The sequence below is a fragment of the Elaeis guineensis genome, chromosome 1 (genome assembly GCF_000442705.2).
Source record: "Elaeis guineensis isolate ETL-2024a chromosome 1, EG11, whole genome shotgun sequence".
NCBI classification, from domain to species: Eukaryota; Viridiplantae; Streptophyta; class Magnoliopsida; order Arecales; family Arecaceae; genus Elaeis; species Elaeis guineensis.
This window is the reverse complement of record NC_025993.2, coordinates 155,932,219-156,076,397: the sequence shown is the minus strand read 5'-3', so window position 1 is coordinate 156,076,397 and position 144,179 is coordinate 155,932,219. Positions and strand designations below refer to the sequence as shown.

Below are 144,179 nucleotides of genomic sequence, written 5' to 3'. Positions count from 1 at the left end.
TAATTTTATCCAAAAATATTATTATAAATTATTAAAGATGTGGTGATTTAGATAGCCACCTCTCTTCAAGATAATCTGGATTGCCTCATGAGTGGTAATCTGGATTGCCACCAAAAAAATACATCAAATGCAGTAATTTAGATTACCACTTTAAATTATCGGCAATCTAGATAGATTGCTAGCTACCAAATGCAACATATATGCTAAGTTGCAAGTATATGAGTTTCGTATACCCTGGCATGTAGCTAATGTATGGAACAAAGCAACGGCAAATAGCAAAAATATAGAGCATCAAAAATGGCAGTAGAACCCCTTGTAGATCAGTGAGTGGGGAGGTCATTTAGATCTCAATTGCTATTGCCTGTGGTTCTATTTTGCTCCCTAGTTTGCTTTGAGTATTTGTAGAAAAATGTCAAAATCATTTAGTATTGTTACTATTTATTATTTCTAATCAGTACTTGATGTAATTTTAAAGTTCTTGCATCGTTTCTAAAAAGTTATTTGATGGTGAAAGATCTAAGTTCATATGGAAGTCCAATGGGCTTTCTTGAAGTAGTTGATTGTGCCATGGAGACTTCGTTTCATTGTCTAAGTCCTAGTATTAGTATTAAGCATAGTAGGACATCAAGATGCACATGCTAATGGGACCTTAATAGGGTGGTGGATCAGGATTAGCTGGCAAAATTTGAGCAAGAGATGTACATGTTTGTTGGTGCCTAAATGATCTGCACCTATATTAGAGTGAAGAAGAGGCAATATTAGATCTGCCTTTCACATGGTTTTATACAAATATTGATGTTAGCCATCTAGATGTCTTAACTAAGTCCTAATCATAAAACCCTAAAACCCATATCACTAGAGTGAAGAGAGGGAGAAATCATTGGCATAAGATGTACCAGTAGGTGATAAAAGCAGGCAACAGGCAGCTTTTGAGCAAGAACTCGAGGTCCTCTCGAGGATGAATGGTGGAGAGGTGGTGATGAGGTCAACCGACAGTGGAGGTGGAGACAACTTTAAAAGAATCAAAACCCTAGGCCTCAAATGTCAAAAGGATGAGGAATTGAGATTTATCGGTAATGAGAAAAGATCGAAAGAAGGGGGAGTCTGTAGAAACCGTACCTATTAAGGAAGCTGATGAATGACGAACGACGAACAATGACCAACATCAATAGAAGCCATACCAATTGGGGCGCTGATGAATGGCAAATAGTGATTGATAAAGCTTAGAGTTGCCAACTGACGGTGGAGGTGGCAGTAGAGAGAAACTCCCAAAACTTGAGAGGATGGGCGTCGCCGATGGGGGAAGATCGAAAGTCGAAAGATGGGAAGAGGGGTTTTTAACCATCCTTTTATCTAGATGAACAAATAGATAGGATTCGGATGAGAGATTTTATCAGGCCCTTAGTTAACTGGCTAATTAACTCGGCCCAACTCATAAATGACTAAATCTGTTTGGGGTCGGATTTGATCAGATTATTGTTTGAATTTTTTGGACTATGATCGGAGTGAAATTTAGGCTCAGATTTGGACCGACCTCAAGCCGGACCAAAGATATATCTGAATCCGATCCGAAAGATAAACAGACCCTATAATTGACCCAAGTATGGCCTAAACTATTCCGGGCCTAGCCTGAAGCCTAACTTGAAATCAGACTGGCTTGAGCCTAGTTCCAGCCTAAGCAACATCGAACCAATGCTTTACATATACACTTACGTATTAAAATGGATATCCAAATCCAAATCCGAGTAAATCAAAGATATCTATATTTGAGTCCGTATAGTATCCAAAGTTTTTCCTAGTTAAGTATACAAATTCGTATCCAGATCTAGTTGGACTCTCTAATTTACATCCGAATCTGACCCAAAAGATGCAGGTATGAAAATGGTCGAATTACCCAACCCATTTTCAGCCAAATTCATGAGGAAAGTTTACCCCTCCCTCCCCCCAATTGACTCTGTGGGAGTAGAAGCCCTAAACTAGGGGACAAGAAAAAAAAAAGCCCCGCAGAGGAGACAATAAGAACATCACTACCGACCAACCTGGAATAGGGGCCGAATAATAAGACACGGGTCCCTACTCGAAATTTGAAATCAAATGGGTCCAAACCTGACCCTACCAATCCAAACATGGCTTGGCCAACCCAGCTCATCTAACCCACAAGCATTGTAGGCTGGACTCAAGTCATCACTCATCTTGCACCTTCCACCATGTAGGGAGGCACTCGATGGTTTGCACAAAAAGGTTCTTCCTGCATTGTGGTAGAGGATTGCCTAGATTGGTATGAGATAAGGATGGATGGAATCATCGAGAAGCTCACATACCATATGAGCAAGATGGATGCATGTCATTGCAAGATTTAGTTATATCTAATTAAGCAACAAATTAGATTGGTCACACACTATGTGAGCCAGATGGATGACGATCGACAAGCCCATTCCCTGATTTAGTGGAGGCAAAAGGCTCCCAATTGTCCTTAGTTGGTTGTTGCTGTTCGATGCCATACAATACAACAAAAATCCTAAAAAATAGAACTCTCCAAATCCCTTCAAAAAAAATGCTAAACTAATTGATCAACAAGAAAAAAAACAAGATTGCAATGAAGATTAAGATGAAAAAGCTATGTACTGACCATGGAACTGGTTCTCAGGGAGCACATTTCCTTCATGGTGAAATTTGGGTTGAGCTTAACCTAAATCCTGCTAACCTAATCTATTCGTAGGGTCAGGTTGGAGAAAATAACAGAATATATTATAGAAACAGCTCCATAACTTTAGTCCAATTTCGTTTATATGTCTTCAACTTTGACATGGTCAAACTAGTCTTTCAAATTTTCAAGATATTTCGAAGCCATCCTACCATTTATCTCCATTAACAGAATTAACGGAATGATATCATGTGACCATCATATGACCATCATTTTATAAAATAACCAAACTACTCTTATCCATATCTCCTTTCTCATCCTTCCTCCAGGATTGCTCTCATTCCCTACCTTTGTCGCTAATGTCCCTCCTCCATCATCCTCTTCCTCCTCACCCACTTCTTCTCCTCATCATCCTCCTCTTTCAAGCCTGTCCGTAAGCCTTCTTCCTCTACGGTAGCTCCTCTGCCTCTACTCATTCCTCGCTGACGACTCCTCCTTTCCCCCTCCTCCCCTATTTCTCTTCCTCCTTCCCCTCCAAGTCTGCTTTTGAGCCCTCCTCCTCCATAATAGCCCCTCCCCCTCTGTCCATCTCATCGGCGACCACCCCTCCTTCCTCCTTTTTTTCTTCCTCCTCTCCCACTTCTCCTTCTCTTCCTCCAAGCCTGCCCATGAGTTGTCCCTCTCCACGATGGTTCCCTCCACCTCTATCCCTTCCTCATGAGCGACCTCATCATCTCCTCCTCCCCTTTCTATTTACCCACTTCTCCTCCTCTTCCTCAAAGCTCATCCATGACCACCCCTCCTCCATGGTGGCTCCCTCCACCCCTACCCTTCCTTGCCGACGGCCCTTTTTTCTCCCTCCTCCCCTTCCTCCTCACCCACTTCTCCTACTTGTTTCATCCTCGTCTAATCCTGCCCATAAACCCTCTCCCCCCACCTTTGCTTCTCCCTGGCCAATGACTTCTTCTCCTCTCCTTCCTCCTAACTTCTTCTCTCCCTCTTCCTCTTCCAATCTCATCTATGAGGTATTTGATGCTGCCCTCCTCTTCCACATCGATCTTTGTGATCCTATCCTCTCCCTCCATGACGGCTCTCTCCATCTCCATTCCTTCATCGCTAATGATTCCTCCTATATGAGCAAGGACATTTTCATCCATTGAAATGAAAAGATAACACCGATTGTTGGTAAGCAAATGGCATCAGCATTTTGAAATATCTCGAAAGTTTGAAAGATTAGTTTGGCATTTTTTAAAGTCAAAGAACATGAGTAAAATTGGACTATAGTTGGAGGGTATTTTTATAATTTATTCAAAAAGTAATAAAAAAATAGACTTTAGACATAGCTTAAGATTTATAAATAAATTTAATATATATATATATATATATGAAAGCAGAAAGTGAGAGAAACTATGTTACCAATCTAGCCTATCCACATAAGCAAAAAAATTTTCACATGCCGTTTGGCATAATATCAATCCCCATTATGCCACATTAATATAAAGTGACATAAATATATATTATGTTATTAATTACAGTATTGAAAGCATTTAAAAGTTATTTAAAATATTAAAAGCAATGGGTTGGTGTAGTTTCTTAGAATTTTATTAGGTTAGAACTCTCAATCAACTATATTAAATGAGCTTGACCATTTCATTTTCCTAGAAGGCCCTCAACTCCCATACTTCTCTCTTTTTATTTTCATTTGGAATTTTATTAAGCTCTCAAGAGCTCTCAATCTTCCATATATTAAATATACATTATTATCATTATAATTTTTTATTTTTTTTCAAATAATAATTTATGTGATTTTATAACCTGCATGCAACATGTGAGATAAAAAACTAATAAATAAATAAAATAAAGGCCGATGCCAAGTTGGGGTGGTTGGAGAATTAGTCACGTCTAAATTAAGCAAAATAGTGCAGAGTGCCAGCGTTTCTGCGCATGAATAGCCCTCCGGGTCCAGTGATACAGGTGTCGCAACTACATCATTCGACCAACCCCGATATATCACGCCAATTTCATGGGTTACATAAATCCTCTCTTGCGAGCGGGACATGCGTAGCATCACTCCTAAATTTATAAGATGCATATTAGAATTTTCGCTTGATCATTAGATGTAATTGGATGTCACCTATGGACAACAATGAAATCACATTCTCCCCTTGCTCTACTTTCTCCTGCAATCAGATGAACATAGATTTCAAAGTTGTTACTTACAAGGTTAGATGGGATGACCGAGGACTTGTCAGGTTCCTTCTACCGCATCTCGATGTCTTCTCGGTTTTGAATACTCACCTAGTGAGGGCAATTCAGAAAGAATTTCAAAGCAAGCAAGGAGAACAAAGATCCGAGTTTAAACATTTGCGGCAATTAACTGTCTGATTCACAACCACAACATACCCTTGAATGGGTGAGATTTTTTAAATTTTTTTCCATTTCACAGAACACTCAAACAAATTTCATCTCAAAATACAGGCACCCGATTCCATTTGATATTAGTGCCAAGAGGCTAGCACCTGTTGCAATCTTACCGTAGTATTAACTTGATCTGACCGTAGCATAAGTTTAAATTTTCCATCAACAGCAAATCATGAGACTATCTTCCCTTCTGGAACGCCAGGAGTATGAATTCTTGAGCTGAATGGTCGTGAAGTTTGTGCATCAGTGCAAGTTATATGGTTACAGTGGGAGCTGATCCGATGTGTCGAGGTACTCTTTCTGATTCATTGACAAAATACACAAGCTGTGTGGGAGGAAAAAATAGATGCCAAGAAATATGAGAACGCCAAGATCTGCCTCTTCCCCCACTGCTGACTGAGGAGGATTTCTCCAATATATCTGACTAGCACACCACAAACAGTACAGTGTTGCTATTGCCAGGACAAGTCTAAATGACTGATTCGATCTAGCGAGAACTGATTTTCCCTGCTTCACTCTGCAGAAAGAACAAAATAGTTAATTAGGGCGCCACTTCGCCGGGTTGGTCATTATTATACACTCCTGGAGAACAAGCAGAGCAGTGTATGCTAACAAAGGCTATTAATGACTAGGAACCACTTTAAAAAGAACACTAAATCCACATGAAAGGCCCTGGATTTTAGATGACCATCTTCTAAGCATCACTAATATATCCCTGCTTTATAGATCAATCATCTCAATGCTGATAGTATGCCCAAGGGCCATGGGGTTGAATGTGGAAAGACATATAGTCTTCAAAAGTTGAAGGTTTGATTGCGTTTAAATTGCCACTAAACCGATCAAAATAATCATGTATAGAATATAAAATTACCTAAAGTATTTTATTGTGATGAACATCCCATCAAAAGAAATATGCAGGTTCTTTCCTGCTTCAAAATTTATGTTCCACTCACAACAACTGTGTGCCAAGAATAACCAGGTCAATGCAACCTACCTTCAACCTAAACTAACAAATCATACAAAATTCACATAACAATGAATTCAAGGATATGTAATCACCGGTTCTTCTTGTTCTAAAGTTTAGTTTACAAATACAGATACAACAGAACCAAGATGAAGTCATCACAGATGCTTGAACAATTCAACTTCCTCAAGACACCAAAAATTTCATGATCATGCAGTTTATCACACATTTCTTTGTTATGTATATTGTTAGATAATATCAAATTCTACATATATTTGGATTTTTGTTAGATCTGTTTCCATAAACAAGCCTTAAATAGCCGTTCTTTCATCTCGGTTCGCAGAATATTTCAGTTATTTCAAAACAAATGTGATTTACAGGTAACAAACTGCACTATAAATCATCAGCCATCATAGACCTGATAGGGGAGCTAAATTATTGACTTATTTTTTTGAGGACTTGTGTAGACAAGTGTTGACTCCCACATCGGCTGTACACTAGGTAGATCTTAGGTATTTATATAGGACCAAGAAACTCAAATTATACCTTCCAGCTAGTTTTTCTAGATGAGGTCCTAGGTTGTGACAAACAGGATGACCTGACCAATAGCCCACGTGGACTAGAGAATACTACAATACAGAACCATTTGTGTTGACCATAGGTCAATTATGGTGTTTATGATTGGATTTATATTATGAATGGATTTGTATAAATTTGAATCCTTAATCTGGAGAAGACACCAAGGCTTAAACAAAGAGAATATGTGAGGACCCATATGAGCGCATGTGTAGCCCTACATCGACCATATACTGAGTAGATCTAGGTACTTACATAGGGCCAACAAACTTAAATATTATTTTTCGATTAGTCTTTTTGGGTGAGGTCCAGGGTTGTGACAACAATGGGCTTTCCTATTTACTATAAATGGTATGTCTAGTGGTAGTTTAGATTTTTCACTTTATTTCTTGTAATTTTATGATTCTTATACAAAATTGGATTCCTACTATAAGTAGCATTCTTAATAAATTTGTATTAAAAACTAGGATTGTAATTCTTTTTTTGAACTTCGCTTCTCAATAAGTAGGACTGTCAAAAGGCAGGAGCGGCAACATCTTTCTCATCTTCTTCTGACTTCTTTATTTAGTCTCTCACCGCTCAATGGAACCTTCTTCCCCGTCTTACTCCATATGACTTTCCTTCCTGCCCTCATGCACACCCAACCTTCTCAATTTCATTTCAGATCCTAAACTTTAATTTTTGTATATGCTAATTGTCTTCAAACTGAACCCTTCAATTACAAGACCAATAAATTCAGGGTCAACTTCAGAAACAAATTGCTTTCCCCCCCTGTTGAATTAATCGGATTAGAGTTTGACACCCCTCTAGCAGAAAGGGGGCCTAAAGGATGGTATAAGCTCCTGCATATGCTTTAAGACATGTCAGAAAGTCTTAAAAGCCTAGAACATACCTAATATAATGATGGAAATCTCTTTTTTTTTTTTTTAAAAAAAATCGCAAAAGGTCATGATCTAGATGGTTTAGATTTTATTTTCCTTCACACAGAAAACAATAATAACATTGCACCTTGTATATACATTCATCTGCAATGCACACTAAGACTTGAATAGTCATTGCTCTCTATCTCTCTTTGATTAATTAGTTGCAGAAGACACAGAAGCAGAATCAGTCAGTTCCTCTGCCCTTCCTTTTCTATCTTTCTTGGTTCCCCAATGTTCAGACCATTCATCTTCCTTGTTTTGCCCTTTTGCTGGATCTTTAAAATTTCTTTCTAGTTTACATATTTCAGTACAATGATCTACTAAACCTGATATATTTATTTTAATCATGTTTCCCTTACCCTCCATAAAGCGCAGAATTTAACATTTTTGAGAGATCCATACCTCTTGTTGCACAGAAATTTACCCATCAAGAGCATGGTGCCAAATTCCTGATCTTCACTTCACAAGCACAATTTATCACCTATCAAAGCATGCTTACAAGATACCAAGAAGCGACTTCTTAGATATGGCAAAAAAATTTCATAGACATTCTGAAGTTGTAGGGCATGAAATTCATTCTTAATTCCCATTTCAGCTGAATGACAGAAGACTTCTATGCTGGCATGTCTGCACCTTTTCTGTAAATGAGAATAGCAAATGGGATGCTTGTCAAGATTCACAAGTCTCCTCAGGTCTTAGTGTTGTATGAATATAATGATATGTCAATTTTTTAGTCTTCCCTTGCTTAAAGACAAGGTAGATAACTTTAGACTTAGGACATATTACTTACGTCTTATGCTCAATTAGCCTAATCTGACCAAGTTCCCAAAGTCAGGCCTACTCCAGCATTTCATAAATAATTATACTTCATGATAGAAAAAAATGACCATTTTTTTCATGACCAACTTTGTTACAACCAATATCCAATGTCACGCAGTTTCTTGTAATATAGAGCGATTCAATATCGTCCAAACATGGAATTTTACAAAATTTCTTGTCCATTGAAGATTAAACTGAAACTAAACTTAGAAACATTCTGGGTAGGCTTCTTATAGAACAAGATGTGTGCTTGAGTGATTGAATGTATGCATATTTGTATGTGTACACAAATACCTTTTCATGTTTTATTTTCAATTCTGCAGCCATGATTATAAACTACTTACTTTAGTTGATGCTCATAGAATATTGTGCCTAAAAACTATCATGCATTTGAAGGCCTCCATTTTTATGTATTTTAAAAGCATGAGGTAATGCAATGTTGACCAGAAACAAACATCAAAATATATGCTCAGCACACAAGGGCAGGTGAAGTTTAAGATCCCACTAGACAAAGCAAATACAAGAATTATTGAAAAATAAAAGTTTAAATTACCTTTTTATTGCAGTTTATGTGATGCATATAAGATTTGTCTTTCTTCAAATTTATTTGACATGTACTCATTTCAACAAGCATTACTTTCTTATATTAGTGCTGGGTGCCAAAACTATATTTGCTAAGTCATCCTACATGTACAATAACCATAACCATCAAGTCTTGTCCCACTATATAGGGTTGGTTTATGGATCCTCATTCACCAATAATTCCTATTAAGGGCTATGCCTGGTGCTATTGTAAAATTTCCAAACAAGATGAGAGATCCTGATTTTACTGGGTAAAAAAAATTATACCAAAGTTTGATTTATCTTAGCAGAGAGAAAAATGAATTAAGGGTGATCATCTGGCTATTATACAGTCAGGTAGCTGGCATGCAATGCAGTCATTCATTCATTCCACAATCCCTAAAGTGTACATAAGATAACTCTTCAACTTCACCTGTTGATATAAATAAAGCCCCCAATTAGACAAGTGCATAAAATTCCAATGACAACAACTGCTTCTGGGTTGATAGGTGCTCTGCCTTTCCACCATCCTGTGCTCAGTACCCAAGAATACATTGAAGAATGGCCATTCTCCTGTGAAGTTAATTAGCGAAATGGTCACATAGGCATAGCATAGAAGATTTTGCAGTCTATATGGTAATAAACAATAGCAAAGGGGAAAAGCTAACCACTTGCACAAGAGGACTAGTCTAGTTCAGATCCAAGAGCGGCTCACAGAGGTAGCCTTTAATTTTTTTCGAATACTATGTATATATATTATCACATTATCTTTTTAAAACATTGTTTTGTCGAGCATTACATTCTCATGTTTATTTTTAAAAAAAATGTTTTAAGAACTCTATCTTAAATGGCCCTCCACATCCATGGTTCTCAGATCCATCAAACTATCTGTAATCCTACACATGGAAGTATAGATACCTAATTCTAAATAAAAAGTGGCACCATATATATGAACATATCTATATATAACATTATTTTTAGTAAAAATCATTTATTTAGTACATTTTTCGGGATTTCAATTAAATATCTAATTAAATCTTACTAAGCAAGAATAAATAAGGTGCCATAATTGACATCTCATCATAAGAAACAAAATAAGAATTCAATCCTTTGAATTATTCCAGCATTCTCAAGCAACAGAAACAGCCATGGAACATAATATATTCGAGAAAAGGAGAACCCTCACCTCAAACAAGTGATCTAAGAAAAAATGCGACAATGAGCCTGCCGACAACAACAAGAAGCATTGCCGTCTGTTCAGAGGAACCTAAATTCATGCAAAAGATATGAACTGATGAGGGAAGAAAACCCAAACAAGTCTAGCTCTTAATAAAAAATAAACAAGGGAAAATGAAACTCTCGCAATCCAAGTCTTGAGGCCAGATGAAACGAGTCATGTTGGCTTCTTAGCCACCACACATCTACTCGGTCTTATCTAAAAAACGAAATTTTAGAAACCTCATGTACCCGATCATCTATGATAAACTTGTTCCAACCTAGGCTCATCATCCTAGTGGAGAATCCAACCAAAAACGAGCTGCATCCCTCACCAAACAAGTGAACCCACTCACCCCTGAGACAGTATCGAGGAGGCCCCGGCGGAGGAGGACCCCAGAGAGCCAGGCATAGAAGAAGGAGAGGGGGAGGCCGAGGACGAGGACGTAATAGAAGGGATGATGGACGACGTCCATGGCGAAGGAGCCGAAGGGGCGTCCAAAGCCGAGGACGGAAGAGGTGAGCCACTCGGCGAAGGAACCGAGGTCGGGGCCGAGGAAGGCGTTGGCGGCGTAGAAGAGGCAGTGGTGCGGCCCGAATCGGCCGCGGGAGAGGCGCATCAGCCCCACCCCAGCTCCCAGCGCGTACATCGTGTGCGGCCCCGGGCCCGGCATCGGTTTTGCAAGGCGGCGGCGCCGTACACCGGGATTAGCGCCACGGGTTTCCCTTCCCGGTCGGTCAAGCGAGGTCGGCGGGATCGGGAAACGTGTCAACTACCGTGCCCGTGCGGAGAATTTATTTTTTTGGTAAGTGTGTGGAGAATTTATTGGTTAGAATCATCCAACCACAAATACCTTAATCTATCTAACGAGAAGCCATCACGTCATTTATTGTTAGAAAAATATACGCTACCATCCAATCTTGGTTGAAAATTTTGAATAAAAAAATTACTATTGACTTTGATTAGCCAGTTAATAACTTCTGCTGTTTGGAATGAAAAAAATGTTAATCCTTTTGGATATTGTGATAATTTTTTATATAATGATTCAAGATATACATGATGGAATAATTTTAGTCAATAATTTTTAATTCATGTGAGCAAAGAGTAAAAAATTATGAGTGAAAACGGTATATTTTGTACCATTCAATAACAAACCAGCACATCATCTATTGATGAAAAAAATATATTATCATTCAAATTTTATTAAAAATATTAAATAAAAAAAATTTAATATAAATTATGATTGATCAGTTAATAATTTTTACTATTTTAAATTAAAAAAATTATTTTTTTATGATATATTGATTTGTTATTAGATGGTACAAGATATACATGATAGAATCATTCTAACTAATAATTTCTGGTGGATGATTTAATCACTTCATTCCTATGCACATCTTAATCGTTCTTGCTCGGAAATTATTGATGCTGAAATAGACTCTTACATATTATTAGTTACTAAATCTACTTCAATTTAAATTATTAAATTTTTAACATGTATAAATTAGGCTTTCAACTCAATTCAAAATAAATCAATTAAACAGTAATTCCATATTAGTTGGAAACCGCATAACTCTGCTTGTCGATTCCAAATCCAACAAATAAGAATACTGGCAAAAGGTTAACGATCAACATAGAAGTTTATCCGAGTAACCATTATTCTATGTTTAGTAATCAGAAGTTCTGATTTTTATGGTTGCATCCTTGAACGTTACAACTTGGACAATATTGGTAGATCCCCTCCTTTATTATTAAAAATAGAATAGTTACATCTGTACATCATGATCTCGCGATGGATGTTCACTAACGGATATTAAACTACCAAAGGTTCAAGACATCGAAAGCTCTTTTTCTTGAATCACGTTTGCCTTCTTAAATATCTAAAGTTCATATATACCTAGCCACTTTACGACTCGGTAAACTGTAGTCACAGCAAGGCAAGTGGAAGGTCTTGCATCTCCGGTTCACAAATATGATTGTGGAACTAATATGCAACTTTAACTAATTACCAGAAATACAGAAATCGAGAAATTTTCATGAACTAATATGTTAAAGAAATAGGTTGGTGCTTGGTTCATTTCTTTATGTAGTTCGTGGCAAGGGAAAGGAAAAAGCTATATGACAACTCGCGTAGATATCTGGACATGGACCGGCAATTTTTTTAAAGAATGGAAAGAACTAACGTTTACAATAATTGCATGACGATGTCCTGAGACCAAAAGCACCCCTTTCGGAGGCTGTCCAAGCTCTGCGGGAACCTTGGTTGGACATCAATGGTTCAATCTAAAGTTAAGGATTAGAGTGCTCATCCAAACAAAACAAAAGGGAAAAAATGGAAAATCTCGGACTCTTTTATTGCCTTCTAGCAACGAAGACTTCAAATCAAGGTGACCCTTGCAGTAAAATGAAACATGAAGATAGAAACTTAGGGACGCCTTTAACACAAATCAAGTACCTCATGAGTTCAGGGTGAGTTCTTTTGGAACTACGTAAAAAATGATAAGAACAAGATGGCATAAATGCAGGGTGAATTCATCTCAAAGGCGTTTGATAAATTAAATATAAGCTACCTTCTCATTTTTCTTGGACATTGTGGTTTTCCTCCTAATTGGTGTGCTTGGATTCATAATATTCTTAGTTCCTCTAAGGATGCAATGATTATCAATGGTGTCACGCCCCCGATCCGAGATTGTGAATTAAAGGTCATAGCAACCACCGCATACTCATAGAAAACTCTTCTCATAAGCATGCAAGGCATCTTATCATATTATCTTAAAACAACAGCGGAATAATTAGTCAATAATTCAAATCCAAAATATAACGATCTAAATTTCTTCTTTAATATTACAATAAATTCAACAATGATTCATAAACCTTACATCAAATTCAATAAAACTTTCAATTTAAAATAAAAGTATGGAGATTCTGCTTCTGATCACTTTTCCATTCATATCTTGTATCATCTTAATTCCTCAACATCTGTAAAAATAGTAAAATAGGAGGTAATGAGCTAGACAGCTCAGTAAGCAATGATCACTTTTCAACAGATTTCATCAGGCATTTAAGTAAATAATCATTGATAAAAAATAAGTATATAGAGTTCATTAATTCGAAATCAATTTTCAATTATGCAATATAATTCATGCCAAATTCATTTCTTATAAAAATCAAGTTTCTTTCGAGATTTTAATTTCTTTTATTCTTCAATTCTTTTCGTCAACCATGAGCTATGACCGTATTTTTCCTGTGGCAGGGTCATAACACCGCGTATCTTCTTGCGGTGAGCTGCGAATCATCTGGCAGCAAAGTCCTTCAGAATCGCTGGTCTCTCTGACGGTTTGTCGCTGGTCTCTCTGATGACGTAAACCCTCAGGACAAATCAATTGCCAACGTATATGCCCCCATTGGCGGGGTCCTTTACATAGTCAGGTTGTCAATTCATAATGTTTCTTATATCATAATTCTTCATAAATCATATTTCATATTCTAATTTCGATAATAAAACATATAATCATGTAGTATCGAAATCTATCAATATAATACATCATGAAATCAATATGTTAAATCATGTTTCATCATAACATTTCAACTAAGATATTTTCATAACAAAATACCATTCATCCAATTCATGCATCGTTTCACAAATCATGTCAGAAAAATATATTATAATTTATCGATAAATCTAAAAAAAATAAAACATTACTTACCTCGAACGCATTCCAATAAATCCACATAATTCTATAAATTTTCTTTCAAAAATTCTGTTCGTAGATCATATCGCAATATCCCATGATCAAACATCCACAATCCTATACAGAATCAATTTCAATAATTAGAAAGAATACGAATATCATATTTCAACGGTTTAGATCGGGTCCGATCATCTAATTTTATCTAATCAAAATCTAATTAGGACCTAAACGATTCAAAGTTTGACTATCAGATCAAATCGGATTAGAAGTGATAGGATCGAGGTTTCTTCATCGATTTCATAAAATCAAGTGGAGAGAGAAAATCAGAGGAGAGAGAATTCATGAGGTATAATTCGAATTGATCAGGTGATACAATCCAACATTACGATTGGTCCAATATCTCGATTGGTAAAATCAACATGATCAAATCAAGTCATGGCTAGATCGAGATCATGGATGATCAAATCTAAAGATTCATGGTCTGATCAAGATGGGTGCCAGTACGCTGTCTGACAATCATGGATCAAGGTTCTTCATTACAATCAGATCAGGACTATTAAAAAAAAAATTTTCATTCACTAACCTTTTTAGAGAGAGAATCAATCAAGAGAGAAAATATTTTAGAGAGAAAAAATTCTAGAGAGAGAAAATTTTAGAGAGAGAAAATTTATCTTGGGTTCTTCAGACAATATGATTCAACAAATCTGATCGATCAGATCAAATCATGCTGAAATTATCATGTGGATAATTCAATAAAATTATGAAAAATAGAATCTTAAAAATACCTGATCTGATCAAGGTGGATGTCGGTGTACCGTCCGACAATCACAGATCAAAAATTCATCACGAGGATCATTTAAATTCATCATCATTCTTTTCAAAATTCTAAAAATCTTAGGAGAGAGAAATAATCTAGAGAGAGAATTTTAGAGAGAGAAAGTAGAGAGAGAAAGTTCAATTCTAAAGAGAGAAAATACTAGTTCAGACTGAAGGAAGAAAGAGAAGAGAAAGAAACTCTCTTTCTCATATTTTATTATTTATATCATTATTTATTAATTAATTTATTTTATTTTTCTTTCTTTTTTTTTTCTTCACGGAAGAGAGATGAGAGAAAATCCTATTTATTATTATTATATTATTATTATTTTATTTTTTTTCTTCTTTTTTTTCTTTTTCCTTTTTCTTTTCTTTTTCTTTTTTTTTCTTTTCCTTTTCTTTTCCTTCTTCTTCTTTTTCTTTTCTACTTCCTGAGCTTACTTTGACTGAAATAGGGGACCATGAGGTCCCCTCATTTGGTTGGCCGACCGACAGTGCAGTCGACACAGGGATGGTCGGCGGTCGAAGGAGCGCGACTCGCCGTCTGAATGAGTCCAAACCGATGGCCGGCGACGACCACCGGCACCCAAAAAATCAAAAGAAAAATCGAACCCTTTCTTCATGAAAATCCGTCGACTCTGGTCACCGGTGAACATGTATACTGACACAGAAAAGAAGGGGGAGAAGAGAGAAAGGAGAGAAGGCTTACTTCCGATGAAGATGAGGCTTTTCCGGCGAGCAAATTGGACGGGCACAGGTTGGTCTTCTGCGGTGGTTTTCCAACGATTGCCGCCGACTTGGCTTAGGATCTTCGGTGGAAGAGAGAGAGGAGGGATCTCCCTTAAATAGAGCAAGAGGAGGGATCTTTTCCGACTCCGATTGGGAGCCGGCGAGAAGAAGAAGAAGACTCCCTTCAGGAGTTCTTCTCCTCTATTTTTCTTCTTCTTTTTTTTTTCATGTGGGCTTTGGTGGGCTGGGATTGTTACATGGGCTGGGCATCACATTCTTCCCCTCTAAAAGAAATTTCGTCCTCGAAATTTTTCTTGCTTGAGTCTTCATAGTTTCTTACTTGAATCTCATCCATAAATATTTTAATATTCTAATTTTTGATATAAAATTTATTCTTAAATCATTTTATAAGAAAAAAATCAATACATCAAATATTGATCTGAAATAGAACCATTCATTTTCTTATTTATCAATATCAACATCTCAAAGATTTTCAATATTTCAAGATTTCGAAATTATGATCTCATTTTTTATAAAAATCATGTTTAATATCTCACGACTCAAATTAAAATTAAATCCATCTCTTGTAGGTAGAAGAAAATCAATGTCTCTATTTCTGCATAAGAACTTCATTCATCATCATCATTCATTTTTTTTTTTAAATACTATCCACTCTTAATTTCAACCCATCATAAGATAAGAAAAACATACTTATGTGAATCATATGATGACATCCCAAATCAATCAAAATTCAAAAATATTTTTTCTTATTCGTACTTTCAAAAATTGAAGATTTATTATTTCAATTTCATTCTCGAACTTTTGATATTTTAATTCTCGATACAACTTCATCATTAAGTCATTTCATAAGGATCAATATCACCATTATTGATTGAATCAATATCACTATTTCTAATCATCGAAATTTTTCTTACTCAAACCCTCAAACTCTTACATATTCTAATTTTTGAAGCAAATTTTATCATTACGTCATTCCATAATAAAAATCAATAACTCAAAAATTGATCTAAATCAAAATTATATTTTTCTTATAATCAAAATCAATGTCTCTATTCTAAGTAAGTATATCAATTTGCTTTATCAAAATATTAACTACTCTTAATTAATCGATTCATTATCAAATTAAATTATAAATAACTTCAGTTTATCTTTTGTAGAATAATCATCAATATCAATAGATAACCTCAATCTTTTCTGTTTAGTCAGAGAAATAATAATAATCAAAAGAGTTCAAATTTCAAATTTTATTATATCCTGGAGATAAATATTTGAGTATAATAATCTAAGATCGAAATCATTATTCGATAAATAATCTCAAATTTTTTCTAATAAATAGAGAATTATAAAATTTAATTTTAAGATAAAAAAAATTATCTCTAAATATTCTAAATCTAAAATCAAAAATCAAAGGTCCACTCATCCTAGAATTAGGATGCTAATTATTTTTGTAGCATAGTAGGTGGAAGCACCACTTTTAAAAATCACATTAGGATATCTAAAATAATTCAAAATTTTAAAATATTATTCTTTCTAATATCAATAATTTTTTTTTACATCAAACCATATCATCTATCATAATTCTTTAACTCAAAGGGTCAACATTCCTGACTTACTCAAAGTAATCCAGATTACCATGCTTCCGCTGCGTACTCTGATCTAACAATCAAAATTTTTTAGCTTCACCAAAAAAAATTTTGATCAAATTATTTCTTTACCTTATCAATAGAAAAGATCTAAAATTTTAAATTTCAATTGAAGTCAAAGATTAACTTTCGATTCTCATTCATACTTTTACTGGTGTACAATATTCTTGATTAACCCTTGAGTCTAATATCATATTTAAAACATCATATAGATTTACTATAATCAATATGAATCAAATTTTAATTCTCATATCAATTCAATTCGATAATTTTCAAATCAAAATCTTTATAAGTCAAATCAATAAAAAAAATCCTTCAATGCTCCACCAGATTTGGACATAATCAGAATATATAAAAATTTCAAATCATCATCATCATTATTATTATTTTTTTTCTAAAATTTCTATCATCAGGATCTTCAATATCTATCAAATATCCTTTCATAATAATCATACAAGTTTTAAAAAATCAAATCTCCATTTAATAGTAGATTCAATTAGGGACCTCATTAACAAAAGTAAAGGAACTCCATATCAATTCCTAAATCCAAAATTTCTAAATTGTAAATTCATATGGATCCCTTAATCTGAAATAAATATAAATCAGATCTTTTGTCTTAATCTAAAGATATCAATTTTTCATTAACAACCTCAACAATAATATCAAAAAAATCTCTTGATCAACTTAGATACAAAATTTTTAAATTGAAATTTTATACACATCATGTAGTCTCCAAGAGACATAATAAGATCAATTATCTAGATCTAAGGATGATGATTAAAGATTCCAGTACGATGAATATTCTACAACCTCATAATGGATTTCATCAATAAGAAATAGGTTTCTTTGTAATATCCTCAAATATGCATTTATCCTAATATGTCACTTTATATATGATCCACATACCAAGTTCAATTTTGATAAATATTCTAATCAAGCATCATAAAAGATTTTTCTTAGTCCATCCTAGAATAATATTTTATCGTCAAATCTTTATCTTGTCAATAATAGTCAACTTCTCAACTAGAAGTAATATCATAGTATTATTTTCACATCGAATTTGAACTTACGATTCACTTGAATAATCAATGATCAAATTAATAACCACAATGCACAATAAAATTTTATGTCAATCCTTTTGTAATTACTTTCAATCAAAATCTAACTAATCATATCATGATCTATAGATTATCCATCATATTTAAAACTCCATAAGTCATAATCTCTTGCGATCTTTTTATACATAATCTCAATGTTTAATCAAAATTTATAAATATTTCTCCCACTACAATCATCAAGGATCTACACTATAATGTCCTTAGTGTCTATCCACTAACACTCCTTCTATACTCATCTTAGTTCATCTACTAACGCTCTGATACCACTTTAATTGTCATATCCCCGATCCGAGATTGTGAATTCAGGTTCATGACAACCGCCGCATACTTATAGAAAACTCTTCCAATAAGCATGCAAGGTATCTTATCATGTTATCTTAAAACAACAGTAGAATAATTAGTCAATAATTCAAATTCAAAATATAACGACCTAAATTTTTTTTTTAATATCTCAATAAATTCAATAATGATTCATAGACCTTACATCAAATTCAATAAGACTTTTAATTTAAAATAAAAGTATGAAGATTCTGCTTCTGATCACTTTTTCATTCATATCTTGTATCATCTTAATTCCTCAACATCTGTAAAAATAGTAAAATAGGAGGTAATGAGCTAGACAGCCCAGTAAGCAATAATCACTTTTCGACAGATTTCATCAGGCATTTAAGTAAATAATCATTTATAGAAAATAAGCATATAGAGTTCATTAATTCGAAATCAATTTCCAATTATACAATATAATTCATGCCAAATTCATTTCTTATAAAAATCAAGTTTCTTTCAAGATTTCAATTTTTTTGTTCTTCAATTCTTTTCGTCAACCATGAGCTATGACCACATTTTTTCTATGGCAGGGTCATAACACCGCGTATCTTCTTACGGTGAGCTGCGAATCATCTGGCAGCAAAGTCTTTCGAAACCGCTGGTCTCTCTGGCAGTTTGTCGCTAGTCTCTCTGACGACGTAAACCCTCAAGACAAATCAATTGCCAACGTATATGCCCCCATTGACAGGGTCCTTTACATAGTCAGGTTGTCAATTCATAATATTTCTTATATCATAATTCTTCATAAATCATATTTCATATTCTAATTTCAATAATAAAATATATAATCATGTAGTATCGAAATCAATCAATATAATGCATCATGGAATCAATATGTTCAATCATGCTTCATCATAACATTTCAAATAAGATATTTTCATAACAAAATACCATTCATCCAATTCATGCATCATTTCACAAATCATGTCAGAAAAATACATTATAATTTATCGATAAATCTAAAAAAAGTAAAACATTACTTACCTCGAATGCATTCCAATAAATCCACATAATTCTATAAATTTTCTTTCAAAAATTCTATTCGTAGATCATATCGCAATATCCCATGATCAAATATCCACAATCCTATACAGAATCAATTTCAATAATTAAAAAAATATGAATACCATATTTCAACGGTTTAGATCGGGTTCGATCATCTAATTTTATCTAATCAAAATTTAATTAGGACCTAAATGATCCAAAGTTTGACTATCAGATCAAATCGGATTAGAAGTGATAGGATTGAGGTTTCTTCATCGATTTCATAAAATCAAGTGGAGAGAGAAAATCAGAGAAGAGAGAATTCATGAGGTACAATTCGAATTGATCAGGTGACACAATCCAACATTACGATTGATCCAATATCTCGATTGGTAAAATCAACATGATCAAATCAAGTCATGGCTAGATCGGGATCATAGATGATCCAATCTAAAGATTCATGGTCTGATCAAGATGGGTGCCAGTACGCTGTCTGACAATCATGGATCAGGATTCTTCATTAGAATCAGATCAAGACTATTAAAATTTTTTTTTTCATTCACTAATCTTTTTAGAGAGAGAATCAATTAAGAGAGAGAATATTTTAGAGAGAGTAAATTTTAGAGAGAGAACATTCTAGAGAGAAAATTTATCTTGGATTCTTCAGACAATATGATTCAACAAATTCGATCGATCAGATCAAATCATGCTAAAATTATCATGTGGATAATTCAATAAAATTTTGAAAAATAGAATCTTAAAAATATCTGATCTGATCAAGGTGGATGTCGGTATATCGTTCGACAATCACAGATCAAAAATTCATCATGAGGATCATTTAAATTCATCATCATTCTTCTCAAAATTTTAAAAATCTTAGGAGAGAGAAATAATCTAGAGAGAAGATTCTAGAGAGAGAAAGTAGAGAGAGAAAGTCTAATTTTAGAGAGAGAAAATACTAGTTCAAGCTGAAGGGAGAGAGGAAAGAGAAAGAAACTCTCTTTCTCATATTTTATTATTTATATCATTATTTATTAATTAATTTATTTTATTTTCTTTCTTCTTTTCTTTCTTTTTTTTCTTTTTCTTCACGAAAGAGAGTGGAGTGAAAATCCTATTTATTATTATTATATTATTATTTTTTTTTTTCTTTTTTTTTTCTTTTTTTTTTCTTTTCCTTCTTCTTCTTCTTTTTCTTTTCTTCTTCTCGGGCTTACTTTGACTGAAATAGAGGACTGTGAGGTCCCCTCGTTTGGTTGGCCGACCGACAGCGCAGTCGACACGGGGATGGTCGACGGTCGAAGGAGTGTGACTCGCCGCCCGAATGAGCCCAAACCGATGGCCGGCGACGACCACCGGCACCCAAAAAATCAAAAGAAAAATCAAACCCCTTTTTTATGAAAATCAGTCGACTCTAGTCGTCGGTGAACATGCATACTGATACGGGAAGAAAGGAGGAGAAGAGAGGAAGGGGAGGAGGCTTACCTCCGACACCGATGAGGCTTTTCTGGCGAGCAAATTGGACGGGCACAGGTTGATCTTCCGCGGTGGTTTTCCGACGATTGCCGCCAACTGGGCTTAGGATCTTTGGTGGAAGGGAGAGAGGAGGGATCTCCTCCTTAAATAGAGCGAGAGGAGGGATCTTTTCCGACTCTGATTGGGAGCCGACGAGAGGAAGAAGAAAACTCCTTTCGGGAGTTCTTCTCCTCTATTTTTCTTCTTTTTTTTTTCATTTGGGCTTTGGTGGGCTGGGATTGTTACATGGGCTGGGCATCACATTCCTCCCCTCTAAAAGAAATTTCGTCTTTAAAATTTTTTTTGCTTGAGTCTTCATAGTTTCTTATTTGAATCTCATCCATAAATATTTCAATATTCTAATTCTTGATATAAAATTTATTCTTAAATCATTTTATAAGAAAAATATCAATATATCAAATATTGATCTGAAATGGAACCATTCATTTTCTGATTTATCAAGATCAACATCTCAAAGATTTTCAATATTTCAAGATTTCGAAATTATGATCTCATTTCTTATAAAAATCATATTCAATATCTCACGACTCAAATTAAAATTAAATCCATCTCTTGTAGGTAGAAGAAAATCAATGTCTCTATTCTTGCATAAGAACTTCATTCATCCTCATCATTCATTTTTTTTTTAAATATTATCCACTCTTAATTTCAACCCATCATAAGATAGGAAAAACATACTTATGTGAATCATATGATGACATTCCAAATCAATCAAAATTCAAAAATATTTTCTCTTATTCGTACTTTCAAAGGTTGAAAATTTATCATTTCAATCTTATTCTCGAACTTTTGATATTTTAATTCTCGATACAACTTCATCATTAAGTCATTTCATAAGGATCAATATCACCATTGTTGATTGAATCAATATCACTATTTCTAATCATCGAAATTTTTCTTACTCAAATCCTCAAACTCTTACATATTCTAATTTTTGAAGCAAATTTTATCATTACATCATTCTATAATAAAAATTAATAACTCAAAAATTGATCTAAATCAAAACTATATTTTTCTTATAATCAAAATCAATGTCTCTATTCTAAGTAAGTATATCAATTTACTTTATCTAAATATTAACTACTCTTAATTAATCGATTTATTATCAAATTAAATTATAAATAACTTCAATTTATCTTTTGTAGAACAATCGTCAATATCAATAGATAACCTCAATCTTTTCCATTTAGTCAGAGAAATAATAATAATCAAAAGAGTTCAAACTTCAAATTTTATTATATCCTGGAGATAAATATTTGAGTATAATAATCTAAGATCGAAATCATTATTCGATAAACAATCTCAAATTCTTTCAAATAAATAGAGCATTGTAAAATTTAATTTTAGGATAGAAAAAATTTATCTCTAAATATTTTAAATCTAAAATCAAAAATCAAAGGTCCACTCATCCTAGAATTAGGATGCTAATTATTTTTGTAGCATAGTAGGTGGAAGCACTACTTTTAAAAATCACATTAGGATATCTAAAATAATTCAAAATTTTAAAATATTATTCTTTCTAATATCAATATTTTTTTTTGTATCAAACCATATCATCTATCATAATTCTTTAACTCAAATGGTCAACATTTCTGACTTACTCAAAGTAATCCAGATTACCATGCTTCCGCTGCGCACTCTGATCTAACAATCAAAACTTCTTAGCTTCACCAAAAAAATTTTTGATCAAATAATTTCTTTACCTTATCAATAAAAAAGATCTAAAATTTTAAATTTTAATTGAAGTCAAAGATTAACTTTCGATTCTCATTCATACTTTTACTGGTGTACAATAATCTTGATTAACCTTTGAATCCAATATCATATTTAAACCATCATATAGATTTACTATAATCAATATGAATCAAATCTTAATTCTCATATCAATTCAATTCGATAATTTTCAAATCAAAATCTTTATAAATCAAATCAATAAAAAAAATCCTTCGATGCTCCACCAGATTTGGATATAATCAGAATATATAAGAATTTCAAATCATTATTATTATTATTTTTATTATTATTATTATTTTTCTAAAATTTCTATCATTAGGATCTTCAATATCTATCAAATATCCTTTCATAACAATCATACAAGCTTTAAAAAATCAAATCTCCATTTAATAGTAGATTCAATTAGGGACCTCATTAACAAAAGTAAAGGAAATCCATATCAATTCCTAAATACAAAATTTCTAAATTGTAAATTCACATGGATCCCTTAATCTGAAATAAATATAAATCAGATCTTTTGTCTTAATCTAAAAATATTAATTTTTTATTAACAACCTCAACAATAATATCAGAAAATCTCTTGATCGACTTAGATACAAATTTTTAAATTAAAAATTTATACACATCATGTAGTCTCCAAGAGACATAATAAGATCCATTATCTAGATCTAAGGATGATGATTAAAGATTTCAGTACGATGAATATTCTATAACCTCATAATCGATTTCATCAATAAGAAATAAGTTTCTTTGTAATATCCTCAAATATACAATATGTCACTTTATATATGATCCACATACCAAGTTCAATTTTGATAAATATTCCAATCAAGCATCATAAAAGATTTTTCTTAGTCCATCCTGGAATAATATTTTATCGTCAAATCTTTATCTTGCCAATAATAGTCAACTTCTCAACTAGAAGTAATATCATAGTATTATTCTCACATCGAATTTGAACTTACGATTCACTTGAATAACCAATGATCAAATTAATAACCACAATGCATAATAAAATTTTATGTCAATCCTTTTGTAATTACTTTCAATCAAAACCTAACTAATCATATCATGATCTATAGATTATCCATCATATTTAAAACTCCATATGTCATAATCTCTTGCGATCTTTTTATACATAATCTCAATGTTTAATCAAAATTTATAAATATTTCTCTCACTACAATCATCAAGGATCTACACCATAATGTCCTTAGTGTCTATCCACTAACACTCCTTCTATACTCATCTTAGTTCATCTACTAACGCTCTGATACCACTTTAATTGTCACGCCTCCGATCCGAGATTGTGAATCGAGGGTCATAGCAACCGCCGCATACTCATAGAAAACTCTTCCCATAAGCATGCAAGGCATCTTATCATATTATCTTAAAACAACAGCAGAATAATTAGTCAATAATTCAAATCCAAAATATAACGATCTAAATTTCTTCTTTAATATCTCAATAAATTCAACAATGATTCATAAACCTTACATCAAATTCAATAAGACTTTCAATTTAAAATAAAAGTATGGAGATTCTGCTTCTGATCACTTTTCCATTCATATCTTGTATCATCTTAATTCTTCAACATCTGTAAAAATAGAAAAATAAGAGGTAATGAGCTAGACAGCCCAGTAAGCAATGATCACTTTTCAACAGATTTCATCAGGTATTTAAGTAAATAATCATTTATAGAAAATAAGCATATAGAGTTCATTAATTCGAAATCAATTTCCAATTATGCAATATAATTCATGCCAAATTCATTTCTTATAAAAATCAAGTTTCTTTTGAGATTTCAATTTTTTTTGTTCTTCAATTCTTTTCGTCAACCATGAGCTATGACCATATTTTCCCTGTGGCAGGGTCATTACACCGCGTATCTTCTTACGGTGAGCTGCGAATCATTTGGCAGCAAAGTCCTTCGGAACTGCTGGTCTCTCTGACGGTTTGTCGCTGGTCTCTCTGGCGACGTAAATTCTCAGGATAAATCAATTGCCAACGTATATGCCCCATTGGCGGGGTCCTTTACATAGTCAGGTTGTCAATTTATAATATTTCTTATATCATAATTCTTCATAAATCATATTTCATATTCTAATTTCGATAATAAAATATATAATCATGTAGTATCGAAATCAATCAATATAATGCATCATGGAATCAATATGTTCAATCATGCTTCATCATAACATTTCAAATAAGATATTTTCTATAATAAAATATCATTCATCTAATTCATGCATCATTTCACAAATCATGTCAGAAAAATATATTATAATTTATCGATAAATCTAAAAAAAGTGAAACATTACTTACCTCGAACGTATTCCAATAAATCCACATAATTCTATAAATTTTCTTTCAAAAATTTTATTCGTAGATCATATCGCGATATCCCATGATAAAACAATTACAATCCTATACAGAATCAATTTCAATAATTAGGAAGAATATGAATACAATATTTCAACAGTTTAGATCGGGTTCGATCATCTAATTTTATCTAATTAGGATCTAAACGATCCAAAGTTTGACTATCAGATCAAATCGGATTAGAAGTGATAGGACCGAGGTTTCTTCATCGATTTCATAAAATCAAGTGGAGAGAGAAAATCAGAGGAGAGAGAATTCATGAGGTACAATTCGAATTGATTAGGTAACACAATCCAACATTACGATTGGTCTAATATCTCGATTGATAAAATCAACATGATCAAATTAAGTCATAGCTAGATCGGGATCATGGATGATCAAATCTAAAGATTCATGATCTGATCAAGATGGGTGCCAGTACGCTGTCTGATAATCATGGATCAGGATTCTTCATTAGAATCAGATCAGGACTATTAAGAGAAATTTTTTCATTCACTAACCCTTTTAGAGAGAGAATCAATCAAGAGAGAGAATATTTTAGAGAGAGAAAATTATAGAGAGAGAAAATTTATCTTGGATTTTTTAGACAATATGATTCAACAAATCCGATCGATCAGATCAAATCATACTGAAATTATCATGTGGATAATTCAATAAAATTATGAAAAATAAAATCTTAAAAATACCTGATCTGATCAAGGTGGATGTCGGTGTACCGTCCGACAATCACAGATCAAAAATTCATCACGAGGATCATTTAAATTCATCATCATTCTTCTCAAAATTTTAAAAATCTTAGGAGAGAGAAATAATCTAGAGAGAGGATTTTAGAGAGAGAAAGTAGAGAGAGGAAGTTCAATTCTAGAGAGAGAAAATACTAGTTCAGGCTGAAGGGAGAGAGGGAAGAGAAAGAAACTCTCTTTCTCATATTTTATTATTTATATCATTATTTATTAATTAATTTATTTTATTTTTCTTTATTCTTTTCTTTCTTTTTTTTTTCTTTTTCTTCACGGAAGAGAGAGGAGAGAAAATCTTATTTATTATTATTATATTATTATTATTTTATTTTATTTTTTTTTTCCTTTTTCTTTTCTTTTTCTTTTTTTTTCTTTTCCTTTTATTTTCCTCCTTCTTCTTCTTCTTCTTTTCTTCTTCCCGGGCTTACTTTGACTGAAATAGGGGACCGTGAGGTCCCCTCGTTTGGTTGGCCGACCGACAGCGCAGTCGACACGAGGATGGTCGGCGATCGAAGGAGGGTGACTCGCCGCCCGAATGAGCCCAAACCGTTGGCCGGCGACGACCACCGGCACCCAAAAAATCAAAAGAAAAATCGAACCCCTTTTTCATGAAAATCCGTCGACTCTGGTCGCCGGTGAACATGCATACTGACATGGAAAGGAAGGGGAGAAGAGAGGAAGGGGAGGAAGCTTACCTTCGACACCGGCGAGGCTTTTCCGGTGAGTAAATTGGATAGGCACAGGTTGGTCTTCCGTGGTGATTTTCCGGCGATTGCCGCCGACTGGGCTTAGGATCTTCGGTGGAAGGGAGAGAGGAGGGTTCTCCTCCTTAAATAGAGCGAGAGGAGGGATCTTTTCCGACTCCGATTGGGAGCCGGCGAGAGAAAGAAGAAGACTCCTTTCGGGAGTTCTTCTCCTCTGTTTTTCTTCTTTTTTTTTTTTCATTTGGGCTTTGGTGGGCTGGAATTGTTACATGGGCTGGGCATCACAAATGGAGATGCCGAGGATTGGTTCGGATGTGGTAGCATTCTCAGGCAAAGAGATCCTCTCTCACCATATCCATTCAGTTTGGCTATTGATCCTCTTTCCAAACTCCCTGAGAATGCCAAAAAAACTGGTATCTTTCATGGGATTGATGAAACTCATATTCAACAATATGCAGATGATACTTTGGTTTTCTCCTTTGCTGTTCTGAAATTGATCCTCTACTCTTTTGAACATATTTCCGGCTTTGGTATCAATTTTTCCAAAAGGGTGGTTGCTATTGGATCGTATATCGAAAAGGTTGCTACGTATTTGAAGTGGCTGAATTGTAAGACTTCTCCTCTACCTATTAGGTACCTTGGCCTACCTCTAAAGTCGAGCAAATCATCTATTGCTGATTGACAGATTTTGATCTAAAATTTTGAGTCAAGACTTGCTTCTTAAAAAGAAAAATAATTTTCTTTTGGAGGTAGACTAACCTTGGTGAATTCTGCTCTTTCATCTATACCTACCTGCTTTCTTTCCCTTCATAAGCTACCTCCCAAGGTTTGCAAACAGACTGACAAAATCCACTATAATTTTTTATGGTCTGGATCTGATACTGCTTCTAATATTGCTTGTAAAGTCAGCCGGAGTAAGGTTTGTTTTTCTAAAGAAGTGGGAGGTCTTGGCATTAAAAATTTAATAACCTTTAATCGTGCCCTCTTGGCCAAATGGAGATGGAGATTCATTATCGCTGATAATAACTGCTAGAGAAAAACTATTTCATCTTTCTATTCCAAGAAGTTTAAGCTTTCTCTTTGTTGAAACATGGGAGATTATGCCCTAGACTTTGGAAGGATATTATCTCTGCTCTTCCCCCCATTTTGAAATAGATGTAAATTCCTAATAGGCAATGGGATCAATTTTTCTTTCCGGTATGATCTTTGGATTTGCAACATTCCTCTTCAAACTCTCCTCCTTGATCTCTACAGAGCTTGTAGGACTAAGCTAAGTATAATCGCTTCTTGCTTTGATCATGCTTCTTCTTTATGGAACTTAAGATTCTTTAATTGTATACCTGCGGCTAAATCTTGAAGGGTGTTCCTCCTTTCATTTCTCCAAAACTTTTCGTAGATAAAATTATTTGGCTTCCTGAGTGTAGAGATACTTTCACCTCCTCTTCCTCGTATAGATTCCTTAATCGAAGAGGCATAAATTGTCCTTTAGCCAAACTTATTTGGAGTTCTTATGTGCCTTTTAAGATAAAAGGATTCTTTTAGTTAGCCCTTCTGAACAAGCTGAACACTCGAGTCCTGTTACAAAAGTAACTATGAAAGTTTTGTGAAAATTGTAGATTATGCGACCAAGCACCTGAATCAGATAATTACTTATTCATTAATTATCCTGTTTCGGCTATTAATTGGGACAAAATTTGCTCTAAACTTGGATCCACTTCTCTTCCTCAAACTCCAGTTGATCTTTCACCTCTGGATGAAAAATAATTTTTTTCACAGTCTGCGATCAGCCGTTACTTGCTCGATGATTGCAATTAGTTGGATGATCTGGAATAAGCATAACTAGCTTTCTCCTCTGATGTACTGCGGCCAAGGCAATTAGACTCGCTATGATTGGTCCATCTTGGCTAAACAGAAAGATTTACTAGGGTTTTCTCTGATCATGAACAAATTTCTAACTCAGTCAGTTTGAGTTGGGTTCTTGATTTTGATGGAATCTGTTGGAAGGTCCTTAGAATCCTGAATATAATCTCACCTAGATGCCTTATCTTATATGATTTTGGAACTATGATTGCAAGTTCTGGGGACGACAATTATAGGAACTTGTCTTGAAGAAAAGCTCTGTTGATCTGCTTGCCGAGCTTTACCTGAATTGTATGTATGTCAAACTGTGCTTCTGTTTCTCCTGAGTTTTCTTGTTGAATGATGGATACTCCTTGACTATTTAGCTCTGATCTAAGCTAGTACCGTCGCTAAATTTCTATAACTGTGATGAAGACTGTCCTTTGGAGATTTGCTATATCTTATCTCTTTACAGATACAAGACTTGGGTCTTCATTAAAGGCAATGATGCTGCTTCATTTTGGATGCCTGGATATAATGATGAGGGAGCCTTCTATTTGCTAAATGCCATTGAATTATCCTCTGAATCTCTTATTTGGTCTGCTTTTGTTTTTTCTGGTTGAATAGTTTTTCATTTTGATTCTGAATTTTTATTCACAACCACATTTGTGCGGACTTTATTTCTCAATAAATCAAGTGAACATTGAGCTATGCTCACTACTCTCATTTCTTTGTCCAAAAACAATTTCTGTAAGATGTTTACAAATATTAATTCTAAAGCATAAGCTATAAGTCAATTCAAATCCACCATAAATGGGATCCTCAAGAAGGTTAGGCTTGGCAATTCTTAGAAACCTCCTGGGAGGTGCTCCTCCTTATGGCGAGATATTATTCGAAGCCTCCCTGCTTTTTGGAATCGCACTCAATTTTTTTATGGAAACGGCCTACGAATCCTCTTCTAGAAGGATAATTGGATTGCTGATGCCCCTCTTCAATCTATGTTCCCTGATCTTTTCAAGCTCAGCAAGAATAAGAATGGCACGATGGCAAGTTACTTCAAACTCAAATCATGTTCTTGGCCTCTCAGACTACCGTCGAATCCTTTCTTCCAGGTATGCACTCAATTTGATTTCATCATCCGTCTCTTAAACTCTGTCACTCTCTCCAACGATGAGGACCGAATTATTTGGAAGGCCTCCAGCAATGACGAGTTCTCCACTGCCTCACTCTATCAATTCGTCAACTCCTCCAGAACAACCTGTAGGTTCACCTCCACCTTGTGGAACCTCTCCATCCCACTAAAAATTTGATGTTTTCTCTGGCTGTATCGGAAGCATAAACTGAATACAAGGGATAGTATTGGACGGAAGCTGGGCAAATCCTTGGGTGGGTGTACCGAAAACAATAGACCACCTCTTTTCATACTGCTCCCTATTCTCCGAGATCTGAAGCTCCATGTGTGTGGCCTTGGGTATTCTCTGCCCTCAGTCCACTTTTAGGTATATTTACTTGGAATAGACACAAGTGAAGTTTTCAAAGTCTTCACAGCCGGTTATTTTGATGCTCTTCTCTATCGTTGCTTGGAGATGCTGGAGGGAGCATAATGCTCGACTTTTTCTCAACAAAACCTCCTCAGCATAGACTGTTGCATGGTATGCCCTGTCCCTTTTCAGAGATTGGTCAATTCTTTGCGACTCCAACCAACTGAAGATCTTTGACGCTATTTGGTCTAAGATTAAGTAAGTTTCTTCCTTCGTGCCATGCCTTTAATCTCATTTCTCTACTCCCAACTCTATTCTATTATCTTGTGGCAGGTTTGAAAATGCATCCTCAGACCTAGATCTTCAGTTCTCTATCAGCAACCAACTGGGAGGAGTACAACCTATCCTTCGACGCTCTTGCAAGTCCGGCAATCTCGAAGAGAGTCTCTATTCCTCTCATTTTCTTCAACATCTAGCGAATTGACGAAGGCAGCTATCTCGTTATTTTTGGTTCATGTAGCAAAATGAGGCCGAAGGATGGTAGTGCTGGGTGAAGCCTTCAGTCTGAAGTCTGTAGGCTGAAAGCTGCTTTTTGTAGTCTGAAATCTGCAGTCTAAAAATCATCTTTATTCAGTAGATTGAATACTATTTAGAAACTATCATAGTTTTGAAGCCTGTCTGAAATATGTCGCTCTCTGTAAAATACTCCAAGTCGGCCGCCTTCTGAAGACTATCGGGGTCTTTTTTGGATGTTGTGGCCTGAAATCCATTCTCCTATCATCATCATGCTGTCCAGAGGCCCGATTTTGAATGCCAAGCTGGTTAGTCTGTTGTAAAGCCTGTTCATAGTGATCAGACAAATGTCAAAGTCTGGTTTGATTTTATTTAGAGCCTATTTTTAGAGTCTGTTTTAGAGCCTGTGTTCGATGCTGGGCTTTGAAAAGTATAGATGAGGTTAGTGCTGTAGTTTCAAGTAGGACCTACTACTTATTTTGATATGTAACTCTTTTCCCTTTTACTCAGTATGTATTCTCTGTTATTAATAAAAGCTGGGTGGCTTTCAGCCTTCCATATTCATCAAATAATAATAATAATAATAAATAGGATCCTCATCCTAAATAGAAGTATTTGAGTAAAAATGTAATATCTAAACAGCAGTAATTTGAGAATCAACTGAGTTCAACAGCTCTACAATGCACTTAAAACAGTTTGTAGAAGCCAACTATTTATCAAAAGACATACTTCAACGGTCTAACAAGCTAAAGACCTTGTAAGAAAATCGACAGAGTTGTCAGTTTCCTGGTAGATAGAGTGCAATCAGAAATTGATAAAAATATAAAAGGAAGTAAATATTGCAGTGGTGCATAGACCTGTACATGGACCCGATAGCCCTCCCAGCCCGCTCAAGCCCAACCTTTTGGATGGGCTGAGGCTTAGGTTTCAAACTCGATCGATTTTGCTGGACCTTAAACATAAGTCTGTTTATAAATGGGTGGGGCCTAGGCTTGGCGATTTAAGCATGGCCTGAGCTTGACCTACCAAGAAATATTTTTAATTTCAGAATTTTATAATTACATTGTAGGTTTTTTGACTTATTAGAAATGATCTAGAATATTACAGGGATTATTAAGCATTAAAAGTGCTGTTAAAAATATTTAGTTATTCATATATATAGTATTTTTAAGCATTTTTTTAGCATTGGTTAGAATTTTTTAGAATTTGACCTCTGCACTTGGACCTGTAAAATAGGCCTAAAGCCCGGGCCGGACTGGACCGCAGTCCAAGCAAATTGTGTTAATTTTGGGTCAAAACTTGGCCCGAGCCTGGCCAGCCCGGCCTATGGATAGGCCTAGACTCGTAAGCCTGTAACAGCGATCCAGTAACATACCCATCAGGAGAATCTCTACAAAATGGTGGTGACCTTACTGTAGCTCCGTCCAAAAATAATTGCAACGTCTAGGGGACCTTCTCACAAATGGATTGTATTTGTAGCTTGTGCCAAAAATATTGACACCCGATACGGGATATGATAAAAATAAAACGTATACAATACGAAAATCTCAGAATAACAAGGCTTATGATCTTTACAAAAACAAATCATTCTTCAGCGAGACTACTTTTTCCAAGTTGCCCAAAATTTTACAGAAGGAGAGAGCATCAAAAAGGATGATCAAAGGCAGAAACAAAAAATAATAATAATAACAAAGTGAAGCCAATAGTCCAATAATCAAAATGCAAACACTTTATCAGCGTCCATAACTGAGGCTTCCACTCATCACCCCAGTCCTCCAGGATCAAGATAAGTCACCAATGTACCATATTAACCAGATCATCTCATCTGGGTCTCATTCATCAAACGTATAGATAGCTCATGAGAATGAGATGACCTGATTGCCGTGGTGTATAGGCCATGTTGATTTACATGGTGCGGGATTTAAGTTTTGTCCAGAATGATGTAAAACTATTATTCTCAAGCAAAATGATATGGCTCACCACACTAATGACGCTTCATGTCATGTAATAAGTTGGAGGAACATTTCTTCCTTTAGCCACGTGCAGATCAAAAATAAAAAATTTTGAATGTCATAATTATTTTATAAAATTTTCATCTGATTATATGCTAGTTACCTGGGTCCTTCATGTCTGGAGGAATCGATATTGTGCCACAGCTCATTCAAATAAATTTATTTGCTCAACTCCCTTTAAGAGTATTTGTTTGAGGATAATTAAAGTGAAATCAAAATAGATTATTCTCATTCTAAATTGAAAGAGTTCGATTCTCATTTCAGAAAAGATTTTGAATGATCCATTATTTCAGAAAAGATTTTGAATGGTCCATTCTTTTTGTAATCGGACCCGGACACACTCCAACGAAGTCAAAATGTCTTTCTAGTGGAATGAGATTAAAAAAAAAATCATCTCATCCCGAGCGCCGCCATGGCGCTTGCTTTGCATCTTCCCATTCGATCTGAAAATTTTGTCTCGCTTGAGGCGTCTGACGACGACGACAGCAGAGGGGAGTGCCGTCCGACGACGGAGGGGAGACGGCATCAAGGATGCCACGAAGCTTGAGGCAGAGGTCCGGGGTGGAGATGCTGAAGGGGTACATGGCGGAGGGGCGATCCGGGCCCACGAGGCGGTGGCGGCGGTGGCGGCCCAATGCCGGGGGCGCGGAGTTACCGGATGTGGCCGGAGGCTGTGGCTGGTGGCGTGGGTGCGGTGCTCCCGGGCGAAGATGGCTGCGCGGCGGTGGGGCTGACGGCGACGGTGGCAGATGGCGGCGACGGGAAGGGGCTGGCGGAAAGGCTCCGACTGGGAAGTCTGGTAGAGGACGGGCTGTCGTACAAGGAGAGCTTCATCATGAGGTGCTACGAGGTGGGGATCAACAAGACCGCCACCATCGAGACTATCGCCGATCTCCTCCAGGTTCTCATAAAAATCCCACCTTTACTCCGATTCCTCTTTCTTTTTGGATCTTTGGTTCCATTCGTTGTTCCTTTCTGGTGTTTTTTAAGGCAACCCCAGTGGTTTCTGATTAGATTTGATTGTGATTTTGTTTTCCTTATCTTTTTTTTCTCTCTTCATTCTTGAATTTTTGAAACTGAAGTTCTGATATGAAATTATCTTAATTAAAAAAAAAAAAAATCTTGCTTTCTTTAGATGTTATTATTATGTTTGATTCTTATTTAATATTAATTTTTTAAAAAAATAATTTTTAAAAATTTAAATTAAAAATAAAAATAAAAATTTTAGTTGACTTCAATTTTTATCATTATATAAATCAAACGACAACAATAAAAATCAACCATTCCAATCCCTATTCTCCGAGATCTGGAGCTCCATGTGTGTGGCCTTGGGTACTCTTTACCCCCAGTCTACTTTCAGGTATATTTGCTTAGAATGGACACAGGTGAAGTTTCCAAAGTCTTCACAGCCGGTTATTTTGATGCTCTTCTCTACCGTTGCTTGGAGATGCTGGAGGAAGCATAATGCTAGACTCTTTCTCAACAAAATCTCCTCAGCGTAGACTGTTGCATGAGACGCTTTGTCCTTTTTCACAGACTGGTCGATCCTTTGTGACTCCAACCAACTGAAGATCTTTGACGCTATTTGGTCTAAGATTAAGCAAGTTTCTTCCTTCATGCCATGCCCTTAATCTCATTTCTCTGCTCCCAACTCTGTTCTATTATCTTGTAGCAGGCTTGAGAATGCATCCTCAGGCCTAGGTCTTGAGTTCTCCATCAGCAACCAATTGGAAGGAGTACAACCTATCCTTTAACTCTCTTGCGAGTTCGGCAATCTTGAAGACAGTCTCTATCCCTCCCATTTTCTTTAGCATCTGGTGAATTGATGAGGGTAGCTATCTCATCATTTTTGGTTCATGTCGTGAAATGAGGCCGAAGGACAGTGGTGCTGGGTGAAGCCTTCAGTATGAAGTCTGTAGTCTGAAGTCTGTAGGCTAAAAGCCATTTTCTGTAGTCTGAAGTATGAAAATCATCTTTATTCAGTAGATTGAATACTATTTAGAAACTATGATAGTTTTGAAGCCTGTCTAAAATCTGTCGCTCCCTGTACAATACTCCAAGTCGGCCACCTTCTAAAAAGACTATTGGGGTCATTTTTGGATGCTATGGCCTGGAGTCCGTTCTCCTATCATCATCATGCTGTCCAGAGGCCCGATTTTGAATACCAAGCTGGTTAGTCTATTGTAAAGCCTGTTCATAGTGATCAGATGAATGTCAAAGTCTGGTTTGATTTTTTTTAGAGTCTGTTTTAGAGCCTGTGTTCGATGCTGGGCTCTGAAAAGTATAGACGGGGTCAGTGCAATAGTTTCAAGTGGGACCTGCTACTTATTTTGATCTGTAACTCTTTTCTCTTTTACTCTGTATATATTTTCTGTTATTAATAAAAGCTGGGTGGCTTCCAGCCTCCCATATTCATTAAATAATAATAATAATAATAAATGGGATCCTCATCCTAAATAGAAGTATTTGAGTAGAAATGTAACATCTAAACAGCAGCAATTTGAGAATCAACTGAGTTCAACAGCTCCATAATGCACTTAAAATAGTTTGTAGAAGCCAACTATTTATCAAAAGACATACTTCAACGGTCTAACAAGTTAAAGACCTCAAAAGAAAATCGATAGAGTTGTCAGTTTCCTAATAGATAGAGTGCAATCAGGAATTGATAAAAATATAAAAGGAAGTAAATGTTGCAGTGGTGCATAGACCTGTATATGGACCCGATGGCCCTCCCAGCGCGCTCAAGCCCAACCTTTTGGATGGGCTGAGGCCTAGGTTTCAAACCCGTCCGACCTTGCTGGACCTTAAACATAAACCTGTTTATAAATGTGTAGGGCCTCAGCTTGGCGATTTAAGCACGGCCTGAGCTTGACTTGCCAAGAAATATTTTTAATTCTAAAATTTTATAATTACATTGTAGGTTTTTTGACTTATTAGGGATGATCTAGAATATTACAGTGATTATTAAGCATTAAAAGTGCTGTTAAAAATATTTAGTTATTCATATATAGTATTTTTAAGCATTTTTTAGCATTGTTTAGAATTTTTTAGAATTTGACCTCTGCTTTTGGACCTGTAAAATAAGCCTAAAGCCCGAGCCAGACTGGACTCCAGTCCAAGCAAATTGTGTTAATTTTGGGGCAAAGCTGGGCCCAAGCCCGGTTGGCCCGGACTATATATGGACAGGCCTAGACTCGTAAGCCTGTAACAGCGATCCAGTAACATACCCATCAAGAAAGTCTCCGCAAAATGATGGTGACCTTACCGCAGCACTGTCCAAAAATAACTGCAATGTTTAGGGGACCTTCTCCCACATTTGAGCTTGTGCCAGAAATATTGACTCCTGATACGGGATATGATAAAAATAAGACGTATAAAATGCGAAAATCTCAGAATAATAAGGCTTACGATCTTTACAAAAATAATTCATTCTTCAGCAAGACTACTTTTTCCAAGTTGCCCCAAAATTTTACTGAAGGAGAGAGCATCAAAAAGGATGATCAAAGGTAGAAACAAAAAATAATAATAATAACAAAGTGAAGCCAATAGTCCAATAATCAAAATGCAAACATTTTATCGGCACCCATAACTCAGGCTTCCACTGATCACCCCAATCCTCCAGGATCAAGATAACTCACCAATGTACCACATTAATCAGATCATCTCATTTGGATCTCATTCATCAAACATACAGATGACTCATGAGAATGAGATGACCTGATTGCCATGGTGTATAGGCCATGTAAATCTACCTGATTGCCATAATGTATAGGTCATGTTGATTTACATGGTGTAGGATATAATTTTTGTCCATGAATGATGCAAAATTATTATTCTCAAGCAAAATGACATGGCTCACCGCACTCATGACACTTCATGTCATGTAATAAGTCGGAGGAATATTTCTTGCTTTAGCCACGTGCAGATCAAAAATAAAAAATTTTGAATGTCGTAATTATTTAACAAAATTCTCATCTGGTTATATGGTAGTTATCTGGGTCCTTCATATCTGGAGGAGTCGATATCGTGCCATCAGCTCATTCAGATAAATTCATCTGCTCAACTCCCTTAAATCTAACCAAGAAATGTAATTATACATCGCCCCCTTTGGAGCAAGTGACCGAGTCATACAACAAAACTGCTACACAATCTTTTTGATATATATAGTTTGATATTAGTAATTATCACCTCATTACATGCTAAACTACATATGTGGAAGGGCATGTTATGTTATCTAAAATGCCAAAAGGCACATGCTTCTCAAACAATTTTGATGATCTTAAACCATTAAAAGTAAGTCATCAACTCAGGCACCCGCAAGCGGCAAATCAATCATTTACTTACGTGTCTCATAGCATGAGGAAACTACATTTATACATAGTTGTCAGTGATTGATGTGGGATATGATAGCCATCGTACTGACACATGGATGGTCGGAAACTACGTACTTATCTCATTTACGTCTGAACCAAAGATTTTAATTTTGAAAAAAAAAAAATCAGATGCAAGACTAAATGATTGCTTTTGGGTAAATAATTTTAGCCTAGAAAAATGCATGGCAAATATTTTAGCCGAGGATGATACTGATCAACAAAGCTCGTAACCAAGCTTATGAAAATATGTCAAATCAATTAAAAATGTTGTTTCCAATCTGCCAGGGAATGTCCCATGAATGGCCAAGCTCTTGTTAGCTACACCTACTCAGTGAATTGCACCAGTATCCTTACATTAGTTGTCACACATCAGCTTAAAACCACTTAGGCAATGAGTTTTGGCCCTCTAGCCATAATCCTCTTAATCTAAGACATATAGGTGCTTAATAATTCAGTACGGTTGCTGCAGATTTTTTTTGATTTGGACCGGCTTGACGGGGATCCTCCGACTCTCGAATCTAGAACAAATGAAAAAAAATGAGTCTGAAGGATATAGCGTGCTTACTTTGAGGATCTTCTGTAGACCTCTATTTATAGACGAATGTTTGAGACACTGTAGAAAGACGTGAGTGCGGAGACACTATCTCTATCTTCTTGGGCACGACGTGCCCGATATCACCTGTCTAATTTGACGGAATTCGAAGAGTGGTTCACTGCCTCATCTGCTCACCGTCAGTCATTTTTGACAATCACGAGATTTGAAAATTTGCACGGGACTGAAGGTCAAACTTGTCTATTATACCGTCTAAGGTCGGCCTCCGGTAATACATTGGGTTGGCTGGGTTGATCAGTAGTTGGACCATCCGAAGTTACTGTCATTGGTCCGAGATGGAATTTTTCTATCCCCGTAACAAGAACCATGTTTAATTTAAACCAAATAATATTAACATCCAACCAATATGGTGATTTCCCCGCCAAAGTTTGACATGGTCAAGTAAAAACCTCATAAGCACATCTCAGGACATTACAAGATGCACGTCTCTTGATTAACTTTGGCTTGGGCCTCTTCCCAGTTGGCTTGGGCCGTCTCCTTCTTTGATTTCTTCTTGCCAAGTGGTAGAAGGCCCACTTTTAAAAAGTGATAACCAAGGCCTGCACGGAAGGGGGAAAAAGGGTTCACCGGTCACGGATGCATGAATCTCGGTTGGATATGGATTAATGGAATGAATTATTGTAGAAACTTTGACGCAACCATCAAATTTGTCATCTACGTTGCTTATGGAATCTATTGTATATGCTTGTGTATGCATAGATATAAGTTGAGGATATGCGAAGTGTCATGCTAAAACAAATGAGTGCATGGTAGACCCTCCATGGTAGCAAAATTGGACACCTGCATGAAAATTTTTGTGCCCGCTTCTCATAGATAGTTTATCTAGTGCATGATGATAGCCAGCACATAGCGACTATGATTTATGCTCGGATGTAGAAGAGTGTATTCTTCATGTCATAGTTCAATGCAGAATGGCAGCCCATGTGTGAAGGCAACCACTACTTCAGGATTCATCTACTTTCCCAACTCTCTCCCTGGATGAAGTTATCCAAACAATAAAAAATATCTTCTAATAAAGATAGAAAAGCTAAAGCAGTTTTGATTTGTTACAGTGCTAGCTAGAAATGAGCATATTTTTCAAAGTATGATATAGAGTGTTAGATTGATTATGTTAAAATTTCCACCCAGGCTCATGAGTTCTCCAGGTAACTGTTTTAAAGTGATTGTTGATAATAGCGATAACCTATGGCTCTCTAGTTTGTACATTTTCATAAATAATATATTTTTCTGAGGAGCCTCTATCCTACTTCGTCAATGTCAAATTTGATGCCAATATACGAGAGAGAAGTGCTTTTAGTGGAGCAAACTTTATTATCACGAGTGCTAGTAGTGCTCCATGAACCGTAAATAGTATCAAAATCTTTGATACTATGGTTTCAATAGCGAAACTGCATGGGACATTGGAGGGACTGATTTATGCTATTCAAATATTGAGAACTTCTCATATTCATTTAAAAGAAAATTCTTTGATGGTTATAAGATGGCTTTCATATTCATTGTCCGCTGTGCTAGACTCCATTCATTCCTACAAGATTGCTAGTGAATGATGCGCATATTATTCTCTATTAAAATATCACATATCTATGGAGAAGCTAATTGTGTAGTTTGATTGGATGGTTTCTTATATGACTAATGACATTAGATCTATATTATAGGATTCTTCGATAAATCTTCCTATTTAATTATCAATCTTTTGTTTATGATTCACATAGATGTATCTGTACTCGAATGGTTTAATTCATCTATTTTGCCAAAAATAATAAAAAAAAATGCAGGAACCTGAACTTTGCAAGTTTGGACACATGCAAGGTGCATTTGGAAATCCTCTATTGCGATACAACATGATCGGTTGAGAATGGAAAGCTTTTTTTTCCCTTTTTTTTTCTTTGGTGGGGGGTGGGGGGTGTGAAAGAAAGGAAAGCATTGGAGAAGGATGGGATAGCTCAAGGAGAGTTGGAGAGACGTTATGTTTTCTCACGAGGATCGAGCCCTAAAACCTTTGTCTGTAATCACCCTCTCCAACTCATCCATGTCTTCTCTTCCTTCTCCACCACTCCCCTTATTCTAATCAGTCTTACCAAAAAAAAAAAAAAGAAAATTTAGTCTTTCTGGATCCGCCAAGAATTTTCCAGACATGCCCACAATGAAAATTCCTGTTGTTATTTTGACACGATGCTCATCGTGGAATTTTCATTCAGACTTGAAATGACAGCCAACCTTATGAACATATTCTATCCTTATTCAGAAAAGGAGCATTGGATGACTGCTGTAGCGCTTATCTTCTTTAGCCTTCAACATTTTGAGCAAGTTCCTGGAAACCCAGACTTTCTAATGGATTAAAGAAGATCCATGACTTGGTAAAGCAATACAAATTTGATGTTTCAAAAACGAAAATAACTAAACCAACCATACAACCAAACATTCCCAAGCTTAGATAGGTACCTTTCTTCTACCAAAGTATCCTGATGAATTTAAAATGGTTATAATTAATCGACATATGTTTCTCGAAAAGAACTATTCGTTGATATGGTCTCAAAATATGTACGGCAGGTATAACTGCCAGTTGCTTGTATACTAACTCGCCCACGTTCAACTTAAGACGCAAACGCATTTGGAGCTTCCGTGCCCATGAAGCTTAGGATAAAGATTGGACATCCATGATTCGGAAAAATCCCTTCCCATCTATAGATTCAAAGCTTCAAACCACTCCTCTGACAACATTATCCTCGTCTTATCCATCCACCTCCCCTACCCACCTTATTAAATACGTCTGTTACCCAGTCAACGTGGCATTGATACCTGCAACTTTTTCCTACTACTCCATTTGCCTTTTTCCGGTTCACCTATATGATATATCTCTTATTCTTGTTTTTAGGTGGGCGACCAATCTCCCTTATCCTACTTTTAGGTTTTCAAACTGGCCAACAAGGTCGTGGGCTAATTCCAAATGACAACTACCAGCCAGTCCACGCTTTATCTATTATTTATTACTATTGTCATCTTTAATTAAGGGATCCAATGAAAGGGATTCTATTGTTTTCCTTATTGGACATATTCTAAACCTACAGGATCTTTTGGCCGACATAGAAAGAAAAGAATGAGGTTAGCGAAGTAGAATTGTATTCCTGCACTATTCCCAGAAGAAGCAAATGAGTAGGCAACAAGAATATTGTATGTGTTTGGTGGATTTCCCATGATACATGGCTTATGTTCTTCCTATGAGAAAAACTAGCAGACTATAAAAAAATAATGGATTGTGGACATTTCATTATCTGTTTCCACAATGTTAATAAATCTCACACTAAAGTTTAAGGTACATGATGGATCAGCATTCACCTTAGTTCATGTATGTGGCTTTACTTTTTACATAATCTATTAGTGTTAATTAGGTAATATATCATTTATCATATTTGTTGTAACATTATGGATTGCATGGTAACATCTAAACTACCCATATATGGTACATTTTAAGGGCGAGAATAGACCTCAAGAATATACGACATGTTTCGATCCTCCTTGTGCTTTAAATTTAGCCATAGAAAATCATGCGGGTCACTGGTGGCTTGGCTTGTCGGACAAGCGTTAGCACTCTGCATGCTTGTGAAGTGGGTCTCTTGAAGTTGCAAGCTATGTTAATAACTTTTAGTATAAGATTCCTCAAAACTTTTGTATATTATAAGTTAGCAATGGTTAGGTGATGTGATCTGTGAGTTGGTTGGTATGGCCTTGTGAAAGGCATGATTCATGCAAAATGTCCATATTTGTCATATATTTTTTTTATCTACTTTATTAATAATTTCAATATTGAAATGTTTGTCACAAAATAATAATAACAACCATGATAATAATATTTAATAATCATCAAACTCTTTCCTGATGATTCAACCTCTTTTTTTTTTTTGTTGCAACACTATATTTTTTTTAGACTAATTTGGTTTGCGAAAAGAATTTCTTCTTATTAAAATATTTCTTTTTAAGAAGCTAATATTTAAATATGTGATGTTTAAAAAATAATTTTATATATTTAGTTGATAGTAAAACAGTAGCATATTTATCTTATGTTTGATGAAACATTTATTTTTTAAAAAAATTATATAAAATAATTATTATATTTTTAATAAAATAAAAAAATATTATCTCATTCTATCTAAGGCTTAATGTTACTTTTAAAAAATATACATGTCTAAATCTTCATCTGATGAGAACTAAAATTTTTCATACATATAGATTTTTTTTTATCGTGAATATAAAAATTTTGTTTCTATAATTTTTTTAAAATATAAATTAAATATGAGTTTTTTTTTTTTTTGTTGACCTGTGCGCGCCCGCGCGTGTGGACACATATACAAAATTTTATAGTAATATTGCGGAGAAATTGGAGAAAAAGTGGGCCGCAAATGCGTTGATAAGCGGGGGTATCAAAACGTGGCAAGCCGGTTCTACCAAAAAAAAAAAAAAAAAAACGTGACAAGCCGGGGCCGCGCATCGCATTATTCCGTTCTTGCGGGAGTGGGCCCCACAGGTTCGGCTTGTGGATAGGAACGACCCACCAAGCGCTTTCCACGCACCGACCGAGAATAGCAAGAGACGCGGCGACTCGGACAAAAGTGGGTCCCACCTCGCACCCCACCCTATCGGCCACCCAATTCCCAGCCGTCGGTTGCCCCACCACGCGCATCTCGTCCTTCTAAATGCTGCCAACCGTCCTTTCTTCAGTTATTAGCATATATTTATCAAAATCCAAAAAATAATTAATAGTCATTATATATATTTTTTTTAATTTAGAGGATACGTGTAGTGCTATACACGATGGATGATGGTGCTAGACCTCTAGCCTTCATTCATCCCCGTCATCAAGAAAAAAGAAAAAAAAAAAACTTATCCCCGTCATCCATCCATGTTGGACAGCGTACCGGTGAAGATGCCCTTCGTGATCTCTTTAATTACGAAGATACCTTTATAAAAGAGTACTTGGAAGGACGTGGTCAAATATTCCTGGGCAACGTGAAGGATTATTTTCCAAGTGCCGATCGGAAGGAAAGCAGCGGAATATTTGGAAAAGCTTTCCATGCTGGCTATTCAGCGACAAGCGGCTACGACCGACCGACCCCTTTGCCTTTCTCCTAAAATGGGTGGCAAAAAAAATAATATATATATATATATATATATATATATATATATATATATATATATTTTATTTTTTATTTTTTTTTTTCTCTTTCTCATTTTTAATCATTTATGTACACGTTGGATTTCAACTTTTCACTGGTCTCTCTTTTTGTTTCCCCTCTCTTATTAATGTAGATAGAGACATGGATGCAGCACATTAGCACAAGCAGCTGACGGATAATCCGGGCTTAGGTTGGTAATGGCACATTCAAGCGCGGTTTAGCAAAAAAACCAAATCAAGGATAGATATTTTTAAAGCCTGATCTATAAACAAAATAATTTAACATCTTAAGTTTGCAAAACTAAACAAAAGCTTGGCACGGTTTAAATTATGAATAAACAAAAATTTATATAAATAATTAATAGTATAGATTTGAACATATATAAGCTTAGTTGAAGCTTGATTACTCGTTTCTTGTAATAAATCGAGCTTGAGCGAATAGTTGAGCTGAGTTACTCATTTTTTTTTATAGCAATCAAGCCTTCCCTCCTTAATTTGTTTGCATATCTAGACTTACATGTAGAACCATGTGATAAGGGATATATGTCACAAAAAAAAAAAAAAAAAAGGATCGTGCAACTATTGGAAATTAAATCACTGAAACACCATGTGTGAGAGCTTAAAATCCCTCCAAATTGAATAAGCATAGTGATTTATGAACATTTATTAGCACTACTAAATATGCCCACAAGTCACTAGCCAACATGATCTCAGGCTTGAGAGATGCAAATTTATAAGTATATAGAATATTCAACATACATGAAGGAACGACAATTAAATAAGGGTGGCCGTAGATTGATTTAGGTGGGGGGTAGCTATATCCATACCTAAGGGCTAAATTCTTTAGTGTTTGTGCTAAACCCACATCCAAGGATAACTCATAATCTAATAAACAACATTGAAATATCCGGGTAGGAATTCAAATATTGTTTTCATATATGAATTGAGCTGCTTTAGGCCCACTTGGAGTGGAGGATAATATATTTTATGGTTGATGATAATGATGATTTGACAATATTACCAACATTCAAAACCAAATCCAATGGAATTATGGTCCAATGCAGCTTTCGTTTGCTTGTATGCAACAATAAATCTAATCCAATCGCACGTGGAAGATACAATGTCAAGCTAAATAGAACTTTCGAAGGAATTTGTGGTGTTTGAATGCTTTAATATGTCGACCATCAAATCAAATTGTCAAACAACCAGGAGAAGTATGGTTAAGAAGAGGGAGTTCTGGATGGTAGAGATAAAAGAAGATCATACATGCAGGAAGCCACATGGACAGATGATAATTGAGTTATGGACTTCATGGATTTACTGGTGAATTCTATTCTTTTGGAATATTTTCCACTAAGTCGTTCCGTGATACGTGTCACAATTTTTGGACCATTTGAATGGAACGTATAGGACTGAAGTGGTTATTTTCTATAGAATTTTCTGTAGGCTATCAACTTGATGCCATCAATTTTTATTTTTTATTATTCTCTTTCTCATGCCCAACAAATGTTAGCTTTATCTTCTTTCTAACCATGATCATTTTATAATGTTCAACTTACAACCATTAAATCTTATTTATTGACACAGCCAATGCTATACTTTGATGGAAAAGAGAGAAGAAAAATACACAAAATAAGAAAACAGCAAAAGTAAGAAGAAACTTTCTTATGGAGTTTTGATTCAATAATTAAAAAAATTGACTCACTACGGCATTGGTCAAAAAAATTGTATTTATAGATGAAGAAAAATCTAACTTGACGCCTAAACAATTTGAAACAAAACAGCAATCTAAAACAAAATAAAAAAAGAATCAAGACTTCCAATTCGTCTAAGATCTTCCGGCTCCCGATTGATCTATCAAATGATAGAATCTGATCCTAAAACTGACTGTGACGGCGAAACATTCGACTCTAGAGCACGAAATTTTTTTTCTGAATTATTATATCTCTTTTAGCATGATGGGATCAAAACCCGATAAGATCTATCGCAATCAAATTGATTTCTTATCTTTTCGGATCCGATCCATTAATATATTTTTTAGTTAAGACATCTACGTCATTCATGAACAACATGGCACATCAAGATAATTTCTTGCTAGCCATTGTTATGGTTTTCCATAAAGGTGTGACATCTGTGAAGATTTTGCTCCAAGATCCGTTTAGTTGGGAATAATCTGACATAGGAAAATGAATTTTATGTCAGATTATCATATTGGGTATGAAAAATGAAAGAAAGAGATGACAAAATAATTGATGGACTTTATAGTTATTTTTAGAGAGAGAAAATAAAATAAATACTGTGAGAAGCTGATATTTGATAATTTTTCGAATGGTGGTAATTCATACTTGATAAAAATATCTTCGATAAAACTGTATGTATAATCATTAAATTTATTCTAATATTTTTTTAAATTTTATTTAATAAAAAATTTTATAATAAAATAAAAATAAAAATAATATTATATAAAAATTTATATAATTATAATCATTATATCAATCAAATATAATAATTTTTTTATAATAATTTTTTAGATTATTTTGATAAGTTCCAACCGATGGATGAGAGGTCTTAAATGACGGGCGGTGGGCGGACAATATGAATCTCCCGTGAGCCCCACATCAAATCCTGTGGGTGCCTAATCATGTTTGTGGTATTAGGCTGGATGCGAAAGGTAAAGCAGAATGGTCTCCCATCCCCCTTCCTTCCTTGACAAGTGGCAAATAAAGAGTCCTTATCTCACCATCTTTTTATGGATAAACCCTATGGGACCGTTTCCATTTCTCAAATACTGTTCGCCTGGCTCCACCTTTGGTCTCCTATCTTTATTTAATCCAAACAGCATTACACATTTCCAGCTATTGGTTCATAGTCCATGGGTTTGAAAAGAGTGCAGGAGAAAAGCATATCATGTTGATAAAATTAAATTAAATTAAAACGAGGGGGAGAAAGGAGAGGACGCCATGCCAGCCAGGCTCGCGGGGTCGGGCAGCGGCGTGCGGTCGAGCTCACGCTCGCCAAGTCGACGCGGTTAAAAAGGCAAAAGGGCAGCGTGTTCCAGCTGGCGTATACCCAAAAAAAAAAAAAATCCATCCACTTCCATTCTGCCAGCTGCCCCTGCTGCTCACCTTATTTACGGAAACGCCCTTGTAGTGGATACTTACTGGCGTTTGGAACTATCTGGTGGTATTTTGCAGACCATGTGCATACTCGACGGAACCCGGTTCCCCAATGACCTGTCTGCCAGCTAGGCGCTCGTGGACTGCTGCTCTTTCGTGGATTGGTAAAATGAGCTAATGATTGAGTAATCTAACAAATTTATATTTAATTATATGGCTGCCTTCAAGTTAGATAAGCGCTGGTGGATCATAAAGTTCAAGAAGAGTAAATACTAAGTGTTTGAAAATAAATACGAATCAGGAGTAAACATTAACTCCACATAAATAAATGAGGAGGTATCTACTTCAATACTATCCCCAAATGATAAATATATAGTCTATAGAAATAAATGTAAACATTGTAGAAATAAACAAAAAATGATCTAGTCTACGGCGAGGGGGAGAGAGAATTAAAGTGCGTGGCGCATCCCAGGGATCATGGCCACTGATGCTGGTGGCATGTCCCTTCTCATCCCATTACAGTATGACGATTGCATGGAGAGACGAGAAAAAGGAATGAATGCAATCCCATCCCATCAATACTATGTCTCTCACTTTTTTTCAAGTGATGGTGGAGGGTTGCTGTTAATGCTGGGTTTTAAGCTTCAAGATGCATGCTAATCCGACTCTCTCTCTCTCTATATATATATATATATATATATATAGGGTCAGGGTGTTTTATTGGTTAGCTCCAAATTACACATGATGTATTTTTATAGAGTGATATTTTTTTTAAATTGGATTAAAAAGATCCTATATCAATAATTCAAATCACTGAATATGATCTACCATCTCTAAATTATTTACATATAACAAATCATATGATTTGAAAATCTACTATATCATATTTGATGGCTCAATTAGCAATATACAATCTTCATTATCCAATTGAAAAAAAAATATAATTCTATAAAAGTTACCTAGATATCGATCCTTGCACTATCTGTGTGTGTGTGTGCATATGCATGTATATATATACACGTGCATGGATGACTTTATTAATTATTATTAGAAACTTATAGTTTGAACTTATGAAATATTTGATATATGAACCAATGTATACATCGATTATTAAATCGAGTTCTCCATGGCCTTTTTTTCTTTCTAGAAGCATCTAGTATCTGCAATTTTTATCCAATTTCTTCTTTTTATACTAAGTCAAAACCCTTAGATGTTGGATCATCTATCTCAAAATCATGCCTTTGTTTTGATCATTCTTACCAAACTTATCCCTCCTCTCTTCCTTTCAAGCATTCATTTTTGGCCTACTCTATGGTTATCTCCCTTCCCGGTCCTCTTTCTTGATAGTTCAATAAGCTCCTTCTTTTTTTCAAACCAAAGCCAATAGCATAGTAGTGACTATTGAAAAAAAAAAAAATCATAGTATGCACTCTACCTGAACATATTTGCACTTCTAATGAACTTTTTAGATCAAATAAAACTTTTGTTTTGATTAAAATGTATTAGTCCCTATCCCTTATAAAGACAGTCCTACACGGGCACTGAATATGCTATAACATATTATATAAAAATTCAAGATAAATTATGTTTGTAGTCCTTAAACTATATCAGATTTTTTTAAATGATCTTTAAACTACAAAAACCTAAGTTTTAATTTCCGAACTTTCTAAACCATTTTAATATTATCCTTCCGATGATTTTCAATGACTTTTTCTCACCGATTTACTTCTTTCATCTGAACCGATGCTTACGTGGGCAATCAAATGCCCCGTATGAATCGCAAAGCATTAAAAAAAAAAGAAGAATGAAGAAGACTAAGTGTTCTCCTTCCTCCTGACCGATCCATTTGCCCACACTACCACCACACCCCCACCCACCCTTGTGCCCACCCGCCGCATGCCCTGTTTTGGTTCCTACCAAAATAGGAGAGGGAGAAAGTAAGCATGCGTAAGAGAGGCAAAGAGAGAGAATGAGAGAGGGTGCCGGAGAAGAGGAGAAGGGGGTTTTTTGTTTCCACTGAACAGGGGAGGGAGAAGGGGTTTTGGTTGTTTTTTTTATTTTTCTTTTTTACTTTCTTCTGCGATGGGTTCGTGCGGTTGCCCTCGCATCCTTCCTCCCCTCCAATCTCCCTCTCTTCACCTCGCCACCGTCATCGCTACTCGCCTCCTTTGCCCTTCTTCCTTTCTCATCATCATCAGAGACCGCTTGTAGTGAAATTCTGAGCGACGATGATTGATCGTTCACCCTCAATGTCGGAGAGGAGAGCCAGGGTAGGTGGGGGTGCGGTCGAAGGGGGTGCAGCCGAAGGGGGTGTGGCGGGGGGGACATCGGGGCGTGACAGGGGGGTGTGTCGGGGCGGGCGGGGGTGTGGTTGGAGTGGTCGGTCGGGAGGAAGGAGAAGAAGAAGAATGAAAAAATAAAAAAAATAATAATAATATATTATTTTTCATGCATCGAATTTATAAAAAATAAAAATAATAATAAAATATTATTTTTTTATTCTAGATTAGCACGGTGACTACCACATAAGTATTGATGACCGCCATGTAGGATTTTCGATACGAGAAAAATGCTGGAAATAAGCGAAAGGCAACATTAAAGCGGTTCAGAAAGTTCGGAAACTAAAATTTAGGTTTTTGTAATTTAGAGATCACTTAAAAAAATTCGATATAGTTTAAGGACTATAAACATAATTTATCTAAAAATCAAAGGTAATGACTCTAGTACCAAATAAAAAAAGAAAAAATTAAGCATCGAAGATTGAGGCATAAATTAAGCATAGAATGTTATATATCAATCACAAACAACCATATATTTTTTAGCTCCAGTTATCGACATGTGTATCTCATAATTTAGGCAACATCCAGCATTTGGCTCTTCAAATCCCAAGGGACACATCTTCAACTAATACAAAGGCAATTAGATACAATTTATTAGGTGAGTAATATGATGCCTTCAACTTAATAGCACCAAAATCTCATCCATTTAGCTAATCTATTAATTTACTCGACCATCATGTTGTTTGTTGAGAAGTTTTGGCAAAACTATTTACATTAATAGCTTCACTATGTGGGTAGGAAATAAAAAGCTCGATATTTTTAGTAAAAAGAAATACTAAATTTGGAACAAACTCGAGCATTATTAACCTAATAAGTAGTTGAAATCTTATTATCCATTTCTAAACTTTAAGACACAAAAAAACAAAAAAAAATGTTATACAACTAAACATATTTATGTGTAAGTATAATGTCTCAGCAAGTAAAAAAGATATCAAGTAAGAATTATTAGAGATAAACTCGATGGTACAAAAAAAAAGTTTGAATCATAATTTCACACTCAAGATATAGGTGCCTTGTTTAGGTTATACCTGACATACATTATTACTATTGATTGATGCTTGTATTGTGATGTGAATAAAATATATATGGGGCTCTCGAGGTGTATCAGCAAAATCTCTTCCCATATCAAATCTTATGGAAAAGATCAAAAATTACATATTTGAGTTTCAACGAACCACACAGAAAACCTCAATACTTCATAACTACCCAAAAAGAAAATACTTCATAACTACTCAAAATATCTATTAGAGGGAAGGATTGGATGTTCTTGCTATGAAAAATAAAAAGAAAAAGAAATCAAATGTCTTTATAAAATCTATGCACATTTTTTCAAAATATAAGTAGAAAGGAAAAATCACTTACATGGGACAAGTGGATGTATGTGTGCTATCTTGTTCTTCTTATGCGAATCTACTTTCTTTAAAGAGCCTTTGAGATGGATTGGATCCCACGGAACTTGTTTAACCAACCAAAAAGCAACTGTTATCTTGTTCGCACATCTTTTCTTTTCAAACCAGCAAACAATATTATGAAGAAACTATTATCTTTTTATTTTATTCATAGTAATTTCAGCCCAATAGATGTAGGCGCATCATTTCAGAACGAGTCATCGGCAAAAAAATAAGTTTCTCGATTATTAGATCCAATTCAACTCCCAAATCAAAGTAAACTGAGTAACTACATTGGACAACCTGAGGTCTTATGTTCTTGCATGACATTTAAACCATTTGTTCCTGATCTACAATCCCATTTTATTTTCTTATATCAAGCACTTTCATAAATGACAATTTAGGAACAAATTATAAAGCTTCAGCTTTCCAAAAGATATTTCACGTTTAATTTGTGCTTTTATTGCAATCTTTCACGTGTGCACATCTCACAAAAAAAAAAAATAATCCGAAATAATCCGAAGAGTAGGAGTCCTACCGTCAGACTGATCCACAACGAGCGGCGCCATCCAATTCACTTTTTCCTGATAGATATGTATGGCATAGAATTTTTTTATTTTTACGTTTTGAATTTGTCACTCATTCTGTTATCTTTTATATCTATCCAAAAAAAAAATCCTTAAACGCGGCAAAGATAGTATTGAGATTTGAGAATGGCATTTACGTTAATAGAAAGAATACCAAGCCCTTTGTCGCAGCGGGCGAGCCTAAATTTTAACCCAAGTAAACCGAGACGATGGTTAAAATCCAACCCCAGCAAAGCGGAAACAGTTCACCTTCGTGTTTATCCTCCTCTCTCTTTCTTGCCAACTGACGTTTCTCATCTTAAATACAAGAAAGAAGGAACGAAGGAATTCGAACCCAAGCCCAAAAGACGATTTTCCAACAAGATAGAGAGCTCTGTATCTTCTCCGATTCCTCCAGAGAAGCTTCTCTTCTCCCTCCTCTGTTCTCAGCCTGCGGTGATCGCCGCGTTCTCAGGTACGTGCTCTTCGAACGAGGCTCTACCGCTTCTCTTCAACCCCTGTGATGGATTCCATGGCTTCTTTTTGCTGTTTTTGCCCTCCATTTCCTCATAGATTCATAAAGATGCCGTCTTTTCCCGATTGTATGTTGGGTGGTGTCCGATTTGCTTCCCTGTGTGCAGAGGCTTTTCTGGAAAGCCAATCGATTATGGAAATCTGTGGGGTGATATAGTAGATATCAAGTCACTGCGGTGATTTCGTTAGTTTTTCTATTTCTGGGATGATTTGAAGCTTTTTTCTTCATTTTTTCCCCTCATTTTCCTGGTATTATATCGGACGAATTCGTCGAACTTTTTTGGAAAAGACGATGATTTTCAGTTTCTATTTCTGGAAAATGTGGGCATTTTTATCTCTCTATATATAGGAGAAGGAGGGTTGATCCGAAGATGGAAAAAAGGGTTTCTACGGCGTTTTCAGTACAACTCCAATCGGAAAAGATAGATTACCTATGTTTCGTAAGATCGTTATTTTTATTGTTCTTTCTTGAAGTAAATTTCCTGTGATTCCTAATTTCAGCAAGGATTTTTTTTTTTCGTTCCTACATAACTGCCTGCAAAGATGATGTCAATGTAAGTCCTCTATATCAGATAAAAGAGAGAAAAATAAGCTTAAAACACGGCCTTTTGCATTTTCCTCCCCAGTTTCTACGTGGTGTCTGTGAGAAATCTTTGGCTTTTGGTCATGGATATTGGCTGTTTTTGGGGCCCATGACTTTTAGGATTGTACAGGTATGTGCTGTGTTGACCCTATAGGTGTTTGGTTTCGTAGCTGAACTTGAAGGTTCAAAGTTTGCTGTAGCAGTGAACGCGTGTGCTTTGCTGTCACTGATGGCTTCTATGTGTGTTCCTTGAGTTAGAGAGGAGGTAATATGACGGAAGATTATAGCTTAATTGATCTAGAAGGGGGCGCTAACAGTACATATGAGAGAAGGGTCTAGTATGTGGCTATGAGTTTGTCAAGAGTGGAGGGGCCTAGGGATTCTTGTGACTCGTGAAATCATACAAGAGGAAGAAGAAGGGGCGGATTGGGTTTGGGAAGAGGGTGGGTTGGTGGTAGGTTTGTAGTCGGTCTTGAGATCAGTAGTAGTTACTTTATCCAAACAGGTCATGTGTATGGTTGCAGGATCTCCTGCATCTGCCTTTTTCTTAGTCAGTCATTAATTACCCATGCCCATATATAATATAGATATTGCCTCTTAGAAGAAAGTGATGATCGATCACCTCATCTTCACATGTTGGCTGGTAGTTCTTCATTCAGAGCTTATGCCAATTAAAAGATGCCTTTTGTTCAATATATGATGGAGATGTAAGCTGTAGGTTCCTGTGCTTTTATGAAATGATTTGGATGCCGTATATATTTAAATGTTCTAAGATAACAATTAAAAAAAGAAAATCAAATATGGAATTTTGTCCTAGAATAATGCTTTGGGCTGCCCGTTTTGTGCATACATAGTTCACTTTGCCATGTGACATAAGGTGATTAGTGTAATGTGTGGAAATTCCTGCGTTACATGGGGTTGATTGAATGCTGAGTTGCCAAGCAGACATGTTTATAGGTCGGGTTGAGCCAGATTGTGAGTAGGTGACTCAATTTAGTTAGACCCGAGCTTGGCTTGGCCCTGCCCTCATGCCTATTTCCAGGCCCAAGCCCGGCCCTCACTTAGGCTTTGGGCTTTGAGCTTTGAGCTAAGCCTTAGGCTGAGTGAACCCTTTTTTTTTTTCCTTCATTTTTTTAGATAAAAAGATACTTAGGTATACTTAAAAAAAATGCTAAGAAAAGTGTTTTAAAATTCTAAATATAAATTTAGCATTTTCTGTGATATTGTTTTGTGAATTCATGTGTGGAGCAAGCGATCTCAAAGAATATTTAATAGTAAAGATGAGCCCTTATATCCAAAATCAACGGTTTGAGGGCTCAATATCGAATACAAAAAGGAACAGGTGATAAAAATGTCGTACCTGCATTGCATTTGATTATGTTCTACAAAATTGCACTTCATGGAATTTTGGTACAGTGCTAGCAAAGGTACTTTCGTGTTCATGTGTATTGATGTGCTGTATATGCATGCTTTAGGGCAGGGTCGGATAAGACGGATCAAGTTTAGAAGACTTCAGCATCTTCTTGTAATCTTTGAATGTCCCAATAAAGATCTGACCTCTTGTGATATATCCACAGTTTGCCTGCACTTCCTGATTTTAGATGTTCATCATGCCTTATTTAGAACCAGATAAATAACAATAGAACAGACGTAACTTTGTAATAGAAAATTGCATGTTGATATAAACCAAATTGCCATGGTAGTGGATGTACCACTAGCATCCCATGGAGTAGGACAAGACCCTGGATGAGTGCCTCAACAATGTCCAAGTCCAACAACACGATCACACACTTCCATATGCTTGATTCCAGTGAGGTGATCCACCTCGTATTACATAAACCCACTTGTTCCATCAACAGAAAACCAACATGAATTAATAGATATCAATCAGAACCTAATCATCCAACCAAATAAGATCACGTTACCAGGATAAAAGAACACAATAATACAACCAAATCAACCCTAATAGATCCACACATAATCTGGGAATACCTGAGGCATGAACTGAAGGGATAGGGGCAGCTCCTTGGTCGCTCAGAGAGGAGGATAAGACAAAGAAGAGGAGAGGGGGTCAGTTGACATTGATGGTGATGTAGAGCTGGCTGAAGACCGTCAAGTGACTTGTCTGGGCTGGGTGGTGGGAGCAGCAACTGCACTGCCATTGGCCTGGGAGGAGATGGGGGTCCACTCATATTGACGATGGTGTAGAGGAGATGGTGGGAATGGTTGCTGATATTGCCCGTCCACTGTAAATTGCATTTGTTAAAAAGCAAGAAGTTTCTGATTGCTGATATTTGTCCCCCAAATCAGGATGCCAACTATTTTTTCTCTTAGATTTTACGGGTCTAATGTTGACATTTAGTGCCAACATTTACCTAGTTGGCAGCATTTTACAAGGGCAGCAGCACCTGATTTTTATGTAACCTGTTTCCTATCCATGCATTCCTATATTTAGCATACATTACTTCATAAAAGCAATTAACTTGGCTGGAGAGCTCTTTGCAGCGATTCTTTTGATTAGATCATATCAGAGTAATGGGTGGCTGCAATGTGCCAATAATTTTTCACTGCTCTATTCAATTATCTGCTAACATTTTTGTTTCTCTGTATTTTACTACTATAGAGATCTTCAATGCCTGCTAATTCAATTGATTTTGATAATGGAGATTGGATGGTTTTAGAGTTGATCAACAATTAGTGTTGCATAGACAGGGCTGATATGGGACTGTGTTGCATCATGTTTAATAGCCTTTTAATTTTGAATCCCAATTTAGTTTATGCCATGTAGTTTTAACTTTTAATCCCAATTTAAATTTCCCATGCATCTAAACTACCATCTTGAACTAGAATTCAACTATAGGAATGAACTGGTGCAACTTGGCTATATTATCTTCAACTTGAATTTCAGCCTTACATATATCACTATATTAAAGTTTTTTTAAAAAAAAGAATTCAAGGTAAAATTTAGATAAACAGCCTATTCCCTCCCCCCCCCAAAATAAGTAAATGAATAAAAAGAAAAGAAAGAAAGCAAGTGAGACAGTCGTGGCTCTGAATACCTCAACTTTTTTCTGAGAAAGGTTAAACCAGGTTATTTACAACAGTGGGATGTGTTTTGGGTCCAGAATGCCTATTTTGCCCTCAGCATTCCACTCAGAACCCAGGAGCTCCATTATCATCCATTTCAGGTACATATTGGGGTGCATTCGGTATTTTCCATTTAAGGATATAACCAAACAGACACTGATAGCAATGTGTATTCTTTACAATTTATAGCACAGTCTTGGCCTATGCTTGTGGGGCTTTCTTCTCTTGAATACATCATGAAATCTTGGATGCAGAGTGGTGTGGCATAGTTAAATATTTGATGATGTATAGGTTTTTTGTACAATTTGTTCTCTACATATGAAAGCCCCAATCATTTTTTTTTGCAGTCTTCACATCCTGTGTGATTGAACCTTATTTAGCTATTGATATGATTGGTTCACAGCAATTACATAAATATCAGTAAATGCATGTACTGCATATGAACTGATTGCCATTTAAACATCCTTTGACATACATGCTATGACATTGATGTGGATGCTATAAGTTGACCCTATACTAGACTCTATCTTATGTCATGCTGGTGTAATTCTTGGATACTCTTTAAGCTTAGAGGTTAGCTTTTTCAAATTTTTAATTGCAAAAACAAAAACTTAATTATTAGTTTTCTTATATATCTGTTATTTCTGCTTTCAGAGGTGAAGAAATTCACGAATTGGGAGGCAACTGGTTTAAATTTTTTCTGCATATATGAGCTTCAGGACTTGACATCCAAGTCTGTTTTTTGAATAGGAATCTTACTTCTACAGCTTGTTATTGAGAACCTTAAACTATTGGGCAATGATGGTGTCAAAATCATGTGCAAACCTTTTTGATATGGGATCTAATGGTGCTTTTGACTTCAATCAGGCTGTTAGGTCACTTCCTAGAGTGATGACTTCTCCTGGTATTATTACGGATATAGATGGGGTTATGAGCAGTGATGAGGATTCTGATACTTCGACTTCTTTGTTCTGTGATCGGAAAATCATAGTAGCAAATTTCCTTCCACTTCATACTTCAAAGGATCAAACCAATGGAACATGGTGCTTCACATGGGATGAGGACTCACTTCTGCTGCAGCTAAAAGATGGCTTTTCTTCTGATACTGAAGTTCTCTACATAGGTAGTTTAAAGGTTGACGTAGATGTTAGTGAGCAAGAAGAGGTCGCTCAAAAGCTCCTTGAGGATTACAGGTGCATACCCACTTTCCTCTCTCCAGATCTCCAAAAGAAGTTCTATCATGGCTTCTGTAAACAGCAACTATGGCCTCTTTTCCATTACATGCTTCCCATCTGCCTTGACAAGGGTGACCTTTTCGACCGTTCTCTTTTTCAGGCTTATGTTTCTGCCAATAAAATATTTGCAGACAAGGTTGTAGAGGTTATCAACTCAGAAGAGGACTATGTATGGGTTCATGACTATCACCTTATGCTGCTCCCCACTTTCTTAAGGAGACGACTGAACCAAGTGAGGCTTGGTTTCTTTCTCCACAGCCCATTTCCCTCCTCAGAGATCTATAGGACACTGCCAGTTAGAGATGAAATCCTCCGGGCATTGCTTAATGCTGATCTTATTGGTTTTCAGACATTTGATTATGCTCGGCATTTCCTTTCTTGCTGTAGCAGGATGTTGGGCCTGAACTACGAATCTAAGCGTGGTTATATTGGATTGGAATACTTTGGCCGTACAGTTAACATCAAGATTCTCTCAGTGGGAGTTCACATAGGCCGGATTCAATCGGTGTTAAATTTTCCTGAAACAGTTACTAAGGTTCAAGAGATCGAGCAGAAATTCAAGGGGAAGAAATTGTTATTAGGTGTAGATGACATGGATATCTTTAAAGGCATCAGTCTGAAATTGCTTGGATTGGAGCTTTTACTGGAGAGGTATCCCAAACTAAGAGGAGAGGTAGTCCTTGTACAAATTGTCAATCCTGCAAGAAGCATGGGAAAAGATGTGAACGAAGCAAGAGAGGAAGCAATATCTATAGCTAAAAGGATCAACCTTTCCTATGGTGCTCTTGGTTACGATCCGGTGCTCCTTATTGACAACCCTATTCCTTTTTATGAAAAAATTGCCTTCTATGTGGCAGCAGAATGTTGCATTGTAAATGCTGTTAGAGATGGCATGAACTTAGTCCCATATGAGTACATTGTCTGCAGACAGGGAACTGAGGAGATGGATAAACGTAGGGGTGTTGGTTTGGAGTTAACTCGCACAAGCACACTTATTGTCTCCGAGTTCGTAGGTTGCTCTCCATCTCTTAGTGGGGCTTTCAGGGTCAACCCTTGGAGCATTGACGATGTGGCTGATGCTTTATATCAAGCAACTGACTTGTCAGTATCTGAGAAGCAACTGCGTCATGAAAAACATTACCGCTATGTCAGCTCCCATCATGTTGCTTATTGGGCCCGCAGCTTTGACCAAGATCTGGAGAGAGCATGTAAAGATCACTACAACCGAAGGTGCTGTGCCATTGGATTTGGCTTAGGTTTCAGAGTTGTTGCCCTTTCTCCTAGTTTTAGAAAGTTGTCCTTTAATCACATTATTTCCTCATACAAGAAAACCCATAGGAGGGCAATATTTTTGGATTATGATGGTACCCTTATTCCTGAAGCATCTATCAATAAAACTCCAAGTGCAGATATTGTATCCATCCTGAACAACTTGTGCAGTGATCCAAAAAATACTGTGTTTATTGTCAGTGGAAGAGGACGGACTTCTCTTGGTGAATGGTTTGCACCCTGTGATGCCCTTGGTATTGCTGCTGAACATGGCTATTTCATTAGGTATGTCAAGTAAACTTCTTATTTTGTCTGGCTGACCTTTTTATGATACCATCTGAGCTGCTATTGTTTATTTTTTTTCCTTCTATAGATGGACAAAAGCCACTGATTGGGAATCTAGTTCAAGTGTTGTCGACTCTGACTGGAAGAAGATTGCAGAACCTGTTATGAGATTATATACTGAGACAACAGATGGCTCCTATATAGAACCAAAGGAGAGCGCATTGGTATGGCATCATCAGTATGCAGATCCTGACTTTGGTTCTTGCCAAGCCAAGGAACTGTTGGACCATCTTGAGAGTGTTCTAGCAAATGAGCCAGTGGTTGTTAGGAGAGGTCAGCACATCGTGGAAGTTAAACCTCCGGTATATATTTTCTGCTTTGGAACCTTTTTCCATGTTTTTTGTTTCCTGATCTTGTCTATTGCTGTTTCCTGCTGGTAAGAATTAAGAGAAATGATTACATGCAGGGAATTAGTAAAGGGCTGGTTGTGGAGAAGCTTATCAGAACGTTGGTCAATAGTGGGAAGCCACCAGATCTTGTGATGTGTATTGGGGATGATCGATCTGATGAGGACATGTTTGAAAGCATCAATAGTACATCTTCAAGTAATCTATTTCCTGCAGTTCCAGAAGTGTTTGCATGCACGGTTGGACAAAAGCCGAGCAAGGCCAAGTATTATCTCGAAGATAGTGGTGAAGTGATAAGATTACTGCAAGGCATTGCTGCTGTTTCAAGGCCAAAAAATAAGATAACCCACAATCAAGTTTCCTTTGAAGGGCCGCACGAAGTGGATGATTAAGCCTATTCCTCCTTTAGTTACTGGTGACAGCCTGTACATTCTGATGGTCTACATCTTCTGAAATCCATATATCTTAGCATATTCTAATGTTTGGAGTTCATCTTTGGGATCCTGACTTTGATAAAGCCTTTTCTGTCATCACATTCATAGGCAGTACGCATTTGAACAGCAGGGCTAATGACTGACTTGGATATGATTGAAGGTGCCGACATTGAAGGCAGTTTTGAAAGTGCAAGGAATGTTTGAGGTATTCTTTTGCGACATTTCTAGAAGTCCGAGATGCAGGAGACACCATTATTTTGTATAGGAACTGGCACATATAACCAATTAGCCAAACGTTAGTGAATACAGTTTTCTAACTTCAGAGCTTTTGTTCACTTGCTTGAATCTGTTTTTTCGGACGCAATGTGTATATATATATATACATATTTATAAAAAATTCTCATTTGTGTTTTCATTCTCGTGGTCAACCTTCTTAATCCGAAGATCTAAAAATCCTACGGCATTTTGGACTGTTAAGAATGGATGATGCTCGTGTTATCATATTGCGAGGTGGTGCAGATTGTTGGGGGCATGATTACCTGTGGCCCTAGCATCTCCTGAGGTAGTAGTGGATTTGTTATGAAAAAATGGTGCAGATTAACTTTTAAGGGCACACTCGACCTCAACAAAAATGGTGCGTACAAGCCGAACATGTAGTGCAACAGAATTTCTTTCTTCGGTGGAGTTGGGTATTGGAGGTGTGATCCTGTTTGCTGGATGTAAAATGAATGGCCTCGCACTGATGTTGGGCTGTTAGTCTCCAGTGTAATCTTAAATGAGGTTTGAAAGATATATGACTTCCACCTGGCCCTTGAGCAGGTCATTCTTCGTGTTCTTTATGGCATCAGTCCTTGGATCTTCTTTGCCAGGCTGTGAATGGGTCCTTCATTATGGACGAATACGGGATGTTGCTTTGTCTCCGTGCTTCTTGATGTTTGTATACCTTTGGTTTTACCGGCCAACATCATTGGATTTTTCATGCCATTACTTGCTTTCTGTGGAAAATTTTGTTTTTGTAGGGTTAATGCTCCAGCACAAATGCTGGTTTGGGCACTGCTATTTGTTCTTGCAGCTCGGCATGCTGGGTCTTTCTCCATCTCTGTTCTTGCTGCTCGTCATGGCTAGGACGACAGTGCCGGCGGTCAACCTCAATGTTCTGTGGGGTCTGCTTGGCAATATGACTCGGCGTGCACCGCCCTCTCTACCGTAATGCCAGGGGTAATGCCTTGTGGACCATTGGGCCTGGTTGGCCAATGGTAAACCTTGTGCTTGCTTCCACTGGCTTGACGTAGCATAGAGGACTTCTAGCTCCCTAGCATCATTTGGGTCTCTTATTGGTTCCCTCTTTAATTTGTTCTCTTGTCTCTATTCAGTGGGCGATGGGCATTGAAACCATTTCGTATGGAAGGCTGATCAAGGGTATGGCGAGCTAATGTATTCAGCGGTCGATCTTATTTCTTCACTGTTTTTGGTTCCGGTTGGTTGAGATCTGGGAGATTTTCTTTCGTCACAGCAAACAGCATCTTATATCCTAATCGCTCAAGGCCAAAAAAAAAAATAAAAAAAAAAATAAATAATTTATTTGATAATAATCACTTTTACTAAAAAGAATAATATTTTTAGTAGAGTCTAGAAAATCCACTTCTGGACTTCTTCTTTTAAGAAATAATATCAATCATTGGATCATATCTCGCATCAATCATAAAGCATTTCAATTTTTTTTTTTTCATTTGTTTGTACGGATTCATAGTAGCTAACTGACTATATTGCGTGGTCCAATGGTGCATATATTGCGTGGTCCAATGGTACATATGGTGAAAAATGATGAATTATTTTTTTCGTACCAAAAATACAACCCAAAACCCACACCTCAAGGATCTAGCGGAAGCAGCTGCTTGAGGGCCTACCAAAAATTACTGGGAGTGTTGCATTTGGTCCTACGATTTTTCTTTTTTTTCTTTAAAAAAAACAACAAAAAAAAGGAATACCATGCAACGTCACCATCATTTCACTAAAACGACTTATCCCAAGTATATTGAACTGAAAATTCTTTTCTATCAATTTGAGATCTTGTATTATTTTCAGCCAGCATGCACATGTGCACTACGAAGCCAGAAAGATAATCTGAATTACAGAAAGTGGATATGGATTGGGATTCTGATCTAATTACAACACCCATAACCAAGCCTAGTTGAAGCTACTAAAAGGGCTTGTCAATCTAAATCCAATCTGTCTATTCAAAAACTAAATGCAACATCTATATTCAATAGGTAACATGATTTGGCATATATAACTCGTTTAGTAAGCAAATGACATTGGGTTGGGTCTATGATAGCTTGTCGACCTCTTTTGAGTAAGTCCATTGATTCATAAATCAAAGTATGTAAAACACATTTTAAATTGATCAATGTATTCAATAGACTTTCTTTGAAAAAGTAGATCAGGTATGATATCATAAATTTGATACAATTTTCAAACAAATCAAATCAAGTTAGATGGATCAGAACTCCAAGCTTGAACTTGATTTATTTAGGACTGACTTAGTTGCTAGAAGATCTTATCAATTGGTAAAATTCTAAGCGTCTCTATGATTTTTTTTAGCGCAAGGGAGGGGAGGAGACCCGCAAACAAAAGAAAAAGATTACCATCCCCTTGAGCCATCACAAAGTAATTTACATATAAAATCTTCTAGCATTCAAACAATCTCTTAATGAATATATTTAGCAATTCAACTTATATACCACACAAATTTGAATATGTCAAATTTGGAGCTGCTTATTTCCAATTGTTACGTGTTGGATTGGCGGATTAGATAATGGATTACCACCCGTGACTTCGTTGACATCATACTTGGATTAGAATCATCCAGATAATCCCAAGATCTGCAACTCTTCTTTGCGAAATGTCCTGATGGTTGTCTTTTCCGTCACCAAAGGTGGCGATGTCCATGTCCATATGGTGAGTTGGTCCATTCAACATAGCCGCTTGTCACTTGCGTATGCCCGACACAATCAATGCAAAAGAGATCTCAAACTATCCAAAAAAAGGTGTGCCTGTCAATCTCAAGGACCCCTCCTATCATTCCAAGAATCTTATGATTAAGTTCAAGATTGATTGAATAATTTACTGATACTCAAGGAGAAGTTCGGTCCAGCTTCCATCCCTTTCAATTCTCCTGTATTTGAAAGACTGAAATTAACAGTTTGTTAGAAAAGGGTCCACCAATTCCCAGCACACAGGTTAGCAAAGTTTGATCGGCCCAATTCAACTCAATTTGAGATATTTTCGGTACAAATTAGCACTAATCCCAGCGAAGTATAGCCATCATATACTGTGCTTAGCACTGCCTCGGCCATGTCCCTTTGCCTACCAACTGTACCAAGTAGAGTTTCTAGATGTTTGTGAAAGGGGGGGCGAAAAAAAAAGGAAATCTATTCGTGGCATCCAAAGTTAGCTTGCAGAAAAGAGAGAGAGAGAGAGAGAGAGAGAGAGAGAGAGAGACAGCAGTGGTTTTCATTTTGTCGCAATGCGATAAAGATGAAAAAGAAAGATTCACAATAGAAGCATGGCACAGAGTTCAGCAGTGGAGGAGAAAATAAATAATTAATAATGATACGGATCTAGTGAAGCCCAGAAGAAATCCACAAGCAATATGGTATGAATATTATGTGAATCCAGTTCTATCGCAGTCGAAAGCCAGTTTTTGCCCCTGCGAGAACTTGTCCGGGCACCGGGTGAGTCAGCCTGCCGCGATCCAATCGCCAAGGAACTGCCACGGCGGTAACCAGTTGCCCGACATCACCCGGCACGCGCTGCTGCTGGACCGCTCAACAGCCGTACCGAGGCCTGGCCGGGCTGCTAAACGATATGTACCAGTTACTGCCGTTGCTACCTTCTACAGTGCATCCATCATTCTAGGCTTGTTACATTTAATCAAAATCCAAATGTTACCAAGCCAATCGTCCATACTCCCAAAAATGTAATGTACTGTACTGGAAGCAACATCTCGTTCTACAGTGTATGCCGCTTTTGATCAACCTAAATCTAGTTAGATGTGATCATGCAAAAGCTAAGTTGGTATGGCAACAAGTTTGGTTGCATCCTCTAGGCTTTTTTTTTTTTTTTTTTTTTTTTTTGAAGAATCTAAGGGCTATGGTAAATGTCAGATTGCCCTCGCAATAAACAAAAGACTAAGCATCATTTCATGTTCCTCTAAAACTAGAAGCATCATTTCAGATAAATGAAGAAATCTCACATTATTTTTATTTTCATGAAAACAATTCACCCTTTTTGTTTTAAAGAACGTGTTTTAGGTTTCATTGGACCGTTTTTTGGTTGGTCACATGGATTTATTATACGTGCATCCATCATCAATACTAGAGGCCTGACACGTTAGACTCTAGCTTTGGAGTCTACCTTGTGCTGGACTTCCACCGCACCAGCGCACTCGCGGAGAGGCCTCGTGCCGGACTTCTGGCTTCTGGTTTGGTGATAAAAGGCTGCAGATGTTGCCGGACCCCATTGCTTTCCCTTCATACATAAAATAAAATAGATATACGTACCGTCTATTGATTTGAGGATACGACCATAATATTTCTATAAAAGTTAAAGTAGATTATTTTTATAAATCACCTTTTTTACAAAAACAAAAATGTTTGTTTTCCTACAAAATTCCCAAAATCTAAGATGCATTAGGTCTGTTCAGAAGCAACTAGCATTCTCTTGTATTTTAAAAAATTGATGGAGACCACATCTAGAAAACTGAAAAAACAAGGTTGTTTTTTACTTCAAAGCAAGGCTTGAAATAATAGCTATTCACAATTAATAAAGATAGCAATTGTTAGTTAATCATGCAATGTTCAGTTGTGTAAAAATATCCTTTTAAAAATCCAAATCTCTCTACTAGTTAGAGAAATTAATCTTTATTCAATCACAAACTGTATTCTCATGGTTGTTTTATTTTTAATTATCTAGATACAAAAAAACATAAAGGCAAATAGCAGTCATTATAATCATCATAATAGTCGGTAATGATTTGAATAAAAGACCATTATAAGTTTCCAACAGTATTTATTGTGCAATTAAACCCTAACACAATCATTGCTAATTGGTTGAATCCAGTGCACATGCTAAGAACGGTGCACATGATCATCCATGAGCTCATGCCGTTGTGCAAGTCCTTGGCAAGCCATCAGAAACCGAGATCCAACCTCCCACGGCACCAGAGAGGCGGCAGCAGCAGCATCAGCATCGTCCCATCCCACCTCGGGCCACCCACCGCCGAGCACGCCACCCGAGGCTCATCCTCCCTGGCCCTCCATCTCATCAGCTTTTGAGACCATCTCTTCCGTGGGCCTCTCTGCTGGGCCCTGGACCACTCATCTCCACAGTGCCTGCCACTCAAACTATTTACGACGACCAAGCTCAATTCCCGCACAACCAACCAAATGTGTAGCTGTATTTAACCCAATTATTATAACAATCATAATAATGAAGTTTGTTTAACAATAGATGTCTCTAACAAAGACAAATCCAGAGCATGGTTAGAGTTTATTAAAGGCAATATATATACATAAATCACTAACTTGAGAGTTAAATAGTCATAATAACTGTCCGCTAGGCTAGAGGTTAAGAGGAATGACACACACAGTATAAGAGCATCCAGTCCTAGTGGAAGGAATAGAGTAGGCAGAAGAAAAGCAGCTGGAGGCAGGGTTCCCTCCATTTTCCCACATCAAAACAAAAATCACATGCAATTATAGAAAGAGGAAGAAAGAGAGAGAGAGAAGGTTGTGGAGGAATATATCCGAAGGAGCCCACAGGAAAATAAAGGATGGTGGATGTTACTGGTGAGGGAGAGAAAGAACCATGAGCGGGAAGCCAAAAAGTAATAGAGCCCCTATCTTGAGACTTGTGATCGAATGGTGGATAAAATAAATAAATAAATAAAAGTAAAGAGAAATTTCCAGCCTTTCACTAGCACTAGCTGCTTAGACTGCCAACTCAAGTAGCCAAGGTTCCCAAGTTTAGCAATGGAGTCTTAAAAGCTTAAACTTCAATAAGACATAATTAAACTAAATTACCCCCGATCACGTGATGAATCTCCCTTTCTTTTTTTTTTTTTTCCTTCCTCCCCTCTCCTCACACTATACCAACGCTCCCCCTCTTCTCGTCTGTACCTGAATCCAAAAAATTAGAGAGAGAGAGAGAGAGACGAGCGAAGGGAGGGCAGTGTGAGCCACACTCTCCCACTTTGCTTTTCCTTGCAAGTTCCATAAACTAAAAAGAAAAAAGAAATTAAAAAGGGAGCAAAAGATGAGAGATTTGATGGGGTTGTTCTTCTTCTTGCTTTCCATCATCTAAGCCCTATAGAGGACTCACTCAGATGGCGTGTACCTTCTAGTCTCTCTGTCTCTCTCCTCTTCTTTGATTCCTCTTTTTCGGAGTCTTTAGTCCTTCAGAGAGGAGGAGGAGGACGAAATGGAGGAGGAGAAGAAAGGCATTGCCGCGCTCCTTCTCTTGATGGTTTTTCTCAGTGGGTTTTGCTCTGTTTCTGCTGCTTCTCCAGCTAGTGAGTATCCCTTTCTTGCTCTGTTTCTTTTCCCTGTTTTCGCTTCGTTCTTGGCCGCATCTTTCGCTCAATGTCTTTGTTTGCTTCTTATGTAGTGGTGGTGAGTGGGGTTTTCTCCAATGCGGCGTCTGCTCTCTTGAAGCGGCTGTGGTCGCTGAAATCCACCACAAAGCCTGGTATATGTCTTTGATTTCTTGGATTTTTCGGGGTTTTGGTTTCTTTTATTGCAATGTGATGATGAGGTTTGATTTGATCGGATTTTTTAGCGATTTCTGGTCGTTCGATGATGAAATTCGAGAGCGGGTACACCGTGGAGACGGTGTTCGACGGGAGCAAGCTCGGGATCGAGCCTTACTCTGTGGAGGTGACTCAGAGTGGGGAGCTTCTGGTTCTGGATTCTGTGAACAGTAATATCTACAGGATTTCGCTGCCATTGTCCAGATGTGAGTGGGGCTTAAATCGTCTTGAATCCTATGCTAATCAGCGTACTTTTTGTGGTGGTGTTTGTAATTTGATGAATTTTGTAAGGAATGCAATCTTTGGAGCTTAATCTGGTGATGTTGATGGTTGGTGAGCTTTGGAGTCAACCTTACGTCATTCTGTCTTATAGTGGGATGTCATATGTTTTTGAGGAAACCCAATTGGATTTGGCTGAGATTTTCTTTTTTAAATGGTTTTTTCCGTTTGTTTTAAGATTTCGATTGTAAATTTGTAATTCCAATTTCATGCACAACATGACCTAATAATTGTTTCGATCCCACTTTTGTTTTAATTCTAGTTACGTTTGTTCTTAGAAATTCAAAAATTTTGTAGATAATTGCATTTTCTTTGTTCATCTTTTTAAATGATCTATCTTTTCATCTGCTCAATGGTCGAGATTTTAAGTATATCAACCGTTGCTTATGAAATTTTAAGTATCTCATCTATTGTTTATGTTCTCTTTTTTAATTAAAAGAAAATTCTTTCACAGAACTTCTAGTAATTTTTCTTATGTGTCCATCTACTGCAGCTGATATCGTGGATTTGCCCTTTCTGTTAAGCACTCTATTGTATTTAACTCTTTTGACTGTTTCAGTACTCAAATTGGAAGGCATCTAATGATACATAGTGTTGCAAAAAACATTGTCTACCTGCTGAGCTATGGGATGGTACCTTTGTCAAATTAAACATCTTCAAATAAATGTTATAAAACTTTGACCAGAAATAATGTTATTGTGTTAAAGTTTTATGCTGGAAAAAAAATCCCTTTGAACTCCATATTCCTGTCCGACTCCAATTTTCGTCTGAAGTTTCTGAATTTTTCGTTTTCTTGTCTACAAGCTTCCTTATTGATCATTTGACCCTATTAATTTCCTCTATAATAATTTGGAGAACTGCAGACAGCAGACCTAAGCTTGTTGCAGGTTCACCAGAAGGACATGCGGGTCTTGTTGATGGAAAACCACGGGAAGCAAAGATGAACCATCCAAAGGGATTTACGGTGGATGATAGAGGGAATATATATGTTGCGGACACCATGAACATGGCAATCAGGAAAATTAGTGATACAGGTATGTTGAAGAGGTCGAAATTTAAATTATGCGCCATTTGTGTTATTTTTAGTTTTTATAAGCTCTTTTTCCTCCCCGAAATCAGCTTGTATGTTTACTTATTAATTACTGATATCAGTAAATATGTTTCAATTGCTTCTTCTATCCTTTTTCAAGACAAAAAACACTCTAGTTGAAGATGTAGATAAGTAAACAGCTTTATCCATTGCTTTACCATTATAATGTCTGTTTCTGTGGGATATTCACCATTTATTAGGATAAGATAGTTGCACAGATACATCTCACTGCATGCTAAAACTAACAAGTACACTGATATAATGGAGATGGGACATGCATGCACGCACATATTACCAACAGGAAACCCCTTTTGAGAAAGTATATTATTTACTTGGTAGCAACTCTGCTGCCTGTCGAGTGGCTTGCTTTAGACTTATCAGGAATGCTGTTTTCAAGAAGATATTTTTAACATTCTTCAAGAAGAAGACACAGTCGAGATTAATAAAAATGTCTGGTGCAATACAGCATGTGTGTACACTGCTGTGCCTTAGCAGTACACTTGCTAGCATGGGATCAGCTGTGTGATAATGGCATGCAGCCATGCCAGTACATACCAAGTGCGCTGAGCAATGGTGAGGTATGATGTGGTTCACACCATGCCAATGCTGGGATGGCATGCATATGCATGCAATATGTCAATTCTTATGCTGAGAAAATGCAGCACTAAAGAATCAAGCTTTAGTAACCCTGTTTTCTCTTCATATGGCAGGGATAAAATTGAAAAGACACTCACCTGGAGGCCTCCTTTGCTACAAAAATAGAGGGTTATACAGGTGATTTATTAGAGAGCTTTTTTTTTTTCACTCAACTGATCATGAAGGGTCCAGAATAATCCAAATAAGATAACCTGATTGGATGCACCAAATAATAGTTGAACCTAAGAACCTTAATTGTTTCTAAATCAGGCTCTTTTGCGATCAGCCATGTCTTATGAATTTCCCCAAAAAGGTTGGGAAACTAATTTGCAAAACATCTAGCTTTGACCAATCAATTATGCACATAGGCCTAGTCTTATCTCATGATTCTTTGTTGTTGTGTCTCTTATTGTGGAGCTGCAAATCCTACTGATTTGTATTAGAGAATAAGATGGGTTTACTATGTCAGGTGTACAAGTAGATGCTGTCCTCAATACATTTCTAGGACAGCTAAGGTTCTAGTTTGATACATTCGTTTACAGGGAGTGGCTTTAAGTTTTGGATCAAATTCTGAAAAAATAAAGAGGGCAAATTAACTGACCAAAGTGCAACGGTGGTGACAATGTTTGCATTAGATGTGTGGTAAAAGGGGGAAATTCAAAGTTTGAATTAATGCATTAAAGAAACTTAGAAACAATGACTATTGAAGGAACAAGCTTAGAGTGATTCAGCCATATGCAAAATATTCCTATTATTTCGTGAAAGAGTATGGTGAATTTAGTTTATCATAGGCATGCAGCACTGAACTAAATCAGAGCACATATGGTTTACAATTACAATGTGATCATTGACAATGTATTTGTATTGAGTGGTTCTCTTAGTTATTAGTTTCAGAACAGAATAGATCTTTTATAAGAATTCTTGGATCATTGGACAGCCTTGCAAGAAGAGACATTCATAAGGTGGTCTTCTACAGAAGATGCAAAGGCCAAGCAGACAGAGCTTTTAGTCTTTTTTCATTAACACTGGTATTGGTATCTTTGTTATATATTACAGGTTTTGTATCTTTAAGGTGTTTACAGATGTTCCATTTCAAACTTGTCTTCTTTTCCTGTATTTTTGAAATTTACAGGATCTGGATATGTTTATTTTTACCAGTAAAAAAAATCATGAATATTTCTTTAAAGTTGATACTTTTGCAGGTTCAGTAGGTCTGATTTTAATTGTAAATATGACCAAGGCCTACATTTTGTATCTCATTATTGATTCCATTTGCAAGACTTTTTGAGTTTTCTGTAGGTCATATAAAAACCACAGAAAGCTTCATAATTGGAATGAAGCTTGCCTGTTTGCATTTTGCTGTAACTGATATTCATATGATCAAGTCCTGTTGAATGTATCATTGGATTTATCTTTAAGGCTCTCTGAGGTGCCTGTATTATTTACCTAGTCCTTTTTTCTCTCTGTCACTGTAATTCTGTCAATACATGGTACTATATTCTTACATTCACTTTTTTAAAACTGTTTTCTGAAAGGGAATATTACTTGGTGCACCAGTTTCTAGAAATCAAAAGATTATGGTCTAAGCATACAATCTGTTTTTGTTATTGTCAGGTGTTACTACCATTGCTGGGGGAAAGAGGAACAGAGGAGGGCATATGGATGGCCCAACTGAAAATGCGAGATTTTCTACTGATTTTGAAGTAGTTTATGTTGGTAGTAGCTGCTCTCTTCTGGTTATAGACAGGGGGAACCAGGCAATTCGGGAGATACAGCTCCATTTTGATGATTGTGCCTACCAATATGAAACTGGTTTTCCTCTAGGTAGGTCATAAGATAATATTATCAATTATTTTATTTTAGTTCTTCTTTCTTCAAAGTATAGAAAGTTCAGTGAGTCTGTTAGATGCCACAACCATGGGGCCTTGATATTTTGACCTCTAGCATACAGACTTCTGAGCCTTTTACTTATCATTTTGAAAAAAAGCTGGCTCTTTGAATTGTAGGTGTGAATTTTCTTTGCAGGAATTGCAGTGCTTCTTGCTGCTGGTTTTTTTGGGTACATGCTTGCGTTGCTTCAATATCGAGTAGGAGCTATTATCTCTTCCAAAGATGTGAGTACATGATCATGATTTGCCTTACGCTGACTGGTTGGTTATGCAAAACCAAGAGTCAATCAATGTAGTTACATTCTTTCTGGAAAGAAAACTACATAGTTATGTCAAGCTAAAGCTACCATCTTCCTTGCAGCAAGCATGCTTCATCTTGATAACATCCCTATTTTGATTAATGCAAAATCTACCTATTGAACCACATTACATAGTTTATCCATGTTACTGATGTTTGTTGATGAGCTTCAACTACAAACCTAATCACACAACTCTTCGGAATAAAAAGGAATTAGTAACATGCAACTGGTAGAAATTTTTATTTTAGGGCTTTTCTGGTGGTGTCCTTATTACTAGTTCATTTTTATTTGTGTTTGTTCCTGTTGTCTTTTTGCTGAAATTATCTATTATATACTTCCATGTTTCAAAAGATATCAACGTTTGAATCACCATATTGAAAATGAAATGTTGAATACTCGTGTAATTTACCATTGGTTTAACTGATAGAATAAAATCGAAGATAGCTTGGAGCCATCAATAGTTGCCTAAATCAAAGAATGTGATTCATTAAATGTCCTCCTGGGCAAGCTAGTTCTGAAAGTTCAACAAACTTGTGGCTTATTTTTGTCAAAATGTTCATTTCAGATTCTAGTGAGGTGGCAGATGGCTCATGCTGGTTCAATTAAGTAGGCTAAAGCACCTTACTTATCAGTGCTTATTATCTGTAATCTTTTTGCTATTCCTGCAACAGAGTTTGTCTGACTGAAAGTATGATTGTCTTCCAGGAACCTCAAACCCATATCAAGAAAGCAATGATGCCTCCATACCAGAAGCCTTTCAAACCATCAGTCAGGCCACCACTGATCCCACCTGAGGATGAACCAAAGAAGCGAGAAGATGAAGAAGAAGGCCTCTTCACCTCACTAGGAAGGCTTCTTTCTGGAGCCAGGTCATCTATAATGTCAATCTTTGGTGCCATGTTCTCGGGTTTCAGAAGAAAAAAAACAGCTAACCAATTTTACCAGCAGCAGTGGAGGTCAAACAGTTACCCAATGCAGGAGAGCTTTGTGATCCGAGATGAAGATGAGCCACCCCCACCAGTGGAGACAAGGACACCCACCCCACGTAAGACCTACGCCTTCATGTCAAAAGAACCAGAAAAAATCCACCATCTCCGCCAGGGAAGAGCTTATTTTAGTGGCTGGGATGGGGAGCCGCAACCACAGCAGCAAATGCAGCAGCAGCAACACCACCTAAAGCAGCACAGGCAATACTCTTTGGGCCCGCAGACTTACTATGAGCAGAGCTGTGAAACAACCAATGAGATTGTGTTTGGAGCTGTCCAGGAGTCAGATAGCAAGCGCAGGACGGTGGAGATTAAGGCTGTGAATTATGGGGAACCTATCTATGATCAGTTGGGCATGCGGTTCCGGAATAGTTACATGGGTTACAACAATAACTATTACATGAGTTAGATTTCTTTTCCTTTCTTCGTTACATGGTAAATCGTCTCTATCTGTATTATCAGTTGGCCTTGCCTATTGTATTTCATGTCTATAAAAATGCACAGGACTAGAATTCATGAAATGAATGGTAAAATGGAGGTCTGGAAGAGCTTCAGAGTTTTGTCAAGGGAACTTTAAGTCTTTAATATGATCTGTTTATATTCATTGGTAAATAGTTTCAACTCTTTCTGGTAATATTAAGCGAACTTTTTGGGTTGTGTCAATATAATTCCACATGAGCTGTCGGTATGTCGGTATCCAAGCAATCTCCCTCGTTAGACCTTGATGTACGTGACTTTGTGCACGGTGTTCTCGCTTTCCGTCCGGTACTCTTTGTTTAGGGTATTTGGGAGGCCAAGGTGCCCTCTAATGTTTTAGATGTGCATTGTAAGTATGGATTCAACTATCTCTACCGGCAGTTTGTAAGAGAGAGGAGATTTTTTTTAAATAATATTTTTTTAATAAAATATTTTGAAATTATGGTCAGTTGGAAAGTATTTTTCATTCTGTCATGTCACATGATTTCACGGCTATCTTGGTGATTGACATGATGCTATTAAAATCGTTGGTTGAATTTATGACTTCAATCAAATTCAAAATCATGGGTAGAATTTATGATTTTTTTTTTTTTTACCTGTGATAGGTGACGAGCATGGAGGGATGGGGCGGTGCTTTGAGTCGGAGGGACAGGGGAGCTGCGGGGGGGCGTGGGGGACTGTAGAGGAGCGGCAGGTGGGGATGGCGAGGGGTGTGGCGTGAAAGAGAGGCGAGCGGGAGGAGAAGCGCAGCATTGTGGGATTTTTTTTTTTTTTTGGCTAGGGTTGGTGTTGGACCGGGCGGGGCGGGGCGGGGGGGGGTGGGGTGGGGTGGGTTCGAGGGTAGGAAAGATGATATGGGTGGGGTGGGGCGCGCGGAGCCACGCCGCGAGCAGTAGGGAAGGTTGGGGGGCGGAAGGTGGATGGGAAAGGATGGCGGACTCAGTGCCGATGTGTGATGGAGTCGCGGGCGAAGGTGGGGGGTGGCGCATGGAGCCGGGGCCAGAGGGTGGGGAGGGGTGTGTGTAGAGCTGTGGGGGTCATCACGAGGGCTTTTTTTTTTTTTTTTTGGGTACCAAGGGCGGAGGTGGGGGGTAGTGCGCAGAGCCGGGGTGGGGGTGGTTGTGTGGGGGGGGTGTCGTGTGGAGGAGTGGTTTTAAGGGGGCGGGGTGTTGGTGTTGAGCCAAATAGAGGGGCAGGCGGGGAGGGCCAGAGAGAGGGGGGTCATGGGGCGGGGTGTGGAAGTTTGATGTTGGGGGGGGGGGGGGGGGGGGGTCGGGCGGGCCGTTGGGGTGGTGTTGAGCCAGAGAGGGGGCCGGGAGCGAGGTGCCCGACAGCTGTGGAGGGCATCGTGGAGAGAGGCATGGATTGGGAAGGAGAAAAAATGATAAAAAAAAAAATTAAAATAAAATCATGGGTCCAGTTTGTTGCGGCCAATCTCCTCATCGCTTGATCGTCGGGAACGAGCGCCTGCAAAAAAAGAAGTCCACACTGATCGGAGGCGGCTCCGGCGGGGACCCTCCGACGGTCAAGTCAGAGAGGTGACTGGGCAACAGTGAAATGAAGATAGAGAGCTCAAACGAGAGAGAGAAAGAGAGAGAGAGGGGGAGCAAGCTTGTGGTTTTTCAAGTCCCTCTGCACTGTTGCCTTCCCCGATATTTATAGTGGGGCGCGGTATGGCGCCGTCATTAATGGCGTGGACAATTGAGGAATTGTCAACTCACTGTAGACTGTCAGAGTCGCCGTGAAAGCGTCATATCGTCGCGGGGCTGTCAAATCACTAGGGTTGACAATGCCCCAGGCGGGATAATGTCCTTAGGTGGCAATGCCGCATATTGCTGTCAGGACTGACAGGCTCTGGCGGCTGTACGGCGATCGGAGGAGTCGACCGACCCTAGGTCGGTGGCCATCTGTGTAGCGTCAGGTGGAGATTCGGGCCCCTTTGACGGTCAGCCGGGCATGTTGCGAGAGTCGGCCATCAGACTCCCTGGTTCAGTCGGTCCGGAGAGTGAAAATCCGACCGACATATCCACGGACGGAAGAGGGCCGTTAATCGATCGGCCGGTCAGTCGGTCCCTTCGGCAGTCGGTCGGTCGGTCGGTCCCTCCGGCAGTCGGTCGGTCGGTCGGTCCCTCCGCCAGTCGGTCGGTCGGACGGTCCCTCTGCCAGTCGGTCGGTCGGTCCCTCCGCCAGTCGGTCGGTCGGTCGGTTGGTCATAAGTTGGCCCGAGCGGGGTCGGTCGGTATTCCCCAACAGTTGCCCCCCTCCACTCCTGAATCGGACGGTGCGCTGACCGATGCCTCAGTTTGGGCAGCAACGCCGGGCGAAAAGGAGTGGATTTGTCGTATGCCACATTCCGACCGTACTGCAAGTTGATACGATGTCAGGTATCTCATGAATGCCGAGTGATTCGCTGACATCAGATGTTACGTCGGTGTCAGACATCCCGGACGATTTGGTGTCAGGCGATCGGACGTCCGGCGCCTCTTGGGGAACGCAAATCGCCGCCCAGCGCCGATTCTGGGAGCGCGGGGCGCTGTCAGGCGTCCCATCGGGAACGCGAATCGCCGGGGGCGATTTAATTCGGGACCGTGGCCCCTTCCGCCACGTGTCGGAGGTGGTTGGGCCGGCGCCTCTCGCATTAAATGAAGGCGGTGCGGCCGTCCCCGGGATGCGCGCGTCGAATCGTCGGGCCAAAGGGAGGGCCCGGAGGCTGCCACGTGTCGCACATCCGAGAGACGTTGGTTGGCACGGGGGCATCTTGGCCGTCGAACGGCCCTATATATATATAGGACCATCTGCGCTCGGAGCCCCATCCTGAATCAATTTGCTGCAGAGACTCTGCCCGAGTACTCCCTTCGTCGTCGCCGGCAGTCGTCTCCCCTTTCACTTTCTAAAGGGTCAGTTTCGGGTTCGTGATCTTTCTCTCCTTCCTTCTTCTTCTTCCTCTTCTTCTTCTCCTTCTTCTTTTTCCTCTTCTTTTTCCTCGGCCTCGCCTCTCCTTCGGTTCTGGTGCGATGGCCGGAAATCCATCTCGGGGGGCTCGGTCGAGAAATCCGACCGATGACCTTCGGTCGACTTCGGAAGTTGAGGTTTCCTCACTTTCGGGGCCGAACGTTGATCGGCTTCGGGATCAGTATTGCATCCCGGAGCAGTTTCAACTTTCCGCCCCAGGGGCCGGCGGTCGGGTTAACAACCCTCCGCTGGGCCAATTGGCGCTGTACGTCGAAGATCTCCGCGCGGGTCTTCGACTTTCGATTCCGGAGTTCGTCCGGAATCTGCTGGATTATTACGGACTTTGTCCGGCGCAACTGACGCCGAACTCCGTCCGACTAATAATCAGCTTCGCTCTGTTGTGTCAGCTTCTGCCGACCAACCCTCGCATCTCGCTCTTCCGGGCATTTTTCGTGCTCCGACCCCACCCTAAGGCCCGAGGGTGGTAGCTCTTCAACCCTCGGAAGGGTCTTTCCTTCATTACTGGTCTTCCCTCGTCCATCCACGGGTGGAAGAACCAGTTTTTCTTCGTCTCATCTTCTTCTCCCTGGGGCTTCTCTTCCCACTGGGGCGTGCCCCGAACCGAAGCAAACGACAACAGCCGGGTGGAGGCGGACGACCGGGAGGACTTCCACCGACTCAAAGACATGTCGGTTCTGAAGCAGAGGGAGCTTGTTATCGAACAAGCTCTCTATGACGCTGGCCTGAGCTTGGTCCCCCGACTAGGTATCGCCCGATCCCCCGGTCCTATTTTCATTCGGCCCTTATTCCGGTTCTTAGATTAACATTTCCGTCGGTATCGCAGGGACACCTCCGAGGATGCGGCCGACCGACGCCGAGATCCGGCAGTACGCAGCGAGGAAGAGGCCGGGATCGGGGGCAGGACCTTCGCGTCCACCGAAGAAGCGCACCCCAGCGGCGCCGACCGTTGAAGCGTCGGCGACCGACCAGTCGGAGCCGGTAATAGCGCTCGCGGCTCCGACAGCGCAACCGGAGGAGAGGCCGGCGGAGGAAGCGGCCGAAGGGACATCGACGGCCTCGCCGGCAGTTGTGGTGCCGGATGACGTTCGGGAAACCGAACACCATCCGACGGCGTCTGCGACCGCAACGGGGGGTGCCGGTTCAAACTCGAGCATCCCCTCCCTGCCAGTTCCGTCGGTCGGGGCGGCCGATCGGGGGAAAGCCCCGATGGACCCCGCGGACGACACGAGGTCGGGGAGTCGCACCGTGCCGCCCAGCGCACAGTTCTCCGAAGGGGCGTTGGCGTTGGCCGACCACAACCTGGCCAGGAGGTTGTGCCAGGGGATCCTCCTTCCAGCCGACGTGGAGGCGCTAAGGTCTCGACAGGTAACCGAGATGTTATCTTCATTCTACCCGACCATGGTCGAGGTAAGTTCCGTTTCGCCTCCTTTTTCCTTAATATTTTAGTTACTTTGTTTTTCTGACGAAACGCTTGCGTCGACAGCTGATCTACACCATGTCGGAACTCGAAGTCGGATATCGGAGGTTCGGGAACGTCCGGGCGGCTTGGAAAGAAAGGGCGGCGGCGGCCGAAGCCGATCGGGCAATGCTGGTCGACCACCTAAAGCAGTCGACCGACCGGGAGGCAAAGTTGGTGGACGAAGTCTCCCGCCTCGGATCCGAGCTAAGGTCGGCCAGGAAAGAAGCCAAACGCAAGGGTCGAACCGTGCACCGTCTGCGGCATGAGCGTAACGGTGTTGCCGTCGAACTCGAGGGTGAGCGCGAGCAGCTCCGAGTCAGCCTGAAAAAACTTGCCAAGGCTGAGGAAGATCTGTCAATCGCCCAGGCCGACGCCGACATATCGAAGGCAGAGGCAGAGTCAGCAAGGGACTCTCTCGGTCGGGCGGAAGAGGAAGCAAGGTCGGCGAAGGAGTCGGTAAGTCGGGCGGTGGACGACTTCCGCGCCACCGACCAGTACCGGGAGGAGATATTGGAGTCTGGCTTCGCGTCGTACCGGGTGGGGTACGAGGACGGTCGGGATGCGGTCCAAGCCTTGTACCCGGAGCTGGACCTCAGCAGTATCGTCCCGCCGGGGGCCGGTGACCAAGTCACTGAAGAGATGGCCGATCCGTCATCGGGAGGCATCGCCGTGGCGGGGGAGGCCGTCCAGGGACAAGTGGTCGAAGGAGAGACGGCTGCGACTCCTGTCCCGGCGCCGACTGTCAGCCCCCCGCCGACCGACGATCCTGCTTCGGCCGTCGACCCAGCGCCGATCATGGTGGATACGCTGGTCATCCCCGATCTTCCGTCGGTCGAGGAGATCGACTCGGAGGGATGACCGCGGCCTCGTTGACTTTTATCTTTTTCGTTTTTCTTCTTAGAACAATTGTAACTGGGGCTTCGGCCCGATTTTGTAAGCTCTTTTTGACCTTGAATGAAATCAGTCTTAGGCTTAAACTTTTTCCCTCTGTCTGTTTTTCTTTCTTTCATGAGTTGTAGAATGCATCCGAACACGTGAGTTGTTAACTTATATAGGTCGGTTAGGACGTTCGGCAACTCACGCCGCCACGAAGGTAGACCAAGTCCCGACTTAGGATCGGCCTTTGACGGTCGAAGTAGTAAGTCGGGAGTCCTTCCTCCGACCGTGAGTCGGCGCGTTCGTCGAGTCGGAAGCCGACAGACCGCTAGATAAAGGTTCGGCTGTCGGGTCTCTTCCGACGCGTTCAGTCGAATGTCGTCCGGCACATTTAGTCGGCGGAACGCCGATAAGTCGGATCCCGATACCCTCGTGTCGGGTATCCATACTTCGCCTCATGATATACGGTGGTAAGCCGAATATCTTCCGACCGACCGTAGCTCGGTCGGTGAATCATGAATGCGACTGAGGTCGCATCGTTCGATAGACGGTGGCAAGCCGAATATCCTTCGACCGACCGTAGCTCGGTCGGAAGTCACGACGGCGGTCACGACGGCGGTCACGTAGGCATTCCGCCTTTCTCTAGTCGGGGCTCAATCGGTATGTTAGCCGATAGACTGGCCCGAAAGTCCGACCGTAGGAGTGTCAACTCCCGCCAATACAAATATATTGGTCCTCGTAAGAGTCCGATATGTCGTCGAAGGTCGAAGGAGTGTGGCTCCCGCCCATATAGGTATATCGATCCTTGTCAGAGTCCGGTATGTCGTCGACTATGGAGCCGTCGGTTTCGCACGGATACCAAGTCCGAGTTGGCACGTCGGGGCTCGACCTTGGTGAGCGCCGATCGTCAGTCGAAGAGTTAAACTCCGAGATTTCAAACTGGATTTGTATTCCGACTGGACAAGTACAGAGTTCATTGGTAATACAACTTCAGGTTGTCGGCGTTCCATGTTCGGGGAATGGGTTTTCCTTCCAGAGTCTTCAGTCGGTAGGCTCTCGGACCATAGGTGTCTGCTACCGTGTAGGGCCCTTCCCAGTTCGGAGCCAGCTTCCCTTGGTCCAGGGGTTTCGAGACCTCTGCCTTTCTCAGGACCAAGTCACCAGGCCTGAAGAGCTTTGGTCTGACTCTGGCGTTGTAATACCGGGCCACCTTCTGTCGGTATGAAGCCATGCGAAGTTGAGCCTCGTTTCGCAGTTCAGGGAGGAGGTCTAGGTCGGCCCTCCGACAATCAGAGTTGTCCGGCTCTTGATACCGCTCGACCCTTGTAGACGGCAGTCCAATCTCGAGTAGAATCATTGCCTCCGTTCCATAGGCCAAGCTGAAAGGCGACTCCCCGGTCGGAATGCGGGGGATCATTCGGTAAGCCCACAGAACGGAGCCTAGCTCGTCGACCCAGAGGCCTTTGGCTTCATTTAGTCGGGTTTTGAGTCCATGGAGTAAGGTCCGGTTGGTCACCTCGACTTCACCGTTGGATTGTGGATGCCCGACCAAAGTCAGTCGGTGCGTGATGTGAAATCTTGCGCAGAAATCCCTGAAGTCTTGGTTGTCGAATTGCCGCCCATTGTCGGTGATGATAGTATGCGGCAACCCGAACCTGAAGATGATGGATTTTTGGACAAAGTCCTCCATCTTTCGCTCGGTAATCTGCGCCAGGGGTTCGGCCTCCACCCACTTGGTGAAGTAGTCGATGGCGACAACTATGAACTTTCTCTGATCCGACGCTGGAGGGAAAGGACCGAGAATGTCGATCCCCCACTGAGCGAAGGGTCATGGAGCGACAATAGGAGCGATTTGGCTGGCCGGTCGGTGCTGCACGTTAGCGTACTTCTGGCAGGGTTCGCACCTCTGGATCAAATCAGCCGCGTCCTTCCTCATGGTGGGCCAGTAGTAACCCTGTCGCAGGACCTTATAGACTAGAGACTTGCCCCCCAAGTGATTCCCGCAGATCCCTTCATGCACTTCTCGGAGAGCATAGTCTGCGTCGGTCGGTCCCAAGCACCTAAGCAAGGGAAGGGAGAACGACCTTTTGTATAGTCGGCCATCCATGATCACATATTGGGAGGCCGACCATCGGAGCCGCTTGGCCTCCGTGGGATCTTCAGGACTGATTCCGTCAGTCAGGAACCGAACAATCGGATCCATCCAGCTTGGTTCAGCAGTCAGTTGTAGTATTTCTTCGACCCGGTCAATACTCGGCTGCTCGAGGTTCTCCACGAACGTCCGACCCAAAGAGTCAAAAGTCGAAGTCGCCAGTCTGGAGAGTGCGTCGGCACGGGCGTTCTCCGACCTAGGGATGTGAAAAATTTCAAAATACCTGAGGCGCACTACGAGGTCCTTCACTTTCTGAAGGTATTTGGCCATGGTCGGATCTCGTACCTCGAATTCGCCCTTGACCTGTCCCACGATCAGCTGAGAATCGGAGAAGGCCCGAAGACTGTCGACGCCCAGTTCCCTCGCCATCCTCAAGCCGGCGAGGAGCACTTCGTACTCGGCTTGGTTATTGGAGGCCTTGAAGTCGAATCGGAGGGCGTACTCGGTGACTACCCCATCCAAATTCGTGAGCAGGAACCCAGCCCCGCTCCCTTGAGCGTTTGAAGCTCCGTCGATGTGCAATACCCAGGTGGAGACCGGGTCTGGCTCGGAGACCGCATCTCGTCCAGGGTCTGCAGCTCCCGACCCTTGGTCGGTGGTCGGGCACTCGACGATGAAGTCGGCCAGGACCTGAGCTTTCAAGGCAGGCCGCGGCCGGTACTATATGTCGAACTCGCTGAGCTTCATCGTCCACTTTGCCAGTCGTCCCGATGTGTCCGGTCGGTGCAATATTACCCTCAGGGGCTGGTTGGTGAGAACCACTATGGCATGAGCCTGGAAATATGGGCGGAGTCGTTGTGCGGAGACGGTCAAGACGAAAATCATCTTTTCCGTCTCCGAATATCGGGCTTCGGCACCGCGGAGCACTTTGCTGGCATAGTAGATAGGCTGATGGGTTCGGCTCTCATTTTCTCGGACGAGCACTGAACTGACCACCTCAGAGGATGTGGCCAAATAGAGATACAAGGTCTCCCCGACCTGCGGCTTCACGAGCAGCGGCGGGGAAGCCAAGTACTTCTTCAGATCTTCGAAGGCCCGTCGGCACTCATCCGATCAAGAAAAACCATTCGCCTGCCTCAGAGTTTTGAAAAACGGGAGGCACCTTTCGGCTGATCGGGAAATAAACCGGCTGAGCGCGATGATTTTTTCGTTCAGCCGTTGGACCTCCTTCTTGGTGTTCGGATGACGCATGTCGATGATCGCCTTTATTTTCTCAGGATTGGCCTCGATCCCTCTCTGAGAAACGAAGAATTCGAGAAACTTCCCCGAGGTCACCTCAAAAGCGCACTTAATCGGATTCAGCTTCATCCGATGTCGCCGTAGAGTGCGGAAGGTCTCCTCAAGATCCCGAGTATGATCCGGGATCTGCGCACTTTTTACCAGCATGTCGTCCACGTATACCTCCATGTTGCGCCCGATATGGTCTTTAAAGACCTTTTTGACAAGTCGCTGGTAGGTGGCACCGGCGTTCTTCAGCCCGAAGGGCATCACCCGATAACAGTAGAGGCCCTTGGGGGTCACGAAGGCAGTGTGCTCCTCGTCTTCAGGCGCCATCCGGATCTGGTTGTATCCGGCGAAGGCGTCCATGAAGCTGAGCAGTCAAAATCTGGACGTCGCGTCCACCAGCTGGTCGATCTTTGGAGGTGGAAAGCTATCTTTTGGACAGGCTCGATTCAGGTCGGTATAGTCGATGCAAATCCTCCATTTTTCGTTGGCTTTTTTGACCATGACAACATTGGCGAGCCAATCGGGATACGTGGATTCCCTGATGAAGCCCGCCTCGAGCAGCTTGTCCACTTCTTCGTCGATGGCCCTCTGTCTCTCTGGAGCGAAGGACCTTTTCTTCTGCCTCACCGGCCTCATCGTCGGATCGATGTTGAGTCGGTGGGTTATTGTCTTTGTGGGGATGCCCGACATATCCGCTGCCGACCAAGCAAATATGTCGGCATTGGCCGTCGGCAGCTCCGTCAATCGTCGTCGTTCGGGGTCGGGCAGTTGAGACCCGATCCATACCTTCCGGTCGGGGTTTTCCGCTATCGGGATCGACACGAGCTGTTCGGCCGGTGAGCCCCGTTCCTCCTCCTCCCGTTGGTCCAGTTTGTCGATCGTCAGGGAGCCCCTCAACTCGTCATTTTGAGCGGAGATCTGGAAGCATCGACGAGCGAGCTGTTGGTTTCCGCGCATCTCCTCGACTCCGTTCCTGGTTGGGAACCGAACTAGGAGATGGTACATCGACACGATCGCCTTGAGGGCGTTAAGTCCGGGTCGTCCAAGTATGGCGTTGTAGGCCGAAGGTACTTGGACAACCGCGAAAGTTAAGTGGACCGTGCTTTGTCGTGGTTCGGTGCCGGCCGTCAGAGGCAGGGTAATATCTCCTTCCGTCGCGACGGCATCCCCGGCAAAGCCTATCAAGGGCGTGGAGACCCTCTTAAGTCGATCGGTTGATAGTTGCATCCGGAAGAAGGTCGAGTAAAACAAAATATTTGTCGAACTTCCATTATCTACAAAAATTCTTTTTACATCATAGTTTGCTATTGTTGCCGAAACAACAACAGTGTCATCGTGGGGAGTTTGGATGCCCCGAACGTCCTCTTCTGTAAAAGTGATTACGTCGTCCGGGCGCAGTTTTTTCGTCGGCTCCCCTCCCACAGATGTCCCCGGGCCCAGTCGCTTGGAAATCATATTGATGACCCCGGCCGTCGGCTGATTAGTCGTCGCTTCTTCAGTCGGCTGGGGTCGTCGGTCGGCCACAGGTTGAGTCGGCGGGTTTCTCCAAAATTTATCGAGATACCCCCGACGGATGAGAGCTTCGATCTCATCCTTAAGCTGGATGCATTGCTCGGTATTGTGGCCGTGGCCTCGGTGGAATCGGCAGTACTTCCGTCGGTCGAGGCCTTTTGCCTTCAGGGGCGGAGGCTGTCGCAGGTATTCCTTCCCCTCGATCTCCATCAGAATCTGCGCACGGAGAGCGAAGAGAGGAGTGTAGGAATCATACCTGGGGCGTGTCGGCCTTGGAGTCTGCCGTCGGGGAGACTTTTGGTTCCGTCGCGGTGGTAAGACCCGACCATCGATCGGGGGTCTGTTGGGTTCGGCGGGGTCCCGACCCTTCCTTCGTTTCTCCTTCGGACCCTTGAACTCGATCGAGCGCCGATCGGAGGCCCCTTCGTCCGCGCGCATATACTTGTATGCGCGCTCCAGCAACTCGGCATATGTACAGGGGAGGGTTTTGTCCAGGGAGTAGGTGAATCGGGACGCCCTCAGCCCCCGTTTCATGGCTGAGATAGCCATGTCCTCGTTGAGGTCCCGGACCTCAAGCGTGGCCGTATTGAATCGCACCACGAAGTGTCGGAGCGTCTCATTTTCTCTCTGTTTGAAGAAAAAAAGGTTGTTCGACGTTCGCGGCGGCTTCCGGCTGGTGCTGAAGTGAGCCACGAAAGAGTGCTCGAGCTGTCCGAAGGAGTGGATACTTTCCGATCGGAGACCGGAGTACCAGGCCCTGACAGCCTTGCGGAGTGTGGCGGGGAAGCCGATGCAAAAGAGAGCGTCGGTAGCCCCCTGAATCATCATGAGAGCTTTATAGCTCTCGAGGTGGTCGATTGGGTCGGTGGAGCCGTCGTATGGCTCCACATGCGGCATCTTGAACCGACTGGGGATCGGTTCGTCGAGAATGAGTCGGGAGAGAGGTTGGGCGGTTTGGAAGTCGACGTCGTTCGAGGACTTCTGCCCGTCGACCTGCAACTGCACAGGCCGGCGGTCGATCTCCTCGAACCTGCGCTCGTAGTCGTCCGCCCGTCAGTGCTGGGAGACCCCAGGAGTGGAGTCTCCGAAAGATTTCGAGAGGGAGGCGGACGGCGTTCGCGGTCGCTTCTCCTTCCTTGCCCGTTCCAGCAGGGAAGGAGAGAGCTGCTGGGACTGTCGGGCATCGCGCCGTGGCCGTCCCTCCTGCTCTCCGTGGGAGCGCTGTTGCAGGCACTCGCGCGGAGGCGACGGAGATCGGCGCGGTCGTCGGCGGCTGCTCCTTGAGGGCATCGGATGGGCCGTCGATTGTTGCTGGAGGCTCTTGACCGCGTCTATCAGCACGGTCATCTGCCGTATGATGGCCGCGATCTGCGCCTCCGTGGTCGCCGCCGGGTGCGGAGAGCTGGGCTCCCCCGCTGAGGGTGGCGGGGAGGCCTCTTCCCGGCGGGAAGAGCGCCTCGCCGACCTGGTGACCCTCGATCGTTGGGCTCTTGTCTTTGTCATCAGTATCTTCTGCTTGAGAAGGCCTGGTGCCGTGCCCTCCCTACCTGGCGCGCCAATCTGTTGCGGCCAATCCCCTCGTCGCCTGATTGCCGGGAACGAGCGCCTGCAAAAAAGGAAGTCCACACTGATCGGAGGCGGCTCCGACGGGGACCCTCCGACGGTCAAGTCAGAGAGGTGACTGGGCAACAGTGAAATGAAGACAGAGAGCTCAAACGAGAGAGAGAAAGAGAGAGAGGGGGAGCAAGCCTGTGATTTTTCAAGTCCCTCTGCACTGTTGCCTTCCCCGATATTTATAATGGGGCGCGGTATGGCACCGTCATTAATGGCGCGGACAATTGAGAAATTGTCAACTCACTGTAGACTGTCAGAGTCGCCGTGAAAGCATCATATCGCCGCGGGGCTGTCAAATCACTAGGGTTGACAATGCCCCAGGCGGGATAATGCCCTTAGGTGGCAGTGCCGCATATTGCTGTCAGGACTGACAGGCTCTGGCGGCTGTACGACGATCGGAGGAATCAACCGACCCTAGGTCGGTGGCCATCTGTGTGGCGTCGGATGGAGATTCGGGCCCCTTTGACGGTCAGCCGGGCATGTTGCGAGTGTCGGCCATCAGACTCCCTGATTCAGTCGGCTCGGAGAGTGAAAACCCGACCGACATATCCACGGACGAAAGAGGGCCGTTAATCGATCGGCCGGTCGGTCGGTCCCTCCGGCAGTCGGTCGGTCGGTCCCTCCGCCAGTCGGTCGGTCGGACGGTCCCTCCACCAGTCGGTCGGTCGGTTGATCATAAGTTGGCCTGAGTGAGATCGGTCGGTATTCCTCAACACAGCTCATGATTTTAACAAAATCGTGAGCGATTTCAAATTTTTTTAACCCACGTCCTATAGATACGTGGATTTGAAATTATAGATTCAACTTACGATTTCAGCTGAAATGACATTTAATTCGTGAGTTGAATCTATAATTTCACGTGATATAATAAAATAAAAAATAATTTTTATTATTCAATCTATCGTAATTTAAAAATATTTTATTAAAAAAATATCATTTTAAAAAAATCTGATTTGTAGCCTAAAAATAAAGAGATTATATCTAATGCAAATCAAGGGCATGTTTGCCCGGCAACTAGATTTCGGTAACAAATTTTTACTTTCAGACCGTTTAATTGTTTTGCAGTAACGTTCCCTGAAGCTCACCCTAGCTTCATAAAAATAACACTTGATGAAGCTCAGTAAAAATAAGTTCCACACATGCACGCACGCGAGAGGGAGCACCGAGGGCATAGGAGGCTGTTTTCCATTATAGAACATTCAATCAGCTAACTCGGTCTAGGATCACAATTCACAAATGACTCAAGATGCAGCAAACAAAGATATGGACTCCAAGGAAAAACATTGGCATAAATGCTCCTAATATTCTACTAATAACATTGCCATCAAAATCAGGTGTAACCGCAGTGTCTGACGTTCGACAAATCCATGGCGACAATGTGAACAATAAAAATAAAATTTCCAAGTCGCTAACATCACAAATAGTGCAGTACTACACGTATAGTGATAAAAAGCACGACAGTTCGTTAACTTGTAGATAAGTACACAGCAGAATTCATATTTTAGTACAACTTCACCACTCATAGGCAACAGTTGGAACAGCAAAAAACATAAGCTATCGAGTTCACGGTTACAGCCCATCAAGTTCCCTAGGCCTCCTCCTAACCAGACAAGAACTGCAGACGGCGAGCTCCTCCATCTGGCCTTGGTTGGCTCTACAAACAAAATCGGTTAAGTTGGCCCTCATCATGTCTTCTATTTTCCCATGGCTCCATTTTGAAGCATCCTTCGTCTCATCTTCCTTCCTAGAGCAATTAGTTACCTCCAAAACATCCATATCCCCATCAAAACTGATCATATCCCCCAACTGATCAGCAAGAACTGGTGACTTTGTAATACCACTATGGCACCTTACATCAGATTCAAGCAATGGAACACTTTCCCCAAACCAAACTCGAATTCCTAGAATAATATTACGAAATACAGTAGACAGATAGCAAAGACTCAAATTAACAAGTTTAATCAAGAGAACAGGGAGTATGGAGTCAGCAACTGCGTTTTTGACGTCGGAGCAGGTCATCGGAGCTAGTCTCCTCAGATTGGTTTGGTAATGCTTCCACGTCTTGCTGGTAAAGTGGCTGCTGGAGACTTCCTGTCTAGAAATACCAGGTAGCAATGTTTTAGGCATTTACAGCGATTATAATTTAACATTCAATACAAAGAGTGGCGCTTACATTGCGAGTGAAAAATGGGCGAGCTATAAACCCGAGAACTATGCCAAAGAGTGCACAAAAGATTGCAATCACAGATACAGATGTCACTCCGAGCCCTAAAATTAAAGAATTATAGGAATCAACAGTTTTGGTTAGGTATATATAAAAAAAAAGGCAAATTTACATAAATCTAGAATCATTAAGTATTCAATTATTCCAGGGCTTCTAATGCATAGGCAAAAACTAATCACCAGAGAAGCATGTGATCATATGAATCCCTTAAGTAGCATTATCATGACTTCTCACTCTAGTATCATAGAAATATTAGCATGGTACAGTTTCACTTTTTAAAAGTAATGGATGGTCAAAGAAGCATTCAGAAGCAATGCATTTCAGACTTCACACTAAACAAGCTTCTGTTGGTGGTAACAGCCAAACTTGACTGGTGAACATCATTACGGCAGCAACAAAGATTAAAGCCGAAGCTTAAGAAGACCGTTACCTGTTTGGGATTCATGTGCACAGTCTTCTGGTTTTAAATCCATCTGGCGAATCAGCCTATTTCCACGATCAGAAATCATCAAGGCACATATTTTGGGAACATACACCAGCTCAAAATCATTTGAAAAGGATGCATTCTGAGCAGGCCCATCAATATGCCCTGTTTTCTCTGAGTAACCTCCAGCAATTGTGGTGGTCATGCCTAAATGGTACCGATTAGGAAAAGGAGGTCTGTATCAAGAAGCATAATAGAGAAATATAGACAACAATTTAACATTGATATACATTCTTTTAATGCCAAATAGATTCTCTGTTTTATTTGAAGCAGAAGCCTTTTATTTTCACAGTTTTTTTCTGTCTTCACAAGATTCACAACCCTTATAAATCACAGGGTCGGCTGCAATCGGAATCTGTATTTTGTATATAGTTCGATATTAACAAAATCAAAGAGGAAAATTGAAAAATCATATTACAAAAAGGAGCACAATATTTATGGGGACAACAATGTGTTACTTATAATAAGCACGGCATTTTTTTTTTCCACATATCTATTTATAAAGCTGGTATCATCATAAGGAACTTCTATAAGAGGTTATTTGGCATATCCAGTTTATGGATTCTCTAATGTTGGTTAATGAAACTAGAACATGAAGAATGCAAGACTAAATTTTTTAAATATCCAACCAAATCTTAAGTACATATTGTATGTCTATTATGATTAGCTATAGTTTATGGGAAAAAGCTGTGTTTAAAAAAATAATACATTACTGTCTACTAAAAGATTGTGCCCTTCTAACAATATACTGTTCCATCTTTTCCTTTGAGCATGTCAATCTATTACAGGATATCATGATATAGCAAAAGTTGATTTTAGTTTGGTTTTGGATGAACAGGTGAGTTATTATTTCAGAAGTTTTGGTCGTTCTGGTTTCACTTTCCATATTTTAGTTTTAAAAAAAATAAAAATCCAAAATTTGCTAATAAAATCAGGTGAGAAATCAAACAAATGATGATAAATAAGAAAACAACAGTATAATTAGACATCATTCAGGTACATTATAGTGTTTTGGAACCTTTCCATTTACTATTTTGGTGGTTTTGTGATGGTGATATAGCATATGACAGGCTAACTACACACAAGCCTCAAGTCACAGGACAGTAATTTATAGTTTTAATTTATGAAGATCATATATAACATATGACAGTCTAACCACATGTGAGATCTGAATCATGGGGATGCCAAACTTCCATTAAAAGACTTATTTTCTAATTAAAAGTCATTGGAAGGTGCGTCTTGAAAATCACGTTATCTAAGTCCAAAGAAGATAAAATGCTTCCTAACATTTGAACAAAGAAAGAAACGATAAGAAAATAATCAAAAAGCAACTCATACATACACAATTTGGTCCCATGAGCTGGCTTCAGCTGGACCTTCAAAACCAACCATAATTTTCAATCAATTCTAACAAAATCCAAATGTTAATGATTTGCTTGCAGAGTTCTCGGTGGAACTTTAAACTATGCTTCCAATCATGTGTTATTTTGTTGGTATGTAAAAAATGAGTGCATAAACTTGGGAGTGGATAGGGCATTTTTGGTGCAATATTATTACCATGTGATATCTGGAGTGCAAATCAAAGGTACTGCTATAGCCATGGATGATGTTATGCACTCATTTTTCATTTTCTGTGTAATAAATCGTATCCCGCATGACACATGGAGCATGGTAAGAAGTAATTCTATAACCATGCATAATTTCATGCAATGTTCTTCACTCTTTTTTTTTTTTTTGGAGAAAACGGAATACATGTTTTCACACAAAGGCTCGGCAGCAGCATGTGACCAAAAGCAGATTCCTTAATCAACATGGTTTTCGAATTGTATAAACTGATTCCTGTCAATGTTTAAAAACTAGGTTTTGGTTTCCCGTGGATCGATCACATAAGCTCGATTTTGGTGTTCTTGGCTGCAGCTTCTGTAGTCTCAGTTGAAGTTATAAAAAAGAATTCCATAAACTGTTAAAAAAATTTGGTAGAATCATTAAAAAAAAACGTCAATTCAAGAAAACAATTTAGAAATCTTCCAGACAACATGCAGCATCGCTTGAGAACCTTCGGATGTATGATTTGGGTTGTTCTCACTGAAACAAAATTTCTGTTGATAAAAAGTTGGGTATTATGTTTAAGTCAAAAAAAAAAAAAAAACACAGACTTTGTTCAAAGTTTCTTCAGAATCTAATGTTGTAATACTTCTAATATCTTCGCAAAAATCGAATGCTCTAAGTTAAATAGTACGCTTTTCCACGTTTTTCACATAAAGGCATAAATTACTCAAAAATAAATATAAATTCATGTTATTCAATGCAAAAGTCCATCGAACAAATCGAAGATCTTAGAGTATTACCTGATCTGCTGATCTTCCGAATGGCATGATTGCTCCGATCCGCCACGTAGACATTATCCTTGGAATCAATCGCGAAACTCCTGGGGTTCTTGAACATCGCGGCCAGCGGATCCCCATCGGCAAAGCCCGGGACACCCTTGCCGGAAAACAGCCTGACCTCGCCCTCTGCATGCAAGAGAACAGAGGAAAACTAAACCCTTGAAACCCTTTTTACTAAAGAATAACCGAAAACAAGAGGACAGTACAACGGGAAGAGAAAAAGGAGTACCTTGAGAGAGGGGGATGACGAGGGAGTAGAAGGCGGACCCGGAGGAGTCGAGGAGGAGGAGGTCGCGAGATTGGGGCCGGGGGAGGAGGGAGAAGGGGTAGACAGCGGCGGAAGAGGGGAGGCCGGCGACGGCGAGGGGTTTGTTGCAGTCTAGCACGGTGGACACAGTGTAGCCGGACTCCAGCACCACCTCCGAGTCCGAGATTGCTGGAAGGATAAAGACAAGACTAACTAATTTGTGTTCTTCTTTTTTTTTTCCGTTTATTATGGTGGCGTGAGGAGTAAACATGGTGAATATAGACAGGTTGACTGACCTGAAGAGAAGCTAACGAGGAGGAAGAGGAGATGAAGGAGAGGAGAGGGAACGATCGCTGGCATTTTGGAAGGAGGCTTCGACAGCGACGAGGAAGGACGGTGGTTTGCTTACGATGCTACAACGGTACACCCCGTCTTTAGGTGCTCTCCGGGGGGGGGGAGGACGCCACGTGTCATGACCTTTTTCTCGCTCTTTCTCCGTCCGGTTGGATGCTTTGCGTGCAGCTTAAGCATGGTTGTGAAGCTGTGCCAGTGATGTATGTTACAAAAGGAAGAACTCATAGCTACTGTGACCCCAATTCTGGTGCATGAATTTGGTTCTTTTATATTTTTGGGTGAAAATTCGATTCTTTTAATTTTTCCGGAAGTTGAAATAATTAAGATTATAAAAATTACTATAAAATATATGAAACATGTAGAAAATTATGAAAATTGTTGGATGGACACATCCATCATTATCTAATTCTTTTTCTCCCTTTCTTTTTTATATGTAATGATAATATATACTAAGATGATTCCATCCTAAATCCACATTTGACTTATTGCATGCGATAATTTCTCAAAAAATTGATACCATTGTAGAAATGCAAAAAAGTTTTGCACTTCCCTTTGCAGCGGCAACATTCTTGATTAGATTTTTAGTAGGTTGGTATGAATAAAATATGTGCTAAAATCGTGAATAGCTCACCTAGCCTACGTTGTGGAGAATAGAACCTAGCATGGCCCTCATTCCTCGTATACATTAAACTATACCCTTTTACAATCAATAAAATATGAAAGAATACGGATAGAACCTTGATTTGTTCATTTTGGAAAACAAAAATGATCACGAGCCATCTATTTCATCTTCGAGACAGTTCGAAGGCCACTCGAAGCCATTAGCATTATTTTATAATCTATTGATCAATTATTGTCTATTCGACTGCACTTTACGAGATAGATTATTAGAAAATAATAGCAGAACAAAAATGACATGTTCATATGATCATGAAGGATAATAAATATAGAACAGCATGCTGCATAGAGTAGGCCGACCGTGTCAGTTCAAAAATCAAAATAAACATCAAAATAAAAAAATAATTGTAGTGGATCGCAAAAAAAAATTATGGAAAAAAAAAATTGTGTCCACAAAGAGTCTCCATGTGCATCAATAAATTTTCATCTCTCTTTCTTCCCACATCTCAAAGGAGATGCTAATGGATCTTTTAAATAGATATTATATAGATAGAAGTTTAACTCCTACCTGAACTAAGAAAATAAAATATACTAAAATATAAACTTTTAATTAAATAGGGTAACACTATAGATGGAGTTCTATTTAAAGTTGAATACGATACTCTTCATTGGGAAGTCCATGTAGAGAATACGAAGCTCGCTGAGTAAGTTTTCAAACTGTTCAACTGCCAATCCTTTAGTGAAGATATCTGCTAGCTACTCTTTCATAAAAATTGAAAGCAAATCAATCTCTAATTTTCTCTCCAATAAAATGATGATGAACCTTAATATGTTTTGTCCTTGCATGAAACATTGGATTTCTTGCCAATCAAATTATACTCTCATTATTGCAATAAAGAGGAATAATATGATTAGTGTCTTGACCTAAACCATCAAGTAACCTCGTAAGCCAAGTCGACTCCTGAACTGCCATTGCGGCCGCACGATACTCTATTTCTATAGAAGACAATGTATTAGTAGACCGTTTTTTACTGCATCAAGAAATAATACTATATCCCAAGCTAAAAAAATAATTAGATGTAGATCTACATGTGTCTATATCACTAGCATAGTCTGCATCTGTAAAATCTGCTCATCTAACTGAAAGATATTAGTAGATAATATGATATAATTAACAATCTTAGCAATATATCTTAAGATCCATAAAACCGTATTGAGATATGACTATCGAAGATGCTGCATATATCCGCTGACAATGCCAATTGCTTAAGAAATATCTAGCCTTATGATAGTTAAATAGATCAAACTACCCACAACCTATCTATATATAGTAGGATCATCAAGAAATTTGCCCTATTCTTTACTCAACTTTAAATTTGATTCCATTAAGATCCGTATATACTTGCAATTAGCCAATCCATACTTATTTGCTAAATCAAAAGCATATTTCTTTGATAAATATAATAGCCATCCTTAAGTTTAGCCACTTTAATGCCAAAAAAGTATCTCAGTCTATCAAATTCTTTCATCCCAAATCGTTATAAATAGCTGCCCACGAATACTACAAACCTCATCAACACTATTATCAATAGCAATCAGATCATTAATCTAGACACAGACAATTACTATATCTTTACTAGTATACTTTACAAATAAACTAGAATCCACAGATGATAGAGAATAACTACAAAATAATAAATATTCTATAATTTTTCTATACCATTGTCTAGACGTCTGTTTGAGATCATATAAAGCTTTCTTAAGTTTACAAACAAAGTCCGGATAAGTGAAGTCAACAAAATCAAGAGGCTGCATCATATAAATATCCTGATTAAGATTACCATACAAAAAAGCATTCTTGACATTCGTCTGTCACAGAGACCATCTCTTGCCAGCTGCTAAAGTTATAAGCACTCTGACAGTAGTTAGTTTTACAACCGGACTGAAGGTTTCATCAAAATCAATTTGATACTTTTGTGAGAATCTCCTTATTACAAGTCTAGCTTTGTAGCGTTCAATAGAACCATCACTCTTCCTTTTCACTTTATAAACCTAAATACAAGAAATAAGAAAAATACCACTAAGGAACCAAATCTTAAGTCTCGTTCTTTTTAAGAGCTAAAATTTTTTTTTTATGGTATTTTCCCAAACACCAATGCTCTTGGCCTCATCAAATGAAGTGGATTCAAGTTGATCAATAATAGTAGAAGTATAACAATAAGTAATAGAGAAATAATCTCAATCTTCATATCTGTTACTTGGGTTCTTCTTTCTCTTGCTTCTCTGCAATAGTGATAGATCTTCAGAAGCTTCAGGTTCATTTTCAAGTAACTTTATATTTTTTAAAGAGTATATTTTATTTTTTTTTTAGAATTTGAAGTATGTAAGCTAGTTTTTCATGCACTTTTATGAGCATTTAAAATAGGTAAAGAAGACTTTGGCAATTGAGTTGAATAAGAAGTTGGAGAAAGTGAAGAGGGCTCCCTAATTTTTGTGAGAATAATATTTTTCCAAAATACTTTAATCTCATCAAAAATTGATATAAACTCATCAATTGAAAAATTAAATCCTTCAGCAAGAAAAGCTCTCATAAAAAATAACATGTCTGGAGATATAGATCTTAATCGTCTCAAGATTAATACATCTCCAATATTTTCTAACTTCATCATAGCCAAGAAATATGCATTTGACAAACTTCTTATCTAACTTATTAGAGAATACATCATAAGCATGCACAAAGCAAATATATCCAAACACACGAAGATGAGAAATATCAGGATGATTCCCAAATAATTTTTTATAGAGGTCATATTATCAATATCTTTCAAAGGCATTCTATTTATAAACTACTATCTGCATTCATCTTGCTCAAAATTCATGCCTCACATTCTTTGCATGAATCATACCGCGAATAGTCTCAAATAGATGCATGTTCTTTCTCTTTGCCACAGCATCTTGTTCGGGAGTATATGGGTAAGTAAATTATCCACGTATGCTACAACTGATCAAATAGTTAAAAATTTTTTTTTGAGACATATTCCCCTCCTCCATCAATTTTTAAGTAACTAATTTTTTATTCAAAAAGATCTTCAATGAAATTCTTAAATTGATAAAATTTCTTAAATACTTCTAATTTTTCTCTAACAAAATAAACCTAAGTATATGTAGAGAAATCATCGATAAAAATAACTGCATACTTCAAATCAGTGAAAGATAGAAAATTAATCCTGCCAGTGAGGTTTGAATGTATCAATTATAGTGGCCAAGAAGTTTTTATTTCACTTTCTTTAAAAGATAGATTATGCATCTTTCTACACTGGTATCTAATGCAAATAGTACTGGTATTGACCTTCATCTTAGGAAGTCCATCAACTAGTCCCTTGCTCTACATATTTTAAAGTCTGACATAATTCACATGAGCTAATTTAGCATGTCATAAATCAGTGGTATCATGTTTAATCATCCAATCAACATGAGAATTACGAGCAGACATGACACAAAGTTTGTTCATTTTTCTATCTTAAGTAATAATCTCTCCAAAAGCTTTAATATTAGTATAAAACTTCATAGTGTCAGGTTCAAATAAAATACAATACACTTTATCCATGATTTATAAAATAGAAATCAAAATTTTATTCATATTAGACATATAATAAGTATTATTTATGAAAATAAAAGAACCAGTAGATGATGTGAGAGATAAATCATCAATATTTTTGACAGTATAAAGTGAATCATCGATAGTAATAATAGCATCAGAACTAGTTATAATCACATAAATAATTAAATACCTCTCTATGACTAGTCAGATGATTAGAACATCCAGAATTAATAATCCATTTATGAGCAAAATCAATACCTAACACATAAGAAGAAGTAGAAACAAATGTATGTTGACTATCAAGATTGAAATTAATAATAGTAGTAGTAAGAGTCTAACTATAAGTTTCTTTATCTCCTCCATGCTTTGATATAGAGGATGTAATATTAGATTATTTGAGCTTCATCTTGTAATCATGAATGTTATGGCATAATTTTCCACATCTATAATAATTCACCTTAAATTTATAATTTTTTTTCTCAAAATTTTCAATTAGCCTTTTTTATGAATTTTTAAAATTATTATTTCACTTCTTATTTTTTATTTTCATTGTTAGAAAATAAGGTCTTTATTTTTTTGAGGATATATCGTCAAATCATGCATCTAAGTATTAAGTACTTCTTAATGAGCAAGTATATTTTTCAATTCTGTTAATATAAGTTGTTGAGTCCATCTAAAAGTAGCTAACATATAAGCACTATACTCTTTATTCAAATCATAAACTAATAGTCTATACCATTTATTTTCATCATAATGAAAATTTAGATGAAGCATACCAAGTTCATTAAACATTTTCTTTTTTTTAAGAAAATATTGGGATATTGCAAGATTACCTTGTTTGAGAGCACTAATTTCATTTTTCAGAAATTGAAGTCAAGCCTCATTGATCTTTGAGTGGAGAGTAGCAAAAATATCCATACCTTCTACGACTATTCTATATTTTAAATTTACTGAAAAGTATCTTTATCAACATTTATTAGAAGAATATGAACCACGTTTGTAGTTTTGGTCTTCCATATTTTTTTTGCTTCTGCATTGTTCGGAGTTTTTGGTGGCTTCACTATATCTGTCCCATTTACGACCTCCTATAAATCTTATCTTCTCGAACATGATTTGTTGCAGGTCTTCCCAAATACATAATTGGTGCTGTTCAAAGTTTGATCTTGCAGTTTCAGCTATGATGATTCAACTGTTGAATCATTAAAAAAGGATCCACATATTTGCACCATCATAAAATAAATTATTGAAAATTTTTTAACCACGCTAAGCAGAGAATGCATTAATCATCAATCCCAAGCCTATGGCTTTAATATGATGTAAAATGACATGCTACATGAAGTAGATCAACTGTGCTGGCCCAAGAATCAAAATAAACACCAAACTAAAAAAAAAATCTACAGAGAATCGCGAAATAAATTATAGAAGAATAAAAAATTAGTAGAGAAACAATTTATCTAAAGAAAAATAAAGATCAAATTCTCATAAAGTCGCCTCACAAAAAGGTCTCCACATGCACATATAATTTCTCTTTTCTCTTTCTTTCTACATCCTAAAGGAGATGCTAATGATCCCTCTAAATAGACATGATACAGATGAGAGTTTAACTCTGATCTAAACTCTGAAAATAAAATTTACTAAAATACAAACTCTTAATTAAACAGGATAATAGAGTCATATTTAAAATTAGATACACAATGATTTTCAACAAGAAAGAGCATGAAAATACATGCGATAAAAAAGATTATTGCTTATCTTTTTTAGTTTCTACGATTAAGAATCGTAATCCGGAAACATAGTTGGTAATTAGGGTTTAGGGTCTATGATTGTTAGTTTTTAATTTCTTGACTAAAAAATAGTATCTCCTTCTCATTCCAATGTATTTTGTTCTTTGAAGAGACCGTTAAGCCACGCAAATTGGATGTAAAAGTTAGGAGGGGTTCTAAATAAAATGGGATTTTAGATAAGATCATAAATTGCATGGCAGGGAAGATCAAGCGGGGAATATAAGTCAAAGGAGTCATGAAATAAAAAGGCATCCATGTAGCAACAACCATCTTTGATCAAAAGTGGGGAATATAAGTCAAAGGAGTTACAAAATAAAAGCATCCATATAGCTACAACCACCTCTAATACTTCTTCAATTTGATTTGAAGGGAATTCTCTAAGGGGGTATTTAGTTGGGCTAATTAAGATCTAGAATAGAAATCGAAATGGATGGCTCCCATTTCAACTATTTGGTTGAAAGAAATTTCATTCTAGAGAGAAATGAAAATAATCCATTCCTTTCGTAGGTGAATCCAGACTCATCCCAACGGAGTCAAACTTATTCTAGTAGAATGATATTAAAAAAAAAAAATCGTGGTGATGAGCTCTACGACAGTGACGAGGAGACGGAGCTGGAGGCTGGTGGCGGGACCTGCAACGGGATTGGAAGAGGGATAGAAGTACGATTGAGGGGTGGAGCCCGACAAGGACGAGCTCACCGGGAGAGAGGCTGTTGCCGAAGAGGCCATTGATGTCGATGGTGGCTATGGCTGTGTTGGTGATGCTGGAGCTGAGGTCGCTGCCGAAGGGTAGGCCCTTCTCGAGATGGAGGGAGAGGCCAATGGAGTGGACATCGAGGGCTTGCATGGTGGCTATGTTGGCAATGTCGGCGTAGTTCCAAAGGGGGTCACGACTGAGCTTGGCGGCAGAGTCAGCAATGCCAGAGATGGAGAAGATGGAGAGGGTTTCGACAGGGACGGTGGAGTCAACCACGACAGTGACGGTGTCATCGACGCCGTCGATGGCATAGTCGAGGAAGTCGAAGTTGGGGCCGAGGTTGGTGATGGTAGCGGGGGCGAAGGCGGTGATGGAGCAGAAGGCTGGGAAGGTCATTGGGGGCTAGGGTTTTGGACGAGATTTTAGAAGTCGGACGGGAGGCATATCGGACGGTTCAGAAGCACGGGATGTGGGGTTTTGGGCGGTGCGGTGCAGAGAGATTTGTGAAAACTTATCATTAATTTTTTTAAAAAATTAATGATATTTTTTTAAAAAAATTTAAAAATATTATTATTTTTAATTTTTATTTAATATTAATTTTTAAAATAATTAATTTTTAAAAATTTTAGTTAAGAATAAAAATAAAAATTTGAGTTGACTCCCATTCCTTTCTTAGTATGAACCAAGCAACAACAATGGGAATCATTCATTTCGATTTCGATTCTAGATACGAATCAAATGCTTCAGAGAATTAGATTATTTTAATTTTAATTTTAATTCTGATTACGAATTAAATATTTTTTGAGAATAATTATGTTGCTAAAACAAATATCGGTGGTAGGATCAGGCGTGTTGCATCCACGGTTCCAAAAATATTAATTTTCTGCTCCAAATATTTGATTTGGTGGTCAAATCGATAATCAAAAATATCAAGAAAGCAATCAATGTGATGGCTTTTAGCCGGAGAAGGTTTTAAACATGCCTAGTGGGTATCAGGTAGCCTCATAAATGAACTCATAGACCTTGCTAATCGGCATTTTTTTTTTATCTAGATCTTCTTCATAATAGTTTTTTTTTTATAAAACTGAGAAAAAAAGAAGGTATGATCTTTGTCTATGGTTGTCACAGAGAGATGATTCAAGCCTATCGAATTTTTCTTCTCGTTTTGTGTCTTTTTATCTCTTACGCATGGTTTTAGCTGGTGCAGAATAGGTGCAAGAATTCGTCTTCCTCCATGACTCACGTCTGGGGATGGCAAAATTAATCCGACCCGATGGGTATACACCCTACCCGAACCCGGTCAAACCCGAAAAATAGGGTTTGACTGGGTTTGGGTTTGGATAAAACCCGAAAACTACAGCACGGATATGGGTAGGATATGGGTAGTGCTATTTTCTACCCGAACCCGACCCGAACCTATGGATATGGATAATATCCGAACCCATATCCGAATATATATATATATATATATACACACACACATATCCGAATATATATATACATATACATATATACATATCCGAATATATATATACATATACATATACATATACATATATAATATATATATATATATATATATATATACACACACACACATATACACATACACACACATATATATGATCTCTCTCTCTTTCTCTCTCTCTCTATATATATATAATTATATATATGTATGTATGTATATGTATGCATGCATATATGTACGCATGTATGTATGTGTGTGTGTTAGAAGTGTGTATGTACGTATATATGTATGTATATATATATAATTGGTAATTCTATTTTTGATTGATAATATGCATAAAATTATTTTACTTTTTTTTTTGGTATAGAATGGATGGGTATGGGTTGGGTATGGGGCGGGTATGGATTGGGTATGGGGAAATGGGTTACCCACGGGTATTTCCGAATCCGTTGGGTATGGGGATGGGTATCTCTTTTCTTACCCGATTGGGTATCGGGTAGGGTTTGGATATAGGGTGTTAAGTTCGGGTTTGGGGATGGGTAGTATACTATCCGACTCAAATCCTATCCATTGCCATTCCTACTCACGTCAGGTTCTGCACCGGGCCTATGTGCACCCCTGATCCATGTGGTTTATGAACAAGTCTGGTCTAAACCGAAGCCCAACCCAAGCCTCCAAAGACTTAGGCCTGGTCGAAGTAGACGGCCTGGTTCGCAAGTAGAATTCCACGCGAGGAGCGTTAGATAGCTCTGTCCAGAATCGCCTGCACCTAGCCGTGCCAGCATTTTTGGTAGACCATCAATTAATAAGACTCGCATCAAACCCCCCCTCTCGATTCGTGGGATTTTGCCTTCGTGTCGGCGAATATGTGCGTTTTAGCCGTTTCAAGAACCGGCGTATCAAAGTATCTCTCCCCCGTACATTCCCTGAGGGAGGGTGGAAGGGAGAGGACCCACAGGTTAACACCGCACCATCGCCCAGATCCACTACACCGCTGCATCTCTCTCTCCTTCTTTCCGGTCTCCCGTCTCAGATCCCTCGACTCCCTCGATTGGATCTCGATCCCTCGCCTCGCGCCCCCCCGTCGAGACCTAGGTGTTCTGCTTCCCTTCCGATCGAAAGCCGAGTGACTCGCAGGGGACTTCACGGACCTCACCATGAATCCCTTCTCTTCCGGGACCCGCCTCAGGTAGCTCCAATCTTTCGATCGAACCCTTCAAAATTCTTCCATGCGTGCTCGTTTTCTTGGTTATGCTTCGTTTGAAAGCAATTGCTTCCGCTCATATCACACCGGTCTTTATTCCACTCTGCTCAATTCTATTTGTTTAAAAGGGGAATCAACAAAGCCGTTAGGTTCTAGAACATGTGATCTGGCTATTGCTGCCTCATTATTTCAATCATTGTTCTCTGTGGTTGGGGGCTGTGTGGTCGGTTTTTGGACGTTAGGTTAGATTTGTTCTGTGAACCAAGAACGAAGTATTAGTGCAGGTGCCCTTGGCGGCAATTCAGGAACCGATTTTAGTGTATATTTTAGGTGGAGACTGCAAAGGAAATCATCAGTGCATAGAATTGCGACCGTTTGATCGGGTTCTTACTGCCACATTAGTATAATCTTTCTTCTTGCAGCTGGTGACCTTACAAAGTAGCTTTCTATGATTAGCTTAGATTCGGTCTTGGAACCAAGAACGAGGTATTAATCCAAGAATTGCTTCCATCTACAATTTAAGGACCAATTCCAATGTATAATTCAGGATGTCAAGGAAATTCGTTACCGTTCTCAGTACCGATAGTTTGATCTAGTTCTTGATGCCACATTTGTACAACCTTTTTTTTTTTCTTTTTGTTTTTTGTTTTTTTTTGTTTTTTTGCAACTGATGTTACTGGGAAGCAGCTTTTTAACTTTAGGTTAAATTTTTTGTCTGAATCAAGAATGAGGTATAAATTCAAGAACTGCACTTACATACAATTTAAGGACTTACCTCAGTATATTTATTAGGAGGGTTCTGCAAAATATTTAGAAAACTCATTAGCATATGGAGTTGGGACTGTTTGATCTGATTCTTGCTGCCACATTAGTACAATATTTCCTTTTTGTTTCTGGTAAGCTTGCAACGTAGCTTTTTAATGGTAGGTTAAATTTGTCCTGTGAATAATGGAGGTGGTAGTGATCCATGATTGCCCTTAACCAAAATTTAAGGACTGATGTTGGAAAATGTATTAGGATATGGCTATAAAATATTAAGGAAAAGTGATTACCAGCATTTATTATATTAAAAATTGTCTTTTTGTTAAAATATTTAAATGAATATTCTGTTTGCTGTATATATTTTTCTACGATCTCGAGGATCATGCTTTGTACATTATTTGAAGGATGTCAACCAATTTCCAAATGAAAGTATGAAAATTAAATGAAGAACATTTCACGTTAAATGTTTGCAAGTTAGGTTATCTCATCTTTTATGTTGATGTAACCAGTATCCTAAGAGGGGCTAGGCATGTATATTTCCTTTTTTTTTTTTCCTTTGTTTTTTTTATAAAAATTTCTAAGACTGTTTATATACAAAATCTTGAAGGATCCAGCAGGTTGCCCAAGGCTGAAATGAAAACTTGCAAGCCTATCTTCTAAGGAAAATTATCTTCGATTTTCTTCTTGCCTTTTGTTTACCGAAGGATGATCTCAACACTAATTCTATTCCAATTAGGTTTTTCTTTTGTAAAATGAACAGATATGATCTTTATGCTAATAAAGAAAGGATATTAATCATCTTAATTTGCCATGGTTTCGTTTGTAAGATGATCAAATGAAGGCCGTTTTTCGCCGTATTTTTAAGATTTAGATTTTAAACGTGATGATTGGATATGGTCATTGTTTTTCGATTATGGGCTATATCAAAACTTTTTCTTTCTTTTTCTGTCCCCTTTATCAAACCTGTTTTGAAAAATCAGATCTGTTTTTCAAATAAAGTAATGTCAAGTTTCTGTTTGACACTACTAATCATCACACACTTAGTTCTGAATGATATTCTTTAAATTCAAAATATGAAATATTTTTTGGATCCAAGGTGCAGATGTTGGCAGGGTGATTGATGAAGATTAGATTCTGAAGTTCAGACCTGGCAATTCTGACCTGTGTTACATTATTGAATGAACACTTACTTGTAGAATATTATTTGGAAGATCACACAAAGATTGTTTTTTTATTGGATCATTGCAAATGATCAAATTATTATCATTTCCATCTTTTGCAATTGAGTTTCATCTTTATGTACAGTAGGTTTTGTTAAAAAAATTGCTCCTTGAAGCCATTTTACGAATTTAAGTATCATAAGTCTGCTATTCTAGAGATATAGTAATATTTACTAAGGGTGAATAGAACCCTCATACTAGATTATTGGCTTATAATATATGCTATATAAACATTTTCCTACTATAAACTTATTACTATCTTCGAGTACAACTGGTCTATATCAAGATTTTAAATCTTGTGGGATGGGACTATCCCACTTTTCCTATAGAAAGGGATGTGCCATGATCCCACCTTGTCCCAATACTTGAGACAAGGGATGTCCCAAGAGGTCCCGATCGGGATGCTGGGGTGATGGCGAGACAGTCCTATCCCAACACATGGGATGTACCCTACCCCGGTGTCATGTGGGAAGTCCTATTGGGATTTGCATCCTGGGTCTATATAGCCCCTTAGTCTCCCCCACCCTGTTATTTTTGGTTTTCTACCTCCTTACAACCATTTGTTTTTCTTCTTGTTTCTAGAAATTTGCACACATGCAAAGGAATGTGCAATAAGTGGGGGAGTGTTTACTAATTCATATTATGGGAAAAAAATCCTAATTTTACATAAGATTATAGTTATCTATCACTCTGATTCACATGGTCATGACCACTTGTCTAGTTCTCTTTCTTAGGTCAATAATGTGCTTCATTTGCCAATTTTTGGGCTATCATAATGTAGACTCCTTGGCATGGATGACTAACTTGGCAATTCTACATGTTTCCATACATTTATGCTCTCCACAGTTTATAAATATTCGAACGTTTGATAGTTAGACCTCTTAGTCTCCCTTCTTGCTCTCATAGAGGGAGAGAAACAAATGAACGACACCAATCAATAGTCGGAATATGGTTATCCAATTACATAAAAGGGCATCCAGTGCATGAGGTTCCCATCACTAGGTCTGGAGAGGGTACGCCGCCTTACCCCTATGTGTAGAGAGTTTTTTGTATTTTGAACCCATGACATTCAGGTCAAGATGGAGCAACCTTACTGTTGCAAGGTTTGCCCTCTAGTTATCAAATTACATTATTAATAAAAATGTCTTTATTTATATGGGGAGTCACAGCTTACATGCTTATTCTCATTTGTATCTCATTTGCTCCAGATGGGACAACAAATTAAACCTTATTGTTTCTCAATAATTTTCCTTTGTTCTTTATAGTTGAATACCTTTGATATTTCTCGATTTCTTTGCCATTGGTGATATAATTAAGAATGAAACTTGTACATACTTTGTCATTTATCCCTGATTTATGTAGTATCACCAGATAAGCTTATTGATCCTCAGCTGAGTTTTATGAATACTTCCAACACATTGCAGGGACATGATTCGAGCTATACGTGCTTGCAAAACTGCTGCAGAAGAGCGTGCTGTTGTGAGAAAAGAATGTGCTGCTATACGTGCTGCTATTAGTGAAAATGATCAGGATTATAGGCATCGTAATCTTGCAAAGCTCATGTTCATTCACATGCTTGGTTATCCTACTCATTTTGGTCAAATGGAATGTCTCAAACTGATAGCTTCTGCTGGTTTTCCTGAAAAGAGAATTGGCTATCTTGGTCTAATGCTGCTTCTTGATGAAAGGCAGGAAGTTCTTATGCTTGTTACAAATTCCTTGAAACAGTATCCATTAAGCTTATGATATAAATTTAGTGTACTCCATATAACTAGTATTTTATTGAATTATAAAATATCTATTCTGAACTGGTATCATAATTTATACATTGGAATGTTACAATTTTACTCTTTGGTATCCTTGACACAAGCAGAGATCTCAATCATTCAAATCAATATATTGTGGGTCTTGCACTTTGTGCTCTAGGGAATATATGTTCTGCAGAAATGGCACGGGATCTTGCACCAGAAGTAGAAAGGTTACTACAAACTAGAGATCCAAACATTAGAAAGAAGGTAGATCTTTTATCTATTAATAATGTGTTTTTTGACTATTATAAGTAGCTTCTTGACATGAACTTTTTCAATATGATTGCAAGAATGAAGTCCCTGTTATGTTCTTGGATTTGCATCACTAAACTGCAGTCTGCTTTTTGTGTTGTTATCCGTATTCGATATATGGAAAAATCTTTTTGGTGGCAAATTATGTTGCATAGAATGTGAATTCCAATTGGTTGTGTATTTGCTAGTGTCTGATGCGAGCTCCTTGTTTAGATATATTCTGAAGCAGCCATTCATTTTTTAAGTGGTAAGTATTCATAATCTTCTTACAAATTGCAGAAAATTGCATGCTATTTGCTTCTTGTTAGTCTATATCTGGTGTAGGTGTTTAGCCAACAAGAAAACTAGCCCTAACAGTTCTATAAAAGGTCCAAGGAAGAATGATATTGGTTAAAGCAGTTCCTCTATTCCTCTCATGAACTTGTGTGTGGGCCTTACTTGACTTTGATCAATGAGTTCCTAAAAATATCTTTTATATGCATATCACAATCCTTTTTTTTCCTCATATGATCATTCAGTTACTCTTATGTTTTGATAGGTGTAATATAAAGACACTTTTCATGACATAAAGACATGCCTTTGCACCCTTTCAAACATGGAAAGTTTGATGATGTTCTTTACCAGTCTTTATCATTTTGTGAAGAGGCACGTGCACTGCTGCATGCATTTTGACTAATATTTTGTATATCTGTTCCATGATCTGTTTACGGAGTATCACTATGTCATGCCTGCATTCCTATGTAGTTTGTGGTAAAGTTGGACACTAGAGCTGTAGAGTGCTTCATCGTGCAATACTTGGTCAACCACGAAGATTTATGTCTTTGTTCAAAAATCTTTTGGGGGTTGGTTAGATGAAATGAGAAAAGGAAAGCAAAGTGGTTGCAATGGGCTGCTCATAGTGGGTTGAAGTTAAATTTGGAAACTGGAAAGCTAATTGATGATACTGAATAAGTTTTCAGATATTGTTAATTCTTTGATTGTATGTGCAATGTTCTTTTTATTTTTATGTTCTATTTTTTTAATAATATCTTATTACCAGTACTAAGTGTTAGACCAAGATATTAAAAAAAAAGACTGCCATAGTATGTACTGAATACCATACTATCCCCTGGTGGCAAACCATGAGTAGATAAAGGGTCGTGCCACATTATGCACTGAGCCAGTTGCGACTGGTACTATACTGCAGTACTTCAAACCTCTCTTGAGAGTTGAGACAACACATTTTTACCTCTTATTCTTTACTGTTTGTGCACATGCATGTATGCTTGTATTTGTAAACACGGATACATGGGACAGAAAAAGGGGAAGCTTGTTAAACCTGGTTGACAACCCAGGTTGGGTGGAAGTTAATATTTGAAGCTAAGTAGTAAATTGATGATGTCAAAAATCAAATCTCTTGATATTTTTTTCCTGACTGAGATTCCATCTCACATCAGCAAAGTTTGAATGTAAATCTTCTGTTATAGTTAGCAAACTGAAAGTAAACTAGCATCCTGTATAGATGTAGGTGTCTCTGTTGTATATCTCTTTCAATTTACGGTTTATTTTTTTCCTTTGTTCCTCTGCTTTGTTCAAGCAAATTTGATCATGCTATGTCAGACAAAAAATGTCATTGCCTCAAAATTTGTGGATCACTATGCTGTTTCTTTTAGCCATGAAATCACTACATCGTTTCTTTTAGCCATGAAAAGTACTGTAAGTTAATAAAATCTGATGTAATCGCCTTCACTTTTGAATGAGTTTAGGCTGTGGTTGTGCTTTAAGACTGATACAATATGATTTACCTAATGCTTTGTTAGATTTAAATAGCCTTCATTGTTTAGTGACCGATGGTGGTTTCTTGTTTTTCAGGCTGCTTTGTGCTCTATAAGGATAATAAGAAAAGTTCCAGACTTAGCAGAAAACTTTATGGGCCCTGCTGCTTCTTTGCTGAAGGAAAAACATCACGGAGTTTTAATAGCTGGAGTTCAGCTCTGTACAGATCTATGTAAAGCTAGTACTGATGCCTTAGAATATTTGAGAAAGGTATGGCTCATATCATGTCTGTATCTGTTTCAAACTCTTTGCCATGTTGATTATGAATGGTATTTTATCTAATTTTGACCTTGAACAAACTCTTCTGTGGATTTTCTTGTTTCTTCTATTAGGTGAGTCTTTCAATCCTACATCTCTTTCAATTTTCGTAAAGGAAACTATGAAACTGGAACATAACTGAAATTGCAGTTCAGGAACTCTAAAAAATGTTCCATAACTTTTCCTGATGCTTGAATTTCTTTCATACTTTCATTGTCTGGATTCTCTATGTAGTCTTATACTTTCAATCATATATCTTTCCTAAATGCTATTGGTTTCTTCTGATTCTTTTTTTGTTTTTTTTGTTTTACTACTTTTCTTCCACTGTTCATATGATCATATGATTAATGTCCAAATTTATGTGTAATTCAATTACGTATTGTCACATTAGAAATTGTGAGAATCAACAGTTCCCTTAATTTGTGTTTGCAATGAGAACGGGTGTGAAAATTGTGAGGAGGGTAAGAACCCTTGGATCTCCATGCTGGAGTTGGCTTGCTTTGTGTTTAGACCAATGAAATGACAGAAAACCTAGCTAGTACATCAAGGAAAGAATTGGTGCAAGGGATTGGGGTGGCTTAAGTTTGACCTCTCCTGAGTTATTAGTTGTGGTAGCTATGGGTAATCATAGGAGTACATTGGACTAGCAATGTATGAGGAAATTTCCCCATCTCCAAGTGGCTTCTCTGATAACATGAAATTCCTGTCAAAGAGTCTAGAGGAAGGTGAAAGATTCGGGATGTTGTTCTGTTTAAACATTTGAGATTATTGAGATTTTTGTGTGTTCTAGATTTGGTTCAGAGCATGATTAAGGTTGAAAATTTGATAGCTGTACTGGTCTCTGAGCAAATCTTTGCCATGCAACAACAGTGAGGAGAGTTTTTTTTTTTTATAAAAGAAATGCAATAAGATATGTTCTTGTCTGGGTTCACCTTGGAGCACCAAATGGAATTTCGTGACTGAAGCTGGTTTGGTAGGTAGCCTTGATGAGTGTTGCTAGGGATTGGAAAAGAAATGCTTGGTTTGGACTCTTATTACTGAGATATTAGTCAGAGGCAACTTTTGCTTTATGTATCCTGAAAACAGATTTATGGAAACCCTGAATTTGGCATGTATTGCAGGTCTGAAAGACTCTAATTTTGCCAATGTTTCATTTATAACAATGGTATTTTTTTTTCTCAATTGTGGCATAATTGTGCGTCATATTAGGGCATAATTGTGCAAGGTGGAGGTCATGACTAGTGCCATTGGGTTGCTAATGAGCCAAAAGGGAAAAAACTTGTGAATAAAAGTGCCATGGATGCTACAGGCATGGATGTGGCTTGTTGTGGTGGCTTTCAGGTGTTACCAGTGTTTTTGACTTAGTTGGCGCTACATGAGCTATTAAAACTGGGGCTTATATCACCAACTGATTCTTATATTTTTTGGGCATAATATGACATCTTAACAGTTTCCAGGGGCCATATATTTTAATATTTCTAACATTTTAAGATTTCATTTATCTCCTTAACATGGGCAGACTTGTCCTGCTGCCTTTTTGAAGTAATATGTAATCATCTTGTTTTTTATCCATATTGTTCTTTTTCTACTCCAGATCAGTCAGTAATTTATATGTGGCAACCAAAAAATATATACCAGTTACATTTGTTGCCATATCCATGTTTTCTTTTTGGAAATCTCTGGATGGTTATTATTTCCTGATAGTTTCGTAGGCTACATGCAGGGGATGATTAAAGTTTTTTGCTTTGAGCTATACCTTACACTAGTTTTTTTCAATTCCTCAACGCTTATTGCCTATTATGGAGTCCAATAGCTTTTTATCATGAAGTGCATGTAAGATAAGTGCCTTTGACTGGTGTTTAAGTTTGAACGTCTGGTAGATTCTCTCTCTCAAACGCGCACACATACTCATTCACTCACATGCAAATAATTCCAGTAGTCTTGTGACTGCAATGCGCTGCAAAACATGCTTTTGTCAAGTAATTGGACCACTTTTTACCATATAATTTGTTTAGTAATCTTTTTATCCTTAAGGCCAGGTATTTAAGTTGGTTGGACAGTATCGTGGAGTGTTAGGCATTCAGATTTTCTTGTTTTTTTTTACCTGCTTGAGGATCATGTAATTTCTTGTCTTGGGTGTCGGCAGTTGTTTTACGTTGCTTTATGTCTGGAAATTTCTGTTGTATACTTCCTGTTTAAGTCGTTGTGCTTTTTACATTTCATGACATAGATAAGTTTTCATCCTGATTATAGAACTGCACCGAGGGACTGGTTCGAATTCTGAGAGATGTCTCAAATAGTCCATATGCACCTGAATATGACATTGCTGGGATTACAGACCCATTTCTGCACATCCGAGCGCTTAGGCTTATGCGTATGCTGGGTCAAGGAGATGCAGATTCCAGTGAGTATATGAATGACATTCTTGCTCAGGTAAATTTCCTTTGCTTTAATATTTTGAATTTGGTTCTTTTGCTGGCCTTGTAGGGTACGGTAATCATGTTTTGAGTTTCTCAATGAAGAAACTTAGTATCTGGCTTAACCCAAATGCATATTTGGTAGTTTTAGTGGTTTCTGTTGGAAAATGTTCTGGTTGGTTGGTTTTATTTGGAACTTTTAAAAAAGAAATTAAAAATGTTAAATGATTAGAAAAAAACTTAAAATGTCTTAGTAGTAGAAACTCAGAAAAAAAATTAATAAACTTCATCCAAGTTTGTTACAGTATGGTATACTGTTTGATGATAATCATATGCAGTTGGTGGTAGTTTAACATATACTAATGTATATATTGCTGTCTTTATGCTAAAATTGCATCCTAAATGATGCAAGCATAAGGATATTGGCGACCATGAATTAGAATATGAAGGAGCAAGAAGTAGGAATTATCAAATGCATCAAGGAGCAAGATCAAGGAGCAAAAACTGTGATAGCATAATGTTTGTAATTAAGTGCTAAGATCTGGCTGTAGTCAACATCTCTCCAGTTTATTTTGTAGTTAGCTTTGTTATTTGTTATTTTATCTACCACTTTGTGCTTGCCATTCTCCTGCTTCACCAAATGCATGAAATGAAAATTATACATCCCCACTTCTGTTGTAACATATGGCTTTTACCATACCAAAGAAATATTTTGCTGTGGGGCATGAAACCAAGCAATCAATTATATAACATGATTCATAGCCTAGTCACCACAAGTTGGAATGCAAACCTTTCATTGCACTTTGTTGTCTCCCTCTCCCCAAGATCAAGATAGATTTTGCAGATCCTTGTAATTACTTGACGACAGTACAGCTAAGCTCATCTCTTTAGGGGCATCAGTTATGCTATTTTGATTTCAAATATGTTGAGAGGGCTACGATTACATATAAAAAACTTTAGCAGTCACCCAGTCAATGAACTATACATCCTCGATGCCTTCAAATATAATCTTTATTATAGATTGCCTTTTGTACTTCTGCAAATTGGAGTCCATTAGACCATCATATGTTGCAAGGAGCCTGTTGGTTGTTGCAATACTAGACTATGAAACAAGAAACTTTCACATTAGGTTTTGACCTCACGCTACTGGCCGTGCTCGTATCTTGAAGGGCATGGTAAGCCACTGCCATCTGGACCCTGTGCTTTCACCTACATCTGCACTTGGTTGAATCAAATGTTTGCTTGCTGTTTCGTGATGCTATTCTAATTGCTCTATGCTCCTTCAAGTTTGTATGCATTCTGATTAGGCCTCAAATTTGAGGAGCAAATGTATCTTTTAAAGAAGTGATGTATGTATGTGTGTGTGTGTGTATATATATATATATATATTGTTTCTAAACAACTGATCAGGAATATTTAGCCTAAGCAGTTCTTTCATACTGGCTATGTGTATATATTTTCTTTTGTAGGTTGCGACAAAAACTGAGTCAAACAAAAATGCTGGAAATGCTATTCTGTATGAATGTGTTGAAACTATCATGGGTATTGAAGCTACTAGTGGTCTTCGTGTGCTTGCTATCAATATTTTGGGAAGGTTCTTGTCAAATCGTGACAACAATATCAGGTGTTCAGTAATTTCCAAGGACCGATTGCGAGAAATCTCCATTTTATCATTATCACTGACAAATATTTTGCTTATTCCTTTTGCTGAAATGTAGTCATATATGCTGCAATGTGTGACAGACTGAATGATTAATGTTAGTCAATTCTGAAGTTCATGTACAAGATCTTTTTTCATTCATTCATTTTCTTTATAAATTGAAAAAAAAAAAAGAGAGAATCAGTGCTATATGCAGTTTGGTGTAGGCTTGGTGTATTATCATGATGAAGGATGATATGCAATGACCTTGCTTTTAGAGCTACTGGTTGGACTGCTTAATCTTAACAAACAAGCTTTATCCGATAGAAGGAGATTTTTAGGTCCAGTTAAGGACCATCATAGCGCTTGAGAAAAACTTTAAAGCAAATGCCATAGTCTTGTAAGTAAGTGCAAAATTTCTCAAAGGTTAACTTTGGTCAAGAGGGGACTTTTAGGGAGACCTATATACTTGGTTTTATGATTTAAGCTCATGTAATCTTGCAGTAATCCCTTTTTTATTTTGTTTTACAAAGCGGCCCTTGGCCATAATTACAACCTTGTAGCCATATGATGTGGACAATAGATTTATAAACTAGGCTGACCAATATGCAATTCTGCAAAACAGGTTTAGCACATGCACTATAAAACATAACCTACAGACTCCCTTCCACCCACAATCACTATGCTTCCTGATGTTTTGTTTTATGAGTATTTAATCTTTTAATGATCTGTCATTTGTGTGTTGTATGGAAGAACTTGTGATGGATCTTACCTATTCGGAAAACCATTGGCTACACGGTAATTTCTTTGTATTAGCCGTGATTTTGCCCATCCTAAATACCCTTGTTCAAGAGGAAAACATATAGAATCTTCCAGATCCATGACATTATCTAATTTGTTTCCGAAATGACTGAACTGGTTTCTGAAGAAGCCTCAGTCTACCCTCGTCAAAAAATCAGCTAAAGTCATGGTTTTAATTACTGAATGGAAGTGGGCGGTATGAGGTGAACTCTACTGACCTGGTATGGTATTGGTACATCATGGGGGCTTGGTACCCCTTCTTATTGTTATATGGGACAGGTGCTATTCTGACTTCAGAAATATGCCATGTGTTGGTATGGGGGCCTATTATATGGTACCATACTATTAAGGTAATGATATGGGTCCCAGTACTAAGACTTAAAACATTGGTTGGAATAAATTTTGATTACATATTCAAATTTGATTATCTTTTATATTATAATACTATGTGATAGTACTAATGTACATATTACTAATATGAATCCTATATAGTGCTTATCAAAAATAATAATTAGCGGGAAAGGACTGGATTTACTCTGGTAACCGCAAGAGGGACAAACCATATGGTTAGTAGAATCCAAATGGTCAAAGAACATAACATTGGTGCATTTTATGATCCACATCTCTGAGGAACTAGGGGGTCAATTGCCCAATCTTAGGCTTGGGGCTTCAGTGATGATGATCATGATGTATGGGATTTGTTAAATGATTCAAAATATGATCAAAGCTAAACTTCAAAAACCATTATTTAATGTCAGTGATATGACATGCCAGAGAGAAATAAAGACAAAAGAAAAGAAGGAAAGATGAAAAGAGGCTATATGAACAAGTTCCTCAAGGTTTAATTTCATTACATTATGTGGATGCATCAGAAAGGCTATATGCATTCTTTTGTTACTAAAGAAAGGACAGAAAGATAAAGAATTATCAACACCTCACACATGAAGTGGAAATGCGATTCATAAGTATAATGCATTTGCTGAGTGCCATTGAAAGCTAAAAAGGAATTTTTCAGAAGATAGTGATGAGGGGGCATTTGGTCTAGTTTGAAGATTAGAAAAGAAGAGGGAGAACTAGAATTTAGTTCAGTTGAAGTAGGGGCAGGTTTTTCCTCTAGGAGGAGCTGACTGTGATGCAAACAAATGCCTTATAAATGTAAGCCTAATAAAGGGAATGTAGATCCTTGTTTAATTTAAAAGCTAGTAGTCCAATGGATCATGTGTATGTATGATGAGATCTCAGAAGGCCACTATCTTTATATCATTTCTTTCTTACAGAAAGATGGAGAGGTAGATTGAGATGTCTGAAGTACTGCTAAATTGAGGGATGATGTTGAGATGAACCTTTGGGTTGTTACTATGTCATCAAATACTATGGCAATTTAAATAGAGAATCGTCAGACAATATTTAATATTTCCCTATGACTAATTTTACAGCGCGAACAAGAATTTTAGGCATAAAAGTGTCATGGCATTAGGCAAGAGTTAGATGTCCAGGTGGATGAGTGGTTGAATTAGGAATATTTAATTGGAAATATTCTGTTGAAGAAAATCATGAGTGACATTATTAAATGTTAAAAACTTAAAGTGAGGAAAAATTACATGGATTAGTTTGGAGATCCATGTCATAATGAATGATTGGTATGTCACCCTTTTGTTGTTTTTTGATTCAGTGCTGATTTATATGGCATCATCACATATCAGATTTTGCATGTCCTAAAAGTCATGATTTCTGATAAGAATCGTTCTTGTCCTTGCTATTTTGGTAATCTTAAGCAGCCTGTCAACATCTCAATGCAATCACTCTCTCTCTCTCTCTCTCTCTCTCTCTCTATATATATATATATATATATATATATATATGCCTCTTGTTCTCTCTGTATGTAAGCCTGATCCTTTATGGACATTATTGTCATTGGTTTGTATCTCTATATGATCTTTGCATTAATGAAATGAAAAAGTTTCAGAACAGAATCTCTATTCTGAATAATTTGGTTTTCATTTTTTTTATATAGTCTTATTTTTTTTTCCATCAGATATGTTGCCCTTAATATGCTCATGAAGGCTGTTACAGTTGATTTTCAAGCAGTGCAAAGGCACAGAACAACGATTCTAGAGTGTGTTAAGGTACTGTATTTTCATGTTTTTGTTAGTAAGAAGGGAAGATATATTGTGCAAAGTAGGAATAATAGGTCTGTAATTGGTACTTTCACCTGCAGAAATGTCTGTGCACAGGCATATTCAACAATTTGGATATGATTTGTCACTTTCTATGATTTTACTACACTTTTTTCTTGTTTAAATGGAAATAATATTGAGAGATGTTTTTTTGTCCTTTTTCTTCATTTTTAAATTCAAACTGCTAGCTGCATCTTTTTAGCTCTTGTTTTTTAAACTGGACCTATGGGGGGTTTTATTTATACTATGAAGATACAGGATTCATTTATTTTTTTATTTATGAAGATGCAGGATTCTTTTTTTTTTTTTTGGTATATTTCTAAGAGTTCGACCCTCGATATAATATTTTCCTAACCATATGTACTAAATGAAAAATAAACTCAGTGCCAGGCCGTCTTATAATTTTCTAATAGAGAACATAGTGTTTGAACTGTAATTTTTGATTTGCTTTTACATATCATAGTTTGTCTAAGTGGCAGATATAGGCAGACATAAAGTTGGCTAATATGATATTCTAGCATTTGTTACAATTTATTACTTAGATGATATATCTGGGACATATTAAATTCATTTATTTTTAAGCTGTAATTTCAGGAGTTGAGTGCTGTGCTTTGTTGCCTGCATCGGCACGTGTGGATGAGTTTTTGAAGCTTCCTTGTGAAAAAAATTTCTGACATTATGTATTTTGGTTCTTAATAAGAATCCAACTATATGAGATGACCATGTAAGAGTGACTAGAAGGGTCACTTTGTGATCGTACCTCAAACAAGAAAAAAGTTGCTGCATAAGGTAGCTTAATATGTCCATGCTTATTGACTATTAGAGCTGTCAATTTGGGTTGGGCCCTTCAGGTTGGCCCGCCCCGCTATGTAAATGAGACGGGTTGGGTTTATATTTTAGCAACCTGTTTAAAAGTAAATCAAATGACCCGTCCCGTTTGGGTCGGTGGGTCGGGGCGGGCTGATCCGTCTCTTTTTATTTATACATATATATATATATATATATATTTCAAAAGAGGGTTCTAATGTTATTGAAGAGATAATTGATGAAGAGGAAGAAGATGAAGAATTGAATGATGAAGACCACAATAATGATATGGAGGATAATTTTTTGGGACTTTGATTTGCCTCTAAATTAGTTTGAAAATTGAAACTTAAAGTCTTTTAAGTTTGGGTTGTATTAAGTATTTAGTTTAAGTTTGATAATTTCATTTTATGACTCTAAGAATTGAGATGTGAGACTTTGATGGGTTGATTTGAGCTCAAATTGAATATGAAATTCAGTTTATATTACTGTTTACAGATTTTTTTTTTTTTTGAATTTTAGCGGGTTGACCCGTTTAACCTGCGGTCCATGGTGGGTTGGATCGGGTTGGGATTTTTCCAACCCGTCAGTTAAACAGGCCAACCCGCCTCGACCCGCTTAGAGGTGGGTCGGGGCGGGCCGACCCACTTAGAGGTGGGTCGGGGCAGGCCGATCCGTCTTGGCAGCTCTATTGACTATTTAGCCACTTCTGGCATGCACAGGACAATTTGTTAACACACATTAATGCAGTTGATAACCTGCATAGGTGAAAATATGTGAAGGTTATGCTGGTGTGATAGGTGGACACATGAAATACTACAAAAGGAACACGATGAGTGATTGATGTAAAAATGTTGGTTGTCTCATCTGTAAATTTAGGCTTGACCATGTAGTGCAACCTTGAGAAGGTTTTTAAGGGGATTTGTTAGGGAGAAGCTCACTTCCCAATGCCTTAATTCCCAAAGGTGTGCCATTAGTGAAGTCATTGCCAACAAACTGCTATTTTGTGATAAGCATAGATGTCCAGGCTTAATGGTTTAAAGCCCCATCAAAAATAGCCAGAAGATTGGCTCCATGCTTAAAATGCTAAACTGCTTCTCCCAATTTTTTCCTCAATAATCTTTCTGTTATTCTACACATACTTGAATTTTTTAATATTCAGTTTTTTAAATGAAACATTTTTTTATTAATTTAATTTTCAATTTCCAAGAGCGAGAGACACTAAAGAAGTATACCATACAAAGTGAGAGGATACTTATCAAGTTAAAAGAAACGATAAATTCTTTAATGATGTGGTAGATGAAAGCCATCAATGTGGTATAATTATGCTCTGTTTTTTTTTTTTTAATTTCCAAAAAAAATATTATGCTTATTGTCAGTATTTGCCTTTAATGGTGACTATGTTTTCCTGCATGTTGATATTTGTCATCTCCGCTATACTTGCAATAAAGGCTTATGGATATGCATATGTAATTTTCAGGATTCTGATGCCTCAATCCGGAAAAGAGCCCTTGAACTTGTTTTTCTCTTAGTCAATGACAACAATGTGAAGTCTTTGACAAAAGAACTTATTGATTACCTAGAAGTAAGTGATCAAGACTTCAAGGGAGATCTGACTGCCAAAATTTGCTCAATTGTTGAAAAGTAAGTGAAAATATTCACTAATTTCAACCTATGTGAAGTTAAATATCAACCAAAATGTTTCTTGTATGATGTACGCATGTCCTGTAAATGCAGCTACTGACTATTTCTTTTAAGACAAGTGACTTACTTTTTTCTGATTCGTTTTATAGGCTGAATTAGTGGAAGATTTTATTTGTATGGCTTGGAAATTACTGTTTTGCAGGTCTAACCTTCAAAAAGTCAAAATAGCAGATTTCCTTTTCGTAATTTTTAAAATTTGCTTGTATATTCTCCCTACCCTCTTACGTTTACTTTCATCATATAAAGTTTACTTGGAGCAAGTTAAAACTTAAAAGGTGACTGAAATTGACATTTACTATTTTGTCCTTTAATATAGAATGTTTGAAAAATTTTAAGAGGCACTTTGAAATTTTCTGTCAATTATATACATGTGCTTCTCATTTTTTTATTGGATAAATAAGCAATGAAGCACCTTTTGTAGACTTTATATGCCAAAATCCTTTGAAAATAGAATAATAGGTTAATATAGTTATGGCAGGGGATGCCATTTAATCCTGGGGCATATATGCAAGTTTCAGATTTCTGGAGGGACGTGTATCCGAACTTTGGATTCTTGAAGGGGTGTATATGCAAGGAACAGATTTTTGCAGGGGGAATATTTGTTTGTTCCATTTTGAGAAGCAAAAAGGCACTTTTTGATGTCTATACATGATAAATCTCATTTATTGTTTACTTTAATACATATTTTCATGAAATCTACTTATGTCCGCATTGTAATGCAGCCATTGATTGGGAAAAGCACATGCCATATAGGTTGAGATCCATGTTGGAACAGTTCTGAATGCCAGTGTCAGGCTTGTCTATGGGTGTGGATTGGAATTTATGAATTTGATGTAGAAATTGGCTGGGTTTGAGAGCCTTTATCACATTTTTTGATAAACTAACATCTTTCTTTAGTTCCATAATGAGCAAGCAGAAGGCGAGGGCATTCAGATCTTGTTGTTGAGGATCTGTGGCTAACATTGTTACATCAACTGACTAAATCCACCACTTTCATCAGAACTACTGGAGTCTGTGCTGACTAGACGTAAGGGATACTTGAGTACGAAAAACATTAGAAAGTCAAATTTTCTAATACCTTTCTTCTTTTGGGTGTGGAAGAGACATGAATATCACGATAGCAATTTGTCGTCTTTTGATCTTCGCTCCTTTTTATTTTCTTTTGAGGATAAGATATGTTATGCATCAGAAGGTTTAGTTCTTTTTGCCTATCTAGCTTAGCACCCATATGTCGGTTCCATGTTAGGGCTGAAGAGGAACATGAAGAATATGGATATCCCCAACTTTATGCTCCACCTAAGAAGCCTGCATTAAAGAAAACTACTGCAGCAAAACTAGGTGGGATTGGAAACTATTGGAAATGATGAAAGAGAGATGGAAAAAAAGAAGAAAAAGAAAAGAGAAGGAAGAAAAGAAGTAACCAGCTAGCCAAGGACCCGGCCAGCCATCTTTCCCCCTCTTAGCTGGAACCTCCCAAACCTTTCCATTCATTTTATTGTGCTTGTTCGCTGAAGCAATGGTGGATACTGCCTCTGGGGTTCAGTTTTGAGCCTTGCGGTGTCTAAATGGAGGAAAGCACAGGGTAAATGCATACTTGGTGTCAGTGATAATAAAAATTCATTTGCCTTTCCTTTTCTGCCCTTCTATTTTTCTTGATTTTCTATGATTTCAATTGATTATCAGCTGATTTCGCATCAGTAACCAGCAATTTGTTCTGTTTTGTTGAATTTCAACCATAGGCCCAGAAATATATAAATCTAGATTTTTTCTTCTTTTTTGTTTTGATCTGAAACATGGACTTGGACCTAAGATTTTAACTCTAAATGGCTTCCTATTTTTTTTCCTTTATTTATTTTTTTTTTAAAAAATTTCCACTTGTTTTACTATTTGCTTCTTTATATCTACTGCTAAAGAACAGTTTTTGAAGGAAAAATTTTAGAGTTAAATTTTGATCACTCTGATGGGTATTGCAAGCCTCATCCTTTCAATATGCACTGCAAACTGTTAGTAAGTTAGTTGTCATCCTCGAAGAGGATGCTTGAAATGTGCCAACAATCACACTTTAGAGAAGCAAGTTAATGTACGAGTATGTGCAATTGTCTGTCAATAATCACAATGGTAAGAAGGCCAAATTATCAAGGATGCACAAGAATGATATCCTTATTGTATGTCAACAGAATGCTGTTACATAGGAATATAAGACAGATATGGATGAATTCATATCACATGTTACCAGAATATCGTAAATGCACTAACACAAATAATTCACCATAGCAATAGTGGCAATAAAGCCAGAACTTGAAGTTGTGCTTGTGCATTTCTCTGATCTTACAAAGCAAGGGTTCAAATCACAGTATCAGCCCCTGTCATGGTTTGCTTTTGGGGTGATATGGTACTGGGATGGGACAATATGCACCAGGACATACTGAAACAACCAAGAACAATAAGAAGAAAAATTTTAAAAAAAAAATGCATCTCGGTTCATCCTGATTCTAGACACCTAGGATGCAATGAGATGGACCAAGTCATCCCAATTCAAGAGAACTTGTGTACCGTAGGTATCTCGTGTCTTAGGTCCTGGTTTTCTGTCAGAACGGTATGATACTAATGGTATCGTATCATTCTGGTGTGTCTTAAATCCTTCGTGCTCTGGATTTTTCTGTAATCAGATATTCAGTGATGAAAGTATCTGTGGGATAATATCTGACTGCACCATCTAACGAATATTCACAAGCCACTAAAATTCTAGTACTCTGTACATGCTGTGCTCATATTTTTATTAAAAAAATAGGGGTGTTGCAGTGGGCATGCTAGGAAAGAGTAACAGGAGAATTAAAAATAATAGTTATTTTGGACTCCTTATGATGACGCGAGCCTGCAAGACTTTCTTTTTTTTCCTTCCTTGTAATCGTTACCTGGGATTCTAGAGGCTTCTCTCCTGCAGGCCGGCTTTCATGTAGAACTCCTAGAGTTTCCATTACATATAGTAAACGTAATATTTTCAATATTATAGATTGTGTGTAATTAAAGCATGCAATTTATGACCGAATCAAGGGAGTTTTATAGTTACGGCTGTTGTAAATTAAATATCTTTATGCAGTATAAAGAAGTTTTAATACTATGTGATGCAGAAGCATCTGAAGTATTTTTGCTTCCAATAAATCTCTAGAACAGTTTCCTTTTCATTTGAAACTTGATATTGGCATATATCAAAGGGAACAAAAGCTAAGTTTACATTGCTAACACTTTAGCAACTTTTAGCGAATCAAAATTCCTCTGATCGATGACCCACCGCCCATTCTCTCTTATGTTCTGTTATGCAATGAGAAGACTGCTTTTAGTGAAAGCTTTATGTTACAGTTTACATATTTTGCATGTGGAGAAAGCTAGTGATTATGCTTACTGGATGAGAATGACAGTTGGCATCATTGTTCCACTGCAATGCTGACCTGTGTCAGTGTATATTTGCTCACAGCTTATAAAATAGAGCTGGTCACCACAAATTAGTGATACTTTGTCATTTTTCTTTTCTTTCCAGGTTTTCTCAAGAGAAGCTATGGTATATTGATCAGATGTTCAAGGTTTTATCTCTGGTAGGTCATGGGAGTTTCTGACGGTTGTTTCATGTTTTAAAGATGCAAGATATTGACATATTGATTATTGATTTCTTATTTGTTACATTAAGATTATTGCAAATAATACATAGCTTGATTTTTCTTCCTACTGCATTATTCCGAAAGAAGTCCAATAATTGTTTCCACATCTTTGCATCATCTTTGCTGGTCTAGAAATTTTGAAACCAAAATGGCATGTGTTATGGGGTTACATGGTTTTCATCTAAGCCAAAATATCGGTTTGCCTCAGTACCAAGTATCTGTGCACCTGTGTTGGTTTTTAATTGTTACGCCCACTATCACATGCTGTGTTATTTGGGCCAGCATACCCTGTGCCAACAGCACTAAAATTCTTGCTTTCGTCCTTGCCATGTTCCTATGATTACAAAATAATAGCACAGGTAGAATTTTTTTATGTTCTACAATCTTGAGTTTTCCCTTAAACCAAGCTATACATGCAAATGCTTGTTGGTGATGGCAAGGAAGCCTAATCAAACCTATACCCAAGTCTTCGTTTTGTGGGCAGATATAGCTCTGACCCTGAGATGACTAAGGCATGATTAAGCCTAAAACCTATTCGTTTAAATAGCTTAAGAACTCATCATGTAGGGACCTGCTATATGAAAGCAGGTCATTTCTTTCACAAAACCCTAGATAAGCTAGTCATACCAATTAATTATCTAAAGATAGCGCTCATTCACATTTTCTGGATGTTGTTGCCATGCATTTTTCTTAGCCGTTGAAATTATATTCTGAATAATCAGGAGTTTTCTGTAAAGTTAAACTTTGTCGCGGCTTACATGCAATAACCTGCTTAAGATTTGGAACTTCATAACCGATGCGTTCATCCATGCAAGATGCTGCATATATGCAGTTGTATAGATTTTCAATGTAGTAAACAGATCGACAAAAGTGTAACTGGGTAATAACAGAATGAAATATTAACACACAGTTCTTACTCTTGTTTCATGCATTTGAGAGGTGGTTACTTTGAATTATCAAGAAATGCCTTTGGTGCTAATTTGAATTGTTGTGCTATTAAATATTAGCCATGTTATATTACAGGGTGCAATTAATATGTTGTTTTTTTTTTGTTTACTTAGTGGATCTCACCACTTACCGAGCCGCACTAATTATAGCATTCATTGTCAATTGTATCAAGAACAAGCCATTAGATGGCACACTACTATCCATTTTTGGATGACACAAACGCATCCCAAAATAATGGGCAGCAGATTGTTCCAAATTTGTGGATACATTTTTGAAACTAAACACCTTTATTGCATGTTATCATTTATGGGGTTTACCTACTTTCTTCTTTCCCTCTTTTTTTGTCACATCTGAATTTGCAGTTCTTTATCAACTAAAACTGATTTCTTGACTTGTATCCGAATATTGATTTTGAATACAGTTCAAGCCTTGGCAGGATAACATATATCTCTGGAATTACATTCTATTCACAGTGGTTATTATTCCTTGTAGATGTAGGATCCTTGAAATGGCCTTATTGGTCATGTTTCTTAGCTCATGTCCTATGCAACGAAGTGTACCCATCCTAGAAGTTTGTGTATTTGCAGTTAATTCATGTGTGTTCTTTATGGATGCTCCCATGTTGTGAAGGACACTTGATGCTAATGCATATGGAATTGCAGTCACAATTTTGGGGCATTATTTTGACAACCCTATCCACCATAATGTTTGGTACGTAGGTTCCTCCCCAGGTGCAACTTTTTAAATGTCTAGAACTTGTATTCAGGAATTTCTGTTTCATTGTTGGCCACTCTGGCTTCATTTACTTATGAATGGAATTCTGCTACCACATACTGCCGCAACTGGTGACTTAGTTGAGAAATTTCAAAAGATCTTATGATCTAATTTAGTGACTAGTTCATCTAATTCTGGAGATCCTAACTCTCTTTCTTTTTCTTTTTAATAAAAGTTGATGTGTCTGCTTACCTTTTTTTTTCAGGCTGGGAACTATGTAAAAGATGATGTGTGGCATGCCCTAATAGTCATGATAAGCAATGCACCTGATCTTCAAGGGTACTCTGTAAGGTCATTATACAAGGCATTCCAAACTTCAAATGAACAGGTACAAAAGGCTGCTTTCTGTGCTGATGCCAAGGTTACTTGCTATGTTGTGTTTGCCTTGCTTGTCTGTCTAACTTCATTGTGCAGGAGAGTTTAGTGCGAGTAACAGTATGGTGCATTGGGGAATATGGCGAGATGCTGGTCAATAATGTTGGAGTGCTGGAAATGGAGGAACCGATGACAGTGAGGGCACTCTTACGCTATTATTTATTTGCTAACCTAGGTTTTGTTATATTAACATAATATTGTTTCTAATAAAAAAGACATAATATTGTTAAAATAGGGCTGTCAAAGTGTCAATAATGCTTGGCGATCTAGGACCATTATTTGGCTATTCTGGCATTACAAGTTAAATTGGCAGCTTCAAAGGGATGTGTGTGTGTGTGTGTGTGTGATTGTTAAGGTATGCATTGCTAACCTAGGCTGTCTTTTGAAAGTTCAAATATATATATATATATATATATATATATATATATATATATATATATATATATATATATATATATATATATATATTGAAAATATAAACTTAATTTTTGTTAGTTCTAACATATTGTTTTAACCTTTCAACTTGCAACCTAACTTAAAAAAATCTGCATTGTCTTAAATTGATGCATTGTTGGAATGGTGATTATATGTACCTGTGTCGAGTCAATTATTAGAAAACGTAACCCCTGTCTTGATTTAAGTTTTGATACTGTATAATTACAAAAGCGGGAAGAAGCACTTTAGTTTGTTGATCTTCTTATGGAAGTGAGCAAATGTAAAATTGATTTTTGAGTTCAAATATTCTGTCAAATCAACTCACTTTGCTAAATGATTTGGAGAAGCAAAGGTATTTCTACGAATAACAAAGAATTACCCTTTAGGTAGGATTTTGCACTTCCCCCTCTTTGTCCATGAGATCTAATATCAAATAGTATTTTGTTCAAACTAAAAAAGCTAGCCTTGTGAACAATTCTATTCAACTTTGCTTACATATGGACCTTTTTTCATTCTTTAATCTACTTGATTTGTTAGGTTCCATCTTCACTAATTCACATTAATTTGTTGTCTTCTTCCCCTTCTTGCTCGATTGGTCAATTGAATTTGTCACATCATATTACATCATTGTTGTTATTGTTGTCATGGTTTCAAATCCTGGTGGACTGTTTCACAAGATGCTGGGGATGGAGTACCATCCCACCATTATCCTAGCTTCCCAATTGGTGTGTCCTAGGACATCCCCATCTGAAGTCTTGCGACAGGATGGGATGGCAGCATGCCCCATTCCATGGCCACTTTTCTTGGGATTTTAAACCTTGGTTGTTGTTGTTGTTGTTGTTGTTGTTGTAATCTTAAAACTTGTGAAATCTAGATTTTGTCTGTAGGTTGGATTCATGGCCAAACAATTTGACTATCTCCATCCAAATTAGTCAACTCCTTCAAATTTTCAAGAATCACAGCATCTCGTTTAGTCACCATTCCCCTTTAAGTTCTCTGTTATATTACTTGTACAGATTTACCACATGTTATATCATGGAGTCATCAGTATCATATTTTCTAAGATTTATAGATTTTGGCATCATTGTATCAACTTGTATCAGTCTAATCCTGTAGAATACACAGTATGAGTGAAAACAATTTGATATTGCTTGCATGTCCTTAAACCTAAAGGATGCATAATTCATTCACCAGGGATTGTGTACTGTTTTCCCTGAATTGCATACGCTGATATAACAAGATGGGTCAAATCATCTCTGTCTGAAGAAGGATGAATGCTGAATCAGGGATAACTTATACTTTCATGGAGCACAAAGTGGTTCATGAAATGTAGAAAAAAAACTCTGGTCTGATCAATTATTTTCCGATCCTTTAGATATATATTGGGCTGATTGGTCTGGCTGCTTATTCTCTAATATTGTTATTGAAATATAATTTGGGTTTAATCCCTATACTTACATGTGCTGATTTAAATTTTTTTAAGAATGACATTGTCATCTAATAGTTCGGTTCTCTAAGAAAAATATTGACTTTTTTATTCAATATCCCCATCTTTTTCTAAATTATCATCATTCTAATGCACTGGGGGTTGATTGTTGGTTTTATTGGTTGTCTTCTTGTTGGGTTGGCTCTTCTTAGGTATGCTTGATGGAGATTTGTATTAGGATGTGGAATAAGGTTATGAATTTGTGTTTTACTATCGAGAGGCTTAATATGAACCTTATATGCATGCATACATGTATACATGCATGCACACATGCTTTTATGTAGATTTATGTGTATTTGTCATCATGCATCTGAGTTTCTTTATATCCCCTCTCCTGCATTTAGCTAATATTTGATAGTTATTGCTTCACTTCCTTCTGCGCCAATCCATATATCAGCTGTTAGGAAATGTGTCCTAAAGCCAATCGTTTGGATGATTGTGCTCTTTGTAATTTATATATGAATTATGAATTAATAGAAGTTATTTGACATTTTCATCATAAATTGCGTATCTTCCTTATTTGAACTCTTATGTTGTGACGAAGTCCTTAGAACTATAAAGACAATCGATAAAGAAGGATTTATCGAATAGTTCTTAAACATGTTCGCGACTAAATGATATGTCATTAAAGGACGATGACGTTTATCGAGTATAAGTCGTTGTGTGCCATATAGGTTGATTGTCCTGGTAACCAAGGAGTGTGAAGACACTGGTATGGCATACATGTGTGATGTAGGAGTACATCGTCACTGAACAATGACTCACCTACTGAACGCTCTGCTGTCAAGAGTAGCTTGCGAAGGATATGGGCATAAATATCCTTCCGATCTGAGATCATCACGGTGACTTGCAAGCAACTCACTATACTTTGACGCCGGACTATCTATATTTCTAATACAGTGACGGAAGGCTACTGGGTACAGTCAAGTACTTGTGAAGTCTGTGTGTGGATCAAAATGGGATTGATCCCTCTGGATTACAGGAGTTAATGCATCACAATATTTCAATTTAATAAAATCTTGATCAGAGTAATCCATGTGATGGATTTGAAAGGTTGAAATATAATGTGGATGACACATTCAGGGTTGACTGTTAAATCCTAGGTTATCTTGAGCATTCAAGGTCAAAGGGATGAATTATGCGGTAACGATACGCTTAGGTTATTGAGTATTGCTTTGCAAATATTCGATCTATCCGGACGTCGGGAATCATTGCTAGATGGTAACTTTGATTAGTACAGAAAACAGTTCCTATACTATCGGCTTAGTATTCGAACCTATGGAGTAACGCACAAAATCAAGCAACGTAGAAAAGAATTGACCTAACATCTATATATTCAATTTGAAAGTACATGATTTGATTGAATAAATAGATTAACTTAATTAAGAATTAAGTTTGAGGTCATACGGGATTAAACATTTGATTATGTCTAGCTAGCACTGGATATGAGGTGTAGGTTTAATTCTGGGAATGAATTTGATCTGATCAATGATCCAAGGAATTTTTGAGAGATTGAATTCGAGTCTTAATTATTTCAGATTAGATCTGATTTAATTGGGCTTGATTGGGTTAATAATCCAAGTTAGACTTGGATTTGAATCCTAATTAAATTAGGATTGATAGTCTCTTCGAATTTGGTTCGAATCAGATTCGAATTGAGTCAAATTTGAATCAGATTGGATTAGATCCAAAGAGTCCTAAAACCCTGGGACTCTCTCATATGTTACCGACCAAAGAAGGGAGTGGACGCTGATTATTTCCGCTCCATATTCCTCTTGCGTGCGTGAAGAGAGTTCACGCGAAGGTAAGCGTCCTTTCTCTCTATGGTTTCCTATTTAGATAAGGATAAAGACCAATTCAAATTAGATTTGAATGCGAGTCCTAAATCAATTGGGTCTTGATCAGATTGTTGGCGTCATCTATTTAAATGGAAGGACCTTATCGCCGGTTATTATGTCTTTGGTTTGTGCAACAAAACAAAAAAAAGAGAGAAAAAATACTGTGAGATAAGGAAGAGTTTTGTGCGCCAAAACTAAGAGGGAGGGGCACTGATTTACTTGTGGCGTCTTCCTTTCTTGACTTGAGTTCTTGAGCGCTCCTCTTCTAGGCGTGGACAGCATCCATCTGAGGCATCCATCACCCGGAGATCAGATCTCAACCTTCCCTGCTTCCCTTTTAAAGAATTGGTGCAAAGATCTTCATCCCTCTTCCCCACGGTGCCTGGCGTGCGCGCGAAGTAGAGGATCTGTATATTTAGATCTTGTGAGGTATCTAGTTCAAGAAACCTCGGGCATCTTGATCCCATCTTCGCTGCGCATCAAAGGTAAATTATCAAGGTTATAAAATTTTAAAATAGAAATCTGTTCAGATTCATTCTGACGATCTGATCTGAATCGGATTTTTCCTTTCATCAACCATAACAAGATGAGCTTTTTTGCATCCTTGCTATTATTTTTTTTCCTTATAATGTTTTTTCAAATTCTTTGATGCTATAGCCTCTATCCTAATGGTCTCTTGGACCTTACCTTTCTGATGTTATGTTAGTTAAGTTAGTTTTGAAGTTCTAATGCCCTCCTTTTGATACTTTCTCTCATGATTTTATTCTATCCCACTTTAAACTCAGATACATTATTCTTGGATATGGTCTCCTTTGTAATCTTCTTAGTCCCAGTTTGCGTCCATAATTTCAAACCTATTAATCAGAATTATTCCTGACATCATCTTCAATCTTTCCATGCTAAGAGCTCTTGATCATTTAAATATTCTACTTATGGCATCTTGCACGCCTAAAGGTGGCTGAACATTATATCCCTTTTGAGACATGCCTTTGCTCTGTTGAGTGCTGATACTTGCATGACAGGCAGAATTCTCTGTTGCAGGTAACAGAATCTGATGCTGTGGATGTTGTAGAGGTTGCCTTAAAACGTCATTCTTCGGATATCAAAACTCGAGCAATGTCCTTGGTTGCTCTTTTGAAGATCTCTTCACGTTTTCCTCCCACTTCGGAGTATGCTTTTAACTTATTTACATAAAATTGCTTTGGTGCTTCTTATCAGTTTCACTTTCATAAGTTTGAGTTGCATCTCTGAGCACTTGATTGTCTTTAATTAGCATCATTCTAATGTATCTGATAAGTTGAACAGAATGTTCTGAAAGTTACACCTACATATTAATTACTGTTCACATCTAAATTTGCATTGTCCTCGACAGGGTGTTTCGTAATAAAAACTTCAATCTAGTTATTCTAGTCTTTTTCTTTTTTTTTTCAACCTTCTATTTTGTATATATGTTTATGAATATGGTTGCATATGCGCTAGGGCTGCTATGAGTTCTAAATCTAAGATCTGTGTTATATTAGGTTACCGAATTTTCTTTGTTGGCTTATCCGAATTTTTTCAAGTCTCGACATGTCTTAGTATTTTACTCAAAAATAATTTTCTTGTTCTGCTTTCTTAGAAATAATCCAAAATATTCTCTATGCTGACACCAAATAGATGGTAAAGCATTGGAATGTTATGGTTATGATTTATCTTCTGTATTCAAACATTAGTTTTTTGCTTGAATCATGATATTTTCTACTTTTGGATGCTGCAATTACGTAATATCATCATCATTGTTGTTGCTGTTTATTTGTTACTGTTATTATCTGATCAGGAGGATAAGAGAGATAGTTATGCAGCATAAAGAAAATGTTGAACTAGAGTTACAGCAAAGATCAATTGAATTCAACTCGATCATCCAAAGACATCAGAATATTAAGTGGGTAACTGATTCATAGTTGCTGTCAATTTAGAATAACTATGATTCTTGAAAGTTGTGTTTGGTTTTTATAATATTTACTTTGCCATGGTGCATATGTAGATCTTCTTTGGTTGAAAGGATGCCTGTTCTGGATGAGTCAACTTACATTGGAAAGAGAGTGGGCTCTTCACAAGCAACCCTTCCAGCAGATAAATCTAGCCGACCAACCTCTGGATCTCCAGGGGCCTCACTGAAGCTTCCAAATGGTGTAGCCAAACCACCACCAGCTCCCCTGGTGGATCTACTTGATTTAAGTTCAGATGATGTGCCAGCCCCTACTTCATCTGCTACTGATTTTCTGCATGACCTGTTGGGTGGTGATTTGATGAGTCCGTCATCATCAGGTTTTATTTCTTTTTCTCCTTTTCAATAATCATTTTCCTGCCTATTGATTTAACTGATGTATGTGGTCATTTGATTTTCCTCTGTGCATTTGTTCAATTGTTCTTCTATTTCCTATGTTGCTTTGTGATGTGTAATAACTAATGTCTAGGCTAAAGTTTTCCCTATATTCTGGAATTCTAGTTTGAATAATAAATAGCTACATGACCAGCTTGAGAAGCTGAACATGGGCTTGGACCAGGGCTTTGATACTTCACTAGTGCAAAACTGCCTCTAGCCCAAGAGTGAACTTCTAGGACAGAGAGAATACCCTATAAGCCAAGCTTATTTTTTGTCTTCTTTGTTTGAATTACCTAATGAAGGAAGTGGTAAAGAAGCTTTCATTTTATTATCAAGATTGTGTTGAAATGACAGTATTTTATGGACTGAGTGATGATTGTGTAATGATGGAGATGAATGACCCTTGCTTGCTTAGTTGTTATGGAGGCATGGAAGTAATTGTTCTTCAGTGCTACATTACAAAAGTCTTCAGAGGAAAGGTTTATAAATCCATCATCATGAAATGGATGTTTACAATAGTGGCTTTAGAAAAGCTTCCTAAAAATTTTTCTTCCTTGTTTGTCCTTCATTGTGACCTATGATGAAGTCGGACAACAGTTTGTTCTTTCTACTTTTGTTTCGAGATAATAGAGGTGAAATAATGACCCGCAGTTTAAAATAACATTATTGACACATATTTCTTGAAATTTGAAACTTGAGGTCATTATTTCACCTATAGTATCTATAGACAGAGGTAGAAAGAACAAACCGCTGTTGTATATGTCAATTTAAATTGCATGTCATTATTTCCCCTGTAGTACATACATATAGTATAATGCTCTTTGATTGTTGTCTGCTAACTTTTGAATTTTGATTCTTGATAATTGGAATATTATCAAATTGGAGCTATATCAATAGGCTTGTTTTTTGTTGTATGTCATGGTGAAGCTCCATCAGGGGGTGCAGGTACAGATATTCTGATGGATCTTCTATCAATTGGATCACCTTCTGCACCAACTGATGTATCAATACGTAATACTATTTCCTCCAACCAAGGTAACTACTAGTTGTACTGAGGGGATTGTTGTCTCCTTGGTCCACGTCTTATTCTTGAATTCTCAAATATCATTCCTGGACATTATTGTAGGAAATGCAGGAGAGCCTAAAACTGCTCCTGCTTCAGTAATGGATTTATTGGATGGCTTACCATCAAATTCATCTCTTCCAGGTAAGATCTTTTGCTGTTAATGTTCTTGACACGGCAGAGAAATGAACAGTACAATTACATGAGATATTTGCTGCAAACAGGTGACAAGAATCCAATTTATCCATCTATCACGGCTTTTGAGAGTAGCACCTTGAAGGTTACATTCAGCTTCACAAAGCAGCCAGGAAAACCACAAAATACAATGATTCAGGCTACATTTACAAATTTGTCATCTAATACTTACACAGATTTCATTTTTCAAGCAGCTGTTCCTAAGGTATTGTAACATGTACTAGCGGAACCTTTTTCCCAAAGCATCATTAGTTTCTTATTTTGCAGTGGCTAGGATCCCCCACCTCCCCCCCCACCCCCCGCCCCACCACAAAAAAAAGGAGAAGAAAAGATATGTTGTCATGAGATGATATGTTAGTTATATTTTCAGCATGTTATATGCTTAACTGGTTTTTGCTATAAGAACAAGTTATCTACTGTACTGCAGAGTTTCTATGTCATTACTGCACACGATGCTCCTTGGATGGTAGGCTCAAGAATGCAAATTGTGTTACAATAGCACTATAATGGAAAACCAACATAACTAACAATATTTGGTCATATGTTTTGTATATGCCTGTGAATGTTGTGATATTAATGTATATAAATTTCATTTCTTTCATGAATATCAATTTAAATTCCAGTTGGACCTTTTTGTTTACACTTCACATAACAAATGTGCTAACAGATTCTTGGATGTGCATGGGCCAGTAGGAAGTAGGATAAGATATTCAAGTTCTCTCTCTCTCTATCTTTTTTGTCTTTTTTCCTCTTGTAGTCTTCAACTTTTAGTTGGAGAGAATAAGACATTTCACTTGTCATGTTTAAAGTATCTGTTTTCCACAGTTCATCCAGTTGCGTTTAGACCCAGCTAGCAGCAGTACTCTTCCAGCCAGTGGCAATGGGACAATTACGCAAATGCTTAGTGTCACTAATAGCCAGCATGGGCAGGTATATAAGTTGCAAATTCCATACAACTTTCATATGTTTGCTGTGACCCTGTTATCTCCAGGATATTCCAGCTTTTTTGCTTGCTTACATATACAGTTTATTTATGTGCTTGATCATCCTTAAACAGTCAAATTTAGCTTCAAAGTCAAATAAGGACACGTCAAGGGGCATCAGATGATGTTGGCAATTGGACCTAGAGAAAATTAGGAAAGAAGAAATGTAAGTGACGTAGAAAAATTCAACAAATAATGAACTTGAGAACTTTAATAATCTAAATGAATTCTTTGTATGCTAATAAATGTCTTCTTCTCATTCTATTGTTAATGGAACAAAATCAAAATCCCAAAGTTTGTGAATTTTCTAGTTTATTCAAATTGAAAAGTTCACGTGAATTTGTAGTTAAATACATCTCAGTCAAGTTTAACATCAAGTGATTACCTTATATATGAAATAATGTGATATTTTTGTCAAGTTGACTTCACCAACTTGATTAGATTATTGGTAATTTTAGAGAACTGGATGCCTTGTGGTGCAGCATTTATCTGCTGTGCATGCTTAATATGTGGGATTGCTGTAGATCTGTATATTTAGCATTCCTTTGTCATTCAAAATGGATGAAAAGTCTGTATATTCACTTTGTATTACTTGATGAATGGAAGCACTGTCTGGCTGTTGGAAATTGCCTGGAGGCCATTTCGTCTGCTCCTAGAACTGAATTCATTAAAAAAACTGATACTGTTTTCAATTGCGGATATGAACAATGCAAAATTCTGTCCACTTGGCCCTTGCGTATATGGTGATTTCTGACAGCCAAGGAATTATAGGAATTTGAGAGCAGCGACTATATTAGGGCACTAAATACTGATCAGAGCTGAACTGGCTGCTGAGGCATTATTCACAACCATAGTGTGCATAAATGTGTGCTTTTGTGCAGGTGGATGTGGGTGGGTGCATCCATCAGTGTGCATGTATATGCATTCATGTGTGCACGTGCACTTGCATTTGTGTAATCTGAAGAACATGAGTAGTTATTTAAATATGTCAAGCAATATCAGGGTTGATCTGGATTTGGTAAGAGCCCCGTAAACATACAAAAGCAATTCTGATGGTGACTTTACTGAACTCTGACAGTAGTAGAAGGGGAGTGATGGTTAGGGATTTGTTAGCTATGATGATGTTTTGAGTATCCTGTAATCTAGGTGTCGTTGATCGCAAGGCTACTGAATTTCTTGCAGATTAGGAGGGTATCAGTAGGCTGATGAAATTAACCTTGTCAACATCGGGGTAAAGGTGATGCGCCTTGTTGCATTGCACAAGTAACCTGTGCATTATCGGTTATTGGATTCTTATAAATGTGTGCTGACTTCCAGTCTGCTCAAGCAGCAGTGTTTCTGCTTTCTTCAGTATTTGGTAGAGGAGAGGCGAACACTACAAATAAAAATATAAAGAAAGTACAATCCTCTCCTTTAGCAGTTACAGAAAGATATAAATCGGCTTCAAGCTCTTTCATTCATGGGCAGAGCTTCCAGCCGGCCACTCAGCTGGCTGATACTTCTGCAGCTGTGGCTTATCCATGATGCTAGCATCATTCTAGAGGCATCCTACTGCTTTAGTTCAGCATTTTGGTCAAGCATAAAGCAGCCCATTGGCTAGGAATTCAGGGAGCAGAGTCCCACTGCTTACATTGATGGGGTGGTCGATTTCAGTAATTTAACTATCAAAAGTCAAAACATTTTCGTTTTGCACGTTGTGAAAAGCTGATTAAAAAAAAAAAACCTTTTGAGCGCTTGTTCTTTCTTTAATTCATGGTGGATATTTCTGCATGACTCCTATTCTTTGTTTACATGTCACTGTAGACTCTTGTATTTACATCCGAATCTCTCGGACCTCTAAATTTATCTCAACTTATTTTGTTCATCTCCTCTGCTATAACGGTTATTGTTTGGAACAATTTAAGATATAATTTTGCTCACAAAGCATTCTCTGTTATTGCTCTCTGTTAATCTGAATATATCCTTGTTTAGTTTTTGCCTCAGTAGATATGTTATAAGCTACAGTCATTTGAGAGTTGTTGGTGCATTTTATGCTGTTTCAGAAAGCCCTTGCGATGCGTTTAAGGATTGTCTACAAAGTGAATGACCAAGATAAGATGGAACAAGGACAGATCAACAATTTTCCTCCTGGTTTATGAGCCTGCTGTTTGGTGCCTAAGAGTTGTGCTAGAGTTTTTTCTTTTATTTTCTATTTCATGGAGGGTTTTCTTTTTTTTTTTTTTGTTTTTTTCTTGCTTTAGATTATCCTTAGACGATCTAGACGTTTTTGATTGTTCACATATAATGTATAGAAATTGGCATTAATACCACATGGGTAAGTTCCGGTCAGTAGTATGCTTCCGGTTAGTGTATGCCTTGCAGTTCTTTAATAGGGCTGCAGAACTGATTCATTTTTCCCGGGCAGGGAAAAGGTTGTTGTACGGATAAAATGTTCAATTTATCGTTGGATGTATACTTGAAATTGTATTTTTTTTTTTTAGTAAAATGGAGTGTTCATACAATACAAGTATGGATATCATCTAAAAGATCAAAAATAAATATCTTGAAGATTAGATGGCTAAACATCAAAATCCGACCAGCTGTCTCCTTCTGAGTGGTTGGCAAAAAACATGCTATTCAGTCCGTAATATTATTCGCCTCGCGATAGATGTATTTAACTTTCATGGAGGTGCATTAAGTCAACAAATAACGTATGTCATGGATAAGAGGGTTGAAGATGGAGGTTCCCCCCTCTTTAGATTGCGAATCCAACTCACCATTATGGTCGAATATTGCTCCACCATTAGTCGGCTCATTTTGAGAACAAGTCTTGTACAAGAGATACCTTCTCAAATAACACGCAGTTTAGCATGAAGGATAGTAGGTTTGAGGTAGACTGCATCAGTCGCAATGAACAGGAATCAGGATCTTTGATCATAGAACCAGCATCGTTGTAGCTATCATATATGGTGTTGTTGAAGTTGACCTTGAGAAATGTCAGTGGTGGGGGCTTTGAAATAATAAATATCGTACAACATGCTCTAAGAGCAGAGGGGGAGATCCATCTATCTTGACCTCTAAGGATTGGTTTGGTCGGTAAAACATTCAAAATCTCAGCAACTTGGGCTAAAACCCTTTCTAGCATGAATCTAGTTGACAACCATCTCATCTCAAATAGCCTTGTATTTTAGGTCAGCCAAATTGGGTAAGCAACATGAGCTGCTCTGGTGCCCAAAGATCTCGTAGCGTTAACCTCTATGTTCTAACAGAGCACCTCTATGTTCTAACAAAGCCTCCAAGAAGGTGATGCTGATCTGCTTCCAAGAGTAGCCATCAGCAGGAGCATGGCAAACTACCACACTCGAATCGCCTTCAAGTAGGAGAGTAGGATGTGGTTCGTCGTCTCATCCCATGGGCTTTCAAGAGAGGTCTGGTGGGAAGTTGACCCCACGTAATGTTCTAAATGAAGAGGCAAATCCTCGGATGGACATCAAGCTTTCAAATCCAACCATCGTCAAGCCTCTGAACAAGCTCCTCTTGTAAAGGTCATGAAGGCCCTTGGTTGTAACCCTGGATGTGCTCGACGATCTCTATGCCCTAACATTAGGACTATCGAAAAGCGGAATTGTGTGGGATAAGATTCTCTCGATCAGGTGACCACCAAAAAGTCGAGACTCCACCTCCTCATTCCAACTTCTCCCCTCCGACTGAAGCAGATTGCGGACCATGAGGGTCATGTCCACCTCCAAGCTCATAAAGGTAGGCTAGCAAGAGAGTAGGATATTGGCTATCGACTGATCCCGAACCACACCAACCGTCTGACCCTCACCAACAAGCAAATTAATGTGAGCCATCACATCAGGGAGACAGGAGCAAATCTCCTTTCACATAAAGGAGCTCCTCCGACTAGGCGAACAACCCCATCATCAGTCGCCTACCCATATCTGACTCGCATTATCGAACTCCATAATCCTTCCGGTTGAATCGGGAGTCATGCTGTATGCTTGGCGATCAAGACCTCCCAACGGGTCAATCAAGACTAAATGCCCAAGCCATCCTTGCTAACAGACTGATGGACCACATCCTAGGTCAGGAGATGAATACCTTAACTACCAATATGAGAACCCCACAAGAAATCCCTAAAAAGCTGCTCGAGGTTGGAGAGCGAGCATCTCGACATAGGAATATGAGACAGCATGTAAATCGATATAGCACTAAGGATCAATCTCACTAGGATAATCTTGGCCATCATCAACAGTACCCTAGAGTGCTAGCACTTGACGCACTCTCTGATTGAAATCTCCATCTTTTGCAGTCGCTCGTCCAAAGTCTCTGCCCGATGATTGGCACCCCCAAATACCAAAGAGCCTCGTCTACTCCACAATGCCTAGAATCCCCATAATCGCCTATCTGAGTTGAGCCCTAGTGTTCGGACTAAAGAAGATTGAAAACTTGAGGAGATTCACCTTCTTGCCAATGCCGCATAGTAATCCTCCAAAATTCTTTTGAAAAACACAGCATTTCGGACGGTGGCTTGGCTCAACAAAAGGCAATCATCTGCAAATAGCAGATGCGAGATCAATTGGGCCCCTTGCACCAACACGTAGGGCTTCGGTGCACGGCCAAGGGTCGTCGCTTGCAAAGCTCTAGAAAATACGTTAGCATAAATAATGAATAGATAAGGCGAGAGAGGGCAACCTTAGCAAAGACCGACTGTCAAATGAAAGAAATCCGTCAGAGCACCGTTGATCAAATTGGTGAAAGATGGAGAAAATACATCCCCTGATCCAGCTGATCCATTTTCTATGAAAGTCGAAGCTCTCCAAGGCCAGATAAAGAAAATCCCAGCATATCTGATCATAAGCACGCTTCATGTCGAGCTTGATAGCCATCGAGCACCGACGAGCTGAAGCTCTCCAGAGGTCATACATGAACTCCTATGCAACTTGCATGTTGTCAAGGATGCTGCATCCCCCAACAAATGTCCCCTTCTCGGGATTGATCAATCGAGGAAGACCGGGCTTCATTCTGCCTACCATAACCTTGGCATAAATATTATATAAGATGGTGCAAAGATTGATGGGCCTATAATGGCTCGGCTCTGAAGCATCTTGCCTCTTCAGGAGTAAAGCAATGAAGGTCCTCTCCCAAGCTGCCGACATGCGGCCAGTGGCAAAGAATAGTTGAATAGCCTCTATCACCTCATCAAGGATGATGGCTCGAAAATGCCTAAAGAATAGAGAAGGAAATCCATTAGGACCGTAGGCTTTATCCTCCACCATGGCCTACACCGTCCCCTAAATCTTATCCCTAGAAATCAGATTGATCAGGGATGAATTCTCAACATCTAACACCTGCTACCGGGTCGAGGACAGAGAACAACCCTTGACACCCAATGTCCTCGGACCATCTCAATTTGAAGAAATTGAAGATCTCCTACTTGATCCCATCTTCTTTGTCCGTCCACCGGCCTCTAGCACTCTCCGCATTCGGATCCGATTCCTCTGCCTTATGACAATAGTAGTTTAATGGGAGAACCTAGTGTTCCTGTTCCCCTCCCTCAACCACTGGATCCTCGACTTCTACCGTTAGAGCACCTCCTGCTGCCGCAACAAGGAGTGATGGAGAGAGAGAGATTAGCCCAAAGGCTATCCAGGTCATCTGTTGAGAGGCCACCATCCCTATACTCCCTTATCTACAACTCGGAGATTGAGGCCCTGACTTCCTCCACCCTCCTAAAGATATCATCCACCTCTAATCAGTTCCACCTCATAAGCCTATGCCTTGTCAGCTCAAGTCTACGATCAACCCAATACATGGCGCCACTATGCACATGCATCCTTCAGACCTCCCGAATGATATCCCAAGAGTGAGGACAGGACAATCAAAATTTTTCAAATCAGAATGGGCTCCGATGAGAGAAGTCTGGATTGGTAGAGATCAACACTGAACAATGATCAGAGATGATTCTTGGGAGGTGACAAATTTGATCGCCCAAAAAACACTGAATTCTACTATCGATGGTGAAGGCCCTATCAATGTGCTCCCAAACCATGGCTCTACCCTGATGATTATTACACTAGGTAAATCTGGGACTGAAAAAGTCGAGGTCAACTAGCCCATTCTTGGAAATAAACTCCCAAAACTCCTTATATTTAGTGCAATTCGAGACGGCTTTCTCGCTCTCTTCTCCTGAGGACCATCAATGCAATTGAAATTGCCTGTGACAAGAGAAGGCAAACCATAGTCCACTAGTTTGGAGACCTCCTCCCACAAAACCCTTCTGTGCTTATAATCAATGCCAGCATACACATCAAACAAGATCCAAGAAGTTCTATTCATTCCATAGATAATTACAACAAACTATTGATTATGATTGTGCAACGCATTAACATTACCCACCCCTAACCTCTAGGCTACAATAATCTCCCTTGTAAGATAACAAACTCAATGGCATAGAAACCCCATGACACCAGAAAATACTGTCGTGCCCTCTCAAGGCTTCTACTCGCCAATCAAGTCTCTAGCAAAACATATAGATCGGGCTGCTATTGATACATCCACCTTCTATAGGTAGAGAAAAATGAGGGCTTCCCAGCCCCTCGAACATTTCAAAAGAGAATCTTCATGGTGAGGGTCACTAGAAGTGGGTCCCATCCTCATTAGGGTTGGAACTTGACTCGGGTCGGGCTTCGGACTAGGACCGAAATAGTTTAGGCCAAGCTTGGGTCTAATTATAAAGCCCTTTTGTCTTTCAGGTTGGGCTTAGGTGTACCTTTGGCTCGAGCCCAACCTCGAAATCTAACTCGATTTTGACAAATCCTATGGTGCATAACACACCATGCTACCCCTTGTATTTCACCAATTCTCGATTGTGTGCTATCCATCGTACATATGCTCTAGGATTTGCCTTTGTCGAGCGACCACCCCCAATCCCCAGTCTCCCTCGACTGCCCCCAAGCCCCAGCCGTCCTCATTGTCCAGTCCGTAAAACAGACCTGCCATCTCGATCTCTCTGATGAGCTCTTCGATAGTGTTAGCGAGGCCTATGGCCTATCTCGTTGCCCATATCGGCCTCGATCATAGTCACTGCTATCCAATTCTTGCTGCCTAGCTCCTCACCACCCATGCTTAGTCAACTTTGGAGGTTAGACCACCTCCGACGGTGACAACAGAGGCATGGTGCTGGAGTTGGAGAGCAATTATCGAAATGTCTCCTGACGTTGGATGTACTTGTTGTCTCCAGTTTCTTAAGACTGGCGTCACCTTCACCAAAATCACTGGTGTCAACCAAGCTAAACTCAAGCTCTAGGAGGTTGTCATCATTAGAGACCCAAGAGGCATCATCATCATTGTGGCCAAATGGGTTAGGGTTTAGGGGTTTTATTTTTATTTTTTTAAGAGATGGCATGGGTGGCCTATTCAGAATGGCATCCCTCTCCTCTTTTCGTCTTGAATCGAAACAGTGAGTGATCTTCGGCCAACGAGAATGACTCCACATCCTCCTGCAACCTCCATTTCTCTTTGAAATCTCTCAAAATCCAATTGATTAGAACTCATCGGCCCAGACTCCTGGCTAGCATTGATACCTTCTCCCACTTCCCCTGTGCCTCCATCTCATCCCCCAGAAACTTCAAGACTTTCGAGAAATAATACTGAAGTTGCTTGACTTCCACGACTGTGATCTTGTGCAAGGTTTACATTGTTTCCTTCAATGGGCCCTGGGCAACCTTTGCCCACGAACACTCTCCCTCCCCGGTGCCTTGTTCCCATCACTGTTGGGCCCTATTTGACTGTCCATTGTTGATCAAACAACATCCACCAGTCGTTGGAAGAAAAGTTACAAAGAGACCCCGAAAAATGGCCAATCGCACAAAGTGGCCCTTTTGAAACTGTACCGCCCCTCTGGAACTGTAGTTTGTTGGAGCATGCCGGTGGCTATTTTGGGTGGCATGAGCCCTGTGTCAAATTGTCTGTGCTGTTGTTTAATTGACATATTTTATAAAAAAAATTCTAATTTCTCTTATGATAAATTTATTTTCATGAAAATATCGTTTTTCTAATTTCTCTTTTGAAAACTTCAACCGTCAAACATTGCAGTTCCTTCATTTTTTTTTTAAAATTTTCTCTTTTCTTTTTTAGTCAATCAAATGGGTCCTAAAGGTTTCAGATTGTCTCTTGCCCTGACGTTGGATTTCTTGGCATCACAATATTGAATGGAGAAAGTTTGTTCCATGTTCTACAGGGCGTCGATGGATTTCCACAAAGTAGCAATTTTATTTTTTGATTAAAAAAATAGCATTTTTGTGGACTCATGTTTTTGCTTCTATCGAGTCTTTTTTGGTCCTTTGTGTTTAGGGAAGGGTAATTAAGGAGGTGAATATTGGGCTGACACGATATCCTGCTCCCTCTCTAATATAAAATTATTTGGAAAGAGTGTTTTGCATTTTATTTCATTAATTATCATAATTTTTGATCGAATCTTTAAGGACTTGCTAGATTCATCATCAGACTCTAGAATTCAACTACATGGCTATTGTTAAAAATTGCCCATAAGTTGCAATATAAAAAATGGAAGATAGCTATAAACTACTTGCACTAGAGCTCGGCTTGTCTTTTATTTATATAATAAAATAGAATAAACTAATTGTACAACTTAATAACTTGAATAAGTTTTCACATACTCCAACAATCTTCAAAACAACTCAATTTTATCCTATGTACTAACCAGCCACCATAATCTTCGACAATAGACTCCAACAAATTAAGCTAATTTAAATTTAAATCAAACTAGCAATCTGAACTATCTCAACAAATTAAAATAGATAATAGATTTGGCATTATCTTTAACACTCTCCAATAATGCCAAATCCATAGGCATAATTCTAAGCTTTCCGCACAGAAATTCGAACCGATCTGTAGCCAATCCTTTGGTGAAGATATCAACCAACTGAAGCTTGGTAGACACAGAAATTAAGAAGATTAACATTGCCATCAGCTATCTTCTCCCTGATGAAGTGGTGATGCACCTCAATATGCTTAGTCCGGGCAAGGAATATTGGATTCTTTGCAAGTTGAATAGTACTTTGATTGTCACAGTAGATAGGCACAACATAGTTAGCGTCTTGGCCTAAATCACCAAGCAATCACACTAGCCAAGTAGATTCCTGTACAGTCAACAACTTTATATTTCACTTATGTAGATGAGAGAGTAATAGTTGATTGTCGCTTGCTACACCAGGAGATAATACCAGATCCAAGACCCAAAGCGAATCTGCTAGTTGATCGACGAGTGTCGATGTCACCAACATAATCAACATCTGTGAATCCTTGCAACTGAACAGAAGTATTAGAATATAAGATTCCAAAATCAACTATTTTAGCAATATATCTCAGGATACGAAGAACTGCATTAAGATGAGGTTGCCTTGGATTCTGCATGAAGCGGCTAACAACACCCACTGCATAGGAGATATCCAGCCTAGTGAGAGTCAAGTAGATCAGACTTCCCACAATCTATCAGTACATGGTGGGGTCATTCAAGAGCTTGCCTTGATCATTACTCAACTTCAAATTTACTTTCATTGGAGTCCTCATATGCTTGCAGTTAGAAAGCCTATATTTCTCTAAGAGATCAATAGCATATTTTCTTTGGTATATAAAGTACTCATTTTTCACCCTAAATACTTCAATACCGAGAAAATAATTTAATTCACCAAGCTCCTTCGTGTCAAAATGGACAGCAAGCTGAGCATGAACATTGTAAATCTCTTCTGCATCAACACCATGATAATCAAATCATTGATATAAAGACAAACTATCACTACATCTTTGTTTGTGTGCTTAACAAAGAGACTTGAATTTATTGTAGAGAGAGAAAAACCACAAAATAAAAGATACTGAGCAATTTTTTCATACCATGCACGAGGTGCCTACTTTAAGCCGTATAATGCTTTCTTCAATTTGCAGACATAGTGTGGTTGAGGTGGATCAAAGAATCTAAGAAGTTACTCCATATAGATTTTTTTATCAAGATCACCATATAAAAAAGTATTCTTCACATCAAGTTGCCATAAAAACCATCCCTTACTAGCTGCCAAAGAAACAAGCAATTTAACCGTAGTTAATTTTGCAATAGGGCTGAATGTTTCATTAAAGTCAATCCCATACTTTTGGAAAAAACTACGAGCTACAAGTCTAGCCTTGTAGCATTCACTAGAGCCATCGCTCCTTTTTATCCTATACACCCACTTGCAGAAGATTAGAGAAGCACCATCAGATAGGGAAACCAAGTCCCAAGTCTCATTCTTGTTTAAGCCTAAGATTTCTTCTTTCATTGTATTTTACCAAATAGCAACATCCTTTGCTTCATCAAATGACTTAGGTTCCTGCTTATCAATAATAGCAGTAGCAAAACAATAAGCAAAGAAAGAGTAATCCCAGTCTCTATACTTTTCTACTGGCTTTTTAGTTCTCTTGCTCTTTTTACTTGGAGCTTCTGGTTCTTCAAAAAATAGTCTGACACCTGCATCTTTAGTAGTAATTTGTCTCTGCTTGCTAGAAGTGAAATTATGAACACCAAACTTCCATGGACTCTTCTGAGAGGAAGAAGGCGCAGGTGTTTGTGGCTGAGGAGAAGAAGTAGATCTCTGCTGAGGTAAACTAGATAGCTAAAAATAATCCTGCACATCATCTTCAGCATCAACTCGATCAGAATCATCGAGAATGATCATTGAAGTAATAGACTTCCCATCGGGGGCCGACCAAGAAGAGCTTTCGTTAAAAATGACATGTCTAGAAGTATAAACCCTCATGGTATTAGGGTTAATGCATCTCCATCCTTTTCTTGCATCATCCTAGTCAAGAAAAATGCATCTAACAGACTTTCTATCCAGTTTGCCAGAAAAAATATGATAATCATGTACATAACATACTGACCCAAATACCCAAAGGTGAGATATGTCGGGCTTCTTCCTGAATAGTTTCTCAAAGGGAGTAATATCACCGATGCTTCTCAATGGAGTTCTGTTGATGACATAAATAGCAGTATGGGAGCACTCAGCCTAGGACCTATGGTTAACATTTTTTGCATGAAGCATACTGCGAATAATCTCAAAGATATGCCTGTTCTTTCTCTCGGCCGCCCCATTTTACTCACGGGTATGTGGGCAAGTCAGCTATCTGTGAATACCACATCTGGACAAATAATTAGAGAATTCTCTTGAGACATATTCTCCACCACCATTAGTTCTTAAGTAAGAGATATTTAGTTTGAACAAACTTTCAACCTCTTCTTTAAACTGATAGAATTTATGAAAAATTTTTGACTTTTTCGTAATGAAATATACCCACATATATCGAGTAAAGTCATCAATAAAGATTAAGACATAATTCATACCAATACATGAAGGCACACCGAGTCTTCCAGTTAGATCTGAGTGAATTAACTCAAGAGGTCGAGAAGTACAGCTTCTACTTTCTTTAAATGGCAACTTGTGCATTTTGCCATGTTGACATCCTACACATACAATTTCTTTGTTCACCTTCATTTGAGGAAGACCAAGAATCAGACCTTTGCCTTGCATCTCACCAAGTCTGTCATAATTGACATGTGCTATTCTGGCATGCCATAGATTAGCAGTATCATGCTTAAGAGTATTATTAACATAAGAATCACCAGCAGATAAGATATATAACTTGTTTACTAATTTTCTCTCTTCAATAACAATAGTGCCAGAAGCATTAACACCAGAGAAGATTCTCACTTTATCTGGCTCAAACAGAACAGAGTAACCCTTATCTGTTATTTGAGAAACAGAAATAAGGTTCTTCTTCATACCAAGAATATAATAAACATCACTAATAGAGAGAGACGAGCAACTAGAAGAAGTAAGAGATAAACTTCCAATACTTTCAATAGGATAAAGTGAGACATCAGTAGTAACAATAATATCAGAATCAGAGTATTCATGAACAGAATCAAGAGAATCTTTTGAGCCAGTCAGATGATTAGAGCATCCAGAATCAAAAATCCAGTCATGATCAAAATTAATAGAAGTCCAAAGAGAAGTAAAAACACCAGTAACCATAGAATTAGCAAGTGCCCAAGATTGGCCAACATCTCCCCCGTTAACAGAGCTAGAAGAAGCAATATTAGATTATTTGAGTTCAACTCTACAATCTTTCTTCATGTGACCATATTTGCCACATCTATTGCAGTTTTTATTGAATATATAGATTCTCTTCTGATTAAAATTCTGATTTTGATTATCCTTAGGCTTATCAGACTTCTTAGACTTATTCTTAGAACTCTGATTACCAGAATACAAAATTTTTTCTTTAGATGAAGAAACGCCCATATTACTCATTTGAAAAATCAAAGATTCTTGATTAATAAGTAGATTCTCCAACTCAATCAGAGAAGAAGTTTTAGCCCAGTCAGAAATAGTAGTAACAAAAGAAGATTATTCCTTATTTAACCCATGGAGCAATAAACGACGGTGCTTATTATCACCAAACTTAGAATTCGGATCAATAGTAGACAGTTCATCAAACAACTTCTTTCTTTTAAGAAAATACTGAGAAACAGATAGAGTACCTTACTTGAGACCAGCAATTTTATTTTCTAAGAACTGGATCCTTGCTTTGTTGCTCCGAGAATGTAGAGAAGAAAGAATATCCCAAGCTTTTTTAGATTTGTCGACCTCACCGATTTGAAGGAAGTTTTCTTCATCAACAGTGATTTTGAGACAAAATAATGCCTTCCCAGTCTTTCGTCTCCACTTTCTTCTAGCATCAGCATTAGGATTCTCAGCAGTAGCTTGAGGCATCACAGCCTTAGATCCGTTAAAATGTCCTAAAGATCCTAGCCAATCAAGAAGAACTGAATACAAGATTTTCAAATTGAATAGTTTGACCCATTCAATTTTGAAATTATAGACAAAGCAGATGAAGTAGAATCCGTCATCATTTTAGCACAGCCTCTATACGAAGCTCTCACATCTGGTAGAAGAGATCTTCTTCCGACTTCTCAAGCAGCCTCCGCAGCACCTCTGCTTTCTCGATACATGCCTAAACCCGGAGCTCTAATACCAATTAAAAATTGCCCATAAGTTGTAATATAAAAAATGGGAGATGGCTATAAACTACTCACAGTAGAGCTTGGTTTGTCTTTTATTTATATAATAAAATAGAACAAACTAACTGCATAGCCCAACAACTTGGATAAATTTTCACGTACTCTAATAATCTCCAAAACATCTCAAATTTATCCTACGTACCAACCAGCTATCATAATCTTCGGCAATAGACTCCAACAAATTAAGCTAATCTAAATTAAAATCAAACTAGTAACCTAAACTATCCCAACAAATTAAAATAGACAATAGATTTAGCATTATCTTCAACAGCTATGCCTGTAAGGATTGCAACACGAGTAAACTCTAATTAACCAATCCAACTTCCAGGTCCCTCAACCCAATCCAATCTGATCTACTCTCAGATCGAGAACAACCCAAATCTCTTATAAGCTAAATTTGGGTTAGGTCAGGTTAGCTGTATTAGATGGATGTGGTCAGGTTGAGTTGGATTATGCCATACTAACTGGGTTAAATTGGATTGGACATAAAATTTAAGATAGGCGATATAGGATATTTTATTTATTGAATTAATATTTGTTTACTTGAGATTTTAAATATTCATAAAGTTTGATAATACACTGACACATAATTTAATTAGATTAAAGATATAATATATACACATGTAAGTAACCTATATGAAATATAAATTTGAATTATTTATTATTTGTATATTGGACTGAGTCAGGTTTGTCGGATTGGGTTAGGTTTGAGTTTGGTTAGGGTCGCGTCTCAGATTGGGTTAAAGGTCAGCCTTCATCTAACGCTACTCGAGGTTTGGTTGGATTCTTTTAACTCCAAGCCATGTAAACGCTGGCTGGTTTGGGTTGAGCCCAATTCAAGATTTTCACATGCATAAGAAAACATGTTGTTTATATCAATGAGGAGGCACAACCAACATAGCCATCGAATGAGTGTGAATGCGTGGACCAAATTTCCATTCTTGCCCTGATTTGTGCTTTTAATAAGACTGGCAATAATAAACCTACATGGGGCATAAACTAATTCATAGCCCAAAAGAAGGGAAAATAGAACAAAATATAGGCTTTCAGTCAAATGAAAGACGTACGAATATGAAGTGCAAAGACTGTACATTAGGATGAACTTTCGAGACAAGTGAAATATCCAGGAAAGCAACTTCTACCAGAAATGCTGTAGGTTGTGTTTGGTAGAAGGAATAACATTTAGTGGACCGTTCTTTTGAGAATAAAAAATTTATTTAAAAATATTTTTTAAATAAATATTTTTTAAATAATATTTAGATCGAAAAATAATATATATATATATATTATATTAAAAAAAAATAGAAATCTAATATCCATATTCTTTCGTATCATTAGTTTTTTGAATAAATTGTTAACATCTATTCATATTTTTTATATTATCTTTTATTATATAAATATTATTATATATAATAATATAGTATAATATAATATAATATATTATAATATGATATGATATAATATTATATCATATTATAATATCATATAGTATATTATATTATTATACCATTATATATTTTATTGTATCATTATAATATAATATGCTATAATATGCTATAATATAATATATATTATATAAATATTATTATATATAGTATAACATATTATGATATTATAATATATATACTATATTATAATATAATGTACTATTTTATGATATAATATAGTATGTTATATTACAATAATAATTATATTATTATTATGTTATTATAAGATCAATGGTATATTAGGAATGAAATAAAAAATTATTTTTATAGTTGATGGAAAAATGATTTAGCTATCTCCTAGGTGGGTAGGATTTTTCTCTCATTTCATAGGTAAATACTATCTATAGAAAAATGATTTATCCATCTAAAAAAGCATGAAAATATAAGTTGATCAAGGAGAAATTTGATATTTGCCTATAAAAAAAAAAAAAAAAGAGGAGCTTTAGAGGGTTATCCCCATTCCTATGAATTGGATAGTCTACTCCATGGAATAAGGTATTTTTTGGTATTTGATTAGAGAGAGGAGTGGAGAGAAATAAGCAAGTGCATGAGTTTTAGCGATTGTTTGGACTTTATTGCAAAGATAAAATAACCTCCACTTTTTGGTATATGTGAAGAGTGAATAGGGACAAAATTACGAAGAGGAGGGATAAAGTCCTCTTATTCCATGAAACAATATTCTATCAGTTTGGCGGAACATGATTATCCGAATGAATGGCCTTCTCCAAATAAGACCATTTGGTGACCTTTTTATGGATAACCCCCTACTTGAGTGTATAATCCTCCACTTAATCCCCTACCAAATGCCACCTAAGGGTGCGCTGTTTGATTCATGAATTTTTTTTTTTTTTTGGACAAGAAATGGCCCAAAGGCCGCATCATTTGACTATAGAAAGTGTACAAACATTCTTCTCAAGAATGAAACACCAAATAAATCAGGATTAGGAAAGGAGTAGTAACAGATCACCATGATTTCTCAAAAGCCCAAAAAATACAGACATTATGAGCAAAGTTGTAGTGACAGGCCCCAACTCCCAGCTGATACAGTGAATGAGCAAAGTTGCGCCTAAGACACTGAAGTCGGGTTTCCCCATATTTGTGAAATTCCTGCAGGTAAGGAGCGGGATTTTGGTGATATACCAGGATAGAAGAGAAGAGATTATTCTAATGACTCCGTCTCGCAATACTCCCTGCTTCAGAATAGAGGCCTTGTATCCATATTCTGGCCTGCGGAAACCATTGAGGGCAATATTGTCTAGCAGCCATAGAGGAGGCATAATAGGAAGGTAAGAAGAAGCTAGTTTGTTGGGAACAAGTGACATCCCATAAAAAGTAGAGAGGGGCTGCATGTAATCCGCTGCTGGTACAGTAAAATAGGATTGTCCAATCCCCATGGCTGGCTCCAGAAGCAAAGGCCGCTAACATGTTGACAAAAACCACCATTAGATGATATTTTAATGAAAGAAAAACCCGGGAAAACCTGCAACCACGAACAAATAGGGTCAGTAACAAACTTCCTTTTTTTCCTCTTGATTTTCTTTTTTCCTTTTTCCTTTTTATTTTTTCTTCTGTTTTCCTCCACATGAAACAAACTTCTTGCTTATCCTCGTACTGCACGGTAGGGTGTATCAATAAGATTATCATTCCCAAGCAATCATATGAAGATAGCCTGATGACTTTGCTGCAAGATAATGACTGAGATGCAGATTCACAGAAGCAATAGAGGGCATCTACCGGCAGGTCCTACTCCAAAGAAATAAGACAATATTGAGGCACAATCATCATATGGAAGCCGTGAAATTTAGCCGCATAGAACTGTTGCAACACAGCCATCATGGAGACATCCTTCTCAGAGAGGGAACAACAACCAAAGTAGAAACAAAAAAGGAGTGTTAGTAGGTCCCCATGATTTTTCAAAAGCCCACAAAAGCCAGTGTTTGTGAAATAGGCCAACTGACAGCCCGCAGCTCCCAGCAGATGCAGTGGATGAGCAATATTACGCCTGAGACATTGAAGTCGTGTTTCCCCGTATCTATGAAATCCCTGCAAGTGGGCACCGGGGTTTTGTTGTAACACAACCATCATAGATATGCATTGAATTTGGACTGCATAGAAGAATGCGAAACATGCCAGGAATAGAAGACGTGAATAGAAAGGAATCGCATCAGCATCTTTAGTCTGTCGCAGCCGACAATGAATGAGGGTCAACATAGTTCAGAGCATAATACAAGAGTTTTACATCCTCAATCTTCTTTTTGTATGCCCATATTTTCTCACCCTCACTCCTTATACTCTACTGTTTAGAATTCTTTCTATTACTTTCTATCCATGGAGACTGCATGCCTACCTTCCTGCTCAAACCCTTCAATTCTAAACACTTTGCCCGCCTGCTTTTTATATTTTATCATCATTTCACTCTCATTGTTTTGTCCCTCCTCCTTTCTTGATTTTGTTTTTCTCCCTTCAGCACCTTGGTATGCAACCTTCCTCACACTACCGATACTAATTTTGCTTTGCCTCCACCCTATTTTTTTCTCCATACAAGCACCTATCATCCATACCTTGTCTGTTTTGATAGTGATGGGTGGGATAACTATTGCAGGAGTGCCTTAGCAACTGTTACAGTATAGGATAGGCTAAATAATTGCAGAAGAATTGGTC

The 144,179-nt window shown here is 38.2% G+C and overlaps 6 protein-coding genes across 16 annotated transcripts; 4 read left to right on the top strand and 2 right to left on the bottom strand.

Annotated features, from left to right (window-relative positions):
• Window positions 1-4,982: 4,982 nt before the first annotated feature.
• On the bottom strand, window positions 4,983-10,956 carry LOC105039196 (uncharacterized). Of its 2 annotated transcripts, XM_073245051.1 has the most exons (5): window positions 10,480-10,956; window positions 10,095-10,175; window positions 9,342-9,481; window positions 7,931-8,166; window positions 4,983-5,582 (listed from the first exon to the last, which is right to left on the bottom strand). In XM_073245051.1, the coding sequence occupies exons 1-4, from the start codon at window positions 10,795-10,797 to the stop codon at window positions 8,142-8,144; spliced, it is 564 nt and encodes a 187-aa protein (XP_073101152.1). In that variant the 5' UTR covers window positions 10,798-10,956; the 3' UTR covers window positions 4,983-5,582; window positions 7,931-8,141. The 2 variants fall into 2 exon arrangements, with proteins under 2 accessions (XP_073101152.1, XP_010913572.1); XM_010915270.4 differs by lacking the exon at window positions 7,931-8,166 and having other exon boundaries at window positions 10,480-10,953.
• Window positions 10,957-26,777: 15,821 nt separating this feature from the next.
• Window positions 26,778-34,809, top strand: LOC109505499 (oleoyl-acyl carrier protein thioesterase 2, chloroplastic-like). Of its 2 annotated transcripts, none has more exons than XM_073245058.1 (3): window positions 26,778-30,128; window positions 30,204-33,296; window positions 34,071-34,809. In XM_073245058.1, exons 2-3 carry the CDS (start codon window positions 33,030-33,032, stop codon window positions 34,074-34,076), a joined length of 273 nt encoding a protein of 90 aa, XP_073101159.1. In that variant the 5' UTR covers window positions 26,778-30,128; window positions 30,204-33,029; the 3' UTR covers window positions 34,077-34,809. The 2 variants fall into 2 exon arrangements, with proteins under 2 accessions (XP_073101159.1, XP_073101155.1); XM_073245054.1 differs by having other exon boundaries at window positions 33,756-34,806.
• A 15,434-nt stretch (window positions 34,810-50,243) lies between these two features.
• On the top strand, window positions 50,244-58,209 carry LOC105039195 (probable alpha,alpha-trehalose-phosphate synthase [UDP-forming] 9). Of its 3 annotated transcripts, none has more exons than XM_010915269.4 (4): window positions 50,244-50,435; window positions 55,032-56,953; window positions 57,042-57,315; window positions 57,420-58,209. In XM_010915269.4, exons 2-4 carry the CDS (start codon window positions 55,056-55,058, stop codon window positions 57,750-57,752), a joined length of 2,505 nt encoding a protein of 834 aa, XP_010913571.1. In that variant the 5' UTR covers window positions 50,244-50,435; window positions 55,032-55,055; the 3' UTR covers window positions 57,753-58,209. The 3 variants fall into 3 exon arrangements, with proteins under 3 accessions (XP_010913571.1, XP_010913569.1, XP_029118590.1); XM_010915267.4 differs by having other exon boundaries at window positions 54,819-56,953; XM_029262757.2 differs by lacking the exon at window positions 50,244-50,435 and adding an exon at window positions 50,851-50,934.
• A 5,803-nt stretch (window positions 58,210-64,012) lies between these two features.
• LOC105039194 (uncharacterized) lies at window positions 64,013-70,347 on the top strand. Its single transcript, XM_019847154.3, has 7 exons — window positions 64,013-64,365; window positions 64,461-64,541; window positions 64,632-64,808; window positions 65,745-65,915; window positions 68,222-68,431; window positions 68,633-68,721; window positions 69,501-70,347. Exons 1-7 carry the CDS (start codon window positions 64,275-64,277, stop codon window positions 70,188-70,190), a joined length of 1,509 nt encoding a protein of 502 aa, XP_019702713.2. The 5' UTR covers window positions 64,013-64,274; the 3' UTR covers window positions 70,191-70,347.
• Window positions 70,348-83,514: 13,167 nt separating this feature from the next.
• Window positions 83,515-87,869, bottom strand: LOC105039193 (uncharacterized). 4 transcript variants are annotated; one of them, XM_010915265.4, is made up of 6 exons: window positions 87,710-87,869; window positions 87,396-87,602; window positions 87,128-87,292; window positions 84,726-84,926; window positions 84,245-84,339; window positions 83,515-84,166 (listed from the first exon to the last, which is right to left on the bottom strand). In XM_010915265.4, the coding sequence occupies exons 1-6, from the start codon at window positions 87,771-87,773 to the stop codon at window positions 84,056-84,058; spliced, it is 843 nt and encodes a 280-aa protein (XP_010913567.1). In that variant the 5' UTR covers window positions 87,774-87,869; the 3' UTR covers window positions 83,515-84,055. The 4 variants fall into 4 exon arrangements, with proteins under 4 accessions (XP_010913567.1, XP_010913565.1, XP_073101124.1 ...); XM_010915263.4 differs by having other exon boundaries at window positions 83,515-84,162; XM_073245023.1 differs by lacking the exon at window positions 87,710-87,869 and having other exon boundaries at window positions 83,515-84,162; window positions 87,396-87,703.
• Window positions 87,870-96,814: 8,945 nt separating this feature from the next.
• Window positions 96,815-129,375, top strand: LOC105039191 (AP-1 complex subunit gamma-2). 4 transcript variants are annotated; one of them, XM_073245017.1, is made up of 19 exons: window positions 96,815-97,124; window positions 100,546-100,848; window positions 100,995-101,136; window positions 103,033-103,206; window positions 105,508-105,687; window positions 107,141-107,295; window positions 110,147-110,237; window positions 112,573-112,736; window positions 116,335-116,389; window positions 118,380-118,502; window positions 118,589-118,684; window positions 123,350-123,477; window positions 124,125-124,229; window positions 124,332-124,615; window positions 125,619-125,708; window positions 125,800-125,880; window positions 125,961-126,136; window positions 126,757-126,861; window positions 128,957-129,375. In XM_073245017.1, exons 1-19 carry the CDS (start codon window positions 97,093-97,095, stop codon window positions 129,050-129,052), a joined length of 2,580 nt encoding a protein of 859 aa, XP_073101118.1. In that variant the 5' UTR covers window positions 96,815-97,092; the 3' UTR covers window positions 129,053-129,375. The 4 variants fall into 4 exon arrangements, with proteins under 4 accessions (XP_073101118.1, XP_073101114.1, XP_010913559.1 ...); XM_073245013.1 differs by having other exon boundaries at window positions 125,610-125,708; XM_010915257.3 differs by having other exon boundaries at window positions 96,817-97,124; window positions 125,601-125,708.
• Window positions 129,376-144,179: the final 14,804 nt, after the last annotated feature.

Coding starts and splice junctions, on each gene's coding strand:
- LOC109505499 (XM_073245054.1), top strand. CDS start 33,030: ATGCCGGGGGCGCGGAGTTACCGGATGTGGCCGGAGGCTGTGGCTGGT. Junction 33,297..33,755: donor CTATCGCCGATCTCCTCCAG/GTTCTCATAAAA, acceptor GTCTACTTTCAG/GTATATTTGCTTAGAATGGA.
- LOC105039196 (XM_010915270.4), bottom strand. CDS start 10,797: ATGCCGGGCCCGGGGCCGCACACGATGTACGCGCTGGGAGCTGGGGTG. Junction 10,176..10,479: donor TCCTCGATACTGTCTCAGGG/GTGAGTGGGTTC, acceptor GCATGAATTTAG/GTTCCTCTGAACAGACGGCA. Junction 9,482..10,094: donor TCTTAGATCACTTGTTTGAG/GTGAGGGTTCTC, acceptor TTAACTTCACAG/GAGAATGGCCATTCTTCAAT.
- LOC105039191 (XM_010915257.3), top strand. CDS start 97,093: ATGAATCCCTTCTCTTCCGGGACCCGCCTCAG. Junction 107,296..110,146: donor AATCGTGACAACAATATCAG/GTGTTCAGTAAT, acceptor TTTTTCCATCAG/ATATGTTGCCCTTAATATGC. Junction 118,503..118,588: donor TCCAAACTTCAAATGAACAG/GTACAAAAGGCT, acceptor TTCATTGTGCAG/GAGAGTTTAGTGCGAGTAAC.
- LOC105039194 (XM_019847154.3), top strand. CDS start 64,275: ATGGAGGAGGAGAAGAAAGGCATTGCCGCGCTCCTTCTCTTGATGGTT. Junction 64,366..64,460: donor TTCTGCTGCTTCTCCAGCTA/GTGAGTATCCCT, acceptor CTTCTTATGTAG/TGGTGGTGAGTGGGGTTTTC. Junction 64,809..65,744: donor TTCGCTGCCATTGTCCAGAT/GTGAGTGGGGCT, acceptor GGAGAACTGCAG/ACAGCAGACCTAAGCTTGTT.
- LOC105039195 (XM_010915267.4), top strand. CDS start 54,963: ATGATGGTGTCAAAATCATGTGCAAACCTTTTTGATATGGGATCTAAT. Junction 56,954..57,041: donor GAACATGGCTATTTCATTAG/GTATGTCAAGTA, acceptor TTCCTTCTATAG/ATGGACAAAAGCCACTGATT. Junction 57,316..57,419: donor TCGTGGAAGTTAAACCTCCG/GTATATATTTTC, acceptor GATTACATGCAG/GGAATTAGTAAAGGGCTGGT.
- LOC105039193 (XM_073245023.1), bottom strand. CDS start 87,684: ATGTTTACTCCTCACGCCACCATAATAAACGGAAAAAAAAAAGAAGAA. Junction 87,293..87,395: donor CGTCATCCCCCTCTCTCAAG/GTACTCCTTTTT, acceptor TCTTGCATGCAG/AGGGCGAGGTCAGGCTGTTT. Junction 84,927..87,127: donor TCGGAAGATCAGCAGATCAG/GTAATACTCTAA, acceptor GGTACCATTTAG/GCATGACCACCACAATTGCT.